The sequence below is a fragment of the Tachyglossus aculeatus genome, chromosome 3, assembly GCF_015852505.1.
Source record: "Tachyglossus aculeatus isolate mTacAcu1 chromosome 3, mTacAcu1.pri, whole genome shotgun sequence".
Taxonomy (NCBI): domain Eukaryota; kingdom Metazoa; phylum Chordata; class Mammalia; order Monotremata; family Tachyglossidae; genus Tachyglossus; species Tachyglossus aculeatus.
Genome location: NC_052068.1, coordinates 45,091,459 through 45,235,637, shown reverse-complemented (window position 1 = coordinate 45,235,637; position 144,179 = coordinate 45,091,459). Strand labels below are relative to the sequence as shown.

Below are 144,179 nucleotides of genomic sequence, written 5' to 3'. Positions count from 1 at the left end.
AACATATCAACAGAATAAAATAAATAGAATAAATATGTAGAAGTAAAATCAATCAATCAATCAATCATATTTATTGAGCTCTTACTGTGTGCAGAGCACTGGACTAAGTGCTTGAGAAGTACAAGTTGGCAACATAAATAGATAAATAAATAGAAATAAACATAAATAAATATATAAATACATAAATAAACATAAATAAATAGAGTAATAAATATGTACAAACATATATACAGATATACAGGTGCTGCGGGGAGGGGAAGGAGGTAAGATGGGGGGATGGAGAGGGGGATGAGGGGGAGAGGAAGGAAGGGGCTCAGTCTGGGAAGGCCTCCTGGAGGAGGTGAGCTCTCAGTAGGGCCTTGAAGGGAGGAAGAGAGCTAGCTTGGCGGATGTGCGGAGGGAGGCCATTCCAGGCCCGGGGGATGATGTGGGCCGGGGGTTGACGGTGGGACAGGCGAGAACAAGGCACGGTGAGGAGATTAGCCGCGGAGGAGCGGAGGGGGCGGGCTGGGCTGGAGAAGGAGAGAAGGGGGGTGAGGTAGGAGGGGGCGAGGTGATGGACAGCCTTGAAGCCCAGGGTGAGGAGTTTCTGCCTGATGCGCAGATTGATTGGTAGCCACTGGAGGTTTTTGAGGAGGGGAGTAACATGCCCAGAGCATTTCTGGACAAAGACAATCCGGGCAGCAGCATGAAGTATGGATTGAAGTGGAGAGAGACACTAGGATGGGAGATCAGAGAGAAGGCTGATGCAGTAGTCCAGACGGGATAGGATGAGAGCTTGAACAAGCAGGGTAGCGGTTGGGATGGAGAGGAAAGGGCTGACCTTGGCAATGTTGCGGAGCTGAGACCGGCAGGTTTTGGTGATGGCTTGGATGTGAGGGGTGAATGAGAGAGCGGAGTCAAGGATGACACCAAGGTTGCGGGCTTGGGAGACGGGAAGGATGGTAGTGCCGTCAACAGAGATGGGAATGTCAGGGAGAGGGCAGGGTTGGGAGGGAAGACAAGGAGTTCAGTCTTGGACATGTTGAGTTTTAGGTGGTGGGCAGACATCCAGATGGAGATGTCCTGAAGGTAGGAGGAGATGTGAGCCTGGAGGGAGGGAGAGAGAGCAGGGGCGGAGATGTAAATCTGGGTGTCATCAGCGTAGAGATGATAGCTGAAGCCGTGGGAGCGAATGAGGTCACCAAGGGAGTGCGTGTAGATCGAGAACAGAAGGGGACCAAGAACTGACCCTTGAGGAACCCCCACAGTAAGGGGATGGGAGGGGGAGGAGGAGCCTGCAAAAGAGACTGAGAATGAACGACCGGAGAGATAAGAGGAGAACCAGGAGAGGACGGAGTCTGTGAAGCCAAGGTCGGATAGCATGTTGAGGAGAAGGGGGTGGTCCACAGTGTCGAAGGCAGCTGAGAGTTCGAGGAGGATTAGGACGGTGTATGAGCCATTGGATTTGGCAAGCAGGACGTCATTGGTGACCTTTGAGAGGGCAGTTTCTGTGGAATGTAGGGGATGGAAGCCAGACTGGAGGGGGTCGAGGAGAGAGTTGTGTGAGAGCTGTGCACACAATAAGCATTCAATAAATACTCAATAAATACCATTATTATTCTATTTATTTATTTTACTTGTACATATCTATTCTATTTATTTTATTTTGTTAGTATGTTTGGTTTTGTTCTCTGTCTCCCCCTTTTAGACTGTGAGCCCACTGTTGGGTAGGGACTGTCTCTTTATGTTGCCAACTTGTACTTCCCAAGCGCTTAGTACAGTGCTCTGCACACAGTAAGCACTCAATAAATACGATTGATTGATTGAAATACCAATGAATGAATGACTGAATGCCATCCTGATCATGGAAATAATAATAATAATGATGGTTTTTGTTAAGCACTTACTATGTGCCAAGCACTGTTCTAAGCCCTGGGGGAGATGCAAGGTTTTCAGGTTGTCCCACGTGGGGCTCACAGTCTTAATCGTCATTTTACAGATGAGGGAACTGAGGCACGGAGAAGTTAAGTGACTTGCCCCAAGTCCCACAACCGACGAGTGGCGGAGCCGGTATTGGAACCCACGACCTCTGACTCCCAAGCCTGTGCTCTTTCCACTGGGGAAGGCTTCCTGCAGGAGGTGGGAATTTAGAAGGACTTTGAAAACGGGGAGAGCAGCGGTTGGCCAGATGTGAAAGAGAAGGGAGTTCCAGGCAGAAGGCAGGGTGTTATCCACAGGTCAGAAGTAAGAGAGATGAAAACGAGGCACAGTGAGGAAATTGGCTTGGGAGGAGTGGAAGCTTGCAAACTGGGTTGCGGTGAGCAAGAAGTGAGGATAAGTAGGGAGAGAGCTGATTTAGTGCTTTACTCAGTGAGAGGGAGTTGTCCGCCAGCGGACTTGACATGACTGACCCCATTTTGTGCATACCGACGGTAACCCTCCATTTTGTGCAGGCCGAGAGAACATCTCCTTTTCGTATTTTATGCAAGGCTCAACAACGGAATGTCTTCAGGCCCGTAAAAAGTAACACCTGTCAACGCAAGGTCATAGGGTGGATACAAGTAACTCCGGCCTGTACAAGTCTGTGAGAACAGAGACTGATGAGAATTTACAACCATCCTGTTGGTCCGAATTGGTTCCCTAAAGTTCCCGTTGCTCGCTCCCGTATTGTTGTAACTCAATAAAGGGAACAGTGGGAATGGGATCGGGGCTGCTTGTCACTCGTACCTCTCTCGGGAGGTGAACAGGCAGGTAGTCATCCTTCCTCCTTTCCTGTTCTATCTGAACTCATGTCTCCACATCATTTTTCCTATCTTTCTCCTATTTTTCTATTTCTATTTCTTTTTCTATTTTTCCTCTCCCCCTTTTAGACTGTGAGCCCACTGTCGGGTAGGGACTGTCTCTATATGTTGCCAACTTGTACTTCCCAAGCACTTAGTACAGTGCTCTGCACACAGTAAGTGCTCAATAAATACGATTGATTGATTGATTGATCTGCGTCACCACCTTGGGTTCTCGAACCCTGCAGCCGATTTACACCTATTTTTCACCCTACTTTTCGATAGCCGAGGGCAATCCATTTAAATATTAGATAGATGGGTACGTGAAATGCTCTTTTTAAGAGGCTTGTGATCCAAATGAGATGTTAGCATTCTCAGATTCCTAATTAGTGCCTTTGAAAAAGGAACAGTTGCATGGCACCAGGGGTCTTTTCATACTAGGGTAGTTTCAACATCTTTTCCTGAGAATTCAGAATCCTGGAAAAAAACCCTACTCTCTCGCCACCTACCTTTTTATATATTTCACTTAAGACATAAAGATTTTCCCACCTTCATATGCCTGGAGCTTGTACGTGGGACTGTGAGTTAAAAGGAGAGGTGGCGGTCATAGTGGGGCTTGCAGTGGTGGAGGTGTTAGAGGAATATAGTTGTCTTCCTCTTCCTTCAGCATCCCCTGCTGCTGTCCAGGAAGGTGAAGAGGACAACTTGCTCCCTCCTGCTTCCTCAGTGTTTCCTGTTGCCCCCTCAGCTTTCAGAAGGGAAACCAGAGGGCCAGTGCGTACATGAGTGGTCGATATTTTCCCCTTGTTGTATTATCCCCCTAATAAACACTATTCAACACCGTCAGTATTTCCCCAGTTGGGTTGTAGAACTGTCTCACTCTCCTAACTTCATGCTGAGACTTTTGGTTGGTGGAAAATATTAATCTATAGCTAGAAATGCTAGCATTTACCTCATCCGATCAATTTACCTTGTTTACTGAGTGCTTACTGTGCTCAGAGCACTGGTACTAAGCACTTGGGAGAGTACAGCACACTATAAGACACATTGTTGGGTAGGGACCGTCTCTATATGTTGCCAACTTGTACTTCCCAAGCGCTTAGGGCAGTGCTCTCTGCACACAGTAAACGCTCAATAAATACGATCGAATGAATGAATTCCCTGCCCAAATTGAGCTTACAGTCTACGTGCTCAAAGTTACCCAAACTTTTATCATCATCATCATCATCATCATAACTATGGTATTTGTTAAGTGCTTACAATGTGCCAATCACTGTGCTAAGCCCTGAGCACTGTTCTAAGCGCTGAGCACTGTTCATCTTTTAGACTGTGAGCCCACTGTTGGGTAGGGACTGTCTCTATATGTTGCCAATTTGTACTTCCCAAGCGCTTAGTACAGTGCTCTGCACATAGTAAGCGCTCAATAAATACGATTGATGATGATGATGATCCGTACTGTACTTTGATATAAGCTCATCTTTTGCCAATTTTGCATTATTTCAATACCGTCGTAACCACTTCATACCATCTGAAATGAAATAATTCTTTTTTTCTCAAACTCCAGGTTTAACTGACCGTGTAATCTGTTTCCTCATTTTGTGTGTCTTTTTGTAGAATTTGGGTTCTTTCTCACTAGCAAAGGGCCAGATTTCCAGAGACTATGCTTCCATTTAGATAGCAGAGAATAAATTTTGTGGTTTTGTAATATCTCTTTTTTGGCAGACAAAACATATATTCTATCCACCCTTCCACCGTAAGAAAATCTCATGATAAACATCAACTGTGTGAACTTTAGTTTTTCAGATACTATTGTAGAGCTGGAAAAAAAAAAGTCACACAGTTCGGTCCCCTGCCTCCAGACAGGCCTATGTCCAGATCATTCAGGCCATCTGTTGATTATCCCTTAAAAAAAGCAAAAACAAAAACAAAACTTTAGGAAGAAGATTTCGCAACATCTGTTGGCGGTTTGTTTCATAGTTTAATAACCCTGAAAACTAATATATTCAATCATATCCAACCAGACTTTCTCTTGTGCAATTGAAGTCCATTCTTTTTGTGGAGCTGCCTGGGACTGAGCCCTCCCATTTTCCTCTGCTCCTCCTCCCCTCCTCATCACCCCCATTCCCTCCCTCTGCCCTACCCCCTTCCCCTCCCCACAGCACTTGTGTATATTTGTACATATTTTTTACTCTATTTTATTAATGATGTGTATGTATAATTCTATTTATCTATTTTGATGGTATTGACACCTGTCTACTTGTTTTGTTTTGCTGTCTGTTGTCCCCCTTCTAGACTGTGAGCCCGTTGTTGGGTAGGAACTGTCTCTTTCGGTTGCCGAATTGTACTTTCCAAGTGCTTAGTACAGTGCTTTGCATACAGTAAGCGCTCAATAAATGCAATTGAATAAATGAATGAATGGAGCTAGAGAATAGCTGGTTAACAAAACCCCCTGTCCAACTCCACTTCAAATACAATTCTCTAGATTTTCCAGTAGGAACTGGGAAGAAAAAGGGGAGAGTGGAGCATCATCCAGATGAGGATAGACCAAGAAGATTGGGCTTCTTCAATGTGAAGAGAGGAAAACAGAGAGAACATGATTGAATTTTACAAAACCATGAAAGAGGTAGTCAGGGCAATCGTGGAATTGTTGTTCATTAAATCCTGCACCTCCAGGACAAAGGCACACTCGCTGAAGCTTGAAGGTGGTAAGTTTTTTCTCCCAGTGGGGAGTAAACACAGAGAATTTGTTACAACAGGAAATTAATGCAGGCTGGAAATATTAATAGATTCAATAAGCCCTTGGGTAAACTCATGGAAGAGAGATCCATAATAGGTTCCTAGAGGAAAAGTTAGAGATTTTAGGTGGTGCTTTCCTACATTTCTATTAGGAGAAGACCAAGGACAACAACCATTTTTCCATCAAGTATCTTTTGGGGCCACATCACAGACAGATCGGTGGATTAGATCATTGGTCTGACCTAGTAAGGGCATTTTTTTGTTGTTCTTATGTTTAGAATTTCATTTCCTGGGAGAGGTGCAGGGATCCTGAAAAAAACAGCACCTCTCCTGATGCCTGACCCAACTCCTTCCAGCCGCAATAATAATAATAATAATTATTATTATTATGGTATTTGTTAAGTGCTTACTATGTGCCAGGCACTGTTCTAAGCGCTGGGGTAGATGCAAGATAATTGGGTTGGACACAGTCCCTATCCCACATCGGGCTCAGTCTTAATCCCTATTTTACCGATGAGGGAACTGAAGCACAGAGGAAGTGAAGTGACTTGCTCAAGGTCACACAGCAGACAAGCGGCAGAGCCAGGATTAGAACCCAGGTCCTTCTGACTCCAGGCTCTGTCCACTAGGCCTCGCTGCTTCTCTAATAATGTTGGGGAGGAGAGGGATAGAATGAGTCAGAGTGGAATGAGTCAGTTTTTTTCCTCCTCCAACTCAGTTTGTATTGCCTCAGGTCTCTGCTGTAAACTGGAAATCTTAAACCTTGAGAAGCAGTGGTCTAGGGGAAAGAGCACTGGCCTGGAGTCAGAGGCTGCTCTGACACTTGCCTGCTGTGTGACCTAGGTCAAGTCATTTCACTTCTCTGGGACTCAGTTTCCTCATCTGTAAAATGAGGATTCAATACCAGTTCTCCCTCCTACTATGGACTGTGAGCCCCATATGCGTTTGTGGGTTGGGGTCTGGGTATGAGCTGATTGACTTGACCTACTCTGAAAACAATGCTTGACACAATAAGGGCTTAACAGAGAAGCAGCGTGGCCAAGGGGAAAGAGCATGGGCCCCGGAGCCAGAGGACATGAATTCTAATCCTGGCTCTGCCACATGTCTGCTGTGTGACCTTGGACAAGTCCAGTGCTTAGTACAGAGCTTGGCATATAGTAAGTGCTTAAAATGGGGTTTAAAATCTGTAAAATGGGGTTTAAGATCGTGAGCCCCATTCCCTTGGTGAACTCATTCGTTCCCACGGCTTCAGCTATCATCTCTACGCTGATGACACCTAAATCCACATCTCCTCCCCTGTTCTCTCTCCCTCCCTCCAGGCTGGTATCTCCTCCTGTCTTCAGGACATCTCCATCTAGATGTCTGCCTGCCATCTAAAACTCAACATGTCCAAGACTGAGCTCCTTATCTTCCCTCCCAAACCTTGTCCTCTCCCTGACTTTCCCGTAACTGTGGACGGCACTACCATCCTTCCCGTCTCACAAGCCCGAAACCTTGGTGTCATCCTCGACTCCCCTCTCTCATTCACCCCTCACATCCAAGCCGTCAGCAAAACCTGCCGGTCTCAGCTCCGCAACATCGCCAAGATCTACCATTTCCTCTCCATCCAAACCGCTACCCTGCTCGTTCAATCACTCGTCCTATTCCGACTGGATTACTGCATCAGCCTCCTTTCTGATCTCCCATTCTCCTGTCTCTCCCCTCTTCAGTCTATATTTCTCTCTGCTGCCAGGATTATCTGTGTACAGAAATGCTCTGGGCATGTCACTCCTCTCCTCAAAAATCTCCAGTGGTTGCCTACAACCTTTGAATCAAGTAAAAACTCCTCACTCTTGGCTTCAAATCTCTCCATCGCCTCGCCCCCCTCCTACCTCACCTCCCTTCTCTCCTTCTCCAGCCCAGCCCGCACACTCTGTTCCTCTGCTGCTAACCTCCTCACCGTCCCTCGTTCTCGCCTGTCCCGCCATCGACCCCCGGCCCACGTCATCCCCCGGGGCCTGGAATGCCCTCCCGCTGCCCATCCGCCAAGCTAGCTCTCTTCCTCCCTTCAAAGCCCTACTGAGAGCTCACCTCCTCCAGGAGGCCTTCCCAGACTGAGCCCCCCCTTCTCTGCTCCTCCTTCCCTCCCCATTTCCCCCACTCCCTCCCTCTGCCCTACCCCCTTATCCTCCCCACAGCACTTGTGTATATTTGTACATATTTTTTACTCTATTTTATTAATGATGTGTATATATCTATATTTCTATTTATCTGTTTCGATGGTATTGACACCTGTCTACTTGTTTTGCTCTCTGTCTCCCCTTTCTAGACTGTGAGCCCACTGTTGGGTAGGGACTGTCTCTATATATTGCCAATTTGTACTTCCCAAACGCTTAGTACAGTGCTCTGCACATAGTAAGCACTCAATAAATACGATTGATGATGATGTTGCTGAATTGTACTTTCCAAGTGTTTTGTACAGTGCTCTACACACACAGTAAGCGCTCAATAAATATGATTGAATGAATGAATAATGATAATAATAATGATGGTATTTGTTAAGCTCTTACTATGTGCAAAGCACTGTTCTAAGCACTGGGGGGATACAAGGTGATCAGGTTGTCCCACGTGGGGCTCACAGTCTAAATCCCCATTTTACAGATGAGGGAACTGAGGCTCAGAGAAGTTAAGTGACTTGCCCAAGGTCACACAGCAGGCATGTGGCGGAGCCGGAATTCGAACTCATGACCTCTGACTCCAAAGCCCGTGCTCGTTCATAAATGAATGAATGAATGCGGGACAGGGACTGTGTCCAACCTGATTAGCTTGTAGTTACCCCAGCACTTAGTACAGTGTTTGGCACATAGTAAGTGCTTAACAAATGCAATTATTATTATTATTATTATTATTAACAAATACTATAATAATCATCATTATCATATCAGCAGCAGACGCAGTGCCTGTGGCACCTTGTGTCTCTCTCCACTGATTCCGGGCTAAGGCCGGCCCAGATTACACCATGTTACAAAGAGATAGCAGGCCAGCTCCCTTGAAACCAATTCTTCCTGGGAATTTTTTTTGGGGGCTTTATTGCCCATTTAATCTCTGAAACAAAACCATCCCTTTCACTTATTTCCTGCGCACCTAAGATGCTTTTCTTCGGGTTTAATTTAGGCATCTTCACTCGCCAAAGACGAAATCTCCCCAAAATATGGAAATCATCTAGCAGTCCAGTTCCAGTCTTTGAAGAGAATATAGATCCGAAGGTCAATTGGGAGAATAGAACTAATAGATTACTTTTTTTTAAGTGAAGAATCAGTTTAAGGAAACTGGAGGCTGCAGAATGGTGTGAATTGGAAGCCTTTTTGTGAATTGCAAGGCTTTTACAGAGGTAAAATTGTTTCTTTGAGATATTGATTAACTAGTGGACTGGTTGCACTCCTGGTAGGGCCTGCTCTTTGAGCAATAAAGCTTCCTCTTCAACGCAACAAAAATTACCCAAGAATCGGAGAAAATTAAATATGGGATTTCAGGGGAAATGTTGAAAATTTAGTACGAATCTTTTCCTTCCGGGTTACTTCTGGACAGAAAAATGTTTTCTTGCTTAATGGAAAGACACTGGAACAAATTAGCTTCTCAACAGTTCTTGCACAAAGCAATTCTCATAGTTTGAGCAAAATTAAAAGAACAATAAGTTCTGTTCCCCTCCTGAGGAGAAATCGGGGTACACAGGCCTCCAAGGCACACTCCTGTTATCATCATCATCATCAATCGTATTTATTGAGCGCTTACTGTGTGCAGAGCACTGGACTAAGCGCTTGGGAAATACAAATTGGCAACATATAGAGACAGTCCCTGCCCAACAGTGGGCTCACAGTCTAAAAGGGGGAGACAGAGAACAAAACCAAACATACTAACAAAATAAAATAAGTAGAATAGATATGTAGAAGTAAAATAAATAAATTAATAAATAGAGTAATAAATATGTACAAACATATATACATATATACAGGGGCTGTGGGGAAGGGAAGGAGGTAAGATGGGGGGGATGGAGAGGGGGACTTCTCCCCAAATAGCTCTCTGTGCTAGCGTGGCTTAGTGGAAACGGCACGGGCTTGGGAGTCGGAGGACGTGGGTTCTAATTCTGGCTCTGCCACTTGTCTGCTGTGTGACCCTGGGCAAGTCACTTAACTTCTCTGTGCCTCAGTTACCTCATCTGTAAAATGGGGATTAAGACTGTGAGCCCCAGGTGGGACAATCTGATTACCATGTAACTACTCCAGCACTTGAAACAGGGCTTGGCATATAGTAATTGCTTAACAAATGCTATAATAATAATTATTATTATAAACTGGCACTGGTGCTACTTTAATTCTCCAACTCAACCCTCATTTCCCCATCCCCTTTCCTCTGCACTGCCTTTGCACTTGACTGTGTACTCCTTAATCAATCAATAGTATTTATTGAACGCTTACTGTGTGCAGAGCACTGTACTAAGCGCTTGGGAAGTACAAGTTGGCAACACATAGAGACGGTCCCTACCCAACAGTGGGCTCACAGTCTAAAAAGTACTCCTTAAGTACTATGGCATTCACCCCAGCTCCACAGCATGTATGTTCACATCCTTTTAACCCACTATTTCCTCTATTTGTAGTTTATTTTAATGCCTGTCTCCCCCGTAAGCTCCTTGTGGACAGTTCCCCTCTCGACTGTTAGCTCGTTGTGGGCAGGGAATGTCACTGTCACTGTTTATTTTTGCATTGTATTTCCCCAAGCGCTTAGAGAAGCAGCGTGGTTCAGTGGAAAGAGAACGGGCTTTGGAGTCAGAGGTCATGGGTTCAAATCCAGGCTCCGCCAATTGCCAGCTGTGTGACTTTGGGCAAGTCATTTAACCTCTCTGTGCCTCAGTGGCCTCACCTGCAAAATGGGGATGAAGACTGTGAGCCCCACGTGGGACAACCTGATCACCCTGTAACCTCCCCAGTGCTTAGAACCGGGCTTTGCATGTAGTAAGCGCTTAATAAATGCCATCACCATTATTATTATTATTACACTAAGCGCTTAATAAATACAATTGAATAAATGAATGAATGAGATGTCTACCAATGCTTTCCCAAGCACAAAGTGCGGTGCTCTATCAGTCAGTCAGTCATATTTATTGAGTGCCTACTGTGTGCACAGCACTGGGAGAGCACTTGGGAGAGTACAATATGGCAGACACGCTCCCTGCACACAATGAGCTTACAGCCTAGAGGGGGAGTAGGCACTCAATAAATACCGTTTAATTATTTAACAATTTAATTTACTAATTGACGGCTGGAACACCGGTAGCAATGCCGACAGTGCAAAGGACAGGGACCGACCCCGTCGTGCTTGCGGCTGTGGAGAGTGAAAGTGGAAGGTAGCCCCTGGGGGACCCAGCTCAACTGGCCCGGAGCACAGGACCGCCGGGGAGAATCTAGCCTGGTTCTTCATCATCATCAATCGTATTTATTGAGCGCTTACTATGTGCAGAGCGCTGTACTAAGCGCTGGGGAAGTACAAATCGGCAACATACAGAGACAGTCCCTACCCAACGGTGGGCTCACAGTCTAAAAGACACTGGAACAAATTAGCTTCTCAACAGTTCTTGCACAAAGCAATTCTCATAGTTTAAGCAAAATTAAAAGAACAATAAGTTCTGTTCTGTTTGGTTCTTGGTTTTGATTTGTAGCCCACACTGTTTGGGATCATCAGCATCATCAATCGTATTTATTGAGCGCTAACTGTGGGATGCTTGGAAGACAGGGCAAGTCAAAGACTAGGATGAAGCACAGTGTGGGCAGGGATCATCTCTCTTTATTGCTGAACTGTACTTTCCAAGCACTTAGTACAGTGCGCTGAACACAGTAAGTGATCAATAAATACAATTGAATGAAGGGATTGTCTCTCTTTATTGCTGAACTATACTTTCCAAGCACTTAGTACAGTGCGCTGAACACAGTAAGTGCTCAATAAATACAATTGAATGGATACACTTTAGCTTTTACAGATAAAATCAATCAATCGTATTTATTGAGCACTTACTGTGTGCAGAGCACTGTACTAAGCGCTTGGGAAGTACAAGTTGGCAACATATAGAGACAGTCCCTACCCAACAGCGGGCTCACAGTCTCAAAGGGGGAGACGGAGAACAAAACAGATAAAAGGAATATATGGCCCATTTTGAGATTCCACAGGCCTGTTCCAGGCCCAAATTCATATAATGTACTGCTCTTGACTTTAAGCACCTTGAAGGTCCTTATCTTTCCACTTACCGCAAGACAGCCAACCTAAAATTTAGCAAAAAGATAGATGGGAATTTGTAAACTTTATACTTGAAAGAGATACCCTTTAGTGGCAGAAAATAGGTGTTGACAATTTTGTATTTTTGTTTTTTTTCCCCCCACCAATCCCTCTGAAAAATTCACGGGGTCAAATTTTCAAACATCATAGCATTTTCCCAAATTGGTGAAAGGCAGGCAGTGAAAATGGTTTTTCAGTAAAGGTGTACGCCCATTTCCAAATGACCACAGTACCTAAAATCTGGAAAAATGTTATGCACTAATTGCTGATGTAGCCAGAATTTATAAGCCCTTCCTGATTTTTAGTACAATCGCAGCAGGGAAGGCAGGTCATGCCCCACCAGTGACTCCCCACACCGCTTTCAAATCGGTGAATTTCAGACTTAAGACTAAGAAATTACATTTATGTCTATGGAAAACGGATCCCACATTATTAACTACAGCACTGGATTTCACATCTCAGCTGCTAAATCTGAAAACCATTGCCCGACCATTTGTTCCAGGCCCAAATTCAAATAGTGCACTTCCCTTGACTTTGAGCAACTTGAAGGTCCTTCTCTTCCCACTTGGTGCAAGACTTCAAATGTCAAATATAGCACCATGGAAGAGGGGGCTGGAAGGTTTTGAGACACTGGTGACGTGCATTTTTGTTAAACAGTGAATATTAGGTGGCATCTGGAGTTTGGCTGTAAGCACAGGGAAGTGTAGGAACTTTGAAAATGCTCCAGCTGTATGATAGGAGCTGAAATCCTTCAGCAACAGTAGATATAAATGGAAAAAATCAGGTTAAAAGAGCTGGAATTGATTTAGGTGATGGAGAAATGCTATTAATAAAACTGCACCTGCAACGTGAGCCTCCACACAGAACACATTGGGCTAATTTAGAATTTAAAGTCTCAAGTTACTCCTCTCCAAGTTGTCAAATGAAAGCAATTAACAAGCCTTCCAAAAAATGTTCTTGTGAAACCAGTTTGCCCCCTGGGCTTTAGGGCTTATACTAATGGAATCACCATTGTTTACTGCTTTGGTACCGACACACAGGCAATTGATGGTCAAGAATGACCTAGAATTATTTTCCTACCTAGAAGAAGGAAATAAAGAGGAAAGCTGACAAAACTTTCCACCCATTGTCACCGCTGTAAATTAAAACCACTCCCGGAATGCTCAAATCCAAATGATAAAGAATAAGGAAGAAACTGATCTCAGGAGAATGCAGTGTCTGTGGTTTGACTCCCATTAAAATTTCTAGGGGGAAAACAATCTTCCCCAAATCACCAGATAGAAATTAAAATACTTTCGGAATAAACGGGTAGGGAACAGACTGCCTTTGAAGTGCTTTGTGGCCCATAGATCTGGAGAGGATATAGAATTTGGTGGAAGGCAGTATTAAATCTGAAAACTATTTCCCGATTTGTCCACCGTGGCCTAACTCGGATCTCACATTGGAGTAGTTTTACCAGAAAAGTCCGACTGCACATTTTAGGATTAGCATTTGGTAACTTTTCCTGGCATGGGCTTTCATTTTTATAAAGATGAGGGACAATTTATCCACACAAATTCACTTTATAATTAAAATAATATCAAACAGCTAGGTTTCTGTTTTCTAATGGCTAATTATGGCCTTTTCAAGCGGCACATCATCATCATCATCATCAATCGTATTTATTGAGCGCTTACTATGTGCAGAGCACTGTACCAAACGCTTGGGAAGTACAAATTGGCAACATATAGAGAAAGTCCCTACCCAACAATGGGCTCACAGTCTAAAAGAGGGAGACAGAGAACAAAACCAAACATACTAACAAAATAAAATAAATGGAATAGATATGTACAAGGAAAATAAATAAATAGAATAGAATAGAATAAAACACATAATGTAGTTTTGGACAACAGATTCCTCCTTGGTTAATATTACAGTGCCAGCTCTTGGTCAAATCCTATAACAATAAGCTTTTAAGTCAAATTAAACTGGGGCCGCCACATGTATCCCGGCTCCGCCACATGTCTGCTGTGTGACCTTGGGCAAGTCACTTAACTTCTCTGAGCCTCAGTTACCTCCTCTGTAAAATGAAGATTAAGGATTAAGACTGTGAGCCCCATGTGGGACAACCTGATCACTTTGTATCCCCCCAGCGCTTAGAACAGTGCTTTGCACATAGTAAGCGCTTAACAAGTGCCATCATCATTATTATTATTATTATTTCCATCACTCAATCATTGGTATTTATTGAGCACTCACTATGTGCAGAGCACTGAACTAAGCACTTGGGACAGTACATACATGAGTTGGGAGGTATGTTCCCTGCCCACAAAAAGCTTATATCAGAGTTGAATGATGTGGCTTCAAGATTTGTGAAATGCCTCACGGTTTCAGGGTCAAGGATATACAAGTAAACTGAATAAAGCACATTCAAGACTAAAATGGATCTTACACATTAAGAAGAGGACGTCTTAAAAACAGGTCTAAGATCTGTTATTCTACAATTTAAGGGATTACTAGCTCCTGTTACCTCGCTAAGCAAATTCTGCCACTATTTTACACTACGAGTACCAGTAGAACTGTGTTTAAGTTCCTGCATTATATGTTGCCAATTTGTACTTCCCAAGCGCTTAGTACAGTGCTCTGCACATAGTAAGCGCTCAATAAATACGATTGATGATGCATTAACCCAAGTGCTAAGCAGAATATGCAGCGAAAGTCAGTCACTTCGACGCAACATATCGGGAACCGTAATATCACTCCGAACTCCAATAACATCCATTCATTCATTCATTTGTATCTACTGAGTGCTTACTACGTGCAGAGCACTGTACTAAGTGCTTGGGAGAGTTTTAGACGGTGTTTTAGACTTGGGAGAGTTTTAGTCCTTTTAGACTGTGAGCCCACTGTTGGGTAGGGACCGTCTCTATATGTTGCCAACTTGTACTTCCCAAGCCTTAGTACAGTGCTCTGCACACAGTAAGCGCTCAATCATCATCATCATCAATCGTATTTATTGAGCGCTTACTATGTGCAGAGCACTGGACTAAGCGCTTGGGAAGTACAAATTGGCAGCATATAGAGACAGTCCCTACCCAACAGTGGGCTGCTCACAGTCTAAAAGGGGGAGACAGAGAACAAAACCAAACATACTAACAAAATAAAATAAATAGAATAGACATGTACAAGTAAAATAGAGTAATAAATATGTACAAACATATATATATATATATATATACAATATATAAATACAATAAATACGATTGCTTGCTTGATTGATACAGTATGACAATAGACGCATTCCCTGCCCACCATGAGCTTACAGTCCTTCTGCCTGTAAGGGCCATGAAATCTCAATGCCTCTTACAGAACTATCTACAATTTTTATTTTTCAGTTCACCTTCCGTTTGTATTTTATGTATGGAGACAGCGTGGAGAGAGCACACGATAAGTCAGGAGACCCGGCTTCTAGCATTGTAGGCAGGGAACGTGCCTACAAACGCTGTTATATTGTACTCTCCCAATCAATCAATCAATCAATCAATCGTATTTATTGAGCGCTTACTGTGTGCAGAGCACTGGACTAAGTACTAAGCACTCGATAAATATGGTTGATTGATTGATTGATTGCCCCATCTCGCTGGTCTGTCATGTGACCTCGGGCAAGTCACTTAACCTTTCTGACTCTCTATTTCTTCATCTGTTCAATGGGAATAAATTAGATTGTGAGGACCTTGGGAGAGCAGGACCAAGTCCGATATGATCTTGACTCCATCCTAGTGTTTAGTTTATAATAGTTCTTCGAGACTGTGAGCCTATTGTTGGGTAGAGACCGTCTCCATATGTTGCCGACTTGTACTTCCCAAGCGCTTAGTACAGTGCTCTGCACACAGTACGCGCTCAATAAATATGATTGAATGAATAATAAGTGGTTCATATATGACATAATTATTAAGTAAATAATAATAATTATGGTATTTGTTAAGCACTATGTGCCAAGCACTGTACTAAGTGCTGGGGTGGATAAAAACAAATTGATCCCTGTCCCGCAGTGGACTCACAGTCTTCATCCCCATTTTACAGATGAGATAACTGAGGCAGAGAAGTGAAGTGGCTTGCCCGAGGCCACACGGTAGACAAATGGTGGAGCCGGGATTAGAACTCATGACCTTCTGACTCCGAGGCCTGTGCTCTATTCACTACACCACGCTGTATGGTAAGTTTATTTTCAAAATTACTCCATGAAAAAACTTATTTAAGTGTCCACCTGCTTGTGTTGGAAAGGGATCGTTTGGCACCATGTTATTGGAGTAATAATAATAATAGCATTTATTAAGCACTTACTATGTGAAAAGCACTGTTCTAAGCACTAGGGAGGTTACAAGGTGATCAGGTTGTCCCACGTGGGGCTCACAGTCTTAATCCCCATTTTCCAAATGAGGTAACTGAGGCCCAGAGAAGTGAAGTGATTTGCCCAAAGTCACACAGCTGACAATTGGCGGAGCCGGGATTTGAACCCATGACCCAGAGGTCATGCTTCTCTGAATGAGTTGAATGACTATTCAGATTATCTAGGTTAGCTCAATAGAGAAGTAGCATGGCTCAGTGGAAAGAGCCCGGGCTTTGGAGTCAGAGGTCATGGGTTCAAATCCTGGCCCCGCCACTTGTCAGCTGGGTGACTTTGGGCAAGTCACTTCACTTCTCTGGGCCTCAGTTCCCTCATCTGTAAAATGGGGATTAAGACTGTGAGCCCCACGTGGGACAACCTGATCACCTTGTAACCTCCCCAGCGCTTAGAAAAGTGCTTTGCATATAGTAAGCGCTTAATAAAATGCCATCATTATTATTATTATTAATGTCTAACTTTCATGGCTAAGGGCAAGTCCATGTTCCTCTCTATAATGAAATTGCCTTTGAAGGTCAATGTTGCTTAAATAAGATAAATACTACTACTACTACTAATAATGATGGCATTTATTAAGCGCTTACTATGTGCAAAGCACTGTTCTAAGCACTGGGGTGATACACGGTAATCAGGTTGTTCCATGTGGGGCTCACAGTCTTCATCCCCATTTTACAGATGAGGGAACTGAGGCCCAGAGAAGTCTTTTAGACTGTGAGCCCACTGTTGGGTAGGGACTGTCTCTATCTGTTGCCAACTTGTACTTCCCAAGCGCTTAGTACAGTGCTCTGCACACAGTAAGCGCTCAATAAATACGATTGATGATGATGATGATGACTGTCTCTGTTGCCAACTTGTACTTCCCAAGCGCTTAGTACAGTGCGCTGCACATAGTAAGCGCTCAATAAATACGATTGATGATGATGATGATGACTGTCCCTATCTGTTGCCAACTTGTACTTCCCAAGCGCTTAGTACAGTGCTCTGCACACAGTAAGCGCTCAATAAATACGATTGATTGATTGATTGATTGATCAAGTGACTTGCCCAAAGTCACCCAGCTGACAAGTGGCGGAGCCGGGATTTGAACCCATGACCTCCGACTCCAAAGTCCGGGCTCTTTCCGCCGAGCCACGCTGCTTCTCCGCGCTACTAGATTTGAAAACCTCAATGGATTAGCAAATCTTCCTACATGAATCATTTTTCCAGGAAGCCTGACAAAATGGTGATATGAAATCCCCTAGAAGGCAAAATAGCCGAGTATATTGGTTCCCCTGAAGTTAACCTACAGTTCATCATCATCATCAATCGTATTTATTGAGGGCTTACTATGTGCAGAGCACTGTACTAAGCGCTTGGGAAGTACAAATTGGCAACATACAGAGACAGTCCCTACCCAACAGTGGGCTCACAGTCTAAAAGGGGGAGACAGAGGACAAAACCAAACATACTAACACAATAAAATAAATAGAATAGATACGTATCCTAGCCAATAAACTAGTGTCACCCTTTGTTCTAAACAATTGGTACCCACCTCTGGAATGACTTCGGTTAAACTGTCTAGGACGATTAAAGAGCAGTCAAACATATTTAGGAGGTAGATAGCGCTTAATTTAGAAGATATATAAATATTGGAGGTTTTGACAAGCAGTGGGAGGCCAAACATCATTGCTGGGACCCTCCCCTGTTCCAAATCTGTGCCACCCTGGGGCTTCACTCCTCAGATGCCCCATCATTATCATCATCAATCGTATTTATTGAGCGCTTACTATGTGCAGAGCACCGTACTAAGCGCTTGGGAAGTACAAATTGGCAACATCTAGAGACAGTCCCTACCCAACAGTGGGCTCACAGTCTAAAAGGGGGAGACAGAGAACAAAACCAAACATACTAACAAAATAAATAGAATAGATATGTACAAATAAAATAAATAAATAGAGTAATAAATATGTACAAAAGCAGGGCCAGGAAAGACACAGACAAGAATAAAGCGTGCCCTTGGACTACCACTCCACTAACCTGCAGACTGTGAGCCCACTGTTGGGTAGGGCCCGTCTCTATGTGTTGCCAACTTGTCCTTCCCAAGCGCTTAGTACAGTGCTCAGCACACAGTAAGCGCTCAATAAATGCGATTGATTGATTGATTGAAACCCTGCCCACCCCTCTGTCCTCCGGACTTTCCCTGTGCCAGCGGAGATGGAGAGGACCCAAGCTGTAGCCCCGTAGCAGGACACTGCCACACATTTTATAATCTTTTTTTTTTTGTGATGGCATTTATTAAGCGCTTACTTTGTGCAAAGCACTGTTCTAAGCGCTGGGGAGGATACAAGGTGATCAGGTTGTCCCACGTGGGGCTCACAGTCTTCATCCCCGTTTTCCAGATGAGGGAACTGAGGCACAGAGAAGTTAAATGACTTGCCCAAAGTCACCCAGCTGACAATTGGCGGAGCCGGGATTTGAACCCATGACCTCCGACTCCAAAGCCCATGCTCTTTTCCACTGAGCCACGCTGCTTCTCTTGGAGAGACTGGGGCTTAGTACAGTGCCCTGCGCACAGGGAGCGCTCAATAAATAAATACGATTGAATGAACGGGGCTGGAGCTGTGACAGTGGGGCTCTGAGCCGCGAGGAGCCCGGCACTTAACCCCAGTAGTCACAGGTCGTTGCGCTTATTTTCCCTCTTTTCTGCTGCAACATCACCTTGTAACCTCCCCAGCGCTTAGAACAGTGCTTTGCACAAAGTAAGCGCTGAATAAATGCCACCATTATTATTAGTGGCAAGAGCACGGATTTGGGAGTCAGAGGTTGTGGGTTCCAATCCCGCCTCCGCCACTTGTCAGCTGTGTGACTTTGGGCAAGTCACTTAACTTCTCTGGGCCTCAGTTCCCTCATCTGTAAAATGGGGATTGAAACTGTGAGCCCTCCCATCCCGGCTCCGCCACTTGTCAGCTGGGTGACTTTGGGCAAGTCACTTAACTTCTCTGTGCCTCAGTTCCCTCATCTGTAAAATGGGGATTAAGACTGTGAGCCCCCTGTGGGACAACCTGATTGCCTTGCAACCTCCCCAGCGCTTAGAACAGTGCTTTGCACATAGTAAGCGCTTAATAAATGCTATCATTATTATTACATGGGACAGGGACTGTGTCCAACCTGATTACTTTGTAACTACCCCAGGGATTAGAACAGTGCTTGGCACATACAGCGTGGCTCAGTGGAAAGAGCCCGGGCTTTGGAGTCAGAGGTCATGGGTTCAAATCCCGGCTCCGCCACTTGTCAGCTGGGTGACTTTGGGCAAGTCACTTCACTTCTCTGGGCCTCAGTTCCCTCATCTGGAAAATGGGGATGAAGACTGTGAGCCCCATGTGGGACAACCTGATCACCTTGTAACCTCCCCAGTCCTTAGAACAGTGCTTTGCACATAGTAAGTGCTTAATAAATGCCATTATTATTATACTGAGTGCTTAACAAATACCATAGTAATAATTATTATTTATCATTTCATCTTTCATATGTCTGCTGCCAATGCCCTTGCCTTATTCTCAAGGTAGTTTCCTTCCCCAACTCTCCCAATATTAGTAGTGTTTACTGAGCACTCACTTAGTGCAATGCACCATAAAAAGTGTTTGGGAAGTACTACACATGGGTGAAACAAATTCCCTCCCATAAGGAGCTTACACTAATTGGAGGAATAAGAAAATATTTAGAGTAGTCACGATAAGTAACTGAATCTTGCTACTGACTAGACCTCTATACGCAAAAGTCGAGGAGACTAAACAACAGCAGAATACCCCAAAAAACTGCCATAAAGAGACCTGGTTTTGGGAAACTGAAAGCAAGCAGGACAGAGTGAAGTTTTAAGTACCTCCTTCCCCTCCCCACAGCACTTGTGTATGTTTGTACAGATTTATTACTCTATTTTACTTGAACATATTTACTATTCTATTAATTTTGTTAATGATTTTGACACCTGTCTACATGTTTTGTTTTGCTGTCTGTCTCCCCCTTCTAGACTGTGGGCCCGTTGCTGGGTAGGGACTGTCTCTACATGTTGCCGACTTGTACTTCCCAGTCCAGTGCTCTGCACACAGTAAGCACTCAATAAATATGAATGAATGAAAGACAGTGCCCATCCCAGCTGAAAAATGGGAATCAATTGCCAAGGACAGACCAGCAAGGCATAACGCTTCAAGAAAAGAGCAGTTCTTTTTGAGCCAAAGCTTTGTAAAGTGCAAGAGACAAGGAGGCCAAAGCCAGAACAGGGCTAGGCGCTGCAAACATCATCATCATCATCATCAATCGTATTTATTGAGTGCTTACTGTGTGCAGAGCACTGGACTAAGCGCTTGGGAAGTACAAGTTGGCAACATATAGAGACAGTCCCTACCCAACAGTGGGCTCACAGTCTAAAAGGGGGCTCACAGTCTAAAAGGGACAAAGTACAGTGCTCTGCACATAGTAAATGCTCCTGACCATTGGATGATTGACAATTTTTGTGTGTGCAAAACATGGATTGGTATGTCTCATATTGACCTTTTCAGTTTTCAGTAACATAGGTACTAAGAGGTAAAATTGAGTTTCACCATGAGTAGCATCTTTGAATACACTCAAACATACACACCTCTCCCCCGCACAAGCTGATGGTGGATATGAGTAAGTTCCTAAGGGCTAGAGATGGCAGATAGATTGGTATGAATTAGGGTGTTGGGAATTAACTAAGGCTTATCCGAAGAGGTGGGGTTGCAGGAGGGTTGAGGAGAGATGTTGTCTTTAGGAAGGGATGGTTTGAAGTAGCCAACTCAAATGCAGTAAATATCCCTTATTTATGCTGCGGTCACCTACTTTGCAATTTACCAAAAGCCTTAGCAGTCCAACCACCCTTACTTTTCCAGTTTTTTTTTTATAGAAGAAGTCATAGCTGGGATCAAAAGTATAATAAGCGTAATGGATGTCTTTTGAAATACTGAAAATTGTTTAAACCAAAATCACCTATCTTTCTTCAACCTGAAGAAATGCTCAGAACTCTTTCGCAAAAAGCCCTGACAGGGTCCGAGGTATCCAAGGTATGTTCAAGATTATGATAATTAGAGGCTCTAACTGAAAAAAGCAACGGTATTCAGTGCCTGGGAGCCCAAGTGCTTAGTACAGTGCTCTGCACACAGTAAGCGCTCAATAAATACGATTGATGATTGATGATCTCAAAAATCGTACTTGAATTATGGAAAAATCAGGCCAAGCACTCATCCAGTAGTTTCCTGGAAGTTCCTGCACGCGGTGTTCTGTGTGAAACCATTCCAGTTTGGTCCCAGTCACTATGTTTTCCTCAGTGACATGAATGTAACACTTTTCATCTTCTGAAGGATTTCAGTTCAAAAATGCATTAACATGGCCCAAATACACTTTCTAAATTTCTGATAATTTCTGATACACTTTCTAAATTCCCCCTAGTCCCCCTCTCCATCCCATCTTACCTCCTTCCCTTCCCCACAGCACCTGAATATGTATATATATATATGTATATATATATATGTTTGTACATATTTATTACTCTATTTATTTTACTTGTACATATCTATTCTATTTATTTTATTTTGTTAGGATGTTTGGTTTTGTTCTCTGTCTCCCCCTTTTAGACTGTGAGCTCCCTGTTGGGTAGGGACTGTCTCTATATGTTGCCAACTTGTACTTCCCAAGCACTTAGTCCAGTGCTCTGCACACAGTAAGCGCTCAATAAATATGATTGATTGATTGATACCTAAAACATGATCACTCAAGGATCTCAAAAACAGGGTAGACTGTACTCTCCCAAGTGCCTAGTACAGTGCTCTGCACACAGTAAAGCACTCAATAAATGACTGAATGAATGATTGACCACACCTTATTTGACATTTCAAAGTCTCGAGCCATACACTTTTGGTTTCTGAGAATATTAATAATATAGAAGTACTTAAATACTAAGCAGAGTGCTACGTACAATAGTCAGCTTCGAATCACTGAGCAGAATTTATTGAGCGCTTAGTCCAGTGCTCTGCACACAGTAAGCGCTCAATAAATACGATTGATTGAATCAGTCTCTGTCCCACTTGGGGCTCACAGTCTAAGTGGGAGGAAGAAATGGTAGTTAACATTTAACAGGTAAGGAGCAGCATGGCCTAGTGGATAGAGCACAGACCCGGGAGTCGGAAGGTCATGGGTTCTAATCCCGGGTCTGCCCCTTGTCTGCTTTGTGGCCTTGGGCAAGTCACTTCACTTCTGTGCCCTAGTTCCCCCCATCTGTAAACAGGGGATTAAGACTGTGAGCCCTGTGTGGGACACGGACTGCGTCCAACCCAATTATCTTGGATCTACCTGATGCCAGCAATCAATCAATCAATTGTATTTATTGAGCACTTACTGTGTGCAGAGCACTGTACTAAGCGCTTGGGAAGTCCAAGTTGGCAACATATAGAGGCAGTCCCTACCCAACAGTGGGCTCACAGTCTAAAAGGGGGAGACAGAGAACAAAACCAAACATACTAACAAAATAAAATAAATAGAATAGATAGGTACAAGTAAAATAGAGTAATAAATATGTACAAACATATATACACAGCACATTCATTCATCTTCTAGACTGTGAAGTAAAATAGAGTAATAAATATGTACAAACATATATACATATATACACAGCACATTCATTCATCTTCTAGACTGTGAGCCCGTTGTTGGGGAGGTTATTGTCTCTTTCTGTTGCCGAACTGTGCTTGCCAAGCGCTTAGTACAATGCTCTGCACACAGTAAGCGCTCAATATAAACATGATCGAAGGAATAGGGAAACTGAGCCCAGGTAGGATAGGTGATTTGCCCATGGCATCACAACTGGAAATGGCAGAGCTTGGATTAGAACATCGATCTCCCAACTCCTTGTTCTGTGCTTTTTCCACTAGCCCATACTGTTTTTGACATGACTTTGGTTTAGGAAAGGTAAAAATACGAATGCTTGACTACACCATAGTACAAATTAATGTGAAAGATGAAAGCTTTTAGAATAAGTACCAAATGGACTTGAAGAGCCCATTATTTTGGTTTTGTTGTCTTAAACGCACAACTACGCAGTGCATACTCTGGAAATATCTGCGGCACATATGGATCATAGGATATTAATACCTATTCTTTATTAGACTGTGAGCCCACTGTTGGGTAGGGACCATCTCTGTATGTTGCCAACTTGTACTTCCCAAGCGCTTAGTACAGTGCTCTGCACACAGTAAGCGCTCAATACGATTGAATGAATGAATTAAGGCTCAAGGTTGCCAACCTTCAATAATTTAGATTTTAGCAAATGTAAAAACAACATATCCTCACTGCACTGAAATACATCTTCACAGACTTAAGCTGTGAATTTAATTTATACTAGAGGGAACGGAGACTTTTGGATATCTTTTGGAGATGTAGAAAATCTCGGATTTGGCACATCATTTTTTGTTAGCTGTTCCAAAATATTTTCATAGCTTTCCTCCCTTTTACAACTGTCAGTACATGCCTGGTTAAATTTCAGAAGTAAAATGAGCTCCCTACATCTCAAAATATAAAGCTTCTCAAAATCAATAAACTATTTAGAACACAATAAGCCTTAATGCTATCAGTTTTTCCCCTCTGTGTATTCCTTAAAAACCCGAACCTCGTACATCATTTTACATTATTTAGCTCTGTACTTCATTCTTTTGTTCGCCACATTTCCTTTCTTTTCCAACGATTTCCCCGCTTTTTTCTTGGATCATTAACTGAAGTGTGTTTCTGTCCTGTGTTTTCATACGGGGAATGTTACATACAAATCCGATCAAATGCCTTCTGGAGTGTTTCCATGCTTAAGCTGCCCAATTTAAAATAATATTTGACTTCAGATTCCCTCTTTAGTTTCGTGATTGTGAGCAGGAGTTTGTGTCATCATCATCATCATCATCAATCGTATTTATTGAGCGCTTACCATGTGCAGAGCACTGTACTAAGCGCTTGGGAAGTACAAATTGGCAACATATAGAGACAGGCCCTACCCAGCAGTGGGCTCACAGTCTAAAAGGGGGAGACAGAGAACAAAACCAAACATACTAACAAAATAAAATAAATAAAATAAAATAAAATAAAATAATGTCACCGCTTGGGCCCTCATCAACAGCATCCCTTCCCCATCCAGCTACTTCTAGCCTCCAAGGCTGCTTCCTCAAGGGAACAATCAACCAGTCAATGGTATTTATTGAGTGCTTTCTGCTGCAGAGCACTGTATTAAGCGCTTGGGAGAGTACAATACAGCAGATTTGGCAGACACGTTCCCTGCCCACAATGAGCATACAGTCTAGAGAACGGCACGGAAATGCGATTGAGTCCGTAGAGCTGAACTGAACCCTCCCCACTTCCTTTCTAATGGCCACTATGACTTTAGCTCTTGCCATCATCCACGTCAAGGATAACGATGTCCATTGCGTTATAAAGAACCCCGCGTTTAATTTTTCATTGATTCAAATTTCAAGAATTTATTTTTATTTCAACGAAAAGAACACGTTACAGATTTAATAAAAAAATAAGCCCAAACCCTACATTCTACTACACTTATAATTATAATAAAATAACACCATATAAACCACTTATCAGCTCTCCTCAGGGAAGTTTAATTCAGGTTAAAAATATAGTTCTTACGGGTTGTTTCCTTTTTTTCTTTAGCGGGAGAGGGATATACCAGGAGACAAGATATTTTCATGAAACCAGATTCTCATCCGCGGGGTCGCTGATAATCTCAAAGCCACGTTCAAGGCATTAAAGGTAGTTTTTCCTCTACATTTAAACCAAAAAAAAAAAGAATCTGACTTCCCAATAATTTCACCTGAAGCTTGTATTTTCGTATACACGATTTTGAAAATAATGTAATACATTAACTTCAACATACAGATCCAAGTACACCTACATGTCATTATTTTAAATGCATACGTAAAGAAATTGATTAAGATATTCCCTACACGACAAAGACGAACTCACGGGCCATGCATTTTTTTTTATGTTTTATGTTTTATGCTGTGTTTACAGCACCATGGTGTTTCAACAAGGCAAATGCCATGAATATGTATGCTGCAGCTTGCAATACACCCCCAGAACCCTCAGTGAATTAGACAATAGTGCTGTTCATTTGAATTCAACAATCAAACAAAACATTATGACAAGTTGGTTTGTGGCCTCAGAACATCCACCGGTTAAGCTTCTTTTTTCTTGATGATCAGCGGTCCCACATTGTCCCCAGTTTCCTCATTGTGCTTGGTGTGAGCCCCATCACAGAATGGGAACTAGGAAAAATAAAAAATAAAAAGAGAGGGTGGGGGCAGGGAAGAGACATTAGTGAAATGTAAAACCATCATCAGAGAATGCTAGGGGAGAATAAAGTCCATTACAAGAGTTAACAAATGCAGAATTATTCCTAGGTTAGATGAAAACTAAGGAAGTTCAACTTCACCAATTTCTTTATTCTTCCCTATAATTACTAACGAAAAACTGGAAAAGCACACCCCACATCCTCATATAACATTTAAGACCTCAAGATTCATTTTACAGGCCCTAAATACATATGAATTAAAAGGGTATGTGAGACTCCCATAAACCAGGATTTAGTGTGAATATGTTAAAAGCAGGTGGGGTTAATGATAATGGCAGAGTCTTCAGGGAGCACTGTTGAAGTTTTGCTATTATTCATTTTTAGGTACAGCTATTAAAAATTCTACTAGTGCTGAATTTCTACAGGGGCTACCTACTTGGTTGACATTATTACTCTTATTGCTCTATTTATTTTACTTATTACTCTATTTATTTATTTATTTATTTTACTTGTACATATCTATTCTATTTATTTTATTTTGTTAGTATGTTTGGTTTTGTTCTCTGTCTCCCCCTTTTAGACTGTGAGCCCACTGTTGGTTGTGTAGGGACTGTCTCTTTATGTTGCCAACTTGTACTTCCCAAGCGCTTAGTACAGTGCTCTGCATACAGTAAGCGCTCAATAAATACGATTGATTGATTGATTGATTTAATTGAACTGCAAACATCCAACATGGGAATCAGTGTGGCCTAGTGGCCCAGAGCAAGGGTCTGGGAATCAGAAGGAACTGGATTCTAATCCCAGCTCTGCCACTTGTCTGCTGTGTGACCTTGTACAAGTCACTTAACTTCTCTGTGCCTCAGTTACCTCAACTGTAAAATGGGGATTAAGGCTGTGAGCCTCATGTGAGACTGGTGAGCCCATGGCTGGGTAGGGATTGTCTCTGTTGCCGAATTGTACTTTCCAAGCGCTTAGTACAGTAAGTGCTCAATTAATACAACTGAATGAATGAATAGGGTCTGTATCCAACCTGTTTAGCTTGTATCTACCCCACGCTTAGTACAGTGCCTAGCAAATGGTAAGTGCTTAAAAAAGCCATTAAAAATAGTACAAATTTTGTTTTAGAAGCCAAACTACCGAAGACAAGAGCTGTTTGTAGAAAAAGATTAATAACAAATCTCAGAACTTTAAAAAAAAAAGTTAACAATGAGCCAGGATGGTTTGGTTTCATTAATCACTGGTATGACTCAAGGACAAAGAACTACTTTTTCTCAGTTACTCACAATGGGGCAATAACACTTCTACTAAAATTTACTGCCTTTAAGCACAGAATACAAAACAGCAGATTAATGATGATTTTTATTGATAGTGTTAACTGTGTTCAAAGCACAAAGTGAATTAGTAACACTAATTTCAAGCCTAAGAGCGTAGCTCTAAATGTTAAAAACAGAAGCAACTCAATGAATAACCAAGTAAACATTCATTCATATTTATTGAGCTGCTTACTGTGTGCAGGGCACTGTACTAAGTGCTTGGAAGAGTACAATACAACAATAAACAGACCCATTCCTTGCCCACAAGGTGTACAAACAGATACATAGGCCAAAGTTAAATGGCTGAATGGATAAAGTGGCCCAGGAAGGTGGGGCATTAAGGAATACCTCACGGAAAAGGTGGCGTTTTAGAAGGGATTTAAAGTTGGGGAGGGAAGCGGTTTGTTGCAGGGATCCATGTCTACTGATTCTTTTGTCCTCTCTCAAGAACTGAAAGTGCTCTGCACACAGCAGGTGCTCAGGAAATATCACCGAATGACTGACTAGACAGTGTGATGCAGGCTGGATAATTGTTACTATTAATATTAATTATTAATGGTTAATTATTAATTAACTATTAATGGATAATATACTATTACTCTATTTATTTATTTTACCTGTACATATCTATTCTATTTATTTTATTTTGGTAGTATGTTTGGTTTTGTTCTCTGTCTCCCCCTTTTACACTGGTGGGTAGGGACCGTCTCTATATGTTGCCAACTTGGACTTCCCAAGCGCTTAGTCCAGTGCTCTGCACACAGTAAGCGCTCAATAAATACGATTGATTGATTGATTGGATAGCGGATCTGAATGCACCGTGATTTGAACCTTTTTTCTTATTGGAGCAGTAGTTGACGGGGTGGTTTCTCTGACAAAAATTGCCGAGGTCTACCTAGAGGTTGAAGTTTGGGGAGGCCGGGCTGCCACTGACTGGAGATGCCCAGACCTTATACTCCCACTGTTCTCTTCTTTTTCCCTGGGTTTTCTCAAGGAAGTGCAAAAGGGCCCTCTCAACCCCCCATTACTAATCAATCAATCAATCAATCGTATTTATTGAGCGCTTACTGTGTGCACAGCACTGGACTAGCGCTTGGGAAGCACAAGTTGGCAACATATAGAGACAGTCCCTACTCAACAGTGGGCTCACAGTCTAAAAGGGGGAGACAGAGAACAAAACCAAACATACTAACAAAATAAAATAAATAGAATAGATACGTACAAGTTAAATAGAGTAATAAATATGTACAAACATATATATATATATATATATATATATGTGTGTATATGATTTCCAGCCTAAGAGCGTAGCTCTAAATGTTAAAAACAGAAGCAACTCAATGAATAACCCAGTAAACATTCATTCATATTTATTGAGCGCTTACTGTGTGCAGGGCACTGTATTAAGTACTTGGAAGAGTACAATACAACAATAAACAGACCCATTCCTTGCCCACAAGGTGTACAAACAGATTACATAAGCCAAAGTTAAATGGCTGAATGGATAAAGTGGCCCAGGAAGGTGGGGCATTAAGGAATACCTCACGGAAAAGGTGACATTATATATATACAGGTATACAGGTGCTGTGGGGAAGAGAAGGAGGTAAGATGAGGGGGATGGAGAGGGGGACGAGGGGGAGAGGAAGGAAGGGGCTCAGTCTGGGAAGGCCTCCTGGAGGAGGTGAGCTCCCTTATTGAGCGCTTACTGCGTGCAGAGCACTGGACTAAGCGCTTGGGAAGTACAAGTTGGCAACATGTAGAGCCGGTCCCTACCCAACAGCGGGCTCACAGCCTAGAAGGGGGAGACAGGGAACAAACCATATTAACAAAATAGAATAAATCTGTACAAATAGAGTAATAAATACGTACACACATATCTACATATATACAGGTGCTGTGGGGAGGGGGAGGAAGTTTCTGCACTTGGCGTGCAGCCCGCATTCCCGGGGGTGAGGGTTGGGAGAAAGCCAGCCAGCTTCGGGGTAAAGCGAAATAATAATGATAATGATGGCATTTATTAAGCGCTTACTACGTGCAAAGCGCAACGGCTTACCATTGGAACAGGTGAGGACACAGGGGGGTTCGCTGGCTGGTGGGGCCTCAGATATCTGTGATATAACTAGAAATTGAAACCATGTTCCCTACTAGTTGGCTCAAACTGTGTGCCACTAGGCCCAGGGGAACTGGAACAGGGGAGTGTGCATATTCTGCTCGGGGTAGGATACACCTTTTCCTCTTAATTTGTGTCTCAGCAGTGCTCAACCGACTGGCATAGGGCCAGAAAATGGGCACTACTGAATTTTCACAAAAACAATGTGCAAGGGGTTCTATCAAAGACATGCACACTCATAGATGTACTGTCAGCCTATTTTTATTACTCTATCTTACTTGTACATATCTATTCTACTTATTTTATTTTGTTAGTATGTTTGGTTTTGTTCTCTCTCACCCCCTTCGAGACTGTAAGCCCGCTGTTGGGTAGGGACTGTCTCTATGTATTGTCGACTTGTACTTCCCAAGCGCTTCGTACAGCTTACTCAATAAATACGATTGATTGATTGATTGATTCAATCATATTTCTGGAGAGCTTACTGTGTGCAGAGCACTGTACGAAGCCCTTGGGAAGTACAAGTCGGCAACATACAGAGACGGTCCCCACCCTAGCTCACAGTCTAGAAGGGGGAGGCAGACACCAAAACAAAACATGTAGACAGGTGTCAAAATCCTCAGAACAAATAGAATTAAAGTTAGACGCACATCATTAACAAAATAAATAGAATAGTAGATATGTGCAAGTAAAATAGAGAAATAAATCTGAACAAATATATATACAAGTGCTGTGGAAGGAGGTAGGGTGGGGGTATCATCATCATCATCATCAATTGTATTTATTGAGCGCTTACTATGATGGGGAGGAGAAGAAGAAAAGAGGAGGAGGAAAAGAGGAGGAAAAGGAGGAGAGGAAAAGAGGAGAAGAGGAAAAGAGGAAAAGGAGAAGAGGAAAAAGGGGGCTCAGTGTGGGAAGGCCTCCTGGAGGAGGTGAGCTCTCAGTAGGGCTTTGCAGGGAGGAAGAGAGCTAGTTTTGCTTGATTCGTAGGTTGACAGGCAGCCACTGGAGATTTTTGAGGAGGGGGGTAACATGCCCAAAGCCTTTCTGCACAAAGATTTCAATTAGAGGGAGTGTTAAATAAGAACTAGTTACTGAGGCCTCCATGAATCGGGCTAGCATTGCAGGAGAATGGCCAGGATGTCAAAGTGACATGTTTAATCAACAAATGCATGTAATTTTAATATGAGAAAGATGTGTACACTGTAAACTAATCAAGTTTTGTAAACTGTCTTGGCAGCACATTCCGTGGCATTAGTTTACCCATACTCAGGTTATGTAACATTTCTGATTTCGGTAAACCAAGAACTGCTCCTCAGTAATAAAAAATGAAGATTCCTACCTAGAAGGAATAAGGTTACTCACAGGGAGGTATAGAAATTAGTGACGTAAAGTGAAGTTTAGCCTTCCTTCAGTCTAGAATTTTAACTGTGGCTGCAAGTTTCCAAAATTTGTTGTTGTAATAATAATAATGGCATTTATTAAGCGCTTACTATGTGCAAAGCTCTGTTCTAAGCGCTGGAGAGGTTACAAGGTGATCAGGCTGTCCCACGGGGGACTCACAGTCTTAATCCCCATTTTCCAGATGAGGCCCAGAGAAGTGAAGTGACTTGCCCAAAGTCACACAGCTGGCAACTGGCAGAGCCGGGATTTGAACCCATGACCAAACATATGTTGTACAAAAATGTTTCATATTCTGGTCTCCGAAGAAAAGTGTCATCACACGTAGGACGATTGGAGGTACGGGGGCGGGAGGGGGGAGGGAGAGCACCAATTTAATTGTTGCTTAAATTGCAGGGATTGTGCTGCTTCTTCCCTGTGGTCATCAGAGGCGACTTGGAGGGGAGGGAGGGGGGGTCACGTGTAAAACAGTGGTAAGAACTCGGGAGCTGGGAACTTGGGAACTTGGAATTCCCAAACCTCAATGTTCTTCCCTGTTGATGCCACCACCTGTGGAATATTATAAGAAGTCAGCAGGAAGGAGGCAAAGCCGAGTGACTTCCCTTAGAGAAGCAGCGCCTCCTAGCGGAAAGAGGCCGAGGCTGGGAGTCAGAGGTCACGGGTTCTAATCCTGACTCTGCCCCTTATCCGCCGTGTGACCCTGGACCAGTCATTTCCCCTCTCTTACGGAAGCGGCGCCGCCTAGCGGAAAGAGGCCGGGGCTGGGAGTCGGAGGGCCCGGGTTCTAATCCCGAGTCCGCCGGGTGTCTGCTGTGTGACCTCGGACGGGTCATTTCCCTTCTCTCCGAGAAGCAGCGCCCCCTAGGGGAAAGAGGCCGGGGCTGGGAGTCAGAGGTCATGGGTTCTAATCCCGGCTCCGCCCCTTGTCTGCTGTGTGACCTTGGACGGGTCATTTCCCCTCTCTTGCAGAAGCAGGGCAGCCTGGTGGAAAGAGCCCTGGGCTGGGAGTCAGAGGACCTGGGTTCGAATCCTGGCTCCTCCCCGTGTCTGCTGCTGCGTGACCTTGGACGAGTCACTTCACTCGTCCTAGGGAAGCGGCGCCCCCTAGAGGAGAGAGCCCCTGGGGCTGGGAGTCGGAAGGACCTGGGTTCGAATCCTGGCTCCACCCCGTGTCTGCTGCTGTGTGACCTTGGGCGAGTCACTTCACTCGTCCTAAGGAAGCGGTGCCCCCTAGGGGAGAGAGCCCCTGGGGCTGGGAGTTGGAAGGACCTGGGTTCGAATCCTAGCTCCGGCCCGTGTCTGCTGCATGACCTTGGGCGAGTCACTTCACTCGTCTTAGGGAAGCGGCGCCCCCTAGGGGAGAGAGCCCCTGGGGCTGGGAGTTGGAAGGATCTGGGTTCAAATTCTGACTCCGCCCCGTGTCTGCTGCTGCGTGACCTTGGGCGAGTCACTTCACTCGTCCTAGGGAAGCGGCGCCCCCTAGGGGAGAGAGCCCCTGGGGCTGGGAGTCGGAAGGATCTGGGTTCGAATCCTGGCTCCTCCCCGTGTCTGCTGCTGCGTGACCTTGGGCGAGTCACTTCACTCGTCCTAGGGAAGCGGCGCCCCTTAGGGGAGAGAGCCCCTGGGGCCAGGAGTCGGAAGGACCTGGGTTCGAATCCTGGCTCCACCCCGTGTCTGCTGCTGTGTGACCTTGGGCGAGTCACTTCACTCGTCCTAAGGAAGCGGCGCCCCCTAGGGGAGAGAGCCCCTGGGGCCAGGAGTCGGAAGGACCTGGGTTCGAATCCTGGCTCCGCCCCGTGTCTGCTGTGTGACCTTGGACGAGTCACTTCACTCGTCCTAGGGAAGCGGCACCCCCTAGGGGAGAGAGCCCCTGGGGCCAGGAGTCGGAAGGACCTGGGTTCGAATCCTGGCTCCACCCCGTGTCTGCTGCTGTGTGACCTTGGGCGAGTCACTTCACTCGTCCTAAGGAAGCGGCGCCCCCTAGGGGAGAGAGCCCCTGGGGCTGGGAGTCGGAAGGATCTGGGTTCGAATCCTGGCTCCGCCCTGTGTCTGCTGCTGTGTGACCTTGGGCGAGTCACTTCACTCATCCTAGGGAAGCGGCGCCCCCTAGGGGAGAGAGCTCCTGGGCTGGGAGTCGGAAGGACCTGGGTTCGAATCCTGGCTCCGCCCCGTGTCTGCTGCGTGACCTTGGACGAGTCACTTCACTCGTCCTAGGGAAGCGGCGCCCCCTAGGGGAGAGAGCCCCTGGGGCCGGGAGTCGGAAGGATCTGGGTTCGAATCCTGGCTCCGCCCCGTGTCTGCTGCTGTGTGACCTTGGGCGAGTCACTTCACTCGTCCTAGGGAAGCGGCACCCCCTCGGGGAGAGAGCCCCTGGGGCTGGGAGTCGGAAGGACCTGGGTTCGAATCCTGACTCTGCCCCGTGTCTGCTGCTGTGTGACCTTGGGCGAGTCACTTCACTTGTCCCAGGGAAGCGGCGCCCCCTAGGGGAGAGAGCCCGGGGCTGGGAGTCGGATCTGGGTTCGAATCCCAGCTCCGCCGCCTGTCTGCCGGGTGACCTTGGCCCACTGTTGGGTCGGGACCGTCTCTATATGTTGCCAACTTGTACTTCCCAAGCGCTTAGTACAGTGCTCTGCACACAGTAAGCGCTCAATAAATATGATTGATTGATTGATTGATTGACTTGAGGGGTGGGGAACGCCTGGGTCAGCCACACAGCTCGGTGCCTCTTCTCACGGTCCCATAGACCTGAGCCACCCGGAGAAACATGATCCTATAGAGAGAAGCAGCGTGGCTCAGTGGAAAGAGCCCGGGCTTTGGAGTCAGAGGTCGTGGGTTCAAATCCTGGCTCCGCCAACTGTCAGCTGTGTGACCTTGGGCAAGTCACTTCGCTTCTCTGGGCCTCAGTTACCTCATCTGTAAAATGGGGGTTGACTGTGAGCACCCTCCGTGGGACAACCCGATCAACTTGTATCCCCCCAGTGCTTAGAACAGTGCTTTGCACATAGTAAGCGCTTAATAAATGCCATTATTATTATTATTATTATTATGGGTTCAAATCCCGGCTCCGCCAACTGTCAGCTGTGTGACTTTGGGCAAGACACTTCACTTCTCTGGGCCTCAGTTCCCTCACCTGTAAAATGGGTATTAAAACTGTGAGCCCCATGTGGGACAACCTGATCACCTTGCAACCTCCCCAGTGCTTAGAACGGTGCTTTGCACATAGTAAGCGCTTAATAAATGCCATTATTATTATTATTATTACTCTGTCATATTAGTAGCCTGCCACTGACCTACTCTTTGAAGGGATCGCACGGTCAATGAAATCTATTTAATTCTTTACAATCAATCAATCAACCGTATTTATTGAGCGCTTACTGTGTGCAGAGCACTGTACTAAGCGCTTGGGAAGTACAAGTTGGCAACATATAGAGACAGTCCCTACCCAACAGTGGGCTCACAGTCTAGAAGGGGGAGACAGACAACAAAACCAAACATATTAACAAAATGAAATAAATAGAATAGATATGTACAAGTAAAATAAATGGAGTAATAAATATGTACAAACATATATACAGGTTTACAAACAAGGACCCATGGTTCCATGAAGCTGGGGAAAAGCACCACTATTGCTCAATAGTATCAGTATTTTTATTTTTAAAATCCTTCCACCCAAGCTTCAGTAAAAGCTTGATAGAATCTGCACATTACAATCCACGGGGTAAGTTTGTCCACATTGTGGTACTCTACATAATTGGGATTATTAGAAATATGCCTTAGACAATTCCATATTCAATCACAATTCCAACTCATCAGCTTTAAGAAAGTGCTTACTAAAACAGTTGCTTCTGCTTTGGAAAAATGGCAAGATCAGTAAATTCATTAATCCAGAAAGGGCATTTATATTTAGAAGCAAGATATATAAACAAGAGTATCTTATTTCCCTTCAGTAGCAACTTCTCATATGTTATGCTGGCTCACATTTGGTTATCAGCCTTTTCCTGGGAACTTGGAGAAAATGTGTCCTTGTTAAACACAAAACTGCTCATCTGAAAATTAATTTTAAACAAAAAGGGGCACTGACCTCAACGGCCACTTTTCATTTGGCTTAACTTTCTTTGATGTCCAAATCTGCTAATACCATGTTAAAGGAAGTACGCTATATTCCAGGTGTTACTGGAATATACTGTGAGCCCACTGTTGAGTAGGGACCGTCTCTATATGTTGCCAACTTGTACTTCCCAAGCGCTTAGTACAGTGCTCTGCACACAGTAAGCGCTCAATAAATACGACTGATTGATTGAGTGATTGATTACTGGTGACTCCTGCATTTCAAACTTAAATTACTGTATTAGAAAAATGCATTTCCCCAATCCTTACGCCTCATCTAAAACAGCAAAGGAGGGAAAAATAGAGCTTTACATTTCAACTGATTGAAATCATAGCTTGAGTATTAGCATAAATCAGGAAACACTGACCAATATACATGACACAAGACAAACTTGTCTGGTTACTAAATGATGGATTGGCTTTGCTCCCAGAAACAAAATCCATAAACTCTGAACCCCAATAAAAAAAATTACTGAAATTTATACATTACTAAATGAGTTCTACCTAGTCCAATCTGTTTTTTCAGGTGTGGCCTTGAACCTCCATTAAAAAAGCAAAAGAAAAGAGCAGTGGACAGGAACAAATAAATAAAATTCAAATGATACTCCCCAAAATATAATAATAATAATAATAATAATGATAGCATTTATTAAGCGCTTACTATGTGCAAAGCACTGTTCTAAGCACTGGGGGCAATACAAGGTGATCAGGTTGTCCCACGTGGGGCTCACAGTCTTCATCCCCATTTCACAGATGAGGGAACTGAGGCTCAGAGAAGTGAAGTGACTTGCCCAAGGTCACACAGCTGACAAGTGGTGAAGCCGGGGTACGAACCCATGACCTCTGACTCCCAAGCCCAGGGTCTTTCCACTGAGCCACGCTGCTTAACGATTTATAGATTCGTTATAGATTATAGTTATAATCTAGTTATAATCTAGTTATAGTTATTCGTAACTAGTTATAACTAGTTATAGTTATAGTTATTAATCTAGTTATAGTTATTCGTTATAGATTATAGATATTCGTTATAGATTATAGATTTATAAGGGCTCATAGTTTAGATTTATAAGGGCTCATAGTTTAGCTATGCGTTTCAATAAAGATTAATATGATTATTTATGCTCAGTTTACAAATTATCAATTTCTTTGTGGCTGGGTATTTCTTGAACTAGCTTTCTTTTTCCTCCCAAATAGCTTAATAGCTGGCTCTAGTTCTTTTTACCCACCCCATTACCGGGGCAACTACCAGACCTAGTGACTCCTTAGTTTCTTTCTATTAGAAGGGATTTTTTTTTTTAATCAGTTAAGCAATTTATCGAGCACCTACTGTGTGCATTCCCCTCTGGGGTCGCACCTGGAGAACTTCCAGAGCTCTACTAATCTTGGCTACAGGAGGGAGAGTCAGGCAGAGGCCTACTCATTCCATTCTTGGCTCGGCCAGTGATGGAAGGCAACCTGCTACAAGTCAAAATTCACCCGTGCTGGGCGGCGGCAGCATGGGAGAGGGTTGACGGCGGAGCTCAAGTTTACTGAGTGGAAGGAGGCAGTGGGAAACCACTTCTATATTTTTACCAAGAAAACTCTACGGGTACCATAATGATTGCAGATGGAGAGCGGGGGGGCTCTGGGAGAGATGTTTCCACGGTGTCGCTATGGGTGGGAAATGACTCGACGGCATAAGACAAGACTGTGCATAGCTCTGTATCAAATGCACGTGAAAATTCAACTGAACTGGCAGACACGATCCCTGCCCTCAAGGGTTTTACAATCTAGTAGGACAGCAGACACTAAAATAAACAGATATGAGGAAGTAATAGAATTTACAAGCGATACACATAAGTACACTCACAATTCCCATTGCTCGTGTATGAGCTGGGAGAGAGTGAGTGAGTGAGTGTGTGTGTTGGGGGGGGGGGGATTGGAAATCAACCAGGGAAGGTTACCTGGAAATCTGATTTCGGAAGAGCTTTGAAGATGGGGAGAACAATGATGCGTTGGACCAGAAGGACGAGGCAGGACATGGGCAAGATTGAAACAGTTGAGTATGATGACTTCAATAAATGGTATTTATTGAGTGCTTACTGCATGCAGAGCACTGTGCTAAGTGCTTGGGAGAGAACAAGGGTTCGTAGAAATGTTCCCTGCCCGCAACTATCTCACAGCCTAGAGACTTGAGGGGAATGACGGCTAGATTTTATAAACAAAATAGCTGGTTGTTTTGTTAGGGCTGAGAAAGTGGGGAGGCGGGAGTTAAAGGCCTGGGACAGCTGGAGGGGGCAATGGGCAAGGGAGCTGATGAGGAAAAAGAGAACGCTAAGTGGAAGAGAGGGCAGAATTACAGTGGATAAGCATTAACTTGAAGGGAGTGAAGTTCGCCTGGTCCCTGGATTTCTACCGACAAAACCCTCCTCCATGAGCACGGGACTGGAGGAAATGTACCGTGGAGGCCCCTGATTTCCCCCAATATACAATCCTCCAACATGAATATGGGATTGGAAGAAACGTACTGTGGAGGTGATCCAGGGCTGGGGGTCTGTGGTGCAAAACAGATGGAGGGACAAGGTGGGGCAGGGACATGAGCTCAGCAGAGAGGGGGCAGTTGTAGGTGCAGATTTGTGCACCAAGAAGGGGGGAAATTGGGTTGGAATTCCAAGTGGGGAATGCTGTCCTGGGATAAGTGGAGGGAATCTAGAGATAGGAAGAAATTCTCTGTGGTACGGTGGGAGAGAAGGCAGGTAAGGAGGTATTAGCAGGAGAGGCATTTCAGAGTTGGTGAATTTAGGAATGGTACAATGTCTAGTGATCATGAAATCCGGCAAAGCTGGTGACTGGATGAAGTTGGGGTGGAACAGGAGGTTGGCAGATTTGAGAAGTGAGAGGAAATGGGCAGTTAGAGCGTCGTCAGGGACAGCCACATGAATGCCAAAGTGCCCAAGGATCAGGGTGGAGAGGTGACAAAGGCATCAAAATCGCTCAGAAAGTTGTAGATGGGGCCGGCGGGGGGGAGTAAATGACTGCAACAAGTAATCCTAGTGGGTGGTAGAGCCCGAGGATGTGGGCTTCAAAGAAGAGAAGGGAAGCGATGGTGCCAAAGTGTCACTGGGGGCAAGGAGCAGGATGAATCAATCCCGATGACTCAACTGGGAAGGGGGAAAAGGAGGCCTGTGAGCAGTGTTGCCAATAGTCCATGATTTGGGACAGCAATTTAAGGGCGGCTGCCAACTCGGAGAGATGGCTTGAAAAATCATATTTACTCTATACAGGGGCCCAGTCTCCAGGCACCAGTCCAAAACAGCTCCATTTTCTGGAAAGGCAGGGGAGGGAGTAACTCACCTGTTACAGCGGCCACGGCCGAGACAGGTGAGCCACCCACTGCTGCCACTTCTTTCATTCATTCATTCATTCATTCAATTGTATTTATTGAGCGCTTACTGTGTGCAGAGCACTGTACTAAGCGCTTGGGAAGTACAAGTCGGCAACACATAGAGACAGTCCCTACCCAACAACGGGCTCACAGTCTGGAAGGGGGAGGACAGGCAACAAAACAAGACATGCAGACAGGTGTCAAAATCGCCAGAACAAATAGAATTAAAGCTATACGCACATTAACAAAATAAATAGAATAGTAAATATGTACAAGTAAAATAGAGTAGTAAATCTGTACAAATATATATACAAGTGCTGTGGGGAGGGGAAGGAGGTAGGGCGAGGGGGATGGGGGGAGGAGAGGAAAAAGGGGGCTCAGTCTGGGAAGGCCTCCTGGAGGAGGTGAGCTCTCAGTAGGGCTTTGAAGGGAGGAAGGGAACTCTCTGCGCAAAAATAATCCGGGCAGCAGAGTGAAGTATAGACTGAAGCGGGGAGAGACAGGAGGATGGGAGATCAGAGAGGAGGCTGATGCAGTAATCCAGTCGGGATAGGATGAGAGATTGAACCAGCAAGGTAGCAGTTTGGATGGAGAGGAAAGGGCGGATCTTGGTGATGTTGTGGATGTGAGACCGGCAGGTTTTCGTGGTGGATGTGTGGGATGAATGAGAGAGTGGAGTCTAGGATGACACCAAGGTTGCGGGCTTGTGAGACGGGAAGGATGGTAGTGCCGTCTATGGTGAAAAGGAAGTCCGGGAGAGGACAGGGTTTGGGAGGGAAGATACGGAGCTAAGTCTTGGACATGTCTCTGTCTCCCCCTTCTAGACTGTTAGCCCACTGTTGGGTAGGGACCATCTCTATAGATTGCCAACTTGTACTTCCCAAGCGCTTAGTACAGTGCTCTGCACACAGTAAGCGCTCAATAAATATGAATGAATGAATGAACGGTATGTGTTAAACACTTACTCTGTGCCAAGCACTTTTCTAAGCGCTGGGGTAGATACAAGGTAATCAGGTTGTCCCACGTGGGGCTCACAGTTCTCCTCCTCCACTCAGGGTCCCAGCTGTGAGCTTCCATGGACAATCACGTCCCTCCACCTGATTCGGGTGCACCCTCTGCTCCTAACCATGCAGAGGGCTTAGTTTCGCGCTTCCTACCACATTTTTCTGTGGAACCGTCTGGCTGCAAGGTGGGGGGAGGAGGAGACGAGGGGGTAAAGGAAGTGCCCCTAAACTCTCTCCTTCCTCCCTTTTCTTTCCTCAGCAACATGTCCTAGTGGAAAGAACAAGGGCCCGGGAGTCAGATGGCGTGGGCTCTGCTACATGTCTGATGTGTGACCTTGAGCAAGTCATTTCACTTCTCTGTGCCTCAGGTACTCCATCTGCAAAATGGGGATCAAAACTGTGAGGCCATGTGGGACAGGACTGTGTCCAACCTGATTATCCTGTATCTACCCCAGTGCTTGGCACATAGTAAGTGCTTACCAAATACTACTACTACTACTTTCTCCCTCTACTCTTCCCCTTTCTCCTCCCCATCTCCTTTCTTAGCCTCCATTTCTGCACTTTGCTCTCCTTTTCTTCCTCATTATCTTTTCCTCCTGCCCTAGGGCCAGTTGTTTGGAGGAGAGGAATGTGGGATTGCTATTGGGAAGCACTGTTTTCTAGCTCTAGTCAATCAATCAATCAATCGTATTTATGGAGCGCTTACTGTGTGCAGAGCACTGTACTAAGCACTTGGGAAGTACAAGTTGGCAACATATAGAAAAAGTCCCTACCCAACAGTGGGCTCACAGTCGAAGGGGGAGACAGAGAACAAAACCAAACACATTAACAAAATAAATAGAATAGATATGTACAAGTAAAATAAATAAATACATAAATCTGCAAACTGGCGATTGAGACTGTGAGCCCCACGTGGGACAGGGACTCTGTCCAACCCGATTTGCTTGTATCCACTCCAGCACTTAGTACAGTGCCTGGCACAAAGTGCTTAACAAATACTATTATCATCACTATTATTATTCCAGTCGGAGTGCCGGTGATAATAAGAATAATAATCTGGGGCGGAGCAGGATTAGAACACAGGTCCATCTGACTTTCAGGAGGACCCAGTGATCCTCAGCCAGGACAGGGGCTCCACAAGTCACTGCCATTAGCCCTTGGCCCTCAGTCAATCAATGGTATTTACGACACTAGGCACGATATTCACTAATTCAATCGTATTTATTGAGCGCTTACTGTGTGCAGAGCACTGTACTAAGCGCTTGGGAAGTACAAGTTGGCAACATATACAGACGGCTCCAGAGAGAAGCAACAAAAATATAAAGATAGGAAAAATAGGGATTCAGAAAAATGGGAGAATTGGGAATATTACACCTAGAGAAGAGAAATATATGTGGCTGACTTGTACTTTCTAAGCGCTTAGTACAGTGCTCACCCCCAAGACCTCTCCTCGTCCATTGCCTCTGTGTGCATGCCTTACAGAGCTCTACCCTAGGTGCTCGGCATCACCTATGTGCCCAAAAGATGCCACCGCTGATACCCAATTACCATCTTACATTTTGTATGCCAGTAACGTTTTCTCATTCATACTGTTTCTAAGTGAGAGTCAGGTCTCGGTAAAGGTGAGGTTGAGTAAATGACTGGGTCACGATCAGGTCAAGATTGAAGCAGAGTTTTAGCCCACGAAACGGTTAGGGCTCCAGACAGGACGGGGATGAAAGAGGATGTTCTGCAGAAAGGGGATGAGGATGTTCTGCAGAGGCCTTCCGTGATATTTGTTTTTTTTTCTTTCACTCCCAGAAGTTTTTATTTTGATCCTTTAACACTCCAGTTCATCTGGCAGGGGTTTCATTCTGGATAAACCAGCTTTAAAATGCTAATCTCTGACACTAACCGCTCCATATCAAGTAACTGCAGATGCGGTTTTCCTGATGCAATTCTTTTTAGAAGATGCTCGCCGTTGATTAAATTTAGGAGGGGAATTAAAAGACTTCCAAGCCCACTGTCCTTGATACATCGGTACAACGTAGGTCACGTTAGGGAGTAGGTAGTACATAATGATAATAATAATAATCTGTCCTTGATACATCGGTACAATGTAGGTCACGTTAGGGAGTAGGTAGTACATAATAATAATAATAATGTTGGAATTTGTTAAGCGCTTACTATGTGCGAAGCACCGTTCTAAGCGCCGGAGGGGGAATACAAGGTGATGAGGTTGTCCCATGTGGGGCTCACAGTCTTAATCCCCATTTTACAGATGAGGGAACTGAGGCACAGAGAAGTTAAGTGACTTGCCCAAGGTCACACAGCAGACATAGTAACCCATGGGCACTTCTGCTGTGACGACCCAGCCCAAGTTATCTGTATAACCAGTGTTAAACTCCGAGAGACTTAAAAACGCTACAGAATGTCGCTACCTTTGCCAATTTACAAGATACCGGTTGAAAAACCTACAAGTGAAGGTCCCATAACCTGCAGATACATTGATGCGCTTCCGACAGACCAAAGACACACGGCTTCTCGGCTTTAGCTGTTTAATCACAAAAGTCAGAGCGGCAGTACACCTGTTTCTGGGCAGCATGAAATTTCCCATTCGGACTTTGGGGCCCTCCAGTGTGGGAAAGACAATTCCAGTTTAAACCAACTCTATAATTAATAAGCAATTATGTAATAAACTTGGCAGTAAAGGCTATGAATAAAACGGTGGTTTGACAAAGTGCCCAACACACGGAGGTATGCAATGCCTAGGCCTCCCAAGCCACAGAGAGCCCTGGGAGTGTGATTCGAGGAGGAGGAGGAGGTCACGGCAGGATCCACTCGAACCTGAAGCCTAGGACCAACGCCAAGATAGCCAAAGGCGACCAGTACTTGGGAAGCAGGGGAGGGAAGGAAGGCCCAATTTGATCTGGGACCTTGGGAACATCATGCAGTTACGACAGTAGTAACAGTAGCAATAACAGTATTTCATGATGGCTCATTGGGTGCAGCGCACTGTACCATAGTTGTAGCTGGGATACATAAAACAAAGAAGCGACACATTCTCTACTCATAAGGAGCTTACATTCAATAGGAGAGAAAGAGGTCCTATTTACCCAGACTAGTCAAAATAAATAACCCAAGGTATAACTGAATAAACATATCTAAGTGCGGAAGATGGGTATAAATAAGTTCTCAAATATCAGAGGCTAATGGGTTTATATGCCTGGGGAGCTGGGAATTGAGGAAGACTTTGGTGGAAAAGATGGCATATGGAAGAGCAATCTGAATGTGGGGACAGCATTAGGTATGAGCTTCCCCAAATTCTCCCTCTACAAACATTTTCTCATCTTTTCCAGCTCTCAATCAATCAATCAATCAATCGCATTTATTGAGCGCTTACTGTGTGCAGAGCACTGTACTAAGCGCTTGGAAAGTACAAGTTGGCAACATACAGAGACAGTCCCTACCCAACAGTGGGCTCACAGTCTAAAAGGGGGAGACAGAGAACAAAACCAAACATACTAACAAAATAAAATAAATAGAATAGATATGTACAAGCAAAATAAATAAATAAATAAATAGAGTAATGAATATGTACAAACATATACACATATATACAGGTGCTGTGGATATCGTGCTCTTTGGCCCGTGGCCTTTGGGCATTTGATATTCGCCCTACCCTCAGCACCTCTGCACTTAGGTACATGTTCTGACAACTTGACACCTGTCCACATGTTTTGTTTTGTTGTCCGTCTCCCCCTTCTAGACTGTGAGACCGTTGTTGGCTAGGGACCTTCTCTATAGGTTGCCAACTTGTACATCCCAAGCGCTTAGTACAGTGCTCTGCACACAGTAAGTGCTCAATAAACACGACTGAATGAATGAATATCCATAATTATTTATTTTATTAATGCCTATCTTCTCTTCTAGACTGCAAGCTCACTGTGGGCAGGGAACATGTCTACCAACTCTCTTGCGATGTACTCTCCTAAGAGCTTGGTACGGTGATCTGGAAACAGTAAGCGCTCAATAAATACCACTGATGATGCAAATCTCCTGCCTATTCTCAAAATTTAACTTCTGTACCTTTGGCTCTGACTCACTTTGATTACAACCTTCATACTCACTAACAACTCTCAATAGCTCACTTTCTGTATGCAATTTTTTACTGCCTTTAAACACGTACAAGTCTCCTCTTCCATGCTAAAAACATCTTTTCTCAAACCCTTTGAGCCCTTTAGTTATTACCCCATTTCTCACCTCCCTTACTTATCCAAATTCCTGGACTCGGTACATACTCCTCTCTTTCAACTCCCTTTCTGACCCACTACACTTCCTGAGCCTGTACTACCTACCCAAGGACACCAATGACCACCCCTTCACTAAATCTAATTGTCTCTACTGCTTAGCACAGTGCTCTGCACACAGTAAATGCTTAATAAATACGACTGAATAAATCCTAATCCAGGATCCCAGGTAGTATTTAGCACAGTCTAATGGAGCAAAATCACCTGGTACTTTTCCTAAATGGGTCAACTTTTTAAAAAAAAAAAAAAAATGAAATAAAATGAAATGTTGAACTGAAAAGGCAACATCCAACAAGTCAGTTATAGGTTTATGTCAATAAATTCAAATAAAAAAAATACATTAGAAAAATGGACAGTCCAGGAATCTATTTTATACATCACGCTGTCTGGCTGAAGAACTGTCTAGACACTTATCAGGTTTACTATCAAACCGTAAATACCTAGGAAAAGCATCCCCTTCTTGTTACATTAGTTTCTTTTAATTTTCAAATCCCATGTGAATACACACAACTATCTCTTCTAATACCACACCGTGTTTTATCGAGACACACTTGAATCACTGGAAGAATATTCCCTAACTCTTCTCTCACATTCTACCTAAAATGCATAATGAAACATGGGGTATGACAGAACTGATTATAGCTTTGCAATATGATCGTGGCTTTCTTCAAAGCCTCAAATTCAATGGAACAAACACTGATAACCTTCTGGAACGCAAATAATGGAAGAATTGGTTCTCATAAATAGGAACGGCAGACAGGGCATTTCAAGTAAACATGGCACTATACCACAATATATTGGGATTCTTTATAGAGACAAACTACATTAATTTGGAAAACCTATTCAAAATGACCTTAGGAAAATGTTGGTCACTATCTTTGTACATTTCTCAATGACTTAGAGGTATGGCCTACAAAACAGCCAACATTACCCATTACTACTTTCAGGTTATGTTTTAATTTTTCCAAAACTGAACTTGGAGTGTGTTCTCTCAAAGGAAATGTGTTTACTTCTATTTTATGACATGTTTTAAACATGTTTAATTGTTTAAACATTAATAGCTCTCGTAGTTTCATTTGTACTAAGGATTTCACTCGAATAGCACTGAATAGGTGTATTTTCCTAAAAAAAAACGCCAATAGCAGCTGCATGCAGAGGGGGCTCTGTATTGGAGGATAAAACCAATTTTGTCCTCGAGAGCCCAACATATCACAGTCACAAAAAGAATGAGTGGTTTTCCTCTCACCTTTTTGGATCTCCAACAACGGCAGTATACAGCTTTGTCTCCCAAATCTTCCATGTCAAATGCGTGTACCACCTTGGGATTGTCTTTCTGGATATGCAGATTTACCATGGATTTCTTGTGCTTGTCTTTACAGAGGAATTTTTTGTAAGCGAGGTACCCAATCACGGCTGTGCCAGCAGCCAGAGAGACTGCTGCAATCCATTCAACTAAAGAAAGAAAGAAAAAAGGATAAGCAAAACCTTAGAACATACTTAATATGAACATATAACAGATGACTGTTAGCAACCCTCATGGTCAAGGGTTTCAATACTGAAAATTTAAAAAATGTTGGCTACATCCAGGTCTCCTTCTTTGCGAACCTCCCATTAAGGAAAGCTCACACTAATTCTCACCTGTGTTTATGGGCATGACTGAGTCTCCTGACACTGCATCGGGCTGAACCAAATGGGCTTTGGCTCTCAGAAGTCAATTCCCTCACAGCATTCTTGCCAAAAATCATAGTGAGAACATGAGTTATGGCAGAATGGAATGTATTAAGCATCCGGGAAACTCTTTAACTCAACCATGTGAGCATTAACTAGGAGAAAACAGGGACACAAGAACATTTGCTTTGCAGATTTTTAAGGGTTCAAAGTGTTTAGTATGTTTATGCTGAAAAATTAAATGCAGAAATATGTAAAAGGGACACCATCATTTTAACCACTGTAATCAACCAATCAATTGTATTTATTGAGCGCTTACTGTGTGCAGCGCACTGTACTAAGCGCTTGGGAAGTACAAGCTGGCAACATATAGAGACAGTCCCTACCCAACAGTGGGCTCACAGTCTAGAAGGGGGAGACAGAGAACAAAACCAAACATACTAACAATATAAAATAGAATAGATAGGTACAAGTAAAATAGAGTAATAAATATGTGCAAACATATATACAGGTGCTGTGGGGAAGGGGAGGAGGTAAGATGTAATGACCATCTCTGCAGAAGTATATATGTACAAACATATATACATATATACACGTGCTGTGGGGAAGGGAAGGAGGTAAGATGTAATGACCATCTCTGCAGAAGGGTTACAAAGAAATCCTTAAAATCTAGTACACTGTCCAACACAATTATACATTTTAGGATCATTCACATTTTTCCCACCTACTGGAGTTTATATACTTTTTGTGACCAAAGAGAAATGAATTAAAAAAAACAGTTCAAAGAACTGAACGGCGTGATGAATACAAGTTAAGCATGCCTCAATTCCTGTTATTGAACATTTTCTTTCGCTAACAAATTCCTGAAATTGTAACCCGCTTTCACTTTTAGTCTTTGCGTTATCCAGAGGGTGGAGAAATTTAATTCCCCTTCTCTACTTCTTGATAGTTCCACATTACATTCTGTTTGGTGCCCAATCATATTCACCGAGCACTTACAGTGTGAAGAACGCTGTACTAAGTACTTGGGAGAATACAGTATAACAGAGTTGATAGACATGTTCCCTGTCCACAAGGACCTTGTCATCTAGAGGGGGAGACGGACATTGAAATAAATTCTTGATATGTACCTAAGAACTGTGGGGCCGAGGGTGGGGAGAATATTAAGCGCTTCAAGGGCACAGATCCAAGTGAATAGGTGACAGCAGAAGGGAGAGGGAAAATAATAATAACGGCATTTGTTAAGCGCTTACTATGTGCAAAGCACTGTTCTAAGCGCTGGGGAGGCTACAAGGTGATTACGTTGTCCCATGTGGGGCTCACAGTCTTCATCCCCATTTTACAGATGAGGTAACGGAGGCTCAGAGAAGTTAAGCGACTGGCCCAAGGTCACACAGCAGACATGTGGGGGAGCCGGGATTAGAACCCATGACCTCCGACTCCCAAGCCCGTGCTCTTTCCACTGAGCCACGCTGCTTCTCTATGAAGGGCTCAGTTGGGGAGGGCCTCTTGGAGGAGATGTGATTTTAGTAATAATAATGGTTTGGAAGCGGGGAGAGTGATAGTCCATCAGATTGGAAGGGGGTGGGAGTTCCATATCAGGAGGAGGACCTTTTTTTAATGGTAACTGTTAAGAGCTTACTATGTACCAGGCACTGGACTAGATACAAGATAATTGGGTTGGACACAGGCCCTGACCCACACAGGGCTCAGAGTTTTAATCCCCATTTTACAGACGAGGTAACTGAGGCACAGAAGTCGAGTGATTTGTCCAAGTCACGGGCAAGGGGTCAGCATCAAGAAAGATGAGTGGGTTGGCATCAGAGGAGTTAAGCAAGTGCTCTGGGTTTCAGGAGATCAGCGAGAAAAGGATAGGAGGGAGAGAGTTGATTTTAAGCCCGATAAGGAGTTTCTAGTTAATGAAAATGTGGTGAGCAAGCACTGGAGGTTCTTGAGAAGTGGGGAAACATAAACAATGTTTTGTTTTGGTTTTTTCAGGAAATACGATCTGTGCAGCAGAGTGAAGTACGTACTGGAGCGGGGAGAGACAGGAGGCAGGGAGAGCATCAAGGAAGCAGATGCCACAAGTAATCAAGATGGGATACGATAAATGCTTGGATCCAAGTGGATGGAGAGGAAAGGGCAGATTCTACCAATCAATCAATCAATCCATCGTATTTATTGAGCGCTTACTGTGTGCAGAGCACTGTACTAAGCACTTGGGAAGTACAAGTTGGCAACATATGGTGACAGTACCTACCCAACAGTGGGCTCACAGTCTAGCAATGTTGTGAAAGTTGCACCAACAAGATGTGGTGATTGACAACGTGGGATGACTGTGAGAGATGAGACAAGAATAATGCCAAGGTTATGGGCTTGTTGGGGAGGACGGGGACAGTGTCTACAGTGATGGAAAAAGTCAGGGGGAGGTCAGGGTTTGGGTGGGCAGATTAATTGTTAGGTTTGAGGTGTTGGAGGGACATCCAAGTAGAGATGTTCTGAAGGCAGGAGGAAATGCGAGACTGCAGATCAGGGCTGGAGATGTAGATTTGGGCGCTGTGTGGATAGCTCATAGAGATGGTGCTTGGTGGGTGGTAATAATACTAATAATGATGGCATTTATTAAGCGCTGACTACGTGCCAAGCACTGTTCTAAGTGCAGGGGAGGTTACAAGGTGATCAGGTTGTCCCACAGGGGGCTCACAGTCTTAATCCCCATTTGACAGATGAGGGAACTGAGCCCCAGAGAAGTTAAGTGACTTGCCCAAAGTCACACAGCTGACAATTGGTAGAGCTGGGATTCGAACCCATGACCTCTGACTCCAAAGCCCGGGCTCTTTCCACTGAGCCACGCTGCTTCTCTCAGAGACCTTGCAGTTTTACTCGTCTCTTTGCTTTCAGCAACTGGCTCAACATCTCTCACTCTCAAAATTCCCATTACCTGTTTGTTGTAAAAGCATCTAATGCTAGAAAGGATCAATTAGCTTTTGACATACATATATTGGTCAGAAACAATATACCGGGTTGACACAAGGATTTCAAATTTTCTATCCTTTAAGCTCTATTTGTAGCATTCTCCTTTCCTGATATGACAGTAAGAACATATGACTCCTTATCATTTATTTTGTAGGACCAAGCAAAATTCATCTCCTGCTTCTTGTGGAGCTAATCTATTAATCAGAACTTGACCTTTAAAAGTGATGCAGTCAACAGTATTAAACAGATTTTTTGAGGACTATACCACCCTGAATGGAAGACTAAATATGGTAAGAGTAAAGCACGGAAGGAAAAAAAACCGAATAGAACTAAATTGATTAAAATGAAGGGATTTTAGGAAGAACATTTCCTCTGTAGGGGACTGTTAAGTGCCATACTGAACACATAATGCATTTATTGCTAAGTGTAACTAAATAGTTTCCCCGGTGTTCAGTAGTAATACTAACATTTGAATTCCACCTGGGGCGATGCTTTGTATTACATGCTTGGGAAGTATAAAAAGTGACACATTTTCGTCCCATAAGGAGCTTCCACTCTTAAGAAGGCAGGCATAAAAGTATTTACAAGTAGAGAAGTCAAAATGAATGACTGATCAAATCAAATAAATCAATCAATCGTATTTACTGAGCGCTTACTGTGTGCAGAGCACTGTACTAAGCGCTTGGGAAGTACAAGTTGGCAACATATAGAGACAGTCCCTACCCAACAGTGGGCTCACAATCTAAAAGGGGGAGACAGAGAACAAAACCATACTAACAAAATAAAATAAATAGAATAGATAGGTACAAGTAAAATAGAGTAATAAATATGTACAAACATATATACATATATACAGGTGCTGTGGGGAAGGGAAGGAGGATAAATAAATAAATATATGGATGGAAGTGCTAAGGATGGGTATAAATGAGTGGTTAAGACTAGAAACGGCTGACAGGCTTATAGGATTTAGGATGTGTTGGGAATTAATCAGGGAAGGCTTGTAGATAGAGGTGGGATTCTTTTTAGGAGGGAGTGTCGTGGTCTGTTGGATCTGGGGAGAAATTAAGTCAGGGGAACAGTGTGAGTGAACAAAGGCAGACGACTCAAGAGTCTCCCTCTCCACACAGTGAGCTCCTTGTGGGCAGGGGACGTTTCGACCAATTCTGTTATATCGTGCTTTCCCAAGTACTTATTACAGTGCTCTGCACACAGTAAGTGCTCAATAAATACAATTGATCGGCAGATTGACTGAAGGGCAAAACGTGGCTAGGTAAGCCCGGGAGAGTGAAGAGATCACGTAGGTAAAGTTGGGGTGAGTTGGTAGAGAGCCTTAAGGCTGGCTGTGAGGAGTTTTCATTTGATAACAGAGTAGCCAGTGCGAGGGTTTTAAAGAGAGGAAAGATGTGGGCCTAGTGACGTTTCCAGATGATCCAGGCTCCACTGGGCACGTGGAGCGGGGAGAAGCCTCAGTCCGGAAGACCAGCGAAGGAGTCGATGCACCAGTTTAGCTACGATACGTCCAGAGCTCGTAACAGGATAGTAACCGGATGGAGGAAGAAGAGGATAAATAAAGAAATGATCCTGCCCTATTGCCTAGAATTAGGGTCATTAAAGCTTGCGTAAGGGAGCTCTATAAAAATATGTGAGTGATAACACTGGAGTTCCAACAGGAACAGGTCAGTCGTGACAAGGATGAGCAATATAAAACCAGATCGTATAGAAATAAACCGGGCGCTAACTATTCCACTGTTGTTGGGTAACAGGAACGAAACTTTCTTTTAGACTGTGAGTCCACTGTTGGGTAGGGACCGTCTCTATATGTTGCCAACTTGTACTTCCCAAGCGCTTAGTCCAGTGCTCCGCACACAGTAAGCGCTCAATAAATACGACTGATTGATTTTGCCACAAATTGCAATGTTCCAGAGCGCTTCGCTCCGGGGCATTGAAATCACAGGATCTGACCGATCTGAGTTTCTGTTCCACCACTTTTCATTATTCAACCTTTGATTTGGCGGCTAACCAGCATACAGCCAAAGAGAGAGGGGGCAGCAGGAAAAAAGAGAAAAGAAATGCTCAGAATAGCCTTGGTTTTGCTTTTTTAAAATGGTATTTGGTAAGTGCTTACTATGTGCCAGGGGCTGTACTAAGCACTAGGATGGATACCAGTTTATCAAGTTGAATGCAGTTCATGTCCCACACGGAGCCCGCAGTCTTGATCCCCATTTTGCAGATGATGGAACTAAGGCACAGAGAAGTTAAATGACTTACCCAGGGTCACACAGCAGGAAAGGAGCAGAGCTGGGATTAGAATCCAGGTCCTCTGACTCCCAAGCCAGTAATCTTTCCATTAGGCTAATATTCCTTGATTCAGAGTTAATTGCATTGATCCTTTTAAGCACAAACCACTCTCCTGGGAGCACTGACACTGTGATTTGATTTGGTTCTGTTGCAAAGGCTGTCCTAGTGTCATTTCCAGTTTGGGACTCCACAAATTTGGCTGACAGAATAAGTTCAAATCCCCAGTTTGGAATTCCCAGAATCACAGGATTGAAAGTAACTCTAAGAACCCATTTAATCCAGGACTGAACATAAACTATCCTAGAAAAATAGCTGCCTATTTCTCTTTAAACTGGGCACCAGTTTGCTTCAGAATAAATGTTCCTATTTTGGGGTTGCTATTACTATCTCCTTTTTGGGGAGGTGGGAGGGCACACAACTGTAATCTTTCTCGGCAAAAGCCACCGTTGCCATGGGTGGCTCAGGAACAGAAGAAAGGGAAACCAAATAAGACAGACGGATAAAAATGCTACGCGCAAAAGGGTTTGATGCTAGATGGTCAAAAAACCTTGTGTCTGATCTTATTCTTCATCGCCAAAAGATGAACAATGAGGAACAAGTGAAATCCTAGTAGTTGAATTTTAAACCAGTTGGACAGGGTCCCTGTCTAATTCTACTGGTAAAAGAGATTCCTCAATGGGGAAAAAAGCGGAATTTTCAGGTGGGGTTAGAAAAGTTTAGAGACCATGTGGGATCTTGTAATTTGTGGAATGCAAGGCTGAGAAAAACTTTCTTTTTCAAGTGCACTGCCAAAAGGCAGAAGTGGATAGGATAAACATTGAGTCACGGCTCCCTCTGACCTCAATTCCTTGGAAAAAACTACCCCTCCTCACTTTCAGTCCTCTAAACCTTATGAATTAGAGACATCCCTAACAAAATTTTGTAAATTTTTAAAGTGAAAATAAGTAAATCCAGGTAAATCTTTACACATTTCAAACTTTATCTTCAAAAAACTTTCCGATAACTACGGCCAGGTGTTTAAATTCTCTGCTCTTCCACAGTCTTGCTTCTTTCATAGATTACGATGAAAAAACAATTTCCAAAGTTCCCATGACTGTAGTCTTTTGGGAATCAAACTTCTCTTGATTAAGAAAAGGGCTTTAAAAATATTTGACACCATTTCAGATTGCACAGAAAAAACAAAATACTTTGTATCGCCACGGTTCACAGGAATCCGTGCTAAGTCCCATAACCCTCAATCATTTTTTCCCCCAAACTAAACAAGTTGGCACAGATTTTTTTAAAAGGGTTTTCTTGTTTCTGCCTCAAATTTATATTTGCGTTTTCACTTTTCCCAAATTGATTCAAACCTTCAAGATCATCAAAAAAAAATCAACAGCATTTAGTGATAACTTACTGTGTGTACAAAGTGTTTCTGTTTGTACTCTCCCAAGTGGTTAGAACACAGTGTAGTAGGCGCTCAAAAAATACCACTGATTTCTTGAAAAAGTACAATATAAGAGTTAAATAAAAATCACAACGATGGACTACTTAGTTTAAACATACTACTGAGTTACAGGCGACCTTCAGGGTGGCTCATGCTCCACTTTCTCCAGGCACTTTCATGCATTCAATCATATTTATTGAGCGCTTACTGTGTGCAGAGCACTGTACTAAGCGCTTGGGAAGTACAAGTTGGCAACATATAGAGATGGTCCCTACCCAACAGTGGGCTCACTACATTTTAAATTACAGGATCACAGCTGGGGAGGGATGGTGTGTTCTATCGCTACTATAATAATAATAACGATGATGGTATTTGTTAAGCGTTTACTATGTGCGAAGCACTGTTCTAAGCGCTGGGGGGGATACAAGGTGTTCAGGTTGTCCCACGTGGGGCTCGCATTCTTAATGCCCATTTTACGGATGAGGTAACGGGCACAGAGAAGTTAAGTGGCTTGCCCCAGGTCACACAGCTGACGCGTGGTGGAGCTGGGATTCGAACCCATGACCCCTGACGCCCAAGCCCGTGCTCTTTCCACTGAGCCACGCTGCTTCTCTAATGTACCAGGCCCGAGGGTGGATACAAGCAAATCAGGTTGGACACAGTCCCTGTCCTACCTGGGGCTCACAGGCTCGATCCCCAGCGCTTAGAACAGTGCTTTGCACATAGTAAGCGCTTAATAAATGCCATTATTATTATTATTATTTTACAGATAAGGTAACTGAGGCAAAGAGAAGTGACTTACCCAAGGTCACACAGCTGACAAGGGGTAGAGCCTGGATTAGAACTCATGACCTTCCAACTCGCAGACCTATGCTCTATCCACTACATCCTTCTCAATCAGAAATTTATTTATTTTATTTGTACATATTTATTCTATTTATTTTATTTTGTTAGTATGTTTCGTTTTGTTCTCTGTCTCCCCCTTCTAGACTGTGAGCCCGCTGTTGGGTAGGGACCGTCTATGTTGCCACGTTGTACTTCCCAAGCGCTTAGTGCAGTGCTCCGCACACAGTAAGCGCTCAATAAATACGACTGACTGAATGAATTTATTAAGCGCTCTGTGCAAAGCACTGTTCTAAGCGCTGGGGAGGTTACAAGGGGATCAGGTTGTCCCACGGGGGGCTCACAGTCTTAATCCCCAGTTTTACGGATGAGGTAACTGAGGCCCAGAGACTTGCCGTGGCTCTATGGAAAGAACGTGGGCTTTGGAGTCAGAGGTCATGAGTTCAAATCCCGGCTCTACCAATTGTCAGCTGTGTGACTTTGGGCGAGTCACTTAACTTCTCTGTGCCTCAGTTCCCTCATCTGTAAAATGGGGATTAAGACTGTGAGACCCCCTGTGGGACAACCTGATCACCTTGTAACCTCCCCAGCACTTAGAACAGTGCTTTGCACATAGTAAGCACTTAATAAATGCCATCATTATTATTGCCCAAAGTCACCCAGCTGACAATTGGCAGGGGCAGGATTTGAACCCATGACCTCTGACTCCAAAGCTCGGGCTGTTTCCACGGAGCCACGCTGCCCCTCTAGAAGGGGGAGCCTGACCAAAAAAACCCCCCAAAACCCCAAACAAGTAGATGGGAAGCAGCGTGGTTCCCTGGAAAGAGCCCGGGCTTTGGAGTCAGAGGTCGTGGGTTCAAATCCTGGCTCCACCACTTGTCAGCTGTGTGACTTTGGGCAAGTCACTTCACTTCTCTGGGCCTCAGTGACCTCATTTGTAAAATGGGGGTGAAGACTGTGAACAACCCGATCACCTTGTAACCTCCCCAGCGCTTGGAACAGTGCTTGGCACATAGTAAGCGCTTAATAATGGCCATTATTATTATTATTATTCTCTGGGCCTCAGTTCCCTCGTCTGTAAAATGGGGATGAAGACTGTGAGTCCCATGTGGGACAATCTGTTGACCTTGTATCTACCCCAGCGTTTGGAACAGTGCTTTGCACATAGTAAGCGCTTAATAATGGCCATTATTATTATTATTCTCTGGGCCTCAGTTCCCTCATCTGTAAAATGGGGATGAAGACTGTGAGCCCCATGTGGGACAATCTGTTGACCTTGTATCTACCCCAGCGTTTGGAACAGTGCTTTGCACATAGCAAGCGCTTAATAATTGCCAGTATTATTATTATTCTCTGGGCCTCAGTTCCCTCGCCTGTAAAATGGGGATGAAGACTGTGAGCCCCATGTGGGACAACCTGATCACCTTGTATCTACCCCTGCGCTTGGAACAGTGCTTAATAATAATAAAAATGATGGCATTTATTAGGCGCTTACTATGTGCAAAGCACTGTTCTAAGCACTGGGGTAGATACAAGGTCATCAGGTTGACCCACTGGGGGCTCACAGTCTTCATCTCGATTTTTATGTTGCCAACTTGTACTTCCCAAGCGCTTAGTACAGTGCTCTGCACACAGTAAGCGCTCAATAAATATGATTGATTGATTGATTGATTTTACAGATGAGGGAACTGAGGCATAGAGAAGTGAATTGCCGCGCTTAGAACGGCGTAACAGCACATAGTAAGCGCTTAATAAATGCTATTATTGTTATTATTGCCCAAAGTCACACAGCTGACAATTGGCGGAGCCGGGATTTGAACCCATGACCTCTGACTCCAAAGCCCGAGTCTTTCATTCATTCATTCAATCGTATTTATTGAGCACTTACTGTGTGCAGAGCACTGTACTAAGCGCTTGGGAATCAATCAATCATATTTATTGAGCGCTTACTGTGTGCAGAGCACTGTACTAAGCGCCTGGGAAGGACAAACTGGCAACATATAGGGACGGTCCCTACCCAACAGCGGGCTCACAGTCTAGAGCGGGAGACAGACAACAAAACCAAACATAAAAACCCCCCCGTCTTACCTCCTTCCCTTCCCCACAGCACCTGTATATATGTATATATGTTTGTACATATTTATTACTCTATTTATTTATTTTACTTGTACATATCTATTCTATTTATTTTATTTTGTTAGTATGTTTGGTTTTGTTCTTCTAGACTGTGAGCCCACAGTTGGGTAGGGACTGTCTCTATATGTTGCCAACTTGTACTTCCCAAGCGCTTAGTCCAGTGCTCTGCACACAGTAAGCACTCAATAAATACGACTGATTGATTGATTGATTCCCAAGCGCTTGTTACAGTGATCTGCACACAGTAAGTGCTCAATAAATACAACTGATTGATTGATATTAACAAAATGAAATAAATAGAATGGATATGTACAAGCAAAATAAATAAATAAATAAATAGAGCATATATACATATATACAGGTAATAAAACTAAACCAAACATATCAACAAAATAAAATAAATAGAATAGTAAATATGTAAATAGTAAATATGTGCAAAGCACTGTTCTAAGCACTGGGGTAGATACAAGGTCATCAGGTTGACCCACTGGGGACTCCCAGTCTTCACCTCAATTTTTATGTTGCCAACTTGTACTTCCCAAGCGCTTAGTACAGTGCTCTGCACACAGTAAGCGCTCAATGAATACGATTGATTGATTGATATTAACAAAATGAAATAAATAGAATAGGTACTTCCCAAGCCAACTTGTACTTCCCAAGCGCTTAGTCCAGTGCTCTGCACACAGTAAGTGCCCAATAAATACGATTGATTGATATGTACAAGTAAAATAAATAAAGAAATATAGCATATATACATACATACAGGTAACAAAACCAAACCAAACATATCAACAAAATAAGATAAATAGAATAGTAAATATGTCAATATGTAAATAGTAAATCAATCAATCAATTGTATTTATTGAGCACTTACTGTGTGCAGAGCACTGGACTAAGCGCTTGGGAAGTACAAGTCGGCAACACATAGAGACGGTCCCTACCCAACAGTGGGCTCACAGGCTAGAAATATGTGCAAAGCACTGTTCTAAGCACTGGGGTAGATAGAAAGTCATCAGGTTGACCCACTGGGGGCTCACAGTCTTCATCTCAATTTTTATCTTGCCAACTTGTCCTTCCCAAGCGCTTAGTCCAGTGCTCTGCACACAGTAAGAGCTCAAAAAATACAATTGATTGATATTAACAAAATGAAATAAATAGAATAGATATGTACAAGTAAAATAAATATAGCATATATACATATATACAGGTAACAAAACCAAACCAAACATATTAACAAAATAAAATAAATAGAAGAGTAAATATGTACTAGTAAAATAAATAAATAAATAAATAAATAGAGCATATATACAGGTAACAAAACCAAACCAAACATATCAACAAAATAAAATAAACAGAAGAGTAAATATGTACAAGTAAAATAGAGTAATAAATATCTGCTTGGCAGAACAGTAAATATATCAATAGTAAATATGTGCAAAGCACTGTTCTAAGCACTGGGGTAGATACAAGGTCATCAGGTTGACTCACTGGGGGGCTCACAGTCTTCATCTCAATTTTTATGTTGCCAACTTGTCCTTCCCAAGCGCTTAGTCCAGTGCTCTGCACACAGTAAGCGCTCAATAAATACGATTGATTGACTGATTGATATTAGCAAAATGAAATAAATAGAATAGATATGTACCAGCAAAATAAATAAATAAATAAATAAATAAATAGAGCATATATACATATATACAGGTAACAAAACCAAGCATATCAACAAAATAAAATAAATAGAAGAGTAAATATGTCAATATGTGCAAAGCACTGTTCTAAGCACTGGGGTAGATACCAGGTCATCAGGTTGACCCACTGGGGGGCTCACAGTCTTCATCTCAATTTTTATGTTGCCAACTTCTACTTCCCAAGCGCTTAGTCCAGTGCTCTGCACCCAGTAAGCGCTCAATAAAGACGATTGATTGATTGATATTAGCAAAATGAAATAAATAGAATAGATATGTACAAGTAAAATAAATAAATAAATAAATAGAGCATATATACATATATACAGGTAACAAAACCAAACATATCAACAAAATAAAATAAATAGAAGAGTAAATATGTCAATATGTCAATATGTGCAAAGCACTGTTCTAAGCACTGGGGTAGATACAAGGTCATCAGGTTGACCCACTGGGGGCTCCCAGTCTTTGTCTCAATTTTTATGTTGCCAACTTGTGATTCCCAAGCACTCAGTACAGTGCTCTAAGTGCTCAATGAATATGATTGATATGTACAAGTAAAATAGAGTAATAAATCATCATCAATCGTATTTATTGAGCGCTTCCTGTGTGCAGAGCACTGTACTAAGCGCTTGGGAAGGACAAGTTGGCAACATATAGAGACGGTCCCTACCCAACAGTGGGCTCACAGTCTAAAAGGGGGAGGCAGAGAACAAAACCAAACGTACTAACAAAATAAAATAAATAGGATAGATAGGTACAAGTAAAATAAATAAATAAATAGAGTTTATTGGCACATAGTAAGCGCTTAATCCCAACATTATGATGATGATTATGAGGATAAATGGGATTATAGGTGGGTGGCTAGAGACGGTCCCTACCCAACAGCGGGCTCACAGTCTAAAAGGGGGAGACAGAGAATGAAACCAAACGTACTAACAAAATAAAATAAATAGGATAGATAGGTACAAGTAAAATAAATAAATAAATAGAGTTTATCGGCACATAGTAAGCGCTTAATCCCAACATTATGATGATGATTATGAGGATAAATGGGATTATAGGTGGGTGGCTAGAGACGGTCCCTACCCAACAGCAGGCTCACAGTCTAAAAGGGGGAGACAGAGAACAAAACCTATTAACAAAATAAAATAAATAGAATAGATAGGTACAAGTAAAATAAATAGAGTTTATTGGCACATAGTAAGCGCTTAATCCCAACATTATTATGATGATTATGAGAATAAATGGGATTATAGGTGGGTGGCTAGAGATGGTCCCTACCCAACAGCGGGCTCACAGTCTAAAAGGGGGAGACAGAGAACAAAACCAAACATACTAACAAAATAAAATAGAATAGATAGGTACAAGTAAAATAAATAGAGTTTATTGGCACATAGTAAGCGCTTAATCCCAACATTATGATGATGATTATGAGAATAAAAGGGATTATAGGTGGGTGACTAGAGACGGTCCCTACCCAACAGTGGGCTCACAGTCTAAAAGGGGGAGACAGAGAACAAAACCAAACGTACTAACAAAATAAAATAAATAGAATAGATAGGTACAGGTGAAATAAATAAATAAATAGAGTTTATTGGCACATAGTAAGCGCTTAATCCCAACATTATGATGATGATTATGAGGATAAATGGGATTACAGGTGGGTGGCTAGAGACGGTCCCTACACAACAGTGGGCTCACAGTCTGAAAGGGGGAGACAGAGAACAAACCCAAACGTACTAACAAAATAAAATAAATAGAATAGATAGGTACAAGTAAAATAAATAAATAGAGTTTATTGGCACATAGTAAGCGCTTAATCCCAACATTATGATGATGATTATGAGGATAAATGGGATTATAGGTGGGTGGCTAGAGACAGTCCCTACCCAACAGTGGGCTCACAGTCTAAAAGGGGGAGACAGAGAACAAAACCAAACGTACTAACAAAATAAAATAAATAGAATAGATAGGTACAAGTAAAATAAATAAATAAATAGAGTTTATTGGCACATAGTAAGCGCTTAATCCCATTATGATGATGATTATGAGGATAAATGGGATTACAGGTGGGTGGCTAGAGACGGTCCCTACACAACAGTGGGCTCACAGTCTGAAAGGGGGAGACAGAGAACAAACCCAAACGTACTAACAAAATAAAATAAAGAGAATAGATAGGTACAAGTAAAATAAATAAATAGAGTTTATTGGCACATAGTAAGCGCTTAATCCCAACATTATGATGATGATTATGAGAATAAATGGGATTATAGGTGAGTGGCTAGAGACGGTCCCTACCCAACAGTGGGCTCACAGTTTAAAAGGGGGAGACAGAGAACAAAACCAAACGCACTAACAAAATAAAATAAATAGGATAGATAGGTACAAGTAAAATAAATAAATAGAGTTTATTGTTACATAGTAAGCGCTTAATCCCAACATTATGATGATGATTATGAGGATAAATGGGACTATAGGTGGGTGGCTAGAGACGGTCCCTACCCAACAGTGGGCTCACAGTCTAAAAGGGGGAGACAGAGAACAAAACCAAACGCACTAACAAAATAAAATAAATAGGATAGATAGGTACAAGTAAAATAAATAAATAAATAGAGTTTATTGGCACATAGTAAGCGCTTAATTCCAACATTATGATGATGATTATGAGAATAAATGGGATTATAGGTGGGTGGCTAGAGACGGTCCCTACCCAACAGCGGGCTCACAGTCTAAAAGGGGGAGACAGAGAACAAAACCAAATGTACTAACAAAATAAAATAAATAGGATAGATAGGTACAAGTAAAATAAATAGAGTTTATTGGCACATAGTAAGCACTTAATCCCAACATTATGATGATGATTACGAGAATAAATGGGATTATAGGTGGGTGGCTAGAGACGGTCCCTACCCAACAGCGGGCTCACAGTCTAAAAGGGGGAGACAGAGAACAAAACCAAACGTACTAACAAAATAAAATAAATAGAATAGATAGGTACAAGTAAAATAAATAAATAAATAGAGTTTATTGGCACATAGTAAGCGCTTAATCCCATTATGATGATGATTATGAGGATAAATGGGATTACAGGTGGGTGGCTAGAGACGGTCCCTACACAACAGTGGGCTCACAGTCTGAAAGGGGGAGACAGAGAACAAACCCAAACGTACTAACAAAATAAAATAAATAGAATAGATAGGTACAAGTAAAATAAATAAATAGAGTTTATTGGCACATAGTAAGCGCTTAATCCCAACATTATGATGATGATTATGAGAATAAATGGGATTATAGGTGAGTGGCTAGAGACGGTCCCTACCCAACAGTGGGCTCACAGTCTAAAAGGGGGAGACAGAGAACAAAACCAAGCGTACTAACAAAATAAAATAAAGAGAATAGATAGGTACAAGTAAAATAAATAAATAAATAGAGTTTATTGGCACATAGTAAGCGCTTAATCCCAACATTATGATGATGATTATGAGAATAAATGGGATTATAGGTGGGTGACTAGAGACGGTCCCTACCCAACAGTCGGCTCACAGTCTAAAAGGGGGAGACAGAGAACAAAACCAAACGTACTAACAAAATAAAATAAATAGAATAGATAGGTACAAGTAAAATAAATAAATAAATAGAGTTTATTGGCACATAGTAAACGCTTAATCCCAACATTATGATGATCATTATGAGGATAAATGGGATTATAGGTGGGAGGCAGGGCCTAGTGGGGGCCTGAGGACTGGTCGTGAGGGGGCACTTCCGGCTGTGGCGTGTCCTTGCCCCTCCGGGGCTATAGGGGGCGCGCGCGGGCCGGGGCAACCCGGGCGGGCAGCCCGTAGGGGGAGGCCGCTCACCTCTAACAGTGGAGTTGGAGGTCAAACCCATGAGGCCGGCGCTCGCGCTGCGGGGGCGCGTGCCGAGCGAGGAGGTCTGCGCACGCGCGGACGGGTCGGCCGGCGCAAGGTCGAGCAGGCGCAGTGGAGGCCGGGGCACGTGGGGAACGGCGGGAGGAGGAGCTGCGCATGCGTCAACGCGCGGGCGTCTTTACCTCACCTGCCTTTCATTCATTCATTCATTCATTCATTCATTCATTCATTCGAGCGTATTTATTGAGCCATTACTGTGTGCAGAGCCATCATAATAATAATAATGGCATTTATTAAGCGCTTACTATGTATATATGTTTGTACACAATTTTTTACTCTATTTATTTAATTTATTTGTACATATCTATTCTATTTATTTTGTTAGTCTGTTTGGTTTTGTTCTCTGTCTCCGCCTTTTAGACTGTGAGCCCACTGTTGGGTAGGGACTGTCTCTATATGTTGCCAATTTGTACTTCCCAAGCGCTTAGTACAGTGCTCTGCACATAGTAAGCGCTCAATAAATACGATTGATGATGATGCAAGGCACTGTTCTAAGCGCTGGGGAGATTACAAGGTGATCGGGTAGTCCCCCGGGGGGCTCACAGTCTTCATCCCCATTTTCCAGATGAGGTAACTGAGGCCCAGAGAAGTGAAGTGACTGGCCCAAAGTCACCCAGCTGACAAGTGGCGGAGTCGGGCTTTGAACCCAGGACCTCCGACTCCCAAGCCCGGGCTCTTTCCATTGAGCCACGCTGCTTCTCTATCAATCAATCGTATTTATTGAGCGCTTACTGTGTGCGTCTTACCTCCTTCCCTTCCCCACAGCACCTGTATATATGGATATATGTTTGTACATATTTATTACTCCATTTATTTATTTTATTTGTACCTATCTATTCTATTTATTTTATTTTGTTAGTATGTTTGGTTTTGTTCTCTGTCTCCCCCTTTTAGACTGTGAGCCCACTGTTGGGTAGGGACTGTCTCTCTATGTTGCCAATTTGTACTTCCCAAGCGCTTAGTCCAGAGCACATAGTAAGCGCTCAATAAATACGATTGATGATGATGATGATGCAGAGCACTGGACTAAGTGCTGGGGAAGGACAAGTTGGCAACATAGAGAGACAGTCCCTACCCAACAGTGGGCTCACAGTCTAGAAGGGGGAGGCAGAGAACAAAACCAATCAATCAATCGTATTTATTGAGCGCTTACTGTGTGCAGGGCACCGTACTAAGCGCTTGGGAGACAGTCCCTACCCAACAGCGGGCTCACAGTCTAGAAGGGGGAGACAGAGAACATAAACCAAACATACTAACAAAATAAAATAAATAGAATAGATAGGTACAAGTAAAATAGAGTAATAAATATGTACAAACATATATACATATATACAGGTGCTGTGGGGAAGGGAAGGAGGTAAGATGGGGGGATGGAGAGGGGGACGAGGGGGAGAGGAAGGAAGGGGCTCAGTGTGGGAAGGCCTCCTGGAGGAGGTGAGCTCTCAGTAGGGCCTTGAAGGGAGGAAGAGAGCTAGTTTGGCGGATTCATTCATTCGATCGTATTTATTGAGCCATTACTGTGTGCAGAGCAGTCAATCAATCGTATTTATTGAGCGCTTACTGTGTGCAGAGCACTGGACTAAGCGCTTGGGAAGGACAAGCTGGCAACATAGAGAGACAGTCCCTACCTAACAGCGGGTTCACAGTCTAGAAGGGGGAGACAGAGAACAAAACCAAACATACTAACAAAATAAAATAAATAGAATAGATAGGTACAAGTAAAATAAATTAATAAGTAAATAGAGTAATAAATATGTACAAACATATATACATATATTCATTCATTCATTCGATCGTATTTATTGAGCCATTATTGTGTGCAGAGCACTATACTAAGCGCTTGGGAAGGACAACTTGGCAACATGTAGAGACGGTCCCTCCTTCATTCATTCAGTCAGTCACATTTATTGAGTGCTTACTGTGTGCAGAGCACTGGACTAAGCGCTTGGGAAGGACAAGTTGGCAGCATGTAGAGACGGTCCCTACTTCATTCATTCATTCAATCGTATTTATTGAGTGCTTACTGTGTGCAGAGCACTGGACTAAGTGCTTGGGAAGGACAAGTTGGCAACATGTAGAGACGGTCCCTACTTCATTCAGTCAATCGTGTTTATTGAGCGCTTACTGTGTGCAGAGCACTGGACTAAGCGCTTGGGAAGGACAAATTGGCAACATGTAGAGATGGTCCCTTCTTTCATTGATTCATTCATTCAATCGTATTTATTGAGCGCTTACTGTGTGCAGAGCACTGGACTAAGCACTTGGGAAGGACAAGTTGGCAACATGTAGAGACGGTTTCTACTTCATTCATTCATTCAATTGTATTTATTGAGCACTTACTCTGTGCAGAGCACTGGACTAAGCGCTTGGGAAGGACAAGTTGGCAACATGTAGAGACGGTCCCTACCCAACAGCGGGTTCACAGTCTAGAAGGGGGAGACAGACGACAAAACAAAACATATTAACAAAATAAAATTAATAGATACGTACAAATAAAATAAATACATAAATAGAGCAATTCATTCATTCATTCTTTCAATCGTATTTATTGAGTGCTTACTGTGTGCAGAGCACTGTACTAAGCACTTGGGAAGTACAAGTTGGGCAACACATAGAGACGGTCCCTACCCGACGGCGGGTTCACAGTCTAGACAGACAACAAAACAAAATATACTAACAAAATAAAATAAACAGAATAATAATGTACAAGTAAAATAGAGTAATATGTAGAAACATATATTCATTCATTCAATTGTATTTATTGAGCGCTTACTGTGTGCAGAGCACTGTACTAAGCGCTTGGGAAGTACAAGTTAGCAACATATAGACACGGTCCCTACCCAACAGCGGGCTCACAGCTTAGAAGGGGGAGACAGACCACAAAACAAAACATATTAACAGAATAAAATAAATAGAATAAATATGTACAAATAAAATAAATAAATAAATAGAGCAATAAATACGTACAAACATATATACAGGTGCTGTGGGGATTGAATGAATGAATATTACTCATTCAGACTGAGCCCCCTCCTTCCTCTCCCCCTTCCCACCCCCTCCCCACAGCACCTGTATATATGTATATATGTTTGTACGTAGTTATTACTCTATTTATTTTATTTGTACATATGTAATCTATTTATTTTATTTTGTTAATATGTTTTGTTGTCTGTCTCCCCCTTCTAGACTGTGAGCCCACTGTTGGGTAGGGACCGTCTCCATATGTTACCAACTTGTCCTTCCCAAGCGCTTAGTCCAGGGCTCTGCACACAGTGAGCGCTCAATAAATACGATTGAATGAATGAATGAATGAATGAATGAATGAATGAATGCTGCCCAGGTCGCCTAAGGAGGAGGGGCTTGTCGCATTTTGATCAATACCCAAGTTGATCCTGCACAGTCGCCCAATCGGATGCACCAGAAGCAGTGTGGCTCAGTGGAAAGAGCCCGGGCTTTGGAGTCAGAGGTCACGGGTTCAAATCCCGCCTCCGCCAACTGTCAGCTGGGTGACTTTGGGCAAGCCACTTCACCTCTCTGGGCCTCAGTAGCCTCATCTGGAAAAGGGGGATTAAAACTGTGAGCCCCCCCGTGGGACAACCTGATTGCCCCTGTAAACTCCCCAGTGCTTAGAACAGTGCTTTGCACATGGTAAGCGCTTAACAAATATCATCATTATTAGTAATAGTGACACTTATATTAATATTATAATATATGTGTATGACATCATGCATTATTATATTAATTATTATATTCATTCATTCATTCGTATTTATTGAGCGCTTACCGTGTGCAGAGCACTGTACTAAGCGCTTGGGAAGTACAGGTTGGCAACATAATCATATTTATTGAGCGCTTACTGTGTGCAGAGCACTGTACTAAGCGCTTGGGAAGTCCAAGTTGGCAACATATAGAGACAGTCCCTACCCAACAGTGGGCTCACAGTCTAGTAGACTGTCACAGTCTAGAAGAATATTAAGGGGCTCCCCCTCCCCACCCCCCCGGTTTACCTCTCCGCCCCCCACAGCACCTGTATATATGTATGTACATATTTATTACTCTATTTATTAATTTTTTTTACTTGTACATATTTATTCTATTTATTTTATTTGGTTAATACGTTTTGTTTTGTTGTCTGTCCCCCCCCTTCTAGACTGTGAGCCCGCTGTTGGGTAGGGACCGTCTCTCTATGTTGCCAACGTGGACTTCCCAAGCGCTTAGTACAGTGTTCTGCACACAGTAAGCGCTCAATAAAGGCGATTGAATGAATGAATGAATGATGCAGCGACTGCTGACTACTAAGAGTGCAATACATGGACACAATGCGTGCCCTACTGAGAGCTCACCTCCTCCAGGAGGCCTTCCCAGACTGAGCCCCCTCTTTTCTCGCCCTCTCCATCCCCCCCGCCTTACCTCCTTCCCTTCCGCACAGCACCTGTATATATGTATATATGTTTGTACGTATTTATTACTCCATTTATTTATTTATTTTACTTGTACATATCTATTCTATTTATTTTATTTTGTTAATATGTTTTGTTGTCCGTCTCCACCTTCTAGACTGTGAGCCCGCTCTTGGGTAGGGACTGCCTCTATGTGTTGCCAACTTGTACTTCCCAAGCGCTTAGTCCAGTGCTCTGCACACAGTAAGCACTCAATAAATACGATTGATTGATTGATTCTAGCCTGTGAGCCCGCTGTTGGGTAGGGACCGTCTCTACATGTGGTCAACTTGGACTTCCCAAGCGCTTAGTCCAGTGCTCTGCACACAGTAAGCGCTCAATAAATACGATTGACTGATTGATTGATTGACACGCTTGCAGAGCTTGCAGGAGCTTGCAGAGAAGCAGCGTGGCTCAGTGGTAAGAGCAGGGGCTTTGGAGTCAGAGGTCACGGGTTCAAATCCCGGCTCTGCCAGTTGTCAGCTGTGTGACTTTGGGCAAGTCACTTCACTGCGTGGCTCAGTGGAAAGAGCACGGGCTTTGGAGACAGAGGTCATGGGTTTGAATACGCACTCCACCACATGTCAGCTGTGTGATCTTGGGCAAGTCACTTCACTTCTCTGGGCCTCAGTGACCTCATCTGTAAAATGGGGATTAAGACTGTGAGCGTGAGACAACCTGATCACCCTGTATCCTCCCCAGCACTTAGAACAGTGCTTTGCACATAGTAAGTGCTTAACAAATGCCAATTATTATTATTATTATTATTCTCTGTGCCTCAGTTCCCTCATCTGTAAAATGGGGATGAAGACTGTGAGCCCCATGTGGGACAACCTGATCACCTTGTATCTACCCCAGCGCTTAGAACAATGCTTTGCACATAGTAAGTCACTTCTCTGTGCCTCAGTGACCTCATCTGTAAAATGGGGATGAAGACTGTGAGCCCCACGTGGGACAACCTGATTGCCTTGCATCTACCGCAGCGCTTGGAACAGTGCTTTGCACTTAGTAAGTCACTTCTCTGTGCCTCAGTGACCTCATCTGTAAAATGGGGATGAAGACTGTGAGCCCCATGTGGGACAACCTGATCACCTTGTAACCTCCCCAGCGCTTAGAACAGTGCTTGGCGCATAATAAGCGCTTAATAAACGCCATCACTATTATTATTATTATGTTGCCAATTTGTACTTCCCAAGCGCTTGGTACAGTGCTCTGCACATAGTAGGCGCTCAATAAATACGATTGATGATGATTATTATTAGAAGCAGCGTGGCTCAGTGGAAAGAGCCCGGGCTTTGGAGTCGGAGGTCCTGGGTTCGAATCCCGACTCCGCCGACTGTCAGCTGGGTGACTTTGGGCAAGTCGCTTCACTTCTCCGGGCCTCAGTTCCCTCCTCTGTAAAATGGGGATGAAGGCTGGGAGCCCCCCCGTGGGACAACCTGGTCACCGCGTAACCTCCCCAGCGCTTAGAACAGTGCTTTGTACATAGTAAGCGCTTAATAAATGCTATTATCATTATTATTATTATTTTATTATTATTATTCCAGAGGAGATAGGTTGGTCATCGCCCGGGCCCCGCCCTTCCCTCAGCTGAGGCGTCGGGCGCCGCGCGGGTCTGGGCATGCTCAGTAGCGCGTGGGGCGCGAGGCAGGGGCGCGCGCGCGCGGGGCCGGGCATGCTCAGTAGCGCGTGGGGCGCGAGGCAGGGGCGCGCGCGCGCGGGGCCGGGCATGCTCAGTAGCGCGTGGGGCGCGAGGCAGGGGCGCGCGCGCGGGGCCGGGCATGCTCAGTAGCGCGTGGGGCGCGAGGCAGGGGCGCGCGCGGGCGGACTGAGGGAGGGCGCGCGCGCCCGCCTGAAGTCTCGCGCGGCCGGCGGGGCTGCGGCGGTCGCCTCCCCTCAGCTCCCAGTCGTCAGGCGGTCGCCGAGGCGGGCGGTCGGCGTGTGGCCGCGCTCCTTGGCGGAGGAGGCGGCGGCGGCGTCATGGCCCGCCTCCCCGCGCCTCCGGCGGGGCTGCCCGGGCCCGGTCGCGGCTGAGCCGGCTGGGGCCCCGTCCCCTCCCCTCCCCGCCGCCCGTTATGGCCGCGGAGCCGCCGCCGCCACCGCCGGGCGACGCCGCCCCGTCCCCGCCGCGGGCGGAGCCCGACAGCGCCCCCAGCTGGCCGGGGGGCGGACACCGCTCCCTCAACGGCTGCGTCCCCCTCGCGCACCAAGTGGCCGGACACATGTACGGCAAGGACAAAGTCGGTAAGTCCCTCCCCTCCCCCCCCCGCCCGCCTTCACTCAGTCAGTCAATCAATGATAATAATAATAATAATCATGATCATCATCATCAATCGTATTTATTGAGCGCCTACTATGTGCAGAGCACTGGACTAAGCGCTTGGGAAGGACAGATTGGCAACATCTCGAGACAGTCCCTACCCAACAGTGGGCTGCTCACAGTCTAAAAGGGGGAGACAGAGAACAAAACCAGACTAACAAAATAAAATAAATAAATAGGGTAATAAATAATAATAAGGCCTCCTCCAGGAGGCCTTCCCAGACTGAGCCCCTTCCTTCCTCTCCCCCTCGCCCCCCTCTCCATCCCCCCCGTCTTACCTCCTTCCCTTCCCCACAGCGCCTGTATATATGGATATATGTTTGTACGTATTTATTACTCTATTTATTTATTTTACCTGTACCTATCTATTCTATTTATTTTATTTTGCTAGTATGCTTGGTTTTGTTCTCTGTCACCCCCTTTTAGACTGTGAGCCCACTGGTGGGTAGGGACCGTCTCTATATGTTGCCCATTTGTCCTTCCCAAGCGCTTAGTCCAGTGCTCTGCATAGAGTAAGCGCTCAATAAATACGATTGATGATGATGATGATGATGATTACTCTGTTTATTTATTTTACTTGTACCTATCTATTCTTTTTATTTTGTTTTGTTAGTATGTTTGGTTTTGTTCTCTGTCTCCCCCTTTTAGACTGTGAGCCCACTGTTGGGTAGGGACTGTCTCTCTATGTTGCCAACTTGTCCTTCCCAAGCGCTTAGTCCAGTGCTCTGCCCACAGTAAGCGCTCAATAAACACGATTGATGATGATGATGATGATGATGATGATTACTCTATTTATTTATTTTACTTGTACCTATCTATTCTATTTATTTTGTTAGTATGTTTGGTTTTGGCTCCCCCTTTTAGACTGTGAGCCCGCTGTTGGGTAGGGACTGTCTCTCTGTGTTGCCTATTTGTACTTCCCAAGCGCTTAGTACAGTGCTCTGCACACAGTAAGCGCTCAATAAATACGATTGATGCTGATGATTACTCTATTTTACTTGTACCTATCTATTCTATTTATTTTATTTTGTTAGTCTGTTTGGTTTTGTCTCCCCTTTTGGGTAGGGACCGTCTCTAGATCATCATCATCATCATCATCAGTCGTATTTATCAAGCGCTTACTATGTGCAGAGCACTGTACTAAGCGCTTGGGAAGTACAAATTGGCAACACGTAGAGACGGTCCCTACCCAACAGGGGGCTCACAGTCTAAAAGGGGGAGACAGACAACAAAACCAAACAGACTAACAAAATAAAATAAATAGAATAGATATCATCATCATCATCAATCGTATTTATTGAGCGCTTACTATGTGCAGAGCACTGGACTAAGCACTTGGGAAGTACAAATTGGCAACGTAGAGAGACGGTCCCTACCCAACAGTGGGCTCACAGTCTAAAAGGGGGAGACAGAGAACAAAACCAAACATACTAACAAAATAAAATAAATAGATATCATCATCATCATCAATCGTATTTATTGAGCGCTTACTATGTGCAGAGCCCTGTACTAAGCGCTTGGGAAGTACAAATTGGCAACGTAGAGAGACGGTCCCTACCCAACAGGGGGCTCACAGTCTAAAAGGGGGAGACAGAGAACAAAACCAAACAGACTAACAAAATAAATAGAATAGATATCATCATCATCAATCGTATTTATTGAGCGCCTACTATGTGCAGAGCACTGGACTAAGCACTTGGGAAGTACAAATTGGCAACGTAGAGAGACGGTCCCTACCCAACAGGGGGCTCACAGTCTAAAAGGGGGAGACAGAGAACAAAACCAAACATACTAACAAAATAAAATAAATAGAATAGATATGTACAAGTAAAATAAATAAATAAATAAATAGGGTAATAATAATAAGGCCTCCTCCAGGAGGCCTTCCCAGACTGAGCCCCTTCCTTCCTCTCCCCCTCGCCCCCCTCTCCATCCCCCCCAATTGTACCTCCTTCCCTTCCCCACAGCACCTGTATATATGTTTGTACGTATTTATTACTCTATTTATGTATTTATTTTACTTGTACCTATCTATTCTATTTATTTTATCTTGTTAGTATGTTTGGTTTTGTCTCCCCCTTCTAGACTGTGAGCCCACTGTTGGGTAGGGGCTGTCTCTAGATGTTGCCGGCTTGTCCTCCCCAAGCGCTTAGTACAGTGCTGTGCACACGGTAAGCGCTCAATAAATACGATTGATGATGATGATAGCGGTATTTGTTAAGCGCTTACTATGTGCAAAGCACTGTTCTAAGCGCTGGGGAGGATACAAGGGGATGCGGATGCCCCATGGGGGGCTCGCAGTCTTCATCCCCATTTTCCAGATGAGGGAACGGAGGCGCAGAGAAGTGAAGTGACTTGCCCTTCCCTTCCCCACAGCACCTGTATATATGTTTGTGCATATTTATTACTCTATTTATTTTACTTGTACATATTCTATTTATTTTATTGTGTTAGTATGTTTGGTTTTGTTCTCTGTCTCCCCCTTTTAGATTTGCCCTTCCGTTCCCCACAGCACCTGTATATATGTTTGTGCATATTTATTACTCTATGTATTTTACTTGTACATAGCTATTCTATTTATTTTATTGTGTTAGTATGTTTGGTTTTGTTCTCTGTCTCCCCCTTTTAGACTGTGAGCCCACTGTTGGGTAGGCATCGTCTCTAGATGTTGCCAACTTGTCCTTCCCAAGCGCTTAGTCCAGTGCTCTGCACACGGTAAGCTCTCAATAAATACGATTGATTGATTGGCCGGGCCGGGATTTGAACCCATAACCTCGGATTGAGCGCGTACTGTGTGCAGAGCACTGTACCGAGCGCTTGGGAAGGACAAGTCGGCAACACATAGAGACGGTCCCTACCCAACAATCAATCAATCGTGTTTATGGAGCGCTTACTGTGTGCAGAGCACTGTGCCGAGCGCTTGGGAAGTACACTCAATCAATCGTATTTATGGAGCGCTTACTGTGTGCAGAGCACTGTACCGAGCGCTTGGGAAGTACAATCAATCAATCGTATTGAGCGCTTACTGTGTGCAGAGCACTGTACTAAGCGCTTGGGAAGTACAAGTTGGCAACATATAGAGACAGTCCCTACCCAACAGTGGGCTTGTCGGCAACACATGGAGATGGTCCCTACCCAACAATCAACCAATCGTATTGAGCGCTGACTGTGTGCGGAGCACTGGACTAAGCGCTTGGGAAGTACAAGCTGGCAACATATAGAGACAGTCCCTACCCAACTGTGGGCTCACAGTCTAAAAGGGGGAGACAGAGAACAAATCAATCAATCAGTCGTATTTATTGAGCGCTTACTGTGTGCAGAGCACTGGACTAAGCGCTTGGGAAGTACAAGCTGGCAACATGTAGAGACAGTCCCTACCCAACAGTGGGCTCACAGTCTAGAAGAACAAAACCAAACATACTAACAAAATAAAGTAAAGAGAATAGATATGTACAAGCAAAATAAATAAATAAATAAATGGAGTAATAAATATGTACAAACATATACAGGTGCTGTGGGGAAGGGAAGGAGGTAAGGCGCGGGGATAGAGAGGGGGACGAGGGGGAGAGGAAGGAAGGGGCTCAGTCTGGGAAGGCCTCCTGGAGGAGGTGAGCTCTCAGTAGGGCCTTGAAGGGGGGAAGAGAGCTAGCTTGGTGGGTGGGCAGAGGGAGGGCATTCCGCCCACGTTCATTCAGTCATTCATTCATTCAGTCACTCAATCAATCAATCACTCGTATTTATTGAGCGCTTACTGTGTACAGAGCACTGTACCGAGCGCTTGGGAAGTACAAGTCGGCAACACATAGAGACGGTCCCTACCCAACAATCAATCAGTCAATCAATCGTATTAACTGAACGCTTACTGTGTGCAGAGCACTGGACCGAGCGCTTTGGAAGTACAAGTTGGCAACGCATAGAGACGGTCCCTACCCAACAATTAATCAATCAATCAATTGTATTTTTTGAGCGCTTACTGTGTGCAGAGCACTGGACTAAGCGCTTGGGAAGTACAAGTTGGCAACATATAGAGACAGTCCCTACCCAGCAGTGGGCTGCTCACAATCTAGAAGGGGGAGACAGAGAACAAAACCAAACATATTAACAAAATAAAATAAATAGAATAGATATGTACAAGTAAAATAAATAAACAGACTAATAAATATGTACAAACATATATACGTATATACATGTGCTGTGGGGAAGGGAAGGAGGCAAGACGGGGGGGGGGATGGAGAGGGGATCAATCAATCATACTTATTGAGCACTTACTGTGTGCCAAGCACCGGACTGAGCGCTTGGGAAGTCCAAGTTGGCCACATTGAGAGACGGCCCCTACCCAACAGCAGGCTCACAGGCTAGAATCAATCAATCAGTCAGTCGTCTTTATTGAGCGCTTACTGTGTGCAGAGCACTGGACTAAGCGCTTGGGAAGTCCAAGTTGGCAACATCTAGAGACGGTCCCTACCCAACAGCGGGCTCACAGGCTAGAAGGGGGAGACAGAGATCAAAACACATTAACAAAATAAAATAAATAGAATAAATATGTACAAGTAAAATACATAAATAGAGTAATAATGATTAATCGTATTTATTGAGCGCTTACTGTGTGCAGAGCACTGGACTAAGCACTTGGGAAGTCCAAGTCGGGAACATCTAGAGATGGTCCCTACCCAACAGCGGGCTCACAGGCTAGAAGGGGGAGACAGACAACAAAGCACATTAACAAAATAAAATAAATAGAACAGATATGTACAAGTAAAATAAATAAATAAATAGTAATAATAATTAATCGTATTTATTGAGCGCTTACTGTGTGCAGAGCACTGGACTGAGCGCTTGGGAAGTCCAAGTCGGCCACATCAATCAATCAATCAATCGTATTTATTGAGCGCTTACTGTGTGCAGAGCAGTGTACTAAGTACTTGGGAAGTACAAGTTGGCAACACATAGAGACGATCCCTACCCAACAGTGGGCTCACAGGCTACAAGGGGGAGACAGAGAACAAAACACATTAACAAAGTAAAATAAATAGAATAGATATGTACAAGTAAAATAAATAAATAAATAGAGTAATAATAATTAATCGTATTTATTGAGCGCTTACTGTGTGCAGAGCACTGGACTGAGCCCTTGGGAAGGGCAAGTTGGCAACAGCGAGAGATGGTCCCTAATAATAATAGCATTATTAAGCGCTTACTATGTGCAAGGCGCTGTTCTAAGCGCTGGGGGTATACAAGATGATCAGGTTGTCCCACAGGGGACTCACCATCTTCACCCGCATTTTCCAGATCAATCAACCAATCGATCGTATTTATTGAGCGCTTACTGTGTGCAGAGCACTGGACTAAGCGCTTGATGAGTTCACTGAGGCCCAGAGAAGTGAAGTGACTTGCCCAAAGTCACCCAGCTGACAAGTCAACAGTGGGCCCACAGTCTAGAAGGGGGAGACCGACAACAAAAACAAAACATATCTTCTAGACTGTGCGCCCGCTGTTGGGTAGGGACCGTCTCTCTATGTTGCCAACCGGTCCTTCCCAAGCGCTTAGTGCAGTGCTCTGCACACAGTAAGCGCTCATTTAATACTATTGAATGAATGAATGAACAAAATAAGATAAATAGAATAAATGTGTACAAATAAATAGAGTAATAAATACGGACAAATATATATACAGGTGCTGTGGGGAGAGGAAGGAGGTAAGGTGGGGGGGAGGGGGAGAGGAAGGAGGGGGGCGTCGTCCTTCCCCCTACTGACCCCCCTTCCCCCCGCAGAACTCGGGTTAGGGGTTGGTTACCCAACCTATTTTCTGGGTAAAAAAGGAAGGGAAGTACACTCTTCTTCTTCCTTTTTTTTTTTTTTTTCCTTTTGCTCTCCGACATCGACTTACTGTCTCCTGGCTTTCTTCTAGATAACGAGGCTTAAAGTGATATTAGAACCGCCGCTTGCCAGAGTCAGAATAAGTGGAGTGGCATTGCCCGTGAGCTAGCTATTTAAGCGTGTTGTGCTGGAGGGTGCAAAAAACGGCTCGTTTTTATTCCATCCCGTTGCAAAGCACCGCCGCATTTCATTTACTCCACTTATTGCCCTTGCGTGGTTAGGACTTAAAAAAAAAACCACGCACTGTTAAATTGGAATAAGATGAGGGGTGGTGCGGTTGCATCTTTTTGGCAGCTAAGTTGCTTATATTAAAAAGGAACTTCTGTAGAGTAGGAACTTGGGCCACAACTTTAGAGTACTGACGTTATGGGCTCATCTTAACCGCCTTTGCATTTTGGCGTTGGTCATAAATTGCCTTGCGTCTATGCTCTTGGCTGGGGCAAGGAAGAATGAATGCAGTTTTCAAGGAACTTTTGGAGCATCTGTCTCTATATGCACAGACGTAACGAACACTTGGAGATGATGACTGCTTGGCTTCTAACCACAGTTGCATTAGCACTAGCATATGCTACCACAAGACATAATTGCCGCCGTGGTTCTATAACAAGAAACTTGTATCAGTGTTCATAAATGTAAACTTCATTACAAATCTTTTCTCTTTGATTTTCAACATTCTCTTAATAAAATACTGTCACTTTGTGTGATTTATACCTTCACCGATGACTTAAAAATCCGCAGAACTGATGGCCTCCATAATGTGTAGATTTCCCATTGTGTTGTCCTTAGATCTTTGTGTGTTTTGTAGTTTTGAAATTTGTCACTAAAGGTCTCCTTATTGAATCTACTGTAATGAACTTCTCCCCTTGGATTCTAATATAGTATTTTGTAGATTCCTTATATCTTTTCATTGTCACATAGTATTTCTGAAATCTATCGCCTTTGTGCCTAAAGCTTGTATTTATAATGATAATAATGATGGCAACTATTAAGCGCTTACTTTGTGCAAAGCACTGTTCTAAGCGCTGGGGAGGTTACAAGGTGATCAGGTTGTCCCATGGGGGGCTCACAGTCTTAATCCCCATTTTCCAGATGAGGTAACTGAGGCACAGAGAAGTTAAGTCACACAGCTGACAATTGGCGGAGCTGGGGTTTGAACCCATCATCATCATCAATCGTATTTATTGAGCGCTTACTATGTGCAGAGCACTGTACTAAGCGCTTGGAAAGTACAAATTGGCAACATATAGAGACAGTCCCTACATGACCTCTGACTCCAAAGCCCAGCCTCTTTCCACTGAGCCACGCTGACTTTAGTTACATGAAGGTACAGATAGATATTAGAGTCTGAGGTGACTTGAATTTTGAGCTGATGAAGGAAACTGGGTCTACAACAAATTCTCATACATTAGATACTGAGTTGTTCAAATAACTGAAAAAAAATCAGCTATAACAGTACTGCATATTCTTTGCTTAGGTTCTCTGCCCTGTAGCCTTCTATTCTCAGCAGGGGTAAACTGAAACTAATCCTACATTCTTGAGTTTGGCAGTACAGAAGAGGGAGGAAAAGTGTGGATTCTACTTATAATGAATTAGTAGTGCTTTATCAGCATCTACCGTATGCAGGGCACTGTACTAAGTGCTAGGGAGAGTAGAGTACTTGACATGATCCTTGCACTTAGGGATCTTTCAGTCTAGTGTCCAAACATGGAATCCTGGTCCCACCCCCATGTTGTGATTTCCTGTGATAAGAAATGAAATGCTTGTATCCTGAGTAACTGAATTTTCAGGTGTGACAGGTTTGGTTCTGATCTGTCTGAACCTTTTGGAGTTTGAGATTAAGGTTCCATTCACTGCACTTAATGGGAAGAATCAGCCTTTCTGATTTTGTTAGACATTAAATTTTCTCTTAAGCGTAGAACTTGGTCCTTGTGGTCTTTAGGAGTGAGTTTGGTCTTTGATAATTTGATGCTTCAAGCTCTAAAAGTAAGGGGTGAAGTCCGGTTGGGAGCCTGAATGTAAATGATTAGTTTGGTATTAAATGGGTCAAGAAACTTATTTTCAGTCACTCAATCTTGAAATGTTAATATAGTTTGAAGGCAATTTTTATTGAATTCATTCCCTAGAATAATTTTTCCCTTTCATTCATTCATTCATTCAATTGTATTTGAGCGCTTACTGTGTGCCGAGCACTATACTAAGCGCTTGAGGAGTACAAGTCGGCAACATATAGAGATGGTCCCTACCCAACAACGGGCTCACAGTCTAGAAGGGGGAGACTGGCAACAAAACAAAACATCTAGACAGGTGTCAAAATCGTCAGAACAAATAGAATTAAAGCTGTATGCACATCACTAACAAAATAAATAGAGTGGTAAATATGTACAAGTAAAATAGAGTAATCTGTACAAATGTATACAAGTGCTGTGGGGAGGGGAAAGAGGCAGGACGGAGGGGCGATGGGGAGGAGGAGAGGAAAAAGGGGACTCAGTCTGGGAAGGCCTCCTGGAGGAGGTGAGCTCCCTGTAGGGCTTTGAAGGGAGGAAGAGAGCTAGTTTGGCGGATGTGGGGAGGGAGGGAGTTCCAGACCAGGGGGAGGACGTGGGCCGGGGGTTGACGGCGGGACAGGCGAGAACGAGGCCCAGTGAGGAGGTTAGCGGCCGCAGAGGAGCGGAGGGTGCAGGTTGGGCTGGAGAAGGAGAGAAGGGAGATGAGGTAGGAGGGGGCGAGGTGATGGACAGCCTTGAAGCTGCGAGTGAGGAGTTTTTGCTTGATTTTCCTTGACATTATTGTCGTTCTCTCAGACGCTTGTGTTAATTGACCGGTATTTATTTTAGGTGTTCATTGTTGTAACAGTTGAATGTTCAGGCAGGAGTTAGTTTGTAAATTGGCTCGGAGACAGAGAGACCATTTAAAAATAGAAGAAAACAATATTTTGCTCCCTCTGGGAATAAACTAAACTAGTTCTGTGGGTGTGTATCATGGGGAGTGGCATTATTTACCTATGTAATAGCACGGACTTCATAGCTCTGGTTCATAGGTGACTTGAAGTAAATGGTTCTGTTCATGGGCCCACTGTGAGATTTTTGACCTGGGAATTTTAAAAAAATGCACCCAGAGTAGAAAGTGCATTATTTTAACTTGAAAACATTCAATTCTTCTACAAGCCGGGGATGTATTCCTGAATAATCTCACATTTATGAAATTCCACATTCGAGTACTTACTCCTGTACGGATGTGTGCCTAATTGTCTTCCAACACTACTTTGCGCAGTATCCAGAGGGATGGGCCTTGTGGGATTTCTACATTGTCTAATTCCTCAACAGCCTTTTATGTAAAGTTTTTGGCATAGAAGAACTGACTTGGTTTCTCCAGAATTAGACTTTAAAGCCAGTAGGGCTGCTACGCAGGTTAGCCAGGCTAGATTGTGAACTCCTTGAGTAGTAGCAAGAGTAGGGCAGGGATTGTGTCCACTTACTCTGTGCATTCACTCAAGTGCTCAGTACAGTGCTCCACACAGAGTAAGCCCTCAATCAATAGCATTGATCATTTCTGGAATGAAGCCAGGTGCTGTGGGCCCTATATCTTAGATGGCCTTGTCCTTCCTGGCACCCAGGACTCTGGGGAAGCTGCACCCTATGGGGTGGCAGGAACATTGTGAGCAGGAACATGCATCCCTGATCCTCATCTGAAAGCTGCCTCCCCAACAGATCTCACTAAGCAGTGGCATTACTCTGGGAGCCCTTCTCTGGGTTAGGACCCAGTCCTTTAGCAATTGTGGGGCCGTCCTCAGTCCAGATTGGGAGGCAGTAACTACTTGCCAAGAAATTTAAGGACTTTCATCAGCTCTTCCCTTCAGAGAAGCTCACAGCTGCTTTAATCTTAATGACTTAGCATACAGGCAGCCCTTACACTTGAAACAATTGGTGCCTGAAAATCCCATCTTTGATGCCTTGTAACTTAAGGAACCGATTTTCCCGTAGGAACAATGTTCTAAATAGGGGATTCGTTCCAGACACGAGCCCAAAGTCCCCACTTTACCAAAACTACCAAGAATTGTGCTCATCGTCAGTGTTGGAAGAGTGATGTAGTATTTATGTACTACAAGGCAGGGAACATGTTTACTAACTCTGTTATGTTATACCCTCCCAAGCACTTAGAGCAGTGCTCTGCCCACATAGTATCTCAGTAAATACGTCTGATTGACGGTGCCAAGCACTATGGTAAGTGCTGTGGTAAATCCACAATAATTAGGTGGTTGCAGTCCTTGACTACTTTGGTCGGTAGAGAAAGTGTCTTGTCTTGTTTTTGCATTGGAGGAAAGTGACATGCTGAAGGAAAAGCTGTGATTACAGCATGGGTCTTTTAATTCCAAATACTCATGTTCTTTCCAGGGTGACTATTGCCTCCCTAGATAAGTCACCCTAACAGAAAAATCTCATGAAAAGTTTTAAGTACAGCACACAGTTATATGCTATATAATGTTCATTACCCCCACCGACAAATAACCTTAAAAAGCATAGGCAAACTTTAAGTAGTCATGTAGTTTACATTGAAGTGACCAGCAACTGTTTTAATTTTCTGTTGCTGCTGAAAACTGCCAAGCTTCTCTGGTACTTGCATATCCCTTGAGAAGTAGTGTGGCCCAGTGGAAAGAGCACAGGAATAAGAGTTTGGGGATCTAGGTTCTTATCCTGGCTCTGCCATTCTGATGCTGTGTGACCTTGGACAGGTTACTACTTGTTTCCTCATCTGTCAAATGGAGATAAGATACCTGCCCTCCCTCTTAAACTGTGACTTGTTCATGGATTAGGGATTGTATTTGATCTGCTTATCTCATATCTGCCTCATCGCTAAACACAGTGCTTGGTGTGTGCTTAACAAAATTCCACCATTTTATTATTAGTTTTATCCCATAAGGCAAGTAAGGGTTGAACACCTGTTGAGCGAAACCGAGTTTTGTGAAATCTCTTCAGACCTAGCCCAGTGGTAATAGAAGGAGAAATGGGGAAAACCCAAGAAAAGCCCAGGAGCCAGATTTGGAAGGTCATGAGGAGAGAAACTCAAAACAGAAACTCCTTACCCTCGACTTTAAAACACTATCAACTTGCTCCCTCCTACCTTGTTGATGTCCAACCCTCACACTTACCTCCTCTAACCTTAACCTTCCCACTGTACCTCGATCTCATCTATTTCACCATTGTCTTCTTACTCGTCCTCCCTTTGGCCTAGAACTCCCTTCTCCTTCATATCTGATAGACCATCGCTCCCTCCACCTTCAAAGCCTTACTAAAATCACACCTCCAAAACACCTTCCCAGATTAAGCCATCCCTTCCCTGACTCCCTTTCCCTTCTGCCTCGCCTTTGGATCTGTAACCTATAAACACTTGACATTTGCCTCACCCTCAGCCTGACAGCACTTATGTATATTTCCGTAATTTATATTAATGGCCATCTCCCCCTCTTGACTGTGAGTTCCTTGTGGCCAGGGATCATGTCTACCAACTCTGTTGTATTGTGCTCTCCCAAGTCTTTAGTACAGTGTTCTGCACATAGTAAGCGCTCAATAAATACCATTGATTGAGAGAAAGGAGGGTCTAAAAGCATTTGGAGCTTGCTTTAGGCATGATATAGTGGTCTCACTACTCAGTTCTGGGTTGGGATTGTGGTTCCCACTGATGGGAGGTCGGGGGCAGTTGAGTGGAGACTCTGGGCTGGACTGAAGTAGTTTGCAAGACTGGACTAGGTCCAGAAGAGAGCTTGAGATGCTACTACTGTGCCAGCTTTTGCTTGCGGGCCCCTGCCTTTCAGCAGTTCCTGAATGATCTAGAGGAACCGATGGGCAGCAACACTCCCTCCGCCTCCCCCCTCCCCACACTGTGCTGTAGCTATCTCCTTCATGGTTTCAGAGCCCAAGGGCTGGGACTGGACAAAGGGGAGGCTGAAGGCCTTCTAGACACACTCCTTCCAGACATCAGATGATTTCCTCGCTCTGGCCCTACACCTATTCCAAACCCTGGGGAGGGAGGCTTGGTAACTGACTGAACTTTGCCCCTCTGCTGACCACAGTAATGAAATCACTACAGCTCCCTCCCCTCCTTCCTGCTCAGCAGTAAGCTACAAAGCTGGGGAGGGAGATCTAGTCACGTGGCCTAGGCTCTTACCTGAATCCTCAGAATAATAATAATAATTGTGGTATTTCAGCACTTACCCACATTCTTCCAACCCAAATTGCTCAGTCCTCCTATTTGATAGCCCTTCAATATAGGCATCATGTTCTTCATTGTACCTTCCTATAGGGAAGAGTTCAACAGAAATCAATATAGGCATCATGTTCTTCATTGTACCTTCCTATAGGGAAGAGTTCAACAGAAAGGAGCAGTTTGGTCAATACTGATCAATCATATTTGTATGCTTACTGCAGGGAGACCACTGTACTAAGCACTTGGGAAAGTACAATATAACTGGCTTGGTTAGACATGTTATCCCTGGCCACAATGAGTTTACCATTGATAATTCTTTAATTTTTTTTATTCTATTTAAGAGTTTACTATGCGTCAAGCACTGCTCTAAGCACTGGGGTAGATATAAGTTAATCAGACAGGATACATTTCCTGTCCCACATGGGGCTCACAGTCCAAGTAGGAAGTATTGAATCCCCATTTTGCAGTTGAGTGAAAGGGCACAGAGAATTTAAGTGACCTACCCAGGGTCACACAGCAAGCAAATGGTGAAGCCAGAATTAAAACGCAGGTCTTCTGCCTCCCAGTCCCTTGCTTTATCCACTAAGCCGCACTGCTTCCCTTTTTAACTTACTAAATATGCTAACTCTGCAGTTTGTTTAGGTGAGCATTGCTTTTGCCAAAAAGCATTGTTGTCAAAAAAAAGACTAATAATCATGTTCAGCCTCTGCTTTTCACATAAACTGTCAATAATTAAAATGTTCATCTTTTTCTTTATATAAATGCTTATTTTAAAATACAGCTTATTAACTTAGATGTGGCTGTCAAATTCATTTTTTTAGTAAGCCAAATGCAAGGAGTAGATACTTTTTGCATTAATTATGGTACTTGTTAAATGTTTAGTATGTACCAAGCACTGTTCTCAGTACTGGGTGTGATAAAAGTTAATCAGATTGGACACAGTCCTATCTCGTATGGGGCTCACAGTCTGAGGGAGGAGGATTTAATCCCCATTTTACAGATGAGGTAACTGAAGCACTGAGAATTTAAGCGACTTTTACAAGGTCAAACAGCAGGCATGAGGCAGAGTCAGGATTTGAATCCAGGTCCAGACTCCCAAGCCTGTGCTCTTTCCACTAGTCCACGATGCATTAAAATCTGTTGTTTGTAGGCATTAGTCTAATTCCTTTTTTTCTTTACTACCATTGTTTTTTGAACATTTCTGTATCGAAAATTTGTGTTCGAGTATACTGTTTTGTCAGAATGTGTGTTTCACAGCTTGTTTTGGTTAGAAAAGTGACAGAAGAATTAGGGAGAAGCACTTACGACTATCCAATCCTGCCTGGATACTATGTGCTTTAGGAAGAAATTTGTATTGGACACAGTAACTGCTACATATGGTACTCTGTAAGAACACAACTCTTACAATATAGGAGAACTGAGTATATCTCAAGTTTAGATGTGTATTTACTGAATTCTTCATTGACGTAATTGAGTCATGACACTTCTAGCTCTAATCTCTTTAATGATAATATGTGTAATATTTTTTTCCCAATAGGATACAGTTATTTTGAGTTTGGTGGGAAACTGGGGCTTGGACTTACATTCCAACCCAGCTGTGTAGGCATTAGGCTAGGTTTTCAAAAACAATAGAAAATTAAAAAATTTGTGTATATTGCTGATGTGTTTTTTCAGACTCCCTTTTCAAAGTATTGTTAGAAGCAGTAAGTGATGCATTGGCACTCAGTTGTTTTTGTCCAGGCCTTTGAAAGAGTGACTAGTGATATTCATTCTTATCATGCTTTTTTAGCGTGCTTTGTTGAAGGAGAAAGGAAAATAGATTACCAGTACTCTTTGTTCCATTTCTATCTTGCCTCATAAAGTCTGTGCTATGACGGGTGAATTTCTGAAAGGTTTCTTTGCCTCACCTGCCATTTCGAAGTTGAGTGGCATCACTTTTAAAGTGTAGCTTGACTTTCATGAGGAATGCACTCTCCTTTAACTCAGGCATACTTTACATATACTCTTACCCCTCATTTGGTTTCACCAATTGTCCACTGTAACTGTTGTGAGTTATTTCCTGCTCTGCTGACCACATGCCTTAGAGGGGCTGGGGGGAGCTGTCAGTTCTTGTACCTTTGGGAAGGAAGTGGGGAGAGGTGAGAATAGTTGGGTGAATAATAATGAGCCCTGGGCGGATGTATTAGGGTGAGGAAATGTGAAGCCAAGGGACTAGGAAGTGTAATGGTAACTTAGCGGGGTAGGAATAGAATGGCAGTGACAAGCCAGGCACTTTTTGAGGGCAGCTTCCTAGACTAATATTGCTGCTTCTAGACTGTGAGCCCGCTGTTGGGTAGGGACCGTCTCTATATGTTGCCAACTTGTACTTCCCAAGTGCTTAGTACAGTGCTCTGCACACAGTAAGCACTCAATAAATACCATTGAATGAATGAATGAATGCTGCCGGGACTTTGACGTTAGTTCACCTCGATAGTTTGCTGCTACCATCCCATGACTCCTAGGTTTAGTCCCTTTCAAAGGCACAGGAAGCATTTGAGGTTCTGCTAACAGGTTTTGCATCTTTCCTCGTATTGTTTCCTGTATTTAATGAAATCATAATTTTTGTAAAACATCAGTGTTTGTTCAGGGACTTGAGGAATTAAAATTATCAGCAAATTGGAGAAAAATAGCAAACGCACTGGCTTCTCTGATCCCATCCGGTCACACCTTATCCAAGCATTGTCCTCTCTTCTCTCCCTGACCATGATCTTCAACTGTTCATTCATTAATGGTTTCTTCCTTACTGCTTTTAAACATGCTCATGTCTCCCTTACCCTAAAAAAACCCTCCCTTGAGCCCCAGCTCCCTCTAGTTATTCCTCCATCTCTCTCCTACCATTCCTCTCCAAACTCCTTGAGCAAATCGTTTACACCCTCTGTCTCCAGTTCCTCTCCTCCAGTTCTCTCCTTGACCTCCTCCCGTCTGGCTTCTGCCCCCTTCACTTCACAGAAACCACCTTCTCAAAGGTCAACAGTGATTTCCTTCTTGCCAAATCCTGTGACTCCTGATCCTCCTCCACCTCTTAGCTGCTGTCCCTTTGACATTCCTGCAGGACAGGGACTGGGTATTACCTGGTTATTTCTTATCCTCACTAACACTTAGTATAGTGCTTGGCACAGAGCAAGTGCTTAATTATATATATATAATGTCATTATTATTAATGTCAAGAAGTGAATCTGTAAACTGCCATGCTTAAAGCAACGGCAACGGGAAAAGACTTGGTGTTTTAGGAAATAGTGCTTTCTTTCAAGGGGATGAACTCCTAGTAGAAGTTGACTTGAGCAGCTTTCAGGCTGGAATTATTATAAAACACTCCTTGAGTGGCTTTTCTCATGGCCTAGTGGAAAGAGAAAAGGCTTTGGGGACAGGACACTTGAGCTCTAATCTCAGTTATGCCAGTGGCCTGCTGTGTGACTTGGGCAAGCCTCACTTAGCTTCTCTGGGCTTGTAAAGTAGAGAGAAAGATTCCTGCTCGTTTTACCTCTTAGAGGATGAGCTCTGTGTGGAACAGTGCATAACTGTTGTTGAGTAAATTCCATTAACAGTATTACACTGCTGATCTGGTGGGTGCCACTGTCTTAGTCCCTCACTAATGTAGTTTTTCCGTAAGTTCTACGTTCTTGAGAAGTTGCTTTCCAAGGGAATGAAAATCAGGTATATGGTTGAACATGGGCAATTTTTAGAAAGAACCAGTTGGGCTTAGAAAGAGTCAGGTTCTAAATTGTCAACCTGTGCAAACCTGTGGCTGTTATATCCGCTTAGGAGTGTAACTGGTTCAATGTGTCTTTTTTTTTTTTTGTAATATTGACACCTTTACCAACCCTTGCTCTGTGTTAATCTTTTTTATTTTGGAAAAAGATGCGTCAGTAAAAGGCCTGCGTTATCCATGACTGTGTTAGATGAGTCTACTGCTGTTCTGGTGTCTCAATTTATTTTTATTTGCTGAAGCTTTACTAGCAATAGCAGTGAGGGGGCAGAGGGAATTGACATGAATGGTAAGTGCTTAACAGAGAGGGCTGTTATCATTAACCAAAAGAAGTACCGATCTCACTCTGAACTCTTTGTGGGCAAGGTACTTGTCTACCAACTCTCTTATAGCGTACTTTCCCAAGTGTATAGTGCAGTGCTCAGCACATAGTCGGTGCTGAATAAACACAATTGATTAATAGATTGCAAGCAACCCTTTCCTCCTGAACACAGTTCTGACTTAAATTTTAATAGCTGTGATGATCGGAGAGCAGGAAGCTGGAGGAGTGTTAGCAGTGCCACTTCCAATCAGTACAACAGAGTTGATAGACACATTCCCTGTCCATAAGAAGGTTACAGTCTAGAGGGGGAGACAGACATTAGTATAAATAAATTGTAGATGTGTACATAGGTGCTGTGGGGCTGAGGGAGGGATGAATAAAGGATGAAAATACAAGTGCAAGGACACTTTTCCTCTCATCCTGGTTGGGGCTCATCTGAAATTCTTATTTCCTCTAGAACTTAGTAAACCCTTGGTTTTGGTGATGTGCAAACCATAGATAGCATCTTATTTTAATTAATTTCATTTGATAGTATTGCTATTTGGGGAAGGATTAAGTTGTTTGAACAATGTCATTTCTGGGTCTTAAGGCTATGCGGTTTTTGTTTGAGTTTCTCATACAATTGTCCTTTTCATAGGTGTCAACTTGATATGGAGAGTGGCCATGTCAAGCATACAAGATTCCTTTAGTTCTAGAGAAATCGAGCTTCCTCCTTCCTTCTTTATCTTAAGCTTCTGCCAAAACAGGTGCTAACTCAACCTTAGTGCAGCCTAATGAATCATGCTTCACTCGGGCCCACCTTCAGAACCTTGAATCTTGGTCCAGGCTGCCGAGAAGAGCACTTTGGGAACGTATTGGGAGCTTGCCTTGGTTCGCTGAGGAACTCAAGCCTGGTTCATGTTGGAAGAGAGAGTATCTCTAGGTAATCAATCATATTTATTGAACGCTTGCTTTGTGCAAAGCACTGTACTAAATGCTTGAGAGAGTACAATACAACAATTAATGGATGCATTCCCTGCCCACAATCAGCTTACGGTCTAGAGGGTAAGACAAACAATGTGACTAAATCAGTAAATTACAGTTAGGTATTATGGGGGAAGGTTGGAATTGGGCTAATTTAGGACTCGGTGGATGATGAGGCGGTGAGAGTAGGAGGCCACAGATAAAGTAAGTGACTTGAGGGTGTCTCTCTCCTTCTGCTTCCCAACTCTAGTGGTATTCTGCTGCTGACTAAACTAGTTGTGGGGCAAGAATATTATTTTGCTTTCATGGATCTTACATCCTTCCTCCACTTCCTTTCCACCTCTTCCTTATCTTCCTTTGATAATTTTTTTTGTGTATGGGTACAAGACTTAGGTTGAGGAGAAGGAAAGGCCTTTGCTAGTTGTCTTTCTTACAGATTTATTTGGTCGTGGAGAGTTGTGCAAACTGCAGTGTCCCTTTTGTATTATCACTGATCTCTGCCCATATAGTCTTGCTCTGCATAGACTGAAATCTTGAGGGCCAGTCTGACCTGAGTGGAGCCAGATTCCTTCATAATTCAGACTTTTTCATCTCAAGGCTAAACTCGTCATGGGCGATGAACGTGTCTGCTAACTCTGTTATACTCTACCAAGTGCTTAGTACAGTGCTCTGCACATAGTAAGCATAAGCACTCAATAAATATCATTGATTTAAATACAGAACACCAATCATCTTGCAAATACATGCCACCTATAAAAAGTCACCATAGCAGTCAGGACTGTGAAAAAAATGACAAAGGTCTGATGAGATATCTGCTGAAATCCAATAGATATTGTATTTAAATGCTTTCTATGTATGTGCCAAGCCCTATGCTAAGTGCTGGGTAGATAGAAACAAACTAGAACAAACTTCATAAGCTCTTAACAAAGTGAAACACTGAGGGGCTGCCACAGGTATCTCAAAGGTACTGTTATCTTCAAGAAAGAAAGTGAAAGGTTAGACTACAGTAAGTATTTAGGTATATCACTACTGTCCATTGCTGGAGAAATCAAAGCCAGAGCCCTACTGGATCGACTCCTGAAGGATAGCATCGACCATATACCCGAAAACAGATTTGTGCTCTGCACATAGTAAGCGCTTAGCAAATACCATCATTATTATTATTATCTTCACAGAATTTAATATACAGGAAAAGTACAGGGAGCAGCAGCCGCAATTGACGCCATCAGTAGTTCTGGACTCTGGAAATCAGTTAGTAAATGTGGTTTCCCCTTGGATTTGATTATGATTCTGAGAGTGTTTCACAACATCAGTGCAAGAGGGTCCCTTGACACTAAGCCTTACCTCATCAATAGTGGGGTCAAGCAGGGAGGTGTCGTAGGCCCAGGCCAATTCATTCTATGTGCCCACCTTGGGAAATACTGGAGGCAGGCATTAGAAAGTGGTTGTCCTCCTCTGGGAAACTTATGACGTCTTGGAGATAATCATTGAGGAATTGTTTGTGTGCTTTTAACCGCCCAAGAGGCATACACCCACCAAGTCACACAGATGATTGTAAACCACTTGGTTTGAATCAGCCAGGCACCAAAGGCAGACTAAGTCTAAAGTAAACTGAAGTAATGTATCCGTCTTTACAAGGAAATGCTACCCACAACCAAAGAGGTTTATTGACAAAACAGAGCAAAATGTCAGTGATGCAGTGGTAACTAAGAATCAGAAAATGAAATTGAGATGGCCTAAATATCCTTTGGGTATTGACAGTGAGGTATTTGACTTCAGCCCCAAACAAAGGCCTACCAGCCTGTAGTGCCATTTGAATTTCTTTGCAGTTGCTGTATCTGGACCTCCTGGTCTGTCATCGTGTCCCCCTCCTCCCCCCCGCCACTTCCGCTCCCTGAGCAGTTGCATCAGCAGCGTGGCTCAGTGGAAAGAGCCCGGGCTTTGGAGTTGGAGGTCATGGGTTCAAGCCCCGGCTCCACCAAGTGTCAGCTGTGTGACTTTGGGCAAGTCACTTCACTTCTCTGGGCCTCAGTTACCTCATCTGTAAAATGGGGATTAAAACTGTGAGCCCCCTGTGGGACAACCTGATCACCTTGTAACCTCCCCGGCGCTTAGAACAGTGCTTTGCACATAGTCAGTGCTTAATAAATGCCATCATTATTATTATTATTATTTATATCAGATGGCAAGGCAAGGTCACAGAAGTCCAGAATTAACTGGATTTTATATTTGCATGATGGGGGTGGGACTGTGGAGGTCACATTGAGCTTAGCCACGAGCACACCCATAGATGAACTTCACCTTAATGGGGAATGGAGTCTTCTTCGAGTCTAAGAGACTACATGAGTTAAGGCTGTCCATCACCTCACCCCCTCCTACCTCACCTCCCTTCTCTCCTTCTACAGCCCAGCTGTCTCCCTCTGCTTCTCTGCCGCTAACCTCCTCACCGTACCTCGTTCTCGCCTGTCCCGCTTTCGACCCCTGGCCCACATCCTCCCCCTGGCCCGGAATGCCCTCCCTCTGCACATCCGCCAACCTAGCCCACTTCCTCCCTCAAAGCCCTACTGAGAGCTCACCTCCTCCAGGAGGCCTTCCCAGACTGAGCCCCCATTTTCCTCTCCTCCTCCCCACCCCCCCGCCCTACCTCCTTCCCCTCCCCACAGCACCTGTATATATGTTTGTACAGATTTATTACTCTATTTTGCTTGTACATATTTACTATTCTATTTATTTTGTTAATGTGCATCTAGCTTTATTTCTACTTATTGTGATGACTTGACACCTGTCCGCATGTTTTGTTGTCTGTCTCCCCCTTCTAGACTGTGAGCCCACTGTTGGGTAGGAACCGTCTCTATATGTTGCCAACTTGTACTTCCCAAGCGCTTAGTACAGTGCTCTGCACACAGTAAGAGCTCAATAAATATGATTGAATGAATGAATAATACATATGATCACGAGAAACTGCAAGGTGAAGATGTTTTCATTGAACCAGTTTTGGTTGGGTTGCCTTATCGTGCTCGCCTTGATGACTCCCCAGTAAGCAGAACATTGGAGAAACACCTATTTGTTGTAGCCTTTGGAACTTACTCACAGGTATGGGTTCTTTGCTCCTTAGGTCTGATGTGATGAGAAATGAATGTAGTGTCATTGTGACATTCCCTGTCACTTTAGATAAGATTTTTGCTCCGGATTTGACGCTAGGGCTTTAGCAGGCAGGGTCTTCAGCTTGATACCAGGAATAGTTGTAGTGTAAAAGAAGCTGTCAGTCCCATGCCAACCCAGAATTCCCAGGACTGTGTTACCTGCCCCGTTTCGTCTTGGAAAGAGCTGCAAAGGCAACTTTCCCCAAGTAAAATTAACCTGGTGGTAAAGAACACACTTGGATTGCTTCACCCTTGCTATCCGGTCCCAAATAAACCTGGCTAGTATACCCCAGAAAATGTCTAGATAATTGGCTGCTACCATCCCATGACTGGATGGATTTAAACTCTCAAGAGGTACAGGAAGCTTTCTCCGGTGGTGGAAAGGTGGGGAAGGGAGGCAGGGGCTGGCTGGCACCCCTTGTTCTCATCAGGTTGAGAGGAAGAAAACTAATTGCCTCAACTCAACTAAGCAGTAGCATGGTCACCCCAGAGTTGTGAGTGTGCACAGAGAATGATAGCATGAACATCCCTCGTTATAAAGAAGGTAACTGTCTAACTCAGAATCTTGTTTCCCTTAGCCAGGAATATATGATAAGCACAATAATAATCAGGCAATTATTAAAAATAAAATACTGGTTTACCTGCAGACTAACTCTGGTACTGATGAATGTGTTGTATTAAGCGATTAAATTTTTCTTTTCCTTAGGTATTTTGCAGCATCCGGATGGCACGGTCTTGAAACAGCTGCAACCACCACCTAGGGGGCCAAGGGAGCTGGAGTTCTATGGCATGGTAAGAAGTCTTGATTAAGATGGCAATATTTAGCCTTGAATGATATTTTTTAGTGTATATATATATATATGATCATCTTGTAGTAGTGGTAAGGACTGGGTAAAATAGTAGTTAACAAAAGTTCTCTTTTTGTGCTTGAAGATTAATGGTAATTTGTATTCAACATGGTCTGTGCCCAAATTATGCATTTGACCCACCTGTTTTAGAAACCCAAGCTTGGAATTGCAAGCATGCAAGAACTCAGTCTTATCTATTATTTTTGAGGAAGTTGCTTGAAACTAGTTTTTTTCTGAATTTCCATTCTTTTGAAAATATTAAAGCTGCTCCAATAAGAACGTTTGGTCAGTTAATTCTCAGTTTTGGAGTTTTCACCCCTAATAAAATTCTTCTTGAAGTAATAGCATTGTTTTGTGCATGAGTATTCGAAGTCCTATTCTAATCCTCACTGCTAAGATGCCATCTCTATGCAAATCCCTTTATCTGCTTGTTGAAGCAATCTGAATTAAAGCATCCTTCAGATCAGGTGAGATAATTTTTAAGTAGTTACGCTGTCAGATTTTTACATCCTACTTTATCAATAAGAAAGGTCTGATTTTTTTCAGTGATTTCTAGATTATTTTTCTTTATTTTAGGATAGATTAATTTTTCAGATTTAATTATTATTGAAGATACAGGTGCCTGGAAAGGGTGCATATTTCCAAAGATGCTTACAACGTTTGTTTTTAATTAACCCATCCCAATTAAGTTTCTGCTTTTTTTCCTCTGGAAGATTTCTAATTAGAGGTGAGATGGCCAAAAATGCAGAGAAGAATTTTCAGCTAAATGTTTGGATACACAAATTAAATATTAAGCACTTTTAAAAGTCAACTTTAATGTTCTTTTGTGGTGTCTGTTGCAGACTGTAAGCTCTTTGTAGGCATGGAACATGTATACCAATGCTAAATTTTCTCCTAGGCACTTAGTACTGTGCTCTGTACACATTGAGTGCTCCATGATTGATTGATCATTTTAAGTGCTGCATAGTCTCTTCTACAGCACTTCTATGGAAGACAGCAAAAATAGCTGTGAAAAGGTGCATAATGAGGCATGTGGAAAGGACCACTTTAGCCATTTTTTGGCCTGGGGGCGGGGGCAGGGGGAGAGCTTTCTGAAATGGATGAATCCCTGTGTATTTTTGAGTCTGTTTCATAGAAAGATTAATCTTGAAACTATCCTTTTTTATCCCATGTAATGTACCCCATCCATGTTAACTGACTTTTTCATGTTAAGTGTGATGACTGTTACAAAGATTGGGTCAGATTCTGATGTGAGATTTGTAGAGGAACTGCCAGATTGATTTTCATCACAAAGGAAATAGTTAAACAAAGAAATGCTTTTCTGATGGTAAAATACTAAGACCCTTTAAACCCTCCATAGAGGGAAAGGAGCAACTGCAATTTTTGTACCTTCAGGATGATAGCTTTGACTTGGAAAGGGGGTGTAAAGAAACTGATTTCCTTTTCTGATTTTAAAATGAAAAATAAAAATTAATGTAGATTTCATATTTTTCATCAAAACTCTCTTTGGTTTGGGATGTTGGTAACAGTGCTTGTTTAGGTTTGTCAGATATTGTTTCCAAACTTTAATCGGGTGTGTTTTTTAAGTACATCTACCTGTAATAAGAACTCAGAAAGTTGAATAGTGAGGGAATTGACTCCCCAGGCAGTTCATCTGTGTACTTCTGTTCAATTCAATCTGTCACCAAAGCCTATAAGCTCTATCTTCAAATCATTGCTTCGCCCTTTCCTCTTCATCCAGAACTGCTACCAACCGATCCAAGTATCCTGTCCCACCTTGACTTCTGCATCAACCTCATTGCTGACCTTCCTTCCTCCTGTCTGGTCTGGTCCCACTCTAGTCCATACTTCACTCTGCTACACAGATCACTTTTCATCACCTCTTCATGTAACAGAAACTCCTTCCATTGGCTTTAAAGCAGTCAGTCACCTTACCCCCTCCTACCTTATGTTACCGATCTCCTACTACAGCTTGACCTTCACACTTCATTCCTAGTGCCAGCCTGCTCACCGTGTCTTAATCTCATTTAGTTTGCTGCCTACCATTTTTCCACACCCTCCCTCTAGCCTGGATTCTCTCCCCTTCTGTGTATGCCGGACCACCACTCTCCCCACCTTCAAAGCCTTATTGAAGGCATATTTCCTCCAAGAGGCCTCCCCCGATTAAGCCCTTTTTTCTCTGGCTCCCTCTCCTTTCTTTGTCATCCATGCCCTTGGATCTGTGATACTTACCCCACTCTCAGCCCCCAGCATTTATGTATATTTCTATCAATTATATATTATATGATAAATTATATTGATGCCTGTCCCCCTCTAATCAATTATATTTCATGATTGCTTACTGTGTGCAGAGCTTGGGAGAGTACAGTATAACAGAGTTGGTAGACATGTAGATTGCAAACTGTAGCTCGTTGTGGGGGCAGGGAGTGTGTCGACCATCTTCGCTGTATTGTGCTCTGCACACAGTCAGTGCTCAATAAATGCCACTGATGATGATGGTGAATTGGCTGAATAGGTAAAGCCAACCATTGACTATATGACTTCCAACATCATTTTAACATCATCAAGCTTTAAACATGTGCGCTCCATTACCATTGATTGACCTTCAGGTTATCCTGTTTGCTTATAAATACAGGACATATGGAAGATTAAAATTTCAAATAGCCATGGGTTGCCCTCCTTGAGGGCAGGATTTGTGTCTTTTGCTGAGCTCTTAGTACAGTACTCTGCCCAGTAGGTATTCATTAAATGATAATGATGGTTTTGTCATCTTGTACTTACAATTCAAGGTAATAGAATTTTTTTTAAAAAAATTTAATCTCCCCCCTGATGATATTTGTTACTGTTTAGTGGAAAATGGATGAGGTCTAATGCACTTGAGGCAGTTCTAGTGCTTTTAAAATTACAGATGACTTTGAGAGTACATGAGTGAACAATTCTAGGCTCCAACAGAATAAAGGGGAAGTTCACCCAAATAATTTGCCAAAATAATTAAACCAACTGCTTCTTTCTAGAAGTTCAACCAAACGTAGTTTTTTTAACATTCCCATGATACAAGGTTCGTATCTCTCAAGGGGGAAGACAAAATGGGTGTCTGTGTCATCAACTGGATAGCCAATCCCTTAGTCAGTCAGTCAGTGGGATTTATTGAACACTTACGAAGTGCAGAGCACTGCTCTAAGCATTGGTGGAGTACATTCAAAAGAGTTGATAAACACTATTCCTATCCTCAAAGAGCTTTCCTTTTACAGTGTAGACAAGAAAAGATGAATGGACTGGTGAGAGTCCCCACCATCTCAGGGTTTTGGAAGCAGCGTTAGTAAGGGGTATCATCTTCTAGGGTGCAGACCAGGCTCAGTAGTTGTCAGTTCTGAGTCTGAACCTTTTTGGTAGACTAAAAGTACTAAATCAGGGGAGGCCAAATTGCAGCTCATATGGCTCTTCTTCACTTTGCACTGTTTGTGGCAAAAAGCTATTTGTCAGTCAGTCATATTTAAGTGCTTATTGTGAGTAGAGCACTGTACTAAGCCCTTGAGAGTACATTTTAACAATTTATTTCTTATTGCACCGCTGTGCAGAGTGCAGTGCTGTGCAGTTCTAGGTTTTGCAGGGTTGGCAGCATCCTTGTCTATGGGGGCCTGGGAGGGGTGCAGTGCCGTGCCGTGCCCTGGCAGTCTCTTGCTTCCCACCACCACTGCTTGCGCCACCATCCCCTCCGGAAAGACTGCCCTGTTCCAGTTAAAATCGTATTTTTTTTTTAACCTGTGACTCTTGAACAAGCTATTTTATTTGGTGGTGGCTCTTCCGTTCATGAGGCCTACCCACCCCTGCATTGCCTGTCACGTACATTAATCCTCATTACTCTGGTAAAAAGTAATTAGGAATGGTAGCAGGGGTTGGTGAGGGGGGAGGGAAAGGAACTTCAAGGAATATTGAAGTTAATCAATATTGGCTGCCCAGTGAGGAAAGCTGTGAGAGGACTGGCTAATATTTGCTGATAGTAGTTGTGGCTTTCGATGGGAAGAGTGTGTAGGGTTGGGCTTTCTCTAGATCCCTATCTCTTTCTGCTGCTGCGGGTTCTGGCATGACGGAATGAAATGTGATTACTCTCCTTGTTGAGTATGCATACTTTTGTCCATAAATCAAGCTGTCCCACCTTCTGACACAAATGAAAGGTAACAGCAGAAGTACAGATCGGGAAAGGAGTTTTGCAACTGAACAAACATAATATCTGAAAAGTGGTCCTAACAGTTACTTGTAAATTACACTCTGAGTATTATTAACTTCAGTAAGTATACAACTTTATGTTTAAAGGTCTTTGCTTAGTGAAGTTCTAGGGGAAAAAAGTATTTTTTTAGAGCTCCTTTGCTTGAGAGCTGCCCAATAACTTTATTTTAAAAATTATTTTGAAAATCAAAATATGATGATGGGGAAAATTGAGGTAAAGTAATAATGCTAGAGGGTGTTAGTATTATAGAAGGGAACTATAGAAGACTGAAGAATAAAGACACGATGGAGATGTAAATGAATATAAACTAAGGTATGCATATTTTATGTTAAAGAGCTGTTAGTATTTCAGATAATTGGAAGGAAAGCGGATACAGAGGCTGCTTTTCTCCAGGCCAGTACGGAGGACTTTCATGGAAGCTGTCAGAGAATAAATAATTCTGTGTTATCTGGAGAGTTTGTTCATAGTCATCGGAGGGCAGTGAACTTGTGGGAGCAGAGTTGCAGTTTCCTCTGTTCCGTTTTCCGCACTCCTTCCCACACGTCACCATCCAAAGTCAGTTTTGTGTGATATCTTTCTCTGGGACCAGTTTCTTGTCAACCATTTTCTGTAAGTGGTGGGCGGAGGAAGAAAACCTCTGAGGATTAGCATTGAATTTAGAATTACACTGCAGAAAGCCACAGCCCTTTCCTCCTCCCATCTGCCTGGAGTGGAGAAGTGTAGATTCACCAGGTGACAATTTATCCATTTAGGTTTGTTACAATATTCGGTGTGTTTTATTTCACCACTATTAAAAAGTTTGGGAACTTGATGATGCAATATCAAGTGACTTTGTATAGAGAGAGTGAGATGTTGAAAAGCTAGCTCATCGAAGTGTATACTTTGGAAGGTATGACTTTCCTCTTCGTTTTTCATCTGGAGATTGTAATTTCCCCTGCTTTCCAGAACCCTGTAGTAGTAAAACCTGCTACTACAGACTTGTTCTGATCCTGTGGGTATTTCTCTTGAAAACTGAATTTCTAGCTTAGTAAATGTGTGAAAAGGATGATGTCAAATAAGGTAAATGAGTATTTTTTAAAAATGTGGATTTAGATTTATGAAGACATTTATGACATCCTGTTAACTTTGTCTCTTTAGCACATATTTTAGGATGCCTTCACAGTTCAACTGTTCAGAATTGTACATTAACATTTTGCTCCCTTGAAAATGATGCTTAAGAAACAATAGTTTTGATTCCCTGCAGTATTTGGATTTTAAATACCTGGTTCGTTTTACACAGTCTTTTCCAATACCCTGTTTAGTATGAAGTAAAGAACTGTATGGAAGATTTAGGGCCTTCATTTTAATGGCTTGTTAAAAGTTATACATGAACGGCTGAAGAGAGCTTGTAAAAATTGCATTTTGGATGTTTCCCGAACAAAACCCAGTTCTTGAAAAGAGGAAAAGTGAGTTAAAATATGTGTGTCAGAACCATGGTAACAATACTTTGAGTTTTACTTATGAGTTTCTATAAGTGAGCTCTTCAAAGATGGCAGTATAATGACCAGTACTAGTAGTGTGCCAGATATGGAGGCGAAAAATCAGCCGCTTTCAGAAAAGCTAGATAGTATTTAAAAGGGAACCTTCAGGAGTTCCCATTTAGACAGTGAAACATAGGGTGGAATTTTTTTCTGATGCAATTCTTTGTTTTAATGGCTGGTTTATACTTCCTAGCTTGTTTAGTGGAAAAGGGCATTTTTGTTAATTTTGCTTAAATTTTAGATAAGAGCTTTCAAATGCCCTGTTTATAAAACTCATGGACTGTGTGACCCGAGGAGACCTTGAAATTTGTGGAAGGGAAGCTACAAGCCATACTATCCCGATCTGAGTCCTGCAGGTTCTAGGTCAGCAGGGAATATGGAATTTCATGATTTGAAGGGCCCTGAGTAACCTAATCAAGGATCCCCAATTTCCTCCTCCTCTGTCTTTTTGCTGTCGTATAACTTTAGGCAAGACCACTCCTAACTGTTCCCTAGGCAGATGAAACTCCTGTTTTTAACGACTTTTAAAAAAGGAGATTCCATAACAGCTTTGAGTAATCTGTTGAAATGTCTATTAATTCTTGAGGAGCCTGAGGTCCCAACAAATATGAAACAGATCATCTTCCAAGTAAACAGCCTCCTCTCCTTGCTTCCATTTGAATAATTCACAAAAATAGAAACTTCAGACATGCCCAGCCTTTCTTTTGAAATGTACTGAAATAACATATTATTGAGGAAAAAATATAGTACATTTCATGTCAGAACCCAGTTTAATGACTAAAATAGCTAGGAAACATTTTTTAATGACATTTGAAAAGATCTAGAGTAAGATTTGAGAAGTGTGGAAAATCAGTTCTTAGGTGATCAGATTGGGTCTGGGAAGAGATGTGGGGAGAGGAGGATAGCAGAAGGGGGAGTGTTTTTTTTTAATTTAGTGAGTGACAGAATGAGACTCAGAGTAGCTTGTTCTTTTCTGGCCTAACCCAACCCTCCTTTTGTCAATCAGTAATTGGTTTTTAAGTATATACTGAGTCCAGAGCACTATAGTAAGTGCATAAGAAAGTACCATGTCCTTAAAAGGTATGATGCCTGTTTTCAAGAAGCTAAGGTGACCTGTTCATTCATTCATTCAATCATATATATTGAGTGCTTACGCTGTGCAGAGCACTGTACTAAGTGCTTGGGAGAGTACAATACAACAATAAACAGACACATACCCTGCCCACAACAAGCTTACTGTCTAGAGTGGGGAGACAGACATCAATACAAATAAATTACAGATAAGTACATAAGTGCTGTAGGGCTTGGGGGTGGGGGGGAGAACAAAGAGAGCAAGTCAGGATGAAGCAGAAGGGAGTGGGAGAAGGGGAAAGGAGGGACTTAGTCTGGGAAGGCCTCTTGGAAAAGATGTGCCCTCAATAAGGCTTTGAAGTGGGAGAGAGTAATTATTGGATTTGAGGAGGGAGGGTGTTCCAGGCCAGAGGCAGGATGTGGGCTAGGGCTCGGCAGCGAGATAGACAAGATCAAGGCGCAGTCAGAAGGTTGGCATTAAAGGAATGAAGTGTGTGGGCTGGGATATAGAAGGAAAGTAGCAAGGTGAGGTAGGAGGGCTCAAGGTGATGGAGTGCTTTAAAGCCAATGGTGAGGAGTTTTTGTTTGATTCAGAGGTGGATGGGCAGACCCTGGAGTTTATCTTTTGAGGAGCAGGGTGATGTGTCCTGAACGTTGTTGTAGAAAAATGATCCAGGCAGCAGAGTGAAGTATGAACTGGAATGGGGAGAGACAGGAGGCTAGGAGGTCAGCAGGGAGGCAGTAGAAGTGCATTGGGTGGGTGTGCATTCATTTGTGTGTGTTCTAGAATGTGAGTCCGTTGTTGGGTAGGGACCGCCTCTATATGTTGCCAATTTGTACTTCCCAAGCGCTTAGTACAGTGCTTTGTACACAGTAAGTGCTCAATAAATACGATTGAATGAATGAATGACTAGGCGGCTCAAAGATGCTGCTGAGGTGATAACTGGGAGGATATGGATTGGGGAAGAAAAAGACAAGTCGGTCTGGGTTGGTCTCATGGAGGGGCGGGATTTGAGAGAGGCTCTGAAGGTGGTTAATACTGAGGTCTGATGGATTTGGAAGTAGGAGGGACATCCAGACTCCTCGACTCCGCTCTCTCATTCACCCCTCACATCCAAGCCGTCACCAAAACCTGCCGGTCTCAGCTCCGCAACATTGCCAAGATCCGCCCATTCCTCTCCATCCAAACCGCTACCCTGCTCATTCAAGCTCTCATCCTATCCCGTCTGGACTACTGCACCAGCCTTCTCTCTGATCTCCCATCCTCGTGTCTCTCTCCACTTCAATCCATACTTCATGCTGCTGCCCGGATTATCTTTGTCCAGAAACGCTCTGGACATATTACTCCCCTCCTCAAAAACCTCCAATGGCTACCGATCAATCTGCGCATCAGGCAGAAACTCCTCACCCTGGGCTTCAAGGCTCTCCATCACCTGGCCCCCTCCTACCTCACCTCCCTTCTCTCCTTCTACTGCCCAGCCCGCACCCTCCGCTCCTCCACCACTAATCTCCTCACTGTACCTCGCTCTCGCCTGTCCCGCCATCGACCCCCGGCCCACGTCATCCCCCGGGCCTGGAATGCCCTCCCTCTGCCCATCCGCCAAGCTAGCTCTCGTCCTCCCTTCAAGGCCCTGCTGAGAGCTCACCTCCTCCAGGAGGCCTTCCCAGACTGAGCCCCTTCTTTCCTCTCCCCCCTCGTCCCCCTCTCCATCCCCCCATCTTACCTCCTTCCCTTCCCCACAGCACCTGTATATATGTATATATGGTTGTACATATTTATTACTCTATTTATTTATTTATTTATTCATTTTACTTGTACATTTCTATCCTACTTATTTTATTTTGTTGGTATGTTTGGTTCTGTTCTCTGTCTCCCCCTTTTAGACTGTGAGCCCACTGTTGGGCAGGGACTGTCTCTATGTGATGCCAATTTGTACTTCCCAAGCGCTTAGTACAGTGCTCTGCACGTAGTAAGCGCTCAATAAATACGATTGATTGATTGATTGATTGATCCGGACAGGAAGGAGTGTGTGAATAAGGATTTGTAAGACAAAGACGAAAATGAAGCACAAGATAAATAGGTGAACTTATGAACAAGGAGCATGAGCTAGGGTGCAGTGGGAGAAGAGTGAATAAGTAGAGAGGAGAATGTTGATTTCATGCCTTAAAGTCAGTGGTCGAGAGTTTCTGCTTGATGTGCGGAGGAATGGACATCTATATTGAGGTTTTTGAGGAGGACAGAGATGTACCTAGTACGTTTTAGAAACTAAGTAGGGACTGGAATAGGGGAGAGACTGGAGGCAGGGATCCAGGATGCTGTGAAGGACGTTTGAGCAATGAGTTAGGACAAGGTCCTTGTGAATTGTTGGTGGCCTGGGGCTGTGGAGAGGAGACTCCAGGTTCAGGAGATTCATAGTATCCACAAATGGTTGAGGGGCAGAGGAAGCTGGGGTCTTGTATCTGATTAGTGGCATTTGGTTTGGGGATAGAAGGTCCCCGTCTCTCCACTACCAACCTTGGTTAGAAAGAGAACCCGGGCTTTCTTTTTGTACCCTTTAGCCCAGATTCTATTCTGAGGTCATTCTGCTCAGAAAAGTGCAAGATTTCTTGTCTTTTGCTGTCGAATCGTCTTTGACCCATAGCGACGCCATGGGCACATCTCTCCCAAAATGCCCCACCTCCATTTGCAGTTGTTCCAGTAGTGGATCCATAGAATTTTCTTGGTTAAAAAAAAATACTGACTCCACGCAAATCTTATTTGCTATCTCTATCTCATGGCTATATGGCAAAACTCTGGTGCCTCCTGCTGTATCGGTTTTGTAAATTCAATTAAAAAGAAAATCTGATTTAATGATTTTAGGATTTTTTAAGAAATTAACAATGTGCAAAAATAAAGTTTTATTTAAAATATATAAGCACTAAATTGTGGTAGTAATGGTGGACCTTCATTCCTGATACTTCTGGACCGAGAACCTGCGTAAAGGATCAGCATGATAACATGAAAGAGTGGATTTTAGAGATGTTGTGAAAGTGGAACTGGTAGGATTTTGTGACAAATTGAATGTGTGGGTTGAATGAGAGAGATGAGGCTGTGATAATGCGAGGAGAAAGGACTTGTGAGACAAGGAGGATGATGATGCTGTCTAAAGTGACAGGAAAATGAGGGAGAAAAGAATTTTGGTAGGAAGATAAGGATTTCCTTTTTGGATATTTTTAGCTTGAAGTGCTGCAAGTAGAGATATCCTCCCCTTACCTGGAACTTCCTCTCCATCTCTAAATCTGGTGGACCATAACTCTCCCCATCTGCAAAGCCCTTCTGAAATAACATCTCCCTCAGGAGGGCTCCCCCAATGAATCTCCTTGCTTTTATTCTTCAGCTGCCACTTCGGTCCACCTGTGCCAACCAATCAATCAATCGTATTTATTGAGCACTCACTGTGTGCAGAGCACTGTACTAAGCGCTTGGGAAGTACAAGTCGGCAACACATAGAGACAGTCCCTACCCAACAACGGGCTCACAGTCTAGAAGGGGGTGCCCTGCTGTCTCAAGTTTCTCTTCTCCAGTTCTGTCCTTGACCCCCTCCAATCTGGATTCTGTCCCCTTCACTCTACAGAAACCTCCCTCTCAGAGGTCATCAGTGATCCTCCTTGCCAAATCCAGTGGCCTCTACTCCATCCTAATCCTCCTTGACCTCTCAGCTGTCTTGGATGCTGCTGACCATCCCCTTCTCTTGGAAACATTATCCAACCTTGGCTTCGCTTACACTGGTTCTTCTCCCGTCTCTCTGGCTGTTCATTCTCAGTTTCTTTCACAGGCTCCTTCTCTGCCTCCCACCCCCTAAACTGTTGGTATCCCTCACGGTGGGTTCTGGATCCCCTCTATTCACATTCTGCACCCACTTACATGAAGAACTCATTCACTCACATGGTTTCAGCTACCACCTCTACATAGATGAATCCCCAGTGTACATTTTTCAGCCTTGATCTATCTCCCTCTCTGCAGTCTCACATTTCCTCTTGCCTTCAAGACACCTCTACTTGAATGTCCTGCTGTCACCTCAAACTTAACATGTCTAAAACAAAACACTCCTTTTCTTCCCTCCAATCCCCATCCTTCTCGACTTTCCCATCGCTGTGGATGGCACCATCATCCTTCGTGCCTCACAAGCCCATAACCTAGGTGTTATCTTTGACTCCTTTCTCTCATTGAGTCCATCACTAAATCCTGTCGGTTTGACCTTCACAACATCACTAAAATCCATTCTTTTCTCTCTATCCAAACTGCTGCCATGTTAATCCAATCACTTATCCTATCCCACTTTGATTACTGTATCAGCCCCCTTGCTGACCTCCCAGCCTCCTGTGCCTAGTATATACAGAGGCCTGCACCAAGCCCTTGGGATTATTATTATTAACTGTGTCTTAGTTCCCTCATCTGTAAAATGGGGATGAAGACTGTGAGCCCCCCCGTGGGACAGCCTGATCACTTTGTAACCGCCCCCAGCACTTAGAACAGTGCTTTGCACATGGTAAGCGCTTAATAAATGCTATTAAAAAAATGCTGTTGATTTTAATGTGGGGGTTTTAGAGTAATGGCTCCAAAACAGTACTTAAAATTTCAAAAACCTAATGAATAGCTCAGTCTTACAGAAGTAGGCATTTTACTAATGGGAATTGAGATCTTGGAGGCAAGTGTAGCATGCATTATAGGAAAAGATAGAATTCACTCAATTTAGTTAGCCTTTTTGCCTTTATTTTGGGAAGTGGATAAAATTAGTTGAGGTTGGTTCTTTTTCAACTTGCAAATGTCTTCCCCACACTTAGGAAAATATGCATTCCATAATGCTTTAAATGCCAAGTGTTCTAAATGTCAGTTTTGTTTTTTTCCAAATTAAGACATTTTTGAAGCAGAAGTAACACCCGTTTTGCATTAGGCCATTCAAACTCCATTCAGCTATCTCCTGGGGGCTGAGTTCAGGGAAGCGACTCAGTTTGAAGCTGGTTGTGAACCGGAGGTTCAGCCAGAAAGGTCCACATGTGGTAATATTTCTCCTTACCCAAGCTAAACCAGGGATTAAAGGACAGCTAATGAGGGTTAATTTGGTCATTAGCTTAATTTGGCAGTGTTTGAGTTTAAACCCTAGTTTCCAGCTTCTCTCCAAGCAAAACCTTTAGGCAACATATGACCTTAACCATAGAGCTAACTCATCAGAATCTGAGCTTGACCCTAACAGGCTCAAACGTCTGTGGTTGTAAATATGACCATGTGTATCTATTGTAATCATTTTTCACCTAGACGAAATGTGAAAACAGTTCCTTCACCTGATGTATTTTTGAGTGTGTAAGAATGAAATTCTGTAAAATTCAGGCTATATCAGTTTTATTTACTGAGCACTTGTTTTGCCCAGAGCACTGTAGGGTTAGTAAACATGATCGTTACCCTCTAGGAGTTTACATTGTATGTGGGGGAGACAGATTGAGTATGAAGGAAACAACTTGCTGGTCTTAGGCTAGTTGAGGCTCATATCTAAATATGAAGCTTTAATAATAATGATCTTTTGTGCTCTTTTGCAGTTGTTTTATTTACCTGAAGATTATTTGGATTTCTGAAAGTATTTGGTACAACAGATTGCGAATGTAGGAAGAACTCTTGATTTAGTCCTTAGCTCTTAGCCAACCCGTTGTCCCGGAAGCGTTTAATATACAGGCAGGTGGACCTGCCTTCGAATAGGGTCCAGATCTCGTGCCAGGCATGCCCAGTTCATTCCTCTCCACTGCCTGAACAAGAGCAGATTGATTCTGGCCTTCCCTCACTGACCCTGCTCTAACCCCCACCCCCAAGACTTGAGAGGAGTTGGGAACAAGTAACTCTTCCCCTTCCCTTTTCCTGTCCCCCAGGGCCGGGAGTACCCGGACGGGGAGGAGTGCTTTGACCACGGTGGCTCTACTACCCCTCTGACATCCAGGTTTACACTTGACATTTTGGAGACGTTTAGAGGGAAGAGCATTTTCATACTAATTGTCCTGGAGCCCACTGGCTTTAGGATGATGGCTTTCTTCCTCACAGTTCTTAAGTGATTTCCTCGCATTATCTTAACCCATGGCATGGAAATTCAGCTTTTCTTTCTCCTGTGTGACGTCCAGCAGCAGTTAGAAGGAATGGCTCTTGTTACTTTCCTCTTCATCCGGCAATTTCCTCTCCTCTACTTTTATTCTACTGGCTCACCATAGATTTTCATCACTGCTTTTGCCTCAATCATCCCATGAATGCCTGGGAAGGAAAAAGCCAAGTTCACCTTGGCAATTATGTGATCAAGTGGTCTTGGAGCTGGCTGTTGTCCTGCTTAGGGACAGCCATGTGCACCTGGTGGCATTGGGCATGCACTGGACCCTTGAGCTGAGAAGACCATGCTCATACAGCATTCTGCCCCATCCACTCACTCCTCTTGCTGCTTCCTGGAAGAGGAGCCAAAGGTGGTTTCACTTCCTAGCTCACTTTACATCCCTGGTGTGATTTATGCTTTGCGTAGGTTTGCTAAGTTACCCTGTTCATATATAAACCAACAAAATGGGTTTATTAAGTATAATTGTTTATGTAAATTGTGTGTCTAGTCATATAGACACAGAACTGTATATGGGAGTTTATTCATTTTGCACAAGTTAATGCAATACCCAACTTACGTATATTTCTGAAAGATGCACACCTGCACAGAGATAATGGTTTAGATCATATTTAATTTTGTGCGGTACATGAGTAACTTTATGCAGAATATGCATCTCAGATTTATGCACAACACTAGTTTTGCCAACTTGGCTACAAGCCATCTGTTGGCAGTATTGTGCCAACTTATTGACCGATAATTACGCACTTCGTTGGATTGACAGAATCCTTCTAGATGTGGAAGCAAGTGGATGGAATGGGGTACATGAACCACGGTCCCCCCATGGGAGTTCTGTGAGGTGTCCAAGTGGAAGTGGTGGTGCACCCAGCTTCGTGGTGCTAATTTTCAAGCAACCCTACCTTTCCCTTAAAGTATGATTGTGGTAATGTTGTAGTTCCAGCCAAGGCAAACAGCTTGGCACAATGGATAGAACACAGGCCTGGCTGTCGGAAGTTCATGGGTTCTAATCCTGGCTCTGCCACTTGACTGCTCTGTGACCTTGGGGAAGCCACTTCACTTCTCTGGGCCTTAGTTACCTCATCTGGAAAATGGAGATTGAGACCGTGAGCCCCATGGGGGGACAGGGACTGTGTCCAACCCAGTTTGCTTGTATCCACCCCAGTGCTTAGTACAGTGCCTGGCACATGGTAAGCGTTTAACCAACACCATAATAATAATAGTTACTATTATCCCAAGAGGTCCCTGGGGTGTCAGTGATGGGCAGGTGGCCTGGGGAGGGGTTTGCTTTTTTTTTTCTGCCAGAAAGGGGTTGGTGACGAGTCTTGCTCCATGCGTCTGGGAGGGGAATTAGATGTGATAGCAAGCTGGTGGTCCGAGTTTGTTGAAAAGGAATTGAGTGTGGAATGCCCATCTCTTCCATTTGCAGCTGGCACTCTTGGAGAGGGAAAGGAGCTAGTGCATGTGTTTGGAAACCCTTATCCACAGATTAGAATGTTGGGAATGAATTGGGAGAGGAATATTCCAAGAACTAAGAGGAAGAAGGGAAACATTCAGGATGCTCTTCTTCTCTTATACCCAAGGGTTTCCTTGCTCATATTTGGTTGTAGAAGGGGAAGCTATGAGAATTAGTGGGAAGAATGAGGGTCTAAGAGTCAGGAGGCCTGGGATCCATTCCCAGCTCCCTACTAGCTTGTTGTTATTTTGGGCTAGGCATGTAATCTCTGTGCTCCAGGTTCCCCAACTGTAAAATGGGAATAATATCGTGCCTCGCCCTGCCTCAAAGGTTTAAAGGTAAAATGAGACAAGTAATGTAAAAAAAAAAGTTTTAGAAAAAGCAAAAGATATGTCGGCACCCTGCTTTGCTGCCTAAAGTAGGGCTTAAGAAGGGCAGGTGATTGCCCAAGGATCCCTTGTTGGAGTTTGAGCCACTGCGGGGCAGGAGAAGGAGGTGGAGTTGCTTTGCAGTGTTCCCAGTTGCAGACCAAATAGGAGGAAGATTCAAAAGGGAAGATGAGGTGCAGTTCGACTTTGCTGCAGGATCTAAGTGAATTGGGTCTGGACTCTAGTTGAGAGTGGAGCCATTTATTTATGCAGGAGACACTGTACTACCTGTGCCTCTGGTTGGGTTGGAAGGTTAAATAAGTACTCTGTTCATGGGCTGATGTGAGTGAGGGTCATTCCTCAATCATGACCTGTGGTGTCGTAACCCAAAGGAGAGTAACCTGTTTCTGATCCTTCAATCGGTCGTTCTGGTTTGAGGTCAGTTGTGAAACCTTATTGCGTCTTTCGAGAGCCCTGGAATCTTTTCAGAGATGTGTTGAAATGATCACGAACCCACTTAATCAGAGACTGGCATCAAGGTTGCTTATATATGACTGGGGTGAATACAAATGATTTATATTTAATTTCTACTTTTATTTTTGTTTCAGGTATATGCTGCAGACTGTGCTGACAGTGTTCTTCTAGAGCTTCGGAAATATTTGCCAAAATATTATGGCGTCTGGTCACCTCCTTCTGCACCAAATGGTAATTTCTGTCGTAGGCTTTTTTTATAAATGGCTTTTTATGTACATAGGCTCAATCCCAGTATATTTAATGAAACACAAAACGTATTTGGCAGTTCACTGAGCTAAAATCCAAATATCCCCAAACTCAAAATAATAATGTGGTATTTAAGTGCCTGTTGTATACTGAGCACTGTGTAGCTACACGGTCCTGAGGTTGGACATAATCCCTGCCCACATGGCACTTACAGTCTAAGTGAGAGAGTATGATTTAACCCCCATTTTACAGATGAAGAAACTTAGACACAGAGAAGTTAAGTGATTTGCCCAAAGTCACACAGCAGACAAGTGGAGGATCCGGGACTCGCAGACCTGGGCTCCTTCCACTAGGTCACACTGCTTCTCAATGAAATACAAAATATAGTCCAATCAATCAGTGGTATATATTGAGTGCTTACTGTATGCAGAACACTGTACTAAGCAGTTGGGAGACCCAATATCTGCCTTCTAATTACATGTGTCCTTGATGAAATACCAGAGATAAAAGTAATAAATTGAGGAGGTGGTGAAGAGGAGGAGAGACCCATGAATCTTCATCTTTTTTTTTAATGGCATTTGTTTACCACTTACTGCATGTCAAGCACTGTTTTAAGTGCTAGGGTAGATGCTAGGACACAGTCCCTGTCCCAAGTAGGGCTCACAGTCTTAAGTCAGGGAGGAGGATTTAATCCTCATTTTACAGATGAGGTAACTGAGGTATAGAGAAGTTAAGTGACTTGCCCGTGGTCACACAGCAGGCAAATGGTGGAGCTGGGATTAAAACCCAGGTCCTCTGACTCCCAAGCCTGTGCCCTTTCTTCTCATCTTGGATCATCTTAGGGTTTTCTTTTCAATTAAAGGTTAACTTTCCAATGGTTTCACCATCTCCCAGGAGAAGTTTCTATGAAAATACTTCCTGGAAGGGAAAATCTGTGAGTATTAACTTGAAATTGAAAACAGAAACGTGTAAATCAAATACTTAAAAAACCCAACTGCAAGATGTAGGCAAAAACCTTTGGTCATATTTTAGAAGCAGCAGGAAAAACAAACACATAGGAGCTTAGCAAACGTGGGCAAATGGCTAAATTTCTATCTGGGAGCCCATTAACTCCATTCTCTCCTAAAGGGGTGGAAGAATGGAAGAAGTGTACAATGGATAAATCAGTAAGCAGGTATGACATGGCTTTTTTATGAGCCATCAGGCCAGGCTTGTTTATGCAAACCTTCAATTAAACGGATACAGTTCAATAGTGTGGGCAGTGGAGGGTGTGTTGTCTTACATCAACAATGAAAGTCTTTGAGAGTATTGTTTTGAATTAGGGTTGCATTTATTTCCTGTTTTATTCTTAAAGCACCAGCAGCTCTCTGGGGACTAAAAGGTGGAGCAGTGTGAGATATTCTTAGTTCCAGCGGGCTTAACAAATGAGTGTGATGTGAGAGATATAGGGAGTATGCTGACCAGGCAAGCGGTTCTGTCAGCCCCTGTTCTATCTTCTTCGTCCCCATAATAATAATGGTCATTATGATGTTGGCAAATACTTATCACATGCTGGGCACTCATACTAAGTGCTGAGGTAGATGTGGGATGATCAGGTCGGACGCTGTTCGTGTTTCACAAGGAGTTCACAGTGTAAGGGGGAAGGAGAACAGGTATTGAATCCCCATTTTACAGTCGAGGAAGCTGTGGCAGGGAGAAATTAGGTGACTTGCCCTGGTTACACAGCAGGCAAGTGGCAGGGCGGGGGATTAGAACCCAGGTCTTCCGACGTCTAGGCCCATGTTCTTTCCACCAGGCCTCACTAATCTTAGTCTACTGGCTGCTCAGCTGCAGTAGAGCTCAAATGAGGGTGTGGATGGATAAAACTCACATGCACCTAGAAAACACCAAAGGATTCAGAAAATTATCCACTGATAACCACTCACTCATATGCTATTGATGATGAGGTTTTCAGAGGAAATCCAGCACCAAATTGAATTGAACTGAAGCATGGCCTGGCTTAGCTCTCACATACCAATGTGTACTGGAGATGAAGCCTTTGTCATTATTGAAGCTGCTACTGATCTTTCTGGGCATGCAAGCTGTGAGCAAAATCATCTCGTCAACGCCCACAACTCATAATTATAAATTTAGGTGCTATATTTTTAGTAGCTAAAAAGGTGCTTAGTATTATGGGCTGAATGTTGCATTATTCTGAAGCATGCAGACCCTAAATATTTTACAAAAGAAAAGGGGTAAAGAAATTCAAGTCACCATACAAAATAAAATTTTCACAGTACCCCATGGTGCCTTCTCAGAGTGGCAAACTGGAATATCACTTCCTCTCCAAATCACGTTTTTTCCTCCGCATCACCACTGTACCAAGTGCTTGGGAGAGAAGAGCAGAAGCAAAACACCCATTCTCTGTTCGCACGAAGCTTAGTCTAATGGGAGGAGACAGACAAAAAGAGTGTTTTGTTGTTACTGTTTCAGAGTTTTAGCTACCTCGAGCAGTGCTCCAGAATTTCATTGCTATCTGTTTCACTAGATCAATCCTTATTCTTTAAAATTACAATGACTTTGAAACACCTGCGTGTATTCTTTTGCTTTTCCTAATTTCAAACCCAATTTCCCTAATGTCTTTTGAATTATTGAGATCCTACATTTTTATTCTATTCTGGGTTCCTCTGCTTCTAGGCATCAGTAACACAATCTTCAAGGTGGTAGGTACTAGAACTTTGATTATGATGGAGTTTCCAGTTGGGCATAGTGACTGAGCTTTGGGCCTGAAATTTCAGGACCGAGAGCCTGTGTGGAGTAATTGATTATGGAGATAGTTGTTTACCAACACCACTCGCACTTTTAGCTACCAGTTGTGCTCCAGTTGAGGCGTGGAGTACAGGGAGTGAGGAAAGAGGGGGTGCAGCTTACTGCTGAGGCTTTACATTCAAGGAGCAGAATTCATTCAATCGTATTTATAGAGTGCTTACTGTGTGCAGAGCACTGTACTAAGCGCTTGGGAAGTACAAGTTGGCAACATATAGAGACGGTCCCTACCCAGCAGTGGGCTTGCAGTCTATAATGCAGCTTTAGGGAAGATGAAGCAGGTGGAATGGAAGAGGACAGAGGGACGAGGTGAAGTTGGGTTTATTTATTACATACCTATAAGTTTCCTCTTTTCATTGTACTTAAGCACTGTACTAAGTGTTGGAGTAGATACAAGATAAACAGATTGGACAGAGTCCATGTCCATTCCTTGTCACCGTCTAAGTAGGAGGGAGTGGGACTTAATTCCCATTTTACAGTTGAGAAAATTGAGGCACAGAGAAGTTAAGTGATTTCTCTTATGTATGTCTTCTTATGTATCTTTAAGCTCTATTATTTCTTCCTCTGTAACTTTAGTGTCTATCCCCTGGTGAGATTGAAAGCTCCTTTAGTGTAGGGATGCTTCCAGGAGTCTAGAGTGAAGGAGTTACCCAAGACTGAATCGTCAGAGAGAAAGTAGTAAATCGTTTATCATTCATTCAGTCCTATTGAGTGCTTACTGTGTGCAGAGCGCTGTACTAAGAGGTTGGAAAGTATAATTTGGCAACAGATAGAGGCAGTCTCTGCCCAACAATGGACTTACAGTCTAGAATGGGGGAGACAGACAAAACAAAGCAAGTAGAAAGGCATCAATAGCAACAATATAAATAAATAGGATTATAGATATGTACATGTAATTAATAAAGTAAATAGAATAATAGATATGTACGTATATACACAAGTGCTTTGGGGTGGGGGGGTTGAGCAGAGGGAGGGAGTCGGGGTATTGGGGAGGGGAGGCGGAGCAGAGGAAAAGGGGGTTCAGTCTTGGAAGGCCTCCTGGAGGAGGTGAGCTTTCAGTAGGGCTTTAAAAGGGGGAAGTGTGCTAGTTTGGCAGATGAGAGGAGGGAGGGCATACCAGGTCAGAGATAGGATGTGGGCCAGGGGTCGACGGCAGGACAGGCAAGAATGAGGCATAGTGATCAATCAATCAATCAATCAATCGTATTTATTGAGCGCTTACTATGTGCAGAGCACTGTACTAAGCGCTTGGGAAGTACAAATTGGCATCACATAGAGACAGTCCCTACCCAACAGTGGGCTCACAGTCTAAAAGATCACCGTAGTAACTACCCCAACTGTTATCTCAGTACTTCTATGGTAACTAGTAGTATTAATATTTATTCGTTCAGTCAGTTGTATTTATTGAGTGATTACTGTGTGCAGAGCACTGTACTAAGTGCTTGCGAAGTACAACTCAGCAACAAAAGGAGACAATCCCTGCTCACAACTGGCTCACAGTGCTCTCTTGGTGCAGTGCCCTGTACTAGGTGCTTGGAAAGTACAGACTAAAGAAATGACATGTCCCCCTGTCCACAAGAAACTTTCATAATAATAATAATAATAATAAGTGCTTACTATTTGCCAAGCACTGTACTAAGCGCTAGGGTGGACACGAGCAAATAATAATAATAATAATAATAATAATTGGCATTTGTTAAGCGCTTACTATGTGCAAAGCACTGTTCTAAGTGCTGGGGAGGAGACAGGCTGATCAGGTTGTCCCACGTGGGGCTCACAGTCTCAATCCCCATTTTACAGATGAGGTAACTGAGGCTCCGAGAAGTTAAGTGACTTGCCCAAGGTCACACAGCAGACACGTGGTGGAGCTGGGATTCGAACCCATGACCTCCGACTCCAAAGCCCGTGCTCTTTCCACTGAGCCACGCTGCTTCCCTAATCAAGTTGGACACAGTCCTTGTCCCACGCGGGGCTCACAGCCTCAATCCCCATTTTACAGATGAGGTCACAGAGGCATAGAAAAGCTAAGTGAATGCCCAAGGTCACACAGCAGGCAGGTGGTGGAGCCAGGAAGAGCCAGGAACCCATGACCTCGGATTCCCAGGTCCGTGCATGGCCCGTCCATTACTCCATGATGCTTTATACTAATAAGGGAGATAAACATTAACCATATTTACAAGACTAGTCTAAATAATTGAGTAGACATTTATACAAGAGTGCTTGGAGTGGGCATAAAGAAGTTCATAAGTGCTAGAGTTGCCTAATGAGTTTCCTATGGCGTACATACTGACTCACCCTATTGCATAAGCACTCACTTGTCTACATACCAACTTTCCTTTCTTCCTTCTTTGTATTGTGGTAATGTCTGTCTACTCACTCCTGAATTCTCCCTTGCACTTAGTTCAGGGCTTTGCATCCAGTGGGTGTTTGATATAGTTGATGTAGCTCCTCCTTTTTTATTAGTGTTCCTTTATCCATCTCTCCGTTTCTTGCCAAAGAAGCAAATGTATAAGCTTTTTTTTTTTTTTTTTTGATCCTGGCCTTCTTTAGCTCTGTTTGCATAATTTGGAAAAACAATGGTTATGGGTCTTTTATGGTATTTAAGTGCTTATGTACCAGGCACTGTTATAAGTGCTGGAATTGTTTTGTTGTCTGTCTCCCCATCTCTAGACTGTGAGCCTGTTGTTGGGTAGGGACCATCTCTATATGTTGCTGATTTGTACTTCCCAAGCGCTTGGTACAGTGCTCTGCACACAGTAAGCGCTCAATAAATACGATTGAATGAATGAATGAATGGAAGAAAATCAGTTTGGACACAGCCCCATTTCCCACATGGGGTCCACAGCTTTAATCCCCATTTTACTGATGAGTTAACTGAGGCAAAGAGAACTGAAGTCACTTGCCCAAGTTCACACAGCAAAAAAAAAAAGGCAGAGCTGGGATTAGAACCAAAATCCTTCAAATCCCAGATCTGTGCTTTTCCCACTTGGCCAGATTACGCTAAATCATAAGGTTCTGCATTTGACGAATCATGTAGGGGTTTCCTCATTTGTATAGTGCGATGTTCTGCTTAAGTCTTTTTTACTAACTTTATATATTTTTTTAAACAGATTTATACCTAAAACTGGAAGATGTGACTCATACATTTAACAGACCTTGTATAATGGATGTCAAAATAGGGCGAAAAAGCTATGATCCTTATGCTTCCTCTGAGAAAATTCAGCAGCAGGTCAGCAAGTATCCTTTAATGGAAGAGATCGGGTTCTTGGTGCTTGGCATGAGGGTAAGACAGATTTACTGGATTCACCCTGACTTTTTAAAAATGTCTGCATTTTAATATTTACCAGGGATTTATATTTTAAAATGTCACAGATTAAGTCAAGTTAATAGTAAACAGATTGTCAAGTACTGCAGAATCCATATAAGGCATAATATCAAATCACTTACACTCTGTAAATTGCTTTAAGGATTTCATTTCGGGTGCAGTTACTTGAGAGTCACAGCACAGGCCTACTATAAAGCTGAGGATTATTTTGTTCATTTTCTTGTCCTTTATTTTTAGGGAATATTCACATTGGTAACAGTTCTTTATAATGCTTATAATACCCACTATTTTTGCTGTGCTTTCAGAAAAGTGCATTTTGAACAGGTGGATGTTTCAGTCTCTGACAGTGATTTTGTTTTCAGTTTTATTTTTGGGGATCTGATATTTGAAGAGTAAAGTCAACGTACATTAATTAGAATCAAAAACGAGTACAGAAAAACGGTCCTTATTAAGTCAAGCTTTTGAGTGGAGATTCAGCATAATTTTTTCTTCAGGTTAAACAGATGAGTCCTAATAATCGATTAGTCTTAACATGCTTACCTGATTTTATGGTAGAACGTGAAGGAGCACAGCATCCTACCAGCAAGTAAGACTGTTTTCAGGGTAAAGTTAGTAGAATTTCCATCAGAAACAATTTTTGCTTCACAGAGTAAATGGTTTATTAGAACCAGACTTTGGTCCCAGCTCAGTGTGGTCATGCGGTCCATCCCCCCACTCTCCCTCCCCTACCATCATCATCATCATCATCAATCGTATTTATTGAGCACTTACTGTGTGCAGAGCACTGTACTAAGCGCTTGGGAAGTACAAGTTGGCAACATATAGAGACAGTCCCTACCCAACAGTGGGCTCACAGTCTAAAAGAGATGGGAAAGGAGGATGAAAGGAGGAGGGAAGGAGATGGGAAAGGAGGAGGGAAGGAGATGGGAAAGGAGGAGGGAAGGAGATAGGAAAGGAGGAGGGAAGGAGATAGGGAAGGAGGAGGAAAGGAGAAGGGAAGGAGATGGGAAAGGAGGAGGAAAGGAGGAGGGAAGGAGATGGGGAAGGAGTAGGGAAAGGAGGAAGGAAGGAGAAAGGAATGGAGGAGGGAAGGAGATGGGGAAGGTACCCTTTTTTGGGGGGTCGGGGTTGGGGGAGGGACGGATATTGAGCAGTTGAAATCTTGGACTTGTCACCAGGACAAGGTACCTCCTTGTTTTTGTCTGCTACAGGTCCTAGGGAGCTGAGGAGCACCCATTCTAGTTGCATATTCGTGACTTGGGCCTTTCCTTCAGTCAGGTTTCTCCGCTACCCCAGTTGCTCCACTTAAAAATGTGTTTGGTTTGTTTGGCAAACAGGGCTCTAAACATTTGCTCTGCTGTCTTTCGGTTTTTCCTTCGAGGGCCTTGAATAATATGCAGAACAGCAACATTTTCTCCGAGTTTAAAAACCTGTTTGTTTTTTTTCATAGACAATCACTAACACTGACTTTTTTAGGGCTTTTTAAATTAACCATTGGTAAGGGTGAGTCTGGTCAAAACAAAAGGGTAGACATTCCTGAAGGGTGTCCAAAATTGTACCACCTGCACCAAATTTCTTACCTCAAATCCTTTAAAACTATGGTTTCTTTCCAGAGGGTAGAAATCCCCTTAAGGATGTTTTGAAGGGGATGCAGAGACTGTAACAGGAGAACTCAGACCAGCTGTTGGGTACTAGTTGTTTGTGGTAAGCCAATATGACTCATTGGCACAATCTTCTCTTGTACTGTCACCAAAACGTCTCTTTTTCCAGCCCCTCTACTTATTCCCTCTTCCATCATCACCTTATTTCTCCTCTCCACGGCTAGACGTTGTTCTCTTTTTTTTTTTGGTGAGACAGAGGAAAGATGTTCTCCACTGAGCAAAAGTTACGGAATCTTGCCGTGCTGCTGCTTTTTTAAAGTTTGACAACCACTGCTCTGACTCATTTCTCCTGAAAAATATTTGCCTTTATTCTCCAGCTCTTTTTCCTTTTTGTTGCCTTAGGAAATGAATTATAGAGAAATTTGCTGATATTTTGATTTTCCTAATCTTCTTCCCTGGAGATATCATAACTTAAAGTTATGACCCCTTGTCAGTGTAAAAATCCCCATGGCTATCTTGAGGGCTGGAGGTGAGAGGAACTGAGCTGTACAGAAGCTTTCCTGCTCAAAAAGAAAGGATGACCTAGATTTTAACCCAATTTACATCAGCAGTAAGCAGTCATCTCCTTCCTAGTATTTACTGTATTCCGGAACATTTTGTCCCCATTAGTGTGGCATGTTGGTGTGGTAGATGGAAGGGTGACTTTTGGGTACACTCTTCTCACTTCAGTCCATTCCTCACTCTGTTGCCTGGGTCATTTTTCTAAACGTCAGTCCGTGTTTCCCCACTCCTCAAGAGCCTCCAGTGGTTGCCCATCCACTTCCACACCAAAGAAACTCCTTATCATTAGTTTGAAAGTACTCAATCACCTTGTCCCCTTCTATCTCACCTCACTGATTTCCTACTACAACCCAGAACGCTCACTTAATGCCCCTAATGCCAACCTGTACTTAGATCTTGTCTATCTCACTGCCGACCCCTCGCCCACATCCTCCCTCTCACGTGGGGCTCACACTCCCTTCATATCCTACAGAGAAGCAGCGTGGCTCAGTGGAAAGAGCCCGGGCTTTGGAGTCAGAGGTCATCAGCTCAAACCCTGGCTCCGCCAATTGTCAGCTGTGTGACTTTGGGCAAGTCACTTAACTTCTCTGTGCCTGTTACCTCATCTGTAAAATGGGGATTAAGACTGTGAGCCCCCCGTGGGACAACCTGATCACCCTGTAACCTCCCCAGCACTTAGAACAGTGCTTTGCACATAGTAAATGCTTAATAAATGCCATTATTATTATTATTATTACAGACCACCATTCTTTCCATCTTCAGAGCTTTATTAAAATCACAGCTCCACAAGATCTTCCCTAAACTGTCCTTTCCCCCTACTCCCTTTTCCTGTGGCACTGGCACTTGGATTCGAACCCTTTTGTCACCCTACCCACAACACCTATGTACATGTCTTTAATTTATTTTAATGTCTGTCTCCCCCTCTAGACTGTAAACTCCTTATGGGCAGGGAACATGTCTATCTGCTGATCCATTATACTTTCCTAGGCATTTAGGACAATGAACAGTGCACAGTTAAGTGCTTGAAAGATATGATTGATGCCCTTCTAGAACTTAACTTTGTAAAGTCTCTTTCCTGCAGAGCTATAAGTAATCTGTCTCCCAGTCATTGGAAGGAGAAAGATGCCCTTTTAAGTTGTCAGTATAATTCAGTAAATAAAATCACTCTATCATATCCATTATATGCATGTGTTTTTTTTTAATAATAGTAATGGCATTTGTTAAGCACTTACCATGTGCCAAGCACTGTTCTAAGCCCTGGGGTAGTTGTAAGGTAATCAGGTTGTCCTGCATAGGGCTCACAGTCTAAATCCCCATTTTACAAATGAGATAACTGAGGCACAGAGAAGTACAGTGACTTGCCCAAAGTCCCACAGCTGACGAGTGGCGGAGCGGGATTAGAACCCATGACCTCTGACTCAGAAGCCCATGCTCTTTCCACTAAACCATGCTGCTTTTTTCAGCTTACTATGCATTGCAAAAATCATCCTCAGCACCCCAAATTCCAATGTCACCCTCTAAATCCTTCAGAAGCCAGCATAGATCTGGCCATTTCACCCCGTCAGGGACAGGAGGTTCACGCCTCAGGAGGCCTCACCTTGATCCCTCCCAATCCTTCTAGGCATCCTAACTCTCCAAGATCACATTTCCAATCCATCTCGGCACTCTGAGCCTTCCCTGTGTCCTGCCCTTCTATGATCACGTCTCCAAACCTTTTCCCCCAAATAGTTTAGGATCCTCTTCTTCTCCCCCACTTCCCCCCCACCACACACTCACCCTCCAAACACTACCCCTCTTTGTCCTTCCCAATCCTTTCCTCTGTCTGGGTTTTCAGTTAATAACATATATAAAAAAACCAGTAGCTGCTCAGTTGAACTTCCCTTAGAAAGGGGAACTTGAGAGAATCTGTTCCTGGATTCCTCCTACCTCTTACCTGCAGTGACTGATTTTTTTTATATATATATATATATATACATATATATATGCACATAAAAATAAATTTTCAGTTGAACACAAATATTACAGACTGAAATCTAGATAGAAGTGGAATTTGTGCATAACACTTTAGAGAAAAATTTTCAGCAGAAAACTTGTGCTTATCACATATTTAGTTGCCCTAATTTGACGATGACTCAGTTAACAGTGGGAACATTCTGGGTGTGCAAGTGTCACCGAAGGACAATGTTTGTGCGTGTAAATATAGCAAAGCACATTTTGCAGCCAATTACTTGATTGGGTGGGCATTACACTGCTTAGGTAGCACAGTACTACTGAATGGCACTGCTGTCTCTTTGGTGGGGGAGAGCTGATCTTAATAGTTGTGACATTTGTTAAGCCCTATGTTGCAAGCACTGTACTAAGAACTGTAAAATACAGATTGAGGGCTCTCCTGCTGATTCTTTCATATCTTTCTCGCTTTCCTTACTTGCTAGTTGTCACAGAAGGAAGTGATAATGTGTTTTAGCAACTGTAACAATTTGAACAAGTCACCCCTGCTATAAGGGAGACAAGAATTGATGTCTGTGATTTAAGGGGCACCCTTTCGTTGGTGCTAATAATAGAGGAAGAACTTGGTCTTAATTTGGGGCCAATACAGTATTTGTTGGAGTAAAGCAGTAGAGGGCAAGATTGACCTCTTCAAAAGAGATGTTACCCCGAAATAGCTGCCCAAGACTGAAAGCTGTAAAAATGTGATTTGCTAAATATAAACTTTCTCGAATAGTTATTTTTCTTTTTCCTTTTACTTACAGGTTTATCATGCCCATTCTGACAGTTATGAGACCCATAACCAGCATTATGGAAGAAGCTTAACAAAAGAAACAATAAAAGACGGTAAGAGGATTGCAGTAGGCAGTGCCAACTCTTTGTATGATGTGCCAGTGGAAGTACTCCTCATAACTCACTGTTGTGGTGTTTCGTTGAGAGGCTGATTTATTTAAGTGTTAGAAAACATTGAAAAGAAGGATGATTTAAAATGACAGTTTAGGGGCAAGTTAATGCCACTTGCCTCTGGAACTTTGAGCCAATTTTTTTTAAGTAGCTCAGGCATGACTGACATAAATATAGTGTTTAGTAAGATGGAAAGTAATAATGTAATAAGTAATAAATAATAAATAATAAGTAAATAATAAGTAATAATTGAAGATGGGTATCTTGCAAGAATTTTGGTATCTTTGACCCAATCATTTTGAAATAGATCCCTCAGTTGTCACTATGTTGTTCATTGGCATTACTAACCTTTGTTAAATATTTAGTTTTCAGGACACTGTATTAAGTACTGAAGTGATTTCATGAAAGTTGACTGGCTCAGCACTTGTGAAGAATGAAGTGTCCCACTATTTTACCTTTTTAGAAACTAGGTAGTGACTTGGAGGCTGAGAATATTCAAATGGCTGTGAAATCATGTCTTTGTATTAGCTAAGTCATTCCTAGTGCAGTTCAACTCTGAGTCCATATATTCTAGGCCTATTACTATAAATAAAACAGAATATAAGACCCACAAGGTTTGTCCTGCCAGGCATGAGCACTGTACTAGGCCCATGGGAAACATAAAAAGTAGTAGACAGATCTGAAGAATACACTGCATTTAGATCTATCTGAAGTATTTTTGAGCCCCCACTGTGTGCAGAATACTGGGGGAGTACAATAGAGTTAGTAGATACAAGCTTTGTCCTTGTAGTTTACAGCCTAGCATGGGGGGAGACATGCTAAAATCACTTATAAATAGGAGGTTGTAGATCACTGGATGCATAAAGAAGTAAATGCATAAGTAATAGGGTATACGCAAATGTGGAACAGTTGGTTGCAAGAGTGAAGGAATAGATTAAAACTAATGGTCACAAGAAAATAAAAGAAAAACACTCGTGCTGAGATGGCTGATAGCATGCATGACTAGGAAAGTGGGGAGATTAATAAGGAATGCCTCCTGAAAGAAGTGATGACAAGAGCTTTGAAGAAGTGGAGCGACATGGTTTGTTCCAGTTGAGCAGAGAGTGTCCCAGGAAGGGGAAGGGCTTGAACAGTAGGTCGTAATCAAGACTGAGGGAAAATTAGGGTGTTTAATTGGGAGAAAGAAATACTACAAGCTGGGGTGAAAAGCGATTAAAGTGTTTTTGAGTATATACCAGCACCTACCAAAGTCTAGACATAGAGGGAAGAATCCTGAAACGTGAAAGGTTTTGTAGGCAATAGTAGGCCCTCAAATACTCATGATGATGGTAATTAAAGGCAAGGCCAAAGAATAGAAAACTTCTGTATGTTTTTCAATACTGAAGTGTGGCTTTTCTCCTCTGTATTGATCTGGCAATTTAAGATATAGTTAGAAACGGCTTCAGTGTTGATTTGTGTTATGCTGATGAGTCATCTCCGACCCATAGTGACTCCGTGGACATATGTCTTTTAGAATGCCCCACCTCCATCTGCAGTCATTCTGGTAGTGTACCCTTAGCGTTTTCTTGGTTAAAAATATGGAAGTGGTTAACCATTGCCTTCTTCCTCACGGTAAACTTGAGTCTCCACTCTGTGAGCTAGCTGTGGACAGGGAACGTGTCTGTTGTTGTACTGTAATCTCCCAAGTGCTTAGTACAGTGCTTTGCACATAATAAGCACTCAATAAATATGATTGAATGAATGAGTGACTGACTCTCTTCCATGCTACTACTGCTGCCCAGCACAGATGCGTTTTGACGTATAGCAGATTGCCCTTCTGCCCAAGCCAGGAATGGAAAGAATATGCCTCTGCTTAACTCTCTCTCCCTTATCCGAGCCTAGTAAAGTACTGGAAACTCTCCAGGTGCGATCCTGAGAGGGGAAGAGACCAGGGTTGACTACAGATATTGAATTTTTACACATTTCTAGAAAGTAGCTAAATCTTCCGGAGATGGTATTGTAGTATTCCTAATTTTTTTTGTGAGAATAAGAGCAACGGGTTTGGTTTATTATTAAGATATAGAACTCTTAGCTATAATTCTACCTATTCTGATGGTCTTGGCACCTGTCTACATATTTTGTTGTCTGTCTCCCCCTTCTAGACTGTGAGCCCATTGTTGGGTAGGGACCGTCTCTATATGTTGCCGACTTGTACTTCCCAATCGCTTAGTACAGTGCTCTGCACACAGTAAGCGCTCAATAAATATGATTGAATGAATGAACTCTTGGAGGCCCTATTTGAATCAAGTTGAGCTCAACAGATGTTAAAAATATTATAATTTAATTGTGGTTTGTTGACCTGAATATGAAGTAAGACGGTCTCTATTCAATTCCTCATGGACAAATGCACCAGAAAACTATCTCTAGCAAAGTTTGAATCAATTAGTTGTATTTATTGAGCGCTTACTATGTGCCTGGGAGAGTATAACAAAGTTGGTAAATATGTTCCCTGCCCATATTGAGTTTTCAGTTTAGAGGAAACCAAATTGCAGTCTATTTGAGCCAGGGGCAGTCAATGTGAAATTGAAGTGACATCCTACTTGTGCCAAATTAGATAACTAGAATGCTTCAGTTTCTATCATTGTTATTCAGATACTTTGGTACAAATAAAAGGAAAGAAATATGTGTATATGTGTCTATATACATGTTTTTATATCTGAATATTATTCTTATGTCTGCTTGATCCGAAGTGCCAGACAGTAGAACGTATGCCTGCCCCTCAACAGGGCAACTTAATATAGAGTAGGGAAATGACTTAGTCTAGCAGAAAGAGCATGGTCTAGGGAGTTAAAATCCTGGCTCTGTCACTTCTCTGCTTAGTGACCTTGGGCAAGTCACTTAACCTTTCTGTGCCTCAAATTCCTCATCTGAAAAATGGGATTCAATATCTGTTCTCCCTCCTATTTAAACTGTGAGCCCCATGTGGGACATGGACTGTGTCCAACCTAATTATTTGATATGTACCCCAGCTCTTAGAACAGTGCCTGATGCATAGTAAGCACTTATTAATTGCCAAAGTTAGTGCTTAGTAATTTTGTTATAACAAATCCCTTGTCTTTATTGCAGGCGTGTCCAGGTTTTTCCATAATGGATATTGTTTGAGAAGAGATGCTGTTGCTGCCAGTATTCGGAAGATTGAGAAAATTCTGCAGTGGTTTGAAAAGCAGAAGCAACTTCACTTTTATGCAAGTTCATTACTGTTTGTTTATGAAGGTTCATCTCAGCCAATAGCCAAACGATTGAGTGATGGAACTTTGCCCGAAAAGAGATTCGTGACCAAAGGACAGTTGTCAGAGGAAGAAGTACTGGAATACAATAATAATATTCACTTGTTAAGTTCAACAGAGAATGGGAAAATAGAAGCACCAGTAGGCAAAAAAAGTTTAGCCAAAATGTATGTCCGTCACAAAGTGTATTCTAAAAAGCACCACAGTCAGATCTCATTAAAAGTTGAAAACATGGAACAAGACAATGTCTGGAAAAGCAGTACTTGTGTGTCACAAGAACATTTAAATGGAAATGTATTACCCCAACTGGAAAAAGTTTTTTGCCACCTGCCTACTGAGCTGACGGAAAATGTAGAAGTGCGGATGATTGATTTTGCTCATGTTTTCCCTAGCAACACAAAAGATGAGGGCTATGTTTATGGGCTGAAACATTTAATCACTGTACTCCAAAATATTTTAGATAATTAAATTCTTTGTTACATTCTTTTTACCGGGGGCCATTGAAAATGAAGAGCAGCAGCAACACATTTCTTCACTGGTAATGATGCTATGTAACTGGTTTGTATTGTGATTCTACTACATTTCGTCTTTGTACTTTTGGAAGAAGGGGTAACTTTTCTATAATCTTACTCAGGAAAATCAATTAGTAGCTCATTAGGAAAGCTATGAAAGAATGAAGGGTTTTAGGAACATTAAGCGGGGAATCTGCTGGTTCATGAATTTGTCAAGTAACTGCTTGGCCCAGAGGAAATCAGAACCGTTTTTCGGTCTTTAAAGGTTGTTAGCGCTCTGGGACTAATTCCTCATTAAAGTTCTCTGTCCACCCAACCTTGATTTGAGCCATAACTAAACTAGAAAATTACATAGCCAATAAACTAAAAATTAGAGAGTACAGGTTAATATCCTCAGTATTATTGTCTATGGCTCATTGCCAAGTTATTTAAACTGAGGAAGTTCTCCTTTCAGAAAGGAAATTCTAAGTTTAGACCAGCATATCAAAAGGTGCTTAGTAACACAGTATAATATTGTTGCATTCTAAAAACAAGTTTTCCTTAATTTCTAAGTGGGGAAAAACAACTATGTAGTGCTTATGCAATGTGAGTGAAACAATGGGAAGAATGATCTCTAAATACAGAAGTACTTATACTAATTGCCAGAGCTTACTTAAATTTTAAACTTGGAAAAAATACTTTTAAAACTCCTTTCTTATGGGGCAAGTCTCAAGCTTATTTGTACTGCCTCCTGAAGATGATGTGAAAAGTATTTTATTACATTTTCTCCATGGCATAACTAAAACTCACTAACGGGAGGAGTGTCACTCTGCTTTATGTAGTTTATTTTTCTTTTTAATAACTCCTTTGTGTTGTAAGTAATAAACATTTCATACTTTTTGAACGGGGCTGTTTTCTGAATTACTTTTCTAGAATGAAAGTGCTTTCAGCAGCTCTCTGGAAAATATAGATTGTGAGACTACCTTAAACCAAGGGAAAGTACGTAACAGGCTCCGATCAGTAATTCCAACCTCAGTTAATTTTTAAGACCACCTATGCCGGAAGGGTAGAGGGGTAGAGAAGGGGAATGGTTAAAAAGCCTCCAATTGCTTTCTGCTATTTTGTCAGGTTCCATCTGAGCCTGATTTTTTAAGGGCATAGATTCACGAGGAAAGTATTTTGTTGTGTTAGAAATATAGTGTGTCTTGTGCTTTGAGGTGTTACTTAGAGTCCAATACATTTATCCTAAAATCCAGTTTTCAATTACTCAAAAACCATCCGATTCAACATTCCATATAAACTCCTACCTGACTGATCACATTTTTATAAACAGCTTTGCAGGTTCTAGTAAATCCTACCTAACTCTCTAGAAAAAAATGCCAGTTGGAACAGAACCTTTAAATATTTAGTGGAAAAGAACATCTAAAGTCTGTAACTGTGGATTTCAGAATCAAAATTGTTGCGCTTGCAGTGAAATTATATTCCATATACAATTTTGAAATATAATTTTCCAGTAGATTCCCTAGTCCAACTTTGTTTACGTTAACCTGTGGATGAAGTTGTCTTGGTTTGGCTTTGATAAGCCAGGAAGGACTCGAACTGATTCTAAGATAATTTTAGAAAATATAAAAAAGGAATTAGCTTGAAAGATAAAGCTACTGACATTTCAATTTCAGTTCTTGATGAAATTTAAAATAATAATAGTTCCAACTGTCTTTTTATTGTGATCTGAAGTCAGTTGAATTCACGACCTTGAGAGTGCGTGTGATGTAGGTTTAAATATGCTTGGACATGTTCCTTGTTTAAAAAAATAGAGTAGTGAGAGAAACCAACTAGGTTTTTTTTTTTTTTACATTCATTTGATTGCAACTCACCTATTATTGACATTTTGACTCAGTTAACTGATATGTAGTTTTACCAATTTGCCAGATTCTTGGACAAAATATGCTTTGCCATTGTAGTCTTTTTTCTCTTCATCTTATAGTTAGCAAGAACAGAATACTGCATTTTAGCTCTGAACAAAGTTTTTACTTTTTTTTTTCCTATCAAAATTTTGATAATTTCTAATTGCCAAAAACTTTTACGAGGTGTGAGTGGACAGAAAACTGCAGTTATATTCAAATATCCAATTATTATTTCAAAGCAGAAAACTTGTGGAATTGGTTATGGATTTTTGACACCTAGTACTTAGACTTCTGCTCTATTTTCTATCAAACAGTGGAAGCAGTCTCCTCAATTGTAAAGCTTCAATGGAATACGCTTGGGTTGGTTTTATTTGTGATAGTTATGTTTTCAGGGTTCTTGCAGAAAATCATTAAAATCATTATTTTCCATTCGTTAAAGCTGACACTTAAAATAAAACACTATTTTTAATAGCAAGAAACTTTTGAATGGAAAGAGCATCAACATATTTACTGTGAGTTTAATAAACTTGCCTAGTATCTGCAGATTTTTTTGCACATTTTAGATTAGACTCTGAACTATTTAATCAGTTTTTTGTTTCTCATTTGTACTTGGAAATGTTGGTATTTTTATGAAACCAATATCTCAATTTTTTGCTGATATTGTGATCACTAAAATCTTTACAAAACGGATAACTATATTTCCTGTGTTTTTTCAGGAATGGGATTAAATTTGATTCTTAGATTTTTTGTTGTTGTTGTCATTGTTGTTTACAGTTTTGCATCATGGTCACCTAAGCAGTCCCCACTTTTTATATTTTTTTGAAAGTCATCACCATGGAAACAAATGGGCAATTTTCTTATTATCCCTGGTTAGAAAAAAAATCTGTATGAATTTTGGGTTAAAATTAGCCACCAAATGTGGGGATTAATGATAACTGTTCCTCTTTAGCAAAGGTGTTTAAGCAATAAACATGAAAAATATAAGTAGTTTTAACAAAGTTATTGTCAAAAGAGGAAGCATTTTGGATATTGATTTCAGTGTATCCCTTGTGAATTTATTCCTCAAAAGACTTTCGGAGTAATTGTGAAAATTGTGAATGTTTTTCTATTAAAAATTACATGTACCATAGTTTTTATAACAAAATACATTATTGGTATTTTTGGATATGAGTGGAAGTTGCAAAGTTCCAAATGAGTTGCAAAATATCATGCCATTATGAAATGTTAAATATTTTATCTAAATAGTTTTACAAAAAACAGTTAAAACATCCGTATTAAATAACTTTAATGTGGAGCTTGTGGTGTCTTTAACCCAGTAGTCATTATTTTTGGTTATCTATGCCCAGCAGGATTGTATTTTTGCTTCTTCTTTACACTACTTCAGTCACTATTTTGGGGATTTAGATAGTGTTCAATTGAATAGTAAGTTATTTTTCATTCAATTTGGATGAACCAAATATTAAATAGTAGGTTGGCATTAGTGAGTACTATAATATAGCTATCCTTTAGAGCTCTCCTTATAATACTGATATCTACTGTTCTCATAATCCGATATCTTAGAAAGGAATGAGTTTCTAGTATTCTTGAAGTGTTAGCTACAGCCTTCCCTGCTTATACCACTGATAATAGTGTGTTCTATTGTTTCAAATGGAGGAAAGATGTAAGGACCCCTTATTGGAATTAGCCTAGAAAACTATCAAAGTTACTAACTTTATAAATTGTTTTTCATCAGTCTAATAGGTAAATTATTCCATATTTTTATTTCAGCTGTATAGGTAAAATATTCCATATTTCCATTTTAGAAATGTATTTGCATATCTGATTGTTTGCACTGCTTTGCAATAACCTTTCCCCACTGAGTGCCTTCAGTCTTTGATTTGGTACCATTGTAACCTCACATTTGTAGCATCTATGATAGCCCAAAAGTTGGATTTTTTTTTTTGGCAGTGTTTTGATTTCATCCACTTCATCAATGGATGTCATATTCCCAAGAAATAACTGCTCAAATGCTTTTACATAATACAGGAAATGCAGTGGACACTTAAAATTGTCACCATCTAGAAAAGCCATGATAGGTGATCCGTGGTGAACATCAGCACTCTGGTGAAACAAATGTGCTAGATACTTAAGGATAATGCTTAAGTGCATTAAACGGGAAAGAGAAAAATATAAAACAGTATTGAGTTAGGATGGGGGTTATTAAAATATGTTCAAAAAGGAGGTTAGGATTATATTGTAAAGCAGTGTCAGATCTCAATTTGGGAAGAGGGGTAACAGTTTCATATGATTTTTTTTAGCATTGTTTTCATAAATTTCCGTGAATATGGTACGTTCTGCTTAGTGTCCTTTCAGTTTGTTTAATGTTGTAAAGCATTACTGTGAAATACATTCCATTACATATCCATAAGAAAAATACTGCACACTTTTTATTGTATATAAATGTTGTTGACTGAAACTTCAGTATTTATTTTAGATTCTTAACATTTTTAAATGATTAATTTTGGGGGTCTGATCATGAGTATAAAATTACTTTGGGAAATGTAAGTGAAGTGATTTTGCTGTTAGATTAAAAACGATAAATGACCTGTTCATGTTTCTGATAGGTAGGAGTTAAGAGTTTTGGAGTCTGTTATTCCTGGTGGTTGTGCTTGAGTCCTCAGTTTGATTACACAGGAATAAGGGAACATTCAGATCTTTATTTTAAACGTTGTAATCATGGAGGTTGACTTTAAGTATGGTGTTCTACTCCAGTATGTATTAACAGTTTTAATATGAAGTGAACAATTCTAAGAATGATGTACATTGCATCTGCATAGAATTGAAAGTGGCATGCACAGAGACACTTTAATACACTGGAAGCTGTACTGGAAGATTTCTGAAAGCATGTGAAATTGCACCTGCAGTTGTGTTATTAACTGGTGATTATAAAAACTGCAATGCTCAATTTATTGTACTTGATGAATGAATGTACCTAGTATGGTCTGTTTTCTTTGGATAAATGTCTAAATTATGTCTCCTTTGTTTTATAAAAATGTGTTTGTAATTCACACTGATTTATTTTTCTTGCCATTATTGGACTGCAGGGGGTATTGTGGATGTGTGCTCATTATTTTATAGAATACTATACAGTATACCAATTTTGTAATTTAAGTTATAGGTAGAGAATTCTAATAAGTGTATATTTGGCAAACGATTAAAATTTTCTGCAGTGGAGTACATGCTCTTTTTCTTTTCAGCTGCTTATAACAAATGCCCATTGTTTAAAATAACCTCTTTTTAGACATGATGTTTTTGGTAAAGATCACGTGTGTGATTAGTACTTCCATTTCTTTTTCTTTGCCACATAAAGTACAATGCCCATCAGGAATGAATATTTAGTAATCTCCTGGGATTCCATCCAGAATGCATAATGGAATTTACTAGGTCTCTAAAATAGTTATAGTACCATAAAAGGCTATTATACTTAGGAAGGATATTTTAATAGCGACATTAAAATAGTTGATTGCAACAATTGAACTTAAACTTCTTTTTTCCATACCCAGAAGGTCACTTTCCTCTATAGTATCGTGCACGTTAGATGTGTTGGATTTCCAAAAGTAACAACACTTTCTGTTCAGTCCTTGCATTTTGTTTCTAATTGTACTTGCAGTGCTAATATTACAGTGCAGGATAATCAGTATTTCCCAGCAGTTTCTAGTGGATATAGATAAAGTTAAAAGCCTGTGGAAGTGTAAAACTTAAATGAACTGTCTCAAATGGTAGTAAATCCCCACAAAGTGATCCATCAAAAATATTTCAATAACCAGAGCCTTTGAATATTTTTTGGTTTTATACCTTCCACTTCCTATTTAGTCCGTCAATTAAAATTATTGGTGAAAATGGTAAGCCAGTAATTTATTAACATGATTTCTTCTTTCACGTGTTTGTATGTTTTCATATTAATTTCCAGGCTCTTCTTCTCTGATTTTTAGTTGGGGAAATAATATCTGGAAGGAAATTGTAATAATACCAGGTTTGCGGCCTTGAAAGGATCTGCTCTGTTAGCAAAAACGTCCTAACCAAATGCGGAGAAATGACTGGATTACCTAAATTATCTAGACCGAGGCCTATAGGAATCTGCTAGATCTCAAAGAAGGCTAATTGATCAATCTATTGATGTATTTATTGGGCACCTCCTGTGTGCAGTGGTCTGCTGTACTCAAATGCTTGGGAGAGAACAATAGAGTCAGAAGGCACGATCCCTGCCATCACAGTTTACAGTGTAGGGTGGGAAGCAGATATAATAAATTGTGCAGAGAAGAGGAAAGAAGAATGGAGTCAGGGGCAGGTGTGCGGGTTTTAGCGTCCTGGAGAGGGATTCTCCTCTTGATCCTGTAAAGAGGAGAATGGGAACATTGTTCCTGGAGGTGGCTCTCTAGAAATAGGGAAACAGAATCATGGGCCATTTCAATTTAATTTTTTTTTTTTTTAAGCTGGAGACTGAAGCCTGAGAGGCTTTGGGCGTGAGGTGATCTGTGTTCTAGATTGTGGGGTGGTGGGGAGGACAAATTGAGCTACTCAGCAAGGTCCTTGAGTTGCGGAAGGGGCACTGTGTAATCTGAAGAAGGAAATCATGCCCGAGTGAAGGTATGTCAGATCAGATAGGTCTTTTAAACTCATTTAACGCTTCCTAGAAGTCACAGAACTGCTTGGAACTTTACCTGCTTCCCGGACATGTGAAAGAGAATGTGAGACAAGACTATATTCATAAATATTCAGTGGCAGATTTCATTTGGAAATACCATCTGCCAATTTACTACGTAGGTCTTTCCCATTTAAAAAAAATCTGTACCACACAGATTCCAGTTGGTTACACACACACATCAATCAATGATAGTTATCGAATTTTCCAAGTGCTTTAGAGTGTATCAGATACAAAATAAACATTTACCTATTGTCCCAAGGTGACGCTGGGGTACCGGGCATCTCGTGGCTCAGTGGAAAGAGCCCGGGCTTTGGAGTCAGAGGTCAATCAATCAATCAATCAATCGTATTTATTGAGTGCTTACTGTGTGCAGAGCACTGTACTAAGCGCTTGGGAAGTACAAATTGGCAATATATAGAGACAGTCCCTACCCAACAGTGGGCTCACAGTCTAAAAGGTCATGGGTTCTAATCCCGCCTCGGCCACTTGTCAGCTTGTGTGACTTTGGTTAAGTCACTTAACTTCTCTGTGCCTCAGTTACCTCATCTGTAAAATGGGGATTAATACTGTGAGCCCCCCGTGGGGCAACCTGATCACCTTGTAACCTCCCCAGCGCTTAGAACAGTGCTTTGCACATAGTAAGCGCTTAATAAATGCCATCATTATTATTCAGTGCTATCTTGTGACCACCTGAGCCAGCCGGCAGAACTGGGAAGTGAGGGTGGGATACCAACCCCACAACCAAATCTGCTAGATTGCCAGCCCAAGCCGGGAATACAGAAGGTGTCCCTCGCCCCCGTGCCAATCAAATTAGGTATGGAGGAGGGGAGAGGGCAAAGATTGGGTAAATTGAGGCCGGAAGCTGGAATGGCCTAGGAGCGCGGGTGATAAATACCTGCTGCCTCTGACCTTTGGGGGCCGAACACGGAGACAGGCAGCAGCAGCGGTGGCCCACGTGTCTTTCTCTGCCCAGAATCACTCAATCAATCGTATTTATTGAGCGCTTACTGTGTGCAGAGCACTGTACTAAGCGCTTGGGAAGTACAAGTTGGCAACATATAGAGACAGTCCCTACCCAACAGTGGGCTCACAGTCTAAAAGGCCAGATGCCCGCTCCGCAACCAGAACCATCACACTGAGGCAAGGGCCGCGGGACGGGTGAGTGTCTCGTGGGTGGGACCTGAGGATGGGGATCCTGAGTGGATTCCTCCCATGTAGGGAGAGCACATGGTGAGAGCTAGACGCCCACCGCGTGCGCGGGGAATGGAATGGATTCTTCCCGTGTGGGAAAGTAAGTGGATTCGTCCCGAGTGGGAAGTGCACATGGGTGAGAGCTGGCCGCCTCACCCCCGCACGATTAACGTATGATTGTGTTCCTCCTGTTAGGGAAGCTCGAATATTGCTAATTGATTACATTCCTCCCATAAGGGAAGTTCAATCCATTGCGCCTAAACAACTAAATAATTCAATTCACCTCGCGGAATAAATTTTATATAAAACTCAGGCTTTCCATCCCTGGTCTGTCTGTCTGCCTCTCTCTCTCTTTCTCTCTCTCTCCAATTACTGAACGAACCCATCCCCGGATGACAGGCGACGTCTACTTATAAGGAATGTAAAGTAAAATGGAGAGACAAATATTTTTCAAATAGAAGCAGGAGGAGAAGCAAAGGGATAGAAGAAGAACTGATGTCAGGTTGAAATAAAATTGAATATATACGTAAACTCACATAACTATGGCCCCAAATACATTGAATAATCAATTAAAGGTATTTATTGAGCACTATGCAGAGTGCTGTACTAAATACTTGGGAGAGTTGGAAGACAAATCCCCTCCCCACAAGGAACTGTAAGAAAGATGGGGGGAGACAATAAGATAAACTACAGATATGTACATGAGCCCTCTGGACTAAACTCACTGTGTGCAGGGAACATCATCATCATCAATCGTATTTATTGAGCGCTTACTATGTGCAGAGCACTGTACTAAGCGCTTGGGAAGTACAAATTGGCAACATATAGAGACAATCCCTACCCAACAGTGGGCTCACAGTCTAAAAGGGGGAGACAGAGAACAAAACCAAACATACTAACAAAATAAAATAAATAGAATAGATATGTACAATTAAAATAAATAAATAAATAAATAGAGTAAAAAAATATGTACAAACATATATACATATATACATGCCTGCCAACCCTGTTGTACTGTACTCAAATGCTTAGTACAGTGCTCTGCAGATAGCATTAATACCATTGATTTGTTAATCTGAGGCTGGATTTTACTAGGTCTTTGAGAATAGGGAGTAGAAGCTTCCTTTGCTGTCTTGGAGTCACTTCACCCACTAATCAATGATGTTTATGGAGTGTTTACTCTGTGCCAAGCATTGTCCCTGCTCACTTAGAATAATAATAATTATGGTGCCTGTTAAACACTTACTATATGCTAAGCACTGGGGTAGATACAGGTTAATCAGATTGGACCCAGCTCCTGACCCACATGGGCTCACACTCTCCCTATTTTACAGATGAGGTAATTGAGGCCCAGAGAGGTTAAGTAGCGTGCCCAACGTCACAAAATAGATATGTGGTGGAGGCAGGATTAGAACCCAAGTCCTTTTGACTCTCAGGCTCATGCTCTATCCACTAAGCCATGCTGCTTCTTAGAGAGTCAACATTCATTCATTCAGTCGTATTTGTTGAGCGCTTACTGTGCGCAGAGCACTGTATTAAGCACTTGGGAAGTACAAGTCGGCAACATATAGAGATGGTCCCCACCCAACGATGGGCTCACAGTCTAGAAGGGGGAGACAGACAACAAAACGAAACACGTAGACAGGTGAACAGTGGGAAGGAGGCCCAAGGGAAGTTAGGAAGGGGACACAAGGGGAGTAGAGGAAAGGGCAAGAGGTAGTACGGGAATGGGGGCTGCTGTCAGCCCAGGTTGGTGGGCAGGGAATATTTCTACCAACTCTGTTGTACTCTCCCAAGGGCTTAGTTCAATCAATCAATCAATCAATCAATTGTATTTATTGAGCACTTACTGTGTGCAGAGCACTATACTAAGTGTTTGGACAGTACAAGTTGGCAACATTAGAGACAATCCCTACCCAACAGTTAGCTCACAGTCTAGTAGGGGGAGACAGACAACAAAACCAAACATACTAACAAAATAAAATAAATAGAATAGATATGTACAAGTAAAATAAACAGAGTAATAAATATGTACAAACATACATACATATATGCAGGTGCTGTGGGGAAGGGAAGGAGGTGAGATGGGGGGGATGGAGAGGGGGACGAGGCGGAGAGTAAGGAAGGGGCTTCAGTGCTTTGCACACAGGCTTTCAACTGTAATTGGTGCCCAGTGAGCATGTTGAGGTCTTTTGAGAATTAATGGGACCAAAGGATGTGACTTCTCCCTCCTGACTTAGTTAATATCTACCAGAATCAGCTCTGGCACCAAACTGGGACAATATCAGATTTTGGGGTAGTAACGGGTCGATAATATGCTACTATAGAGTCAGGGTTCTTCTCTGAAACTGTTATTGTTAAAATAGTGTTTCCATCAGTCCCATCTTATAAAGCCACTTTCTCCCAACTGGTGGTTAAATAATAATAATAATTGTGGTATTTAAGTGTCCACTATTTGTCAAATATTCATTCATTCATTCAATCATATTTTCTGAGTGCTTACTGTGTGCAGAGCACTGTACTAAGCGCTTGGAAAGTACAAGCTGGCAACATAAACATTGTTCAAAGCACTGGAGTAGTTACAAGGTAGTCATGTTGGACATAATCCCTCAGTCACATGGGGCTCACAGTCTAATAATAAATAATAATAATGCATTTGTGGAGCACTATGTGCGAAGAACTGTTCTAAGCACTGGGGGATACAAGGTGATCAGGTGGTCCCACGTGGGGCTCACAATCTTAATCCCTATTTTCCAGATGAAGGAACTGAGGCCCAGACAAGTGCAGTGACTTGCCCAAAGTCACACAGCTGACAAGTGGCAGAGCTGGGATTAGAACCCACGACCTCTGACTCCCAACCCCGGGCTCTTTCCACTGAGCCATGCTGAGGAATTGAATTCCCATTTTACAGCTGAAGAAATTGAGACAGAGAAGTTGTGACTTGCCCAAGGTCACGCAGCAGGCAAGAGGCAGATCGGGGATTAGAACCCCGGTCCTCTAGCTCTCAGGCCACGCTTACCCCTAGGTTATGATGATGATGGTATTTGTTAAGCACTTACTATGTGCAAAGCACTGTTCTAAGCGCTGGGGAGGATACAAGGTGATCAGGTTGTCCCATGGGGGGCTCACAGTCTTAGTCCCCATTTTACAGATGAGGCAACTGAGGCACAGAGAAGTCAAGTGACTTGCCCAAAGTCACCCAGCTGATAAGTGGTAGAACCCATGACCTCTGACTCCAAAGCCCGGGCTCTTTCCGGTGAGCCACGCTGCTTTTCAGGTTATGCTGCTCCATGCTTTTGTGCTTTAAGATATAACCAATTTTTGGTGCTTTTAAGTAGAACCAATGTAAAACTCAACTCACTTTTTATGGCACACGCTGATCATCAAACAGATGGCTTCTGTTGGGGGCATATTTGTTTATGATTCTGACCTGGAAAAAAAACAAAATTAGAGTAAATTCATTTCTTCAATGAAGTGAAAAGTCACTTAGCACCACCTATTGGTGATAGAATCATGGCCTCACACTGACAATCAATGTGCCAAGAACACGGGGTCCACAAAAAATTCAGTGTCCTATCCAATAAATAACTGGAATTCTAACAACAGTTTCATGAACATTTAGTTAACAAAAACTTTTAAAAATTCTTTTTTTTTTCCAGATGCCCATGTTCATCCAGCTAAATAAGATGAACCGTGTTATCTGCAGAGAAGCAGCGTGGCTCAGTGGAAAGAGCACGGGCTTGGGTGTCAGAGGTCATGGGTTTAAATCCCGACTCCGCCGAGTGTTAGCTGTGTGGCTTTGGGCAATTCACTTAATCAATCAATCAATCAATCGTATTTATTGAGCGCTTACTGTGTGCAGAGCACCGTACTAAGCGCTTGGGAAGTACAAGTCGGCAACACATGGAGACAGTTCCTACCCAACAGCGGGCTCACAGTCTAAAAGAGAAGCAGCACGGCTCAGTGGAAAGAGCACGGGATTTGGAATCAGAGGCCATGGGTTCAAATCACGGCTCCACCAGTTGTCAGCTGTGTGACTTTGGGTAAGTCACTTAACTTCTTTGTGTCTCCGTTACCTCATCTGTAAAATGGGGATTAAGACTGTGATACTCCATTGTGGGACAACCTGATTACCTTGTATCCTCCCCAGCGCTTCGAACAGTGCTTTGCCCATAGTAAGTGCTTAACAAATGCCATCATTATTATAGGCAGATCTTACTCTAAAACCAAAGGAAATCCAAATCTTTTTCTATAATAATAATAGTAATGATGGCGTTTATTAGGAGCTTACTATGCGCTTTGTGCTGGGGAGGCTACAGGGTGATCAGGTTGTCCCACGGGGGGCTCACAGTCTTTATCCTCATTTTACAGATGAGGTCACTGAGGCACAGAGAAGTTAAGTGACTTACCCAAAGTCACACAGCTGACAACTGGCGGAGCCGTGATTTGAACCCATGGCCTCTGATTCCAAAGCCCGTGCTCTTTCCACTGAGCCATGCTGCTTCTCTTCAGCAGGGACGGTGGATCAGTCCACATCACTGTTGCCAGCAGAGGTTGCCAACTGGAGGTTTTTGCACTGGCCACCTTGCAGATATTATTCCTATACTGACAGTCTCTGAGGAGCAACCCTGAGCAGTAGTGGCACTGACATTGGGTTTAGAACAGGGCTGATCACCACTGGGGGAGGGAGCAATCTTGCTCCCCACTCTCTCTCTTTCACTTTTCTGTTTCTCCTGCAAAGTTCAAGCAGAAATCCTGGATTGAATGCTCAGAAAGGGAGGGAAAAGAAAAGGGCAGATTATATTCTCTCTCTCTGTCTCTTATTCACACCTATCTGTCTGTCTCTCTCCCCTTCTCTTCCCCAACCACGCCTTTTCTCCCTCTCCCCCACCTCTCTTCCCTCTCCCTCTCTTCCCTCTCCCTCTTCTCCCTCTCTCTGTTCTCCCTCTCCCTCTTCTCCCTCTCCCCTTTCTCCCTCTTCTCCCTCTCCCTCTTCTCCTTCTCTCTCTCTCTTATTCACACCTATCTGTCTGTCTCTCTCTCCTTCTCTTCCCCAACCACGCCTTTTCTCCCTCTCCCCCACCTCTCTTCCCTCTTCCTCTCTTCCCTCTCCCTTTTCTCCCTCTCCCTTTTCTCCCTCTCCCTCTTCTCCCTCTCCCTCTTCTCCCTCTCCTCCCTCTCCCTCTTCTCCCTCTCCTTCCTCTCCATCACTCTCTACCTCTCTCCCTCTCCCTCTCTCCTTCTCCTGCCTCTCCTCCCTCTCCCCCCTTCCTCTCCCTCTCCTCTCTCTCCCTCCTTTCCCTCTCCACCTCCTCCTCCCTCTCCTCTCTCTCCCTCCTCTCCCTCTCCCCCTTCCTCTCCTTCTCCTACCTCTCCCTCTCCCTCCTTTCCCTCTCCCCCTCCTCCTCCTCTCTCTCCTCTCTCCCTCCTCTCCCTCTCCCTCTCCTCCCTCTCCCTCCTTTCCCCTTCTCCCTCCTCCCTCTCCCTCTCCTCCCTCTCCCTCCTTTCCCCTTCTCCCTCCTCCCTCTCCCTCTGCTCCCTCTCCTCCCTCTCCCTCTCCCCCCTCTCCCTCTCCTCCCTATCTCTCTCCTCCTTATCCCTCTCCTCCCTCTCCCTCTCCCCCCTCCTCCCTCTCTTCCCTCTCCTCCCTCTCTTCCCTCTCTTCCCTCTCTTCCCTCTCCCCCCCCTCCTCCCTCTCCGTCTCCCTCTCCCTCTCCCTCTCCGTCTCCTCTACCTGAGATGATACTAGTAGAAAGGATCAATCTCAGTGACACAGACTTCTGGGTTAGCAATTTTGACTTCCTCACCAAGGTTGGTAATTCTTGTTCTTCTGCTAGTCGAACTCTGATTCCTCTCCCCATTTAAGTACATTTGCCTATGATAAGGGCAGAATTTCTGTGAGCATGCTGTGTCTCCTGTAAGGTGAGGATAAGGACACCTGTCTTTTAAAATCAGTACACAATATTGGGGAGAAAAGCAATCAAACCATTCAATCACTCAGTAGTATTTATTGAGTGCTTAGTGTGTGCAAAGCACACAAACTAGGCAGTCCTGGCTTCTCCCAAAGCTATCTCTAGCAGTAATTCTGAATTTGGGTCCCCATCCAGTATGCCCCAACTCAGGTTTGCTATCCCACAACCACGTCCTGAAAGATTAAACTCTCTAGCCTGCAGAAATGAAGTTTGAGACGTTATAGCTCCTTGCCCAAATACATGCAATATGGCCTTTACATGTGTTTATCCTATACATAGTTATAAATATATATTACTTTTTTTAATGTTAAGTGCTTACTATGTGCTAGGCACTTTCTGAGCACTGGAGTTGATAAAAGTTAAACAAGTTGGACACAGTCCACATCTCACACGGGGTCACAGAATTAATTTCCAGCTTAGAACAGTGCTTTGCACATAGTAAGCACTTAACAAATACCATCATTATTATCTTTAAATCAGCCAACTGAGGCCCAGAGAAGTTGTGACTTGCCCAAGGTCATGGTGGACAGGTGGTGGAGCCAGGATTAGACCTCAGGTTCTTCTGACTTCCAGGCCATGCTTTATCCACTAGGCAACCCTGCTTCTCCTAAGTTTAATATGTGGGTAGGGTAAATATGGAATCGGTTTTACATCAAATCCTAAAATATCAGGTTTAGGGATTGCCTAGTAAAGCAGAGGTGGGTAATGAAAAGCACGCTGAAAGAAGTATTTCAAGTAGCGGCTATAGCATACAAAATTCAGAACATCGTGCGGGTAGGAAAAATCCCTAGCTCAAATTGGTTTTAGAAATCTACATATATGATAGATCCATATTTATCTAGTAGAGAGAAAAGTTAATGATGTTCAAAGAATTTTTCTAACAAAGTGTTCGGATTTGAACAGTCATTGCTGAATCATTGGAGAAGGACAATCATTGCAGTTTCTTCAAACATCCTTGGGTACCTCTGTCCAGAATATTGGGCTTTAATGTACCGTTAGTCTTACCCAGTAATGGTATTTCTTATGGTCCTATGTTTTCTGGTTTGTTTTATAATTCCCAGATCTTTCACTGCTCTCTCTCTTACTCTCCTCCTTTTGGTGATTATTGTTCTCTGTTGGATTGCTGACATGATTCCTTCCATCCACAGCATTACTCCACAACTGGCTCTCTCAATCCCACAAGACTGGAGAGTTTACCAAGAATTTTATGAAGAGAGGACATAGTGGAACCTTAGAATTTGTGGGGGATGGATTTGTTTAGAATGTGCTAGATTGTAAACTTCATGTGGGCAGGAATCTTGTCTACTAACTCTGTTGTAGTCTCCCATTTGCCAAGTACAGTACTCTGCATACACTAATTGCTCAATACCACTGAATGATTGTTTAAAGAAATTTTACGAAGGTGAAAGTGTAAATACTATGTATGTGCGACAGTGAAAGTTTATTCAATCAATCCATCAGTCATATTTATTAAGCACTTACTATGTGTGGAGCACTGTACTAAGCGCTTGGGAGAGCAGATTTTCCTGCCCATAACAAGCTTATATCTAGAGGGAGATATAGACATTAATATATATTAAGGCTATGTATGTAATAATAATAGTAATTGTGGTGCTTATTTGTTGCCAATTTGTACTTCCCAAACACTTAGTACAGTGCTCTGCACATAGTAAGTGCTCAATAAATACGATTGATGATGATGATGCTTATGTACTAGCTATGTGCCGGCACTCTTGTAAGTGCCAAGATAGATACAAGGTAATCGGGTTGGACATAGTCCCTGTCCCACACAGGGCTCACAGTCTTTATCCCCATTTACAGATGAGGGAACTGAGGCATAGAGAAATTAGGTGACTTTTCCAAGGTCACATGGCAGACAAGAGACTTGAGTCGGGATTAGAACCCAGGTCCTCCTTATTGCCAGACCCATGCTTTTATCCACTAGGCCGTGTTGCTTCTCTGCTTTGAGGCTGAGGGAGGGGTGAATAAAGGGTGCAAAACCAAGTGTAAGAGTGACACAGAAGGGAGTGGGAGAAGAGGAAATGAGGATTTACGCAGGGAAGGCCTCTTGGAGAAGATGTGGATTTAATAAGGTTTTGAGTGTAGGGAGGGTGATCTTCTGATTGATATGAAGAGGGAAAGTGTTGAAGGCCAGAGGCAGGATGTGGGCGAGGGGTCAGTGGAGAGATTGATGAGATTGAGGTATAGTAAGGTTGGGATTAGAAGAGGGAAGGGTGTGGGCTGGGTTGAAGTAGGGAAGCAGAGAGGTAAAGTAGGAGCGGGCAAGGTGATTAAGTGCCTTAAAGGCATTTCTGTTCAATATGGAGGTGGATTAGCAACCTCTCGAAGTTCTTGAGTGGCGAGGAAACGTGGAGTGAATGGTGGTGTTGAAAAATGATTTGGGCAGCAGAGTGAAATATGGACTGGAAGGGGGAGAGACAGAAGGTAGGGAGGTCAGTAAGGAGACTGATAGAGTAATCAAGAAAGGATAGGATAAGTGCTTGTATTAACGTGGTAGCAGTTTGGATGGACAGGAAAGGGCGGATTTTGCCGATATGATGAAGTTTGAACCGACGGGATTTGGTGACAGGCTGAATACGAGGGTTGAATGAGAGAAATGTCGAGAATAATGGGTTTATAATAATAATAATAATAATGGCATTTATTAAGCGCTTACTATGTGGAAAGCACTGTTCTAAGCGCTGGGGAGGTTACACGGTAATCAGGTTGTCCCACGGGGGCTCACAGTCTTAATCCTCATTTTACAGATGAGGTAACTGAGGCCTAGAGAAGTGAAGTGACTTGCCCAAGGTCACACAGCTGACAATTGGCAGAGCCGGGATTTGAACCCATGACCTCTGACTCCAAAGCCCGTGCTCTTTCCACTGAGCCACGCTGCTTCTCCCTGTCTCCTTATGAGACAGGGAGGATGATAGTGTTTTCTACAATGTTGGGAAAGTCAGTGAGCTTTTTGGGAAGGGTTGTAGGTGGCCAGCGAGTACTGAAGAAGGAGGGACTGTGGCTGCTGACCACCAGACACTAGGAGATGGGCACAGCCATAGCCATGAATATGGGTACAGCCAACTGTGAATAGGTGAAGTCATGAGCAAAATGTATTTCTGGCTATCCCTGGGTTTTGGAGAATGTCTAGGAACATTGGAAATAATAAATGATTAGAATCCAGATGAGAATTTTCTTAGATTGGGGTAACTTCTTAGCTGGAAATATTTCATTAAAGGAGAAGTGACTTGAGGTGGCAATAGATTTCGTTCAGGTTGATTTTTTTTTTTCCTACCATAATCTCCGGGTATAAATGTTTAACAATGACATTTAATAATACCCTTTGATAGGATTCCTTCACAAGCCCTTAGACGTAATAGGGCTGTGATATCTTTAACAACATGTAATTAGAATTCAGATTCATTAGTATAAACAAGCCTTAGTATTCCCTAAGGGAAAATTATTTCACATCCATATTGTATTAATAATAATAATAATAATAATAATGGCATTTATTAAGCACTTACTATGTGCAAAGCACTGTTCTAAGCGCTGGGGAGTTTACAAGGTGATCAGGTTGTCCCATGGGGGGCTCACAGTCTTAATCCACATTTTACAGATGAGGTAACTGAGGCCCAGAGAAGTCAAGTGACTTGCCCAAAGTCACACAGCTGACAAGTGACGGAGCCGGATTTGAACCCATGACCTCTGACTCCAAAGCCCGGGCTCTTTCCACTGAGCCATGTATTGTATTGTCTTATAGGGACATATTGAAATCAAGCGTTATGGTAGAAATGATGTTTGGAAGTTGTCCCTTGAGTACAAAAAAATAGCTGTCAAATGTTGAAACAAATATCACTTCAACGAGAAAATTTGTCTTCCCAAATAATTAAAGCAATGTCTGGTCCATAATCAGAGCTTTGCTTTCAATCAGTCAGTAGTATTTACTGAACACTTACTTTCAGAGCATTGTATGAAGCATTTGGGGGAGTATAATACAACAGAGAGAATTGGTAGACCTGTCATCATCAATCATATTTATTGAGCGCTTACTATGTGCAGAGCACTGTACTAAGTGCTTGGGAAGTACAAATTGGCAACATATAGAGACAGTCCCTACCCAACAGTGGGCTCACAGTCTAAAAGGGGGAGACAGAGAACAAAACCAAACATACTAACAAAATAAAAGAAATAGAATAGATATGTACAAGTAAAATAAATAAATAAATAGAGTAAAATATATGTACAAACATATATACATATATACAGGTGCTGTGGGGAAGGGAAGGAGGTAAGATGGGGGGGATGGAGAGGGGGACGAGGGAATCTGTCCCCTGCCCACAAGGAGTTTACAGTCTAGAGGAGGAGACGTAGATAATATAAATTACAGAAATCATCATCATCATCATCAATCGTATTTATTGAGCGCTTACTATGTGCAGAGCACTGTACTAAGCGCTTGGGAAGTACAAATTGGCAACATATAGAGACAGTCCCTACCCAACAGTGGGCTCACAGTCTAAAAGGGGGAGACAGAGAACGAAACCAAACATACTAACAAAACAAAATAAATAGAATAGATATGTACAAGTAAAATAAATAAATAGAGTAATAAATATGTACAACCATATATACATATATACAGGTGCTGTGGGGAAGGGAAGGAGGTAAGATGGGGGGATGGAGAGGGGGACGAGGGGGAGAGGAAGGAAGGGGCTCAGTCTGGGAAGGCCTCCTGGAGGAGGTGAGCTCTCAGCAGGGCCTTGAAGGGAGGAAGAGAGCGAGCTTGGCGGATGGGCAGAGGGAGGGCATTCCGGGCCCCGGGGGAGGATGTGGGCCGGGGGTCGATGGCGGGACAGGCGAGAGCGAGGTACGGTGAGGAGATCAGCGGTGGAGGAGTGCTCTGGAGTGGAGAGTGGGGTGAACAGCAAGAATAGCAAATGCTTAAAGGATATGGATTGAAGTGGATATGGGACTCGGAAGAGAGAGGGCTTAATTGGGGAAGGCCACTTGAAGAAGGTGTGATTTTAGAAAGGCTTTGAAGGTGGAGAGAGTGGTTAAATGAAGGGGTAGGGACTTTGAGGGCAGAGGGAGAACATGATCAAGAGGTCAGCAACGAGACAGACAAGATTGAGGTACAGTAAGTAGGTTGGCATGAGTGAAGGAGTGAAGTGTGTGGGATGGGTTGAAGTAGGAGAAGCAGCATGGCTCAGTGGAAAGAGCCCGGGCTTTGGAGTCAGAGGTCATCGGTACAAATTGCCAATTTGTACTTCCCAAGCGCTTAGTACAGTGCTCTGCACATAGTAAGCGCTCAATAAATACGATTGCTTGATTGATTGATCGGTTCAAATCCTGGCTCCGCCACTTGTCAGCTGTGCGACTTTGGGCATGTCACTTCACTTCTCTGGGCCTCAGTTCCCTCATCTGTAAAATGGGGATTAAGACTGTGAGCCCCCCGTGGGACAACCTGATCACTTTGTAAACTCCCCAGTGCTTAGAACAGTGCTTTGCACATAGTAAGCGCTTAATAAATGCCATTATTATATTATTATTATTATTATAGCGGATAGACCATGGGCCTAGGAGTCAGAAGGACCTGGGTTCTAATCCCAGCTTTGCCACTTTGCTGTGTGACCTTGGGCAAGTCACTTCACTTCTCTGTGCCTGTTACCTCATCTGTAAAATGGGAATTGAGACTGTGAGCCTCACGTGGGACAGGGACTGTGTCCAACTTGATTAGCTTGTAATAATAATAATAATAATAATGATGGCATTTATTAAGTGCTTACTGTGTGCAAAGCACCGTTCTAAGCACTGGGGAGGTTACAGGGTGATCAGGTTGTCCCACGGGGGGCTCACAGTCATAGCCCCCATTTTACAGATGAGGTAACTGAGGCACAAAGAAGTTAAGTGACTTGCCCAAAGTCACACAGCTGACAGAGCTGGAATTTGAACCCATGACCTCTGACTCCAAAACCCGTGCTCTTTCCACTGAGCCACACTGCCCCAGCACTTAGTACAATACCTGGCACATAGTAAGCACTTAACAAATACCATTGTTATTATTGTTATTATTATTATTGTTATGTCAGCAAGTATAATCTTCCATTATGTATTGTTAGAGTTTGAATGTATCTGGGATATAAATAATTTATCCTAAGTCAGTTGACCATCAATATTTTCACCCACTTCCCACAATTTACCCACTTCTCCCTATAATCTATGGCCGCTCCACTGTCTTTGTAACCCCTCCCCATCAAACATGTATCCAAAATGACAAAGAGCACTTCTGTGCGCATTCTTATTTTTATGTAAATGTGCACCCCAGGACAAAGTCTCCCCTGAAGCCCTCCAAAGGTGACATACGGAACTCTTATGTGAAGGAGAAGGATCAGGCTCATTCTGGGTTTACTCCAATCCCTTAAAACTGAGTTGTTAAAAATCACAAAGGCATCAAGGAATAGGGGATAAGTCCCCAAATCCCCTCTTTTTCCTGGATAGGCTGTAAGTGGCTCCTTAATTTGAAGAATTAAGGGTTTTAGAGCCACTGTGCTAGCTGTCTCCATGGTCACATATTGGACCTGTGGAATTTGATGGAGTGAAGATCTTTTGTGAGACCTAGTGAACAATAATAATCATAATGGTGTTTGTAAAGGGCTTCTCGTGTGCTGAACACTGTGCTAAGCACTAGGATAGATACAAGATTATCAGATCAGACACAGTTCCTGCCCCCATAGTGGGCCCCCAGTCTGAGGGAGAGCAGGAATTTTATCTCCATTTTACAGATGATGAAATGGAGACTCAGAGGAGAGGGGAATGAGGGTTTCATTTTGGGGGAACCTTTGAAAATAGAGGATAACTTCCTGGTGATGGGGATCCATGTGCCAGGATATGTGATTACCATTTGATGATTTTGATGAAGTACTTCATTTCCATTTTTTCTTTCCCCGGTGACCGGGCAGATTGAGACATCCCCGATAGTACAGCTGCAGGCAGTCATGTCCAAGTTCTTGGGAGCTCTAGGGAACCGTTTTCATTGGGTGAGAACTTGACTGTTTGCTATTTATCCTCTTCCTTCCTGCATCACTTTGAGTTGTGTGGCTTGCCAACATTAGACAGATATTGACTTTCTGCCCACAGAGAGACTGAATGAAAATCAAAGCTTAGGTGGAAGACAAAAGCTTTCCATTTTTACAGGGGAATGAATGTTAGCCAAATTTTCCTCCCTCCTGATGTCTAAATGATCTTTACAGAGTTCACCCTGTCTTTAAGAAGACATTAAAGAGGTAGATTGTTGTATCAAGGGATCCAGAAGTAAGTTCAGTGCTTAAAACAGTGCTTCAGCATTTAGAACAGTGCTTGGCACATAGTAAGTGCTTAACGAATACCATCGTTATTATAAGTCATTACTGGGCAGAAATGGGGCCTTTCTCAGCAGACTCAATTCCCAGTAGATTGTAAGCTCCTCAAGAGCAAGGATTGTCTACCAAGTCTATTGTATTCTCACCAGTGCTTAGTACAGTACAGTGGTATTTACAGTGTAAATACCAGTGATTTACTGAAAGCAAGAAAAACGATTTTGATGACTTCATGAAAGGATGGAATTTTTGAGAGTTGGGAATTACTGTGAAAGATTCATTCATTCAGTCATATTTATTGAGTGCTTACTGTGTGCAGAGCACTGTACTAAGCGCTTAGCACTGTACTGAAGATAGATCTTGAGGACCAAGGGAGAAGTTCCTCTCATTCACATTCAGTCGGTATTGAGCAGAGTTCCATATTTTGTAGTGGAATAGTTTGGGTGTAAGCCCTGTGATGATAATAATTGTGGAGTTTGTTAAGCACTTGCTGACTGCCAAGCACTTTACTAAGTACTGGGGTAGATATAAGATTATCAGGTTGGTTACCATCCTTGCCCCACATGGGATTCATCGTCTAAGGGCTAGGGAAAACAGGTATTTTTTGTGTTTATGGTATTTAAGTGCTTACAATGTGCCAGGCACTGTACTGAGTGCTAGGCTAGACACAAGCTAATCAAGTTGGACACAGTCCATGTTCCTCATGGGACTGTCTGTCTTATTGCCCATTTTACAGATGAGGAAGCTAAGGCAAAGAGAAGTCAAGTGACTTGTAGCAGGCAAGTGTCAGAACTAGGATTAGAATCCAAGTCCCCTGTCTCTCATGATTTTACACTAGGCCATACTGCTTCTCCAATCCTTTCCCTCCTATTATGAAAGTTTGAGCTGGTGGGAAGCAATGGGGATCCTTGCTAGACTGTAACACATTGTATTAAGGTCATTTCTTCTCCAAGAAGCCTTCCCTAATTAAATCCTCTTTCTTCGATTCCCTTGTCCTTCTGTGTCACCTATGCACTTGGATCTCTAACCTTCCGGCACTTTGTGTTCACCATACTCTCAGCCCCACAGCACTTAATACATATCCGTGATTTATTTATGCTAATATCTGTCTCCTTCTCTAGACTGTAAGTTCACTGTGGATAGGGAATATGTCTTCCAACTCTGTTGTATTGTAATCTTCCAAGCACTTAGTATAGTGCTCTGCAAACAGTAACTTCCCAATCATCATCATTAATGATATTTATTGAGCACTTAGTGTTGAACACTTAACAATTTCAAAACATCCAATCCTGTTAGAAGTTTGGAAGGGAACTGTGGGGAAGAAATAGAGAAACTACATTTCCTCATAGACAAAGGGGCTAATCACCTATTCAGGCATATGGGAAAGAAGGTTAGGGAAGTCGGGGTTTGTAGATCTATTTCTATATTTTGTGGTTTAAATCTAAAATTCCTTTTGCATGCTTTTCAGGTAGATTTCCCTGAGTAAAAAAAAAATTTGCTAGCAGTTACTGCATTAAATGCTATCTCAGACATATTTAAACAGAGTTTTGCAGCTTTACTTCACGTTATTCTAATTCTTAAGCTCTAACATATATGCAGTGCCTATTTATGATATCCACTCTCTCTTTTTCCTGCAATCTGTAAATTATTTTAGTGCTCCTTTCACTTTGTAGATTGTAAACCCCACCCAAGGGACAGGGACCATGTCTAATTCTTTCCTATGTATTCTTTCCCAGTGCTTAGGACAGTGCTCTGTATACAGTAAACACTTAATAAAGACTACTACTACTAGATTTTGGTAGGGATGATATCTGCTAACTGTATTGTACTCTTCCAAGTCCTCGGTAAAGTGCTCCTACACACAGAAGATGCTCGATAAATTCCATCGATTAACTGATACAAAGGCAGATGTGAGACACACCATGTTCACGACTTGATCTTTCACCATGGCTCAGAGGTGTTCACATGTGGCCAGTCATTTAATTTCTTTAGGTTTTTCAGGGTGCAACTTTATCTCCATGGTCTTAAATCGAAGATAGTACAGACGTCAGCATCTCAGGACTACCATGCCTCGCTGGCTGATCCCCTTAGCCTCCTCAGAGGCAGTCTGTAAACCAAGCTGCTCCAGCCCACGTGTTCACTGAAGTGGTTTGGCCTTGGAGAATCTGGCCCTGGCTATTTCTCTTCTCATTTCAGGGTCCTCAAGGAGGGAAACTCCAAAACTAGGAACCAGTGCAACCTTGACCAGACTGCAGCAGGCTTCCCAAGGCCACCTGAAACCTTGGCCAGTTTGGGTATCCTCAAGTCTCCTCATAGCTCAAAACATCTGATTGGGCTGCTTGGGTTTCCTTTAACCTGGTCCCCCGCCTCATGTAGAGAATCAGGGAGGTGTTGCAGTGAAGCCTTAGTCTGTACCACACATCTACAGCTTCAAAGAGACAATAGATTAAATATTTGTTTCTTTCTCTCTTTTTCTTTCTCCCCCTTCTCCCCTCTCTCCCTGTCTCCCTCCTTGTTTCTTTCTTTCTTTCTAGATTCCTTTCTTCCTTCCTCCTCTCGCTCACTGACACTTTCCTTCCTTCTCTGTTCCACTTGAATGTGTAAAAAGATCATCATTTTGAGGATCTGGATAAAAATGTCCCTAAGCACAGGCTGTATTTCTATCAACAGGAGTATTTACTGCTCCATTAGAGGTTGCATTCAAAGACGCCCTGGCCGGCTCCTGAGGAGAGAATTCTCTTCAAATGGAGTTGTAAGGAGAAATGAAAGATTTTTTTTTTTTTTAAGTAATTGACAACAGTGCCACATCTCTATTTCTACCTGGAGTCTAAATGTTTTTTTTTTAAATAAAGGAGGTGCCTTGAGCAGAGAATGAGACAAAGTAAGACTTTGGAGTGTACTTTACAGGAGTAATTTTGGACTAGCTGCTTTTGATTTTCTGTTCAACATCCACATATCAAAAGGCACTGAAAGTCTCTGAATCAGTAAAATACAGATGGTATGATACTGCTACATGATGCATTTGCTCTGCCCTATACCCTATGTTCCTCATCAATAGTATTACTGAGTACTTATGGTGTACAGAACACTGTACTAAACATTTAATAATAATAATAATGACATTTGTTAAGCACTTACTATGTGTCAGGCGCTGTACTAAGTGCTGTGCACTGTACTAATTTAGGAGAGTACAGTACAACAGAGTTGGTAAACACCTTCCCTGCCCACAACAAGTTTACCTAAGAGTAAAGGGAGGCCAGTTGGGACTGGAAGTAGAAGAATCCCTTTATCTATTAATCAAAACAAAAGATAACAGGAACAATGGGTATATTAGGCATAGCCTCAATTTCTATTCAAACGTGGCCACTTATAAGCAAAATGTTTCTATGTATTGTAGCATCAAGGTGAAAAGACAACTTCTCTCCAGTAGGAACATAGGAGCCAACTGTTAGAGCCATGTTAGCCATAGAACAATTTGCTCTTGAGGAAGATGGTTTCTATTATTCACTCCACTTTCAATTAATCACTGGTATTTATTGAGTGGTTACTTTGTGTAGAGAAGCAGCGTGGCTCAGTGGAAAGAGCACCAGCTTGGGAGTCAGAGGTCATGGGTTCTAATCCTGGCTCCGCCACTTGTCAGCTGTGTGACTTTGGGCAAGTCACTTAACTTCTCTGTGCCTGTTACCTCATCTGTAAAATGGGGATTAAGAGTGTGAGCCCCATGTGGGACAACCTGATCACCTTGTATCCCCCCAGCGCTTATAACAGTGCTTCGCACATAGTAAGCGCTTAACAAATACCATCATTATTATTATAGAGAAGCAGCATGGCTCAGTGGAAAGAGCCCGGGCTTGGGAGTCAGAGGCTATGGGTTCTATCCCAGCTCCACCACTTGTCTGCTGTGTGATTTTGGGCAAGTCACTTAACTTCTCTGTGCCTCAGTTACCTCATCTGTAAAATAGGGATTGTCTGTGAGCCCCACGTGGGACAACCTAATCACCTTGTATCCCCCCCAATGCTTAGAACAGTGCTTTGTACATAGTAAGTGCTTAACAAATACCATTATTATTACTATTAGAGTACTGTATTAAGCTCTTGGGAGAGTATAATACAGTTGGTAATAATAATAATGATGGTATTTTGTTAAGTGCTTACTGTGTGCCGAGCACTGGAATGATACAAGGTTTTCAGGTTGCCCATGTGGGGCTCACAGTCTTAATCCTCATTTTCCAGATGAGGTAACTGAGGTACAGAGAAGTTAAGTGACTTTCCCAAGGTTACACAGCAGACAAGTGGTGGAACCGGGATTAGACACAATCCCAACTCTCAGGGAGCTTCCAGTCTAGCGGAGCCCTTTCTGTTGTTCAGATGGAAAGCTGGCAAGTCCATGGAGGTGTGGGCTGAGTCTCTCCCAACCTCCCTCCTCCCTTACTTCACCCTCTACTTACTCTGAACAGGCAGTGGTCCCACAGGGCAGCAGCACTTTAAAGGAAGTTCTGGAAAGGGGACTGTGGAGTTGGAGATGCTTGGAGAAGGGGAAGTACAGTGAAAATTATCTGATTATATTCCTTGATTTGATTCTGCCTTCCCCTGCACTGCAGAGGCTACTTGAGGGGAATTCATGCAAAATTCCCCTACTTAACTGTAAATCATTTCTTCACATGAAAGAGGCCCACAAGGAATCTGAAGCACAAATAAGCAAGCAGGTTATCATCCTTCAAGTAAAGCGAA

The 144,179-nt window shown here is 42.9% G+C and overlaps 3 protein-coding genes across 3 annotated transcripts in view; 1 reads left to right on the top strand and 2 right to left on the bottom strand.

Annotated features, from left to right (window-relative positions):
• The window catches only part of LOC119925274 (vegetative cell wall protein gp1-like), a 34,035-nt gene extending 11,949 nt beyond the window's left edge, over positions 1-22,086 (bottom strand). The window contains 9 exon segments of the mRNA XM_038743377.1: positions 3,086-3,155; positions 10,841-10,903; positions 11,774-11,788; positions 12,158-12,189; positions 12,400-12,486; positions 12,935-13,045; positions 19,936-19,951; positions 21,022-21,142; positions 22,052-22,086. Coding sequence (XP_038599305.1) covers positions 3,086-3,155; positions 10,841-10,903; positions 11,774-11,788; positions 12,158-12,189; positions 12,400-12,486; positions 12,935-13,045; positions 19,936-19,951; positions 21,022-21,142; positions 22,052-22,086 — 550 coding nt within the window.
• A 2,583-nt stretch (positions 22,087-24,669) lies between these two features.
• On the bottom strand, positions 24,670-66,178 carry CISD1 (CDGSH iron sulfur domain 1). The gene is made up of 4 exons (XM_038743376.1): positions 66,076-66,178; positions 59,991-60,152; positions 44,348-44,553; positions 24,670-25,490 (listed from the first exon to the last, which is right to left on the bottom strand). The coding sequence occupies exons 1-4, from the start codon at positions 66,176-66,178 to the stop codon at positions 25,401-25,403; spliced, it is 561 nt and encodes a 186-aa protein (XP_038599304.1). The 3' UTR covers positions 24,670-25,400.
• A 398-nt stretch (positions 66,179-66,576) lies between these two features.
• IPMK (inositol polyphosphate multikinase) lies at positions 66,577-123,456 on the top strand. The gene is made up of 6 exons (XM_038743375.1): positions 66,577-66,745; positions 87,778-87,863; positions 103,290-103,386; positions 109,317-109,489; positions 114,444-114,525; positions 117,688-123,456. The coding sequence occupies exons 1-6, from the start codon at positions 66,577-66,579 to the stop codon at positions 118,314-118,316; spliced, it is 1,236 nt and encodes a 411-aa protein (XP_038599303.1). The 3' UTR covers positions 118,317-123,456.
• The last annotated feature ends 20,723 nt before the right edge of the window (positions 123,457-144,179 follow it).

What these genes read in the sequence shown, in the direction of transcription:
- CISD1 (XM_038743376.1), bottom strand. Translation starts at nt 66,178, where the DNA reads ATGCCCGGCCCCGCGCGCGCGCGCCCCTGCCTCGCGCCCCACGCGCTA. An exon ending in TCAGCTGAGGGAAGGGCGGG is followed by an intron (nt 60,153 to 66,075) that starts GCCCGGGCGATG and finishes ACGCATGCGCAG; the next exon opens with CTCCTCCTCCCGCCGTTCCC. An exon ending in GTTGTTGGAGATCCAAAAAG is followed by an intron (nt 25,491 to 44,347) that starts GTGAGAGGAAAA and finishes TATTTTTCCTAG; the next exon opens with TTCCCATTCTGTGATGGGGC.
- IPMK (XM_038743375.1), top strand. Translation starts at nt 66,577, where the DNA reads ATGGCCGCGGAGCCGCCGCCGCCACCGCCGGGCGACGCCGCCCCGTCC. An exon ending in AGCTGGAGTTCTATGGCATG is followed by an intron (nt 87,864 to 103,289) that starts GTAAGAAGTCTT and finishes TTTTTGTTTCAG; the next exon opens with GTATATGCTGCAGACTGTGC. An exon ending in TCTTGGTGCTTGGCATGAGG is followed by an intron (nt 109,490 to 114,443) that starts GTAAGACAGATT and finishes TTTTACTTACAG; the next exon opens with GTTTATCATGCCCATTCTGA.